General features: G+C 41.8%; 2 protein-coding genes across 11 annotated transcripts; one reads left to right on the forward strand and one right to left on the reverse strand.

The window, feature by feature from the left end:
• The first annotated feature begins 14321 nt into the window (after positions 1-14321).
• Positions 14322-97072, forward strand: TNPO3 (transportin 3). 7 transcript variants are annotated; one of them, XM_032642502.1, is made up of 24 exons: positions 14322-15167; positions 26633-26793; positions 41872-42072; positions 43056-43129; positions 44716-44872; positions 54525-54668; positions 57138-57313; positions 57841-57979; positions 59424-59570; positions 61637-61744; positions 63447-63538; positions 65688-65827; positions 68122-68313; positions 69986-70077; positions 70965-71041; positions 72526-72586; positions 73456-73596; positions 76500-76616; positions 77484-77578; positions 78813-78969; positions 80502-80669; positions 86088-86200; positions 94486-94577; positions 95868-97072. In XM_032642502.1, exons 3-23 carry the CDS (start codon positions 41950-41952, stop codon positions 94544-94546), a joined length of 2574 nt encoding a protein of 857 aa, XP_032498393.1. In that variant the 5' UTR covers positions 14322-15167; positions 26633-26793; positions 41872-41949; the 3' UTR covers positions 94547-94577; positions 95868-97072. The 7 variants fall into 7 exon arrangements, 6 of the variants coding, with proteins under 6 accessions (XP_032498393.1, XP_032498394.1, XP_032498391.1 ...); XM_032642503.1 differs by lacking the exon at positions 26633-26793 and adding an exon at positions 40845-40960 and having other exon boundaries at positions 95868-96144; XM_032642504.1 differs by lacking the exon at positions 26633-26793 and adding an exon at positions 40845-40956 and having other exon boundaries at positions 15041-15167; positions 95868-96144.
• A 2852-nt stretch (positions 97073-99924) lies between these two features.
• IRF5 (interferon regulatory factor 5) lies at positions 99925-111928 on the reverse strand. 4 transcript variants are annotated; one of them, XM_032642516.1, is made up of 9 exons: positions 111814-111928; positions 107003-107208; positions 104837-105026; positions 104348-104412; positions 103825-103858; positions 103377-103598; positions 102757-103149; positions 102549-102667; positions 99925-102252 (listed from the first exon to the last, which is right to left on the reverse strand). In XM_032642516.1, exons 2-9 carry the CDS (start codon positions 107195-107197, stop codon positions 102007-102009), a joined length of 1464 nt encoding a protein of 487 aa, XP_032498407.1. In that variant the 5' UTR covers positions 107198-107208; positions 111814-111928; the 3' UTR covers positions 99925-102006. The 4 variants fall into 4 exon arrangements, with proteins under 4 accessions (XP_032498407.1, XP_032498406.1, XP_032498408.1 ...); XM_032642515.1 differs by having other exon boundaries at positions 103377-103646; XM_032642517.1 differs by lacking the exon at positions 111814-111928 and adding an exon at positions 109982-110134 and having other exon boundaries at positions 103377-103646.
• Between the last annotated feature and the right edge of the window lie 9968 nt (positions 111929-121896).

Consider the following 121896-nt stretch of genomic DNA (forward strand, 5'->3'; position numbering starts at 1 on the left):
TTTATCCATTCATCTGTCGATGGGCATTTAGGTTGCTTCCATGACCCGGCCATTGTAAATAGTGCTGCAATGAACACTGGGGTGCATGTGTCTTTTTGAATTATGGTTTTCTCTGGGTATATGCCCAGTAGTGGGATTGCTGGGTCATATGGTAATTCTATTTTTAGTTTTTTAAGGAACCACCATACTGTTCTCCATAGTGGCTGTATCAATTTACATTCCCACCAACAGTGCAAGATGGTTCCCTTTTCTCCACACCCTCTCCAGCATTTGTTCTTTGTAGATTTTCTGATGATGCCCATTCTAACTGGTGTGAGGTGATACCTCATTGTAGTTTTGATTTGCATTTCTCTAATAATTAGTGATGTTGAGCAGCTTTTCATGTGCCTCTTGGCCATCTGTATGTCTTCTTTGCAGAAATGTCTATTTAGGTCTTCTATCCATTTTTTGATTGGGTTGTTTGTTTTCTTAATATTGAGCTCCCAGCAGCCTTATTTTTAATAGCCAAATATTGTAAACAACCCAAATGTCTATCAACAGGTAAACTGATTAGAAAACTGCAGTATATTCATATAATGTAATGCTACTCATCAGTAGAAGTAACAAAATATTTTTTGTAATAGCTTTAGAGAGATATAATTTACATACCATAAAATTCACCCATTTAAAGTATACAAGGCAAAGGTTTTTGGTATACTCACAGAGTTGTGCAAACCATCACCACAATCAATTTGAGAACATTTCAACACCCCACAAAGAAAACCTGGGTACCTCCCTGGTGGTCCAGTGGGTAAGACTCCGCTCTCCCGATGCAGCCAGGTTTGATCCCTGGTCAGGGAACTAGATCCTGCATGCATGCCGCAACTAAGTCTGCATGCCACAATGAAGCACGCCACAACTAAGACCCGGTGCGGCCAAAATAAGTAAATAAGTAAATTAAAAAAAAAAAAAGAAAACCTGCACACCTTCAATTTTCCCCCCAACTTTTGCCCCCAGCCCTAGGCAACCTCTAATCTACTTTCTGTCTCTATACATTTGCCAATTCAGAACATTTCATTAAAAAATGGAATCATGCAATATGTGTTTGTATGTGTGTGTGTGGCTGGCTTCTTTCACTTAGCATAATGTTGTCGAGGTTCAGCCATGCTGTAGCACGTATCAGTACCTCATTTCTTTTCTTTTTTTAAAAAAATTCTTATTTATTTGGCTGCGTTGGGTCTTCGTTGCTGCACCTGGGCTTTCTCTAGTTATGGCGAGTGGGGACTACTCTTCGTTGTGGTGCGCGGGCTTCTTATTGCGGTGGCTTCTCTTGTTGAGGATTGTGGGCTCTAGGTGCGCGGGCTTCAGTACTTGTGGCTCATGGGCTTAGTTGCTCCGCGGTATGTGGGATCTTCCTGGAACAGGGCTCAAACCCGTGTCCCCTGCATTGGCAGGCTGGTTCTTAACCACTGCACCACCAGGGAAGTCGCTCATTTCTTTTTATGGCTAAATAATATTCTATTGCATGAATATATCACATTTGATTTATTCATCCATCACATGATGGGCATTTGGGCTGTCTCCACATATTGACTATTATGAATAATGCTGCTATAAACATTTGTGTACAAGTTGTACGCACATGTATGTTTTCATTTCTTTTGGGAATAAATGTAGGATTGGAATTGTTGGGTGAAATGGTAACTCTCTGTTTAACTTTTTGAGGACCTGCCAGACTGTTTTCCAATGTGGTTGTACCATTTTACATTCCTACCAGCAGTGTATGTGAGTTATGATTTTTCTACATACTCACCAATACTTGCTATTATCTGACTTTTTAACTATAGCCATCCTAGTGGGTGTGAAGTGATATCACATTGTCATTTTGATTTGCATTTCCCTGATGACTAATGATGTTAAGCATCTTTCCATGTACATTTGTGTATCTTCTTTGGAGAAACGTCTATTCAGATCCTTTGCTCATTTGCAAAATTGGATTGTTTGTCTTTTATTGTTGAGTTGTAAGGGTTCTTTACGTAGTGTAGATATAAGTCCCTTATCAGAGGAATAAATTAATACACCCAACAACACGGATGAATCTCTAAATAATTACACCAAGGGAATTCCCTGGCGGTCCAGGGGTTAGTACTCTTGTGCTTTCACTGTCGAGGGCCTAAAGTCCCACAAGTTGTGCAACACAGGGAAAAAAGAAAAATTACACCAAGTGCAAGAAACCAGACAAAAAAGTGTAAATACTGTAGACTATGTAAAATTCTAGAAAATGTGAAATAATCTATAGTTACAGAAAACAGATCATGGACAAGCAGAGGGAGAGTTTGGGGGGAAGTGCAGGGAGGGAGGGTCTACAAAAGGCCACAAAGAAACTTTTGGGGGTAATGTCTATTTTCATTATCTTGACTGTGGTGATGGTTTCATGGGGGTATACGTAAAACTTATCAAATTACACACTTTAAATGTGCAGTTTATTGAATGTCAATTAACTTCAATAAAGCTATTTTAAAAGAGTCCAAGGGACTTTACAATCCTCTATTACTATTTTTTCACCCCGAAAAACTCCCTCCCAACTGTACTCCCCCCGATTTATTTTGCTCTTCTACCCTCACCAATGTTCTCCAACGTCTCCCATCCCACCTGGCTCTATTACTGGACACACCCTATTTCCTGTCACATTTATTGGTGCTTCTCTCCCTAAGGCTTCCCAGGTCCCAGGACAATGCATACTTAAGGCCCTTGCAGAATTTAGCCCAGTGTCTCAGTTCTGTTTAACGTGGTGGTTAAAAGCACAGACTCTGAGACAGACTGCTTGGGTTCCAATCCTGGTTTTTCTATCCTGACCTTAAGCAAGTTCATTAAATTTTTTATGCCTTAGTTTCCTCCTATATAAAATGGGCATAAATTGAGTGCTCACCTCATAGGGCTGGTGTGATGATTAAATGAATTAATGTATGTAAGATGCTTAGATCAGTCCCTGGCACGTGGTAAGTAGGTAAGGCTTTGCTATTATTTATTCTTGGAACAAGGATGGAGATTTGCCAAAAATTTGGTGGGCAGCTATTTCTGGGTAGAAAGAATTTTCAGGATGTTTGGGAAGTAGCTTCATCATGGTTTTCTCTCTGTGGTAGGGTCTATTGCTGCTGGCCCTTCCCTTGTTAAAAAATTCTGATTGGTGACTTTTCTTTGTTGTATATTTCCCTCCATGGTACCTATAGACATTGAGGGCATGGTGAACCTGTTATTAAGGGGATACACAAAGGTAGCACGGGGCAAGATTATCGCATGGAATTGAAATGAGCTCTAAGCCTTTGAACATTTGTTATGTGAACCTGGGGAAGGGAGTGGTATACTCCAAAAGCTGTTTTTTCCAGTCATCTTTTTTGGTCAGAAATTTGGTAACTCACTCCTTGATTCATTAGCACTGTGAGAACAAGGAAGAACAGAGAGCAGAACACAGACTTATTCTGTGGATCCAGCAGAGCACACTGACCCTAGCACACCTCTCCCTGGGGGACCCCCTACTTTCTCTTTGCTTGTTGACCCAGCCTTGTAAGCCTTCCCTTTACCTAATAAAGCTTAATCCTTCACCTATGCTGAGTGATATTCTAGAATGCATTCTAAATCCTGGAAGACAATAGGTGATGACCCAGAAAGGCTCCCATGGCATGACAGAAACACACTGAGAGTCATACAGTCTATTCCTTTGTCTCAGTTCCTGTTTATTGTTGACCTGGGCACTAGGATGATTCTCTGAGCAGAGAAGTCCCTACAGGTTAATTAAAAGGTGACCATATAAATATTTCCGTAAATTAAACCACGGCAGTGTACTTAGTTCTAGTTGAATCTCGATACTAATTGGCTTCCTTTGACCAAATTATAAGGCCTTCTTTTAAAACTTTTAAAAATTTCTAAATTATTTTTTTAATTGTGGTAAAAAATGCATGACATAAAATTTACCATCTTAACCATTTTTAAGTGTACAGAACAGTACTATTAACTATATTTACACTGTTGTGCAGCCAATCTCCGTGTTAAACGGCTATTAAACGGCTCCCCTTCCTGCCCAGCTCCTGGCAACCACCATTCTACTTTCTGTTTTTATGAATTTGACTACCCTAGATACTCATATAAGTGGAATCATACAGTGTTTATCTTTTGTGACTGGCTTAATTCACTTAACTTAATGTCCTCGAAAGTTATCCATGTTGTATCATGTGTCAGAATTTCATTCTTCTTTAAGACTGAATAATATTCCATTGTATGTGTACACCACATTTTGTTTATCCAATCATCTGTTAATGGACATTTGGATTGCTTCCATCCCTTGGTTGTTATGAATAGTGCTGCTATGAACGTAGGTGTACAAATAAGTTTTCAGCTTCCTGCTTTCAGGGTTTTTTAAATTATATACCTGGAAATGGAATTGTTGGATCATATGGTAAAGGCTTCCTTTCTTATCTTGGAAAAAAAGCATTATTTTAATGTTAAAATGAACTGACTTTATCTTGGAATAGAAAATAAAAACTGCATGAATTTTTAAGATAAAACATAAAACTTCAAAGTTGTTTCATGTTATCATAAGCTGTATAGGATTACTCCTCATATTTTTCCTCTTCTCTCCCTTTAGGGCATCTTTAGTGGAAAGTTTGAAAAGCACTATTTCAGGACAAGTGGATTTAAAAAGGCTTTCATCAGGATCAGGAATGTAAATTCAGCACTTGCATTAATACTGTGTCCCCAGAAGAACTTTGAATTAAATTGTAACAGAAAGTTTGAAGGAATCACATACTGTTTATGTACCCATCTCTAAACCGTATGGCTGTTAGCATAACTGATGCCATCTTGGGCCCATTCAATTCCTCCTATTCTTCCACTGACTCTACCTAGGGCTGACTTGTATAGTAAACTCTTCTCTGTCATCAAGGGCTTTGTAGTAATAGATATTGTTTAATGATCATTAGGTCTAGGTGGCCTTTATGCTCTATTCGTCCCCAAACAGTGATGAAAACCTTCACTGTTATATTCCCGGCACCGAAGAGACTAGTTACCTGTTCATAAATCTTGGCTTAGGAATGCACTTCTTGTTTCCAAGTGTATACCCCCTAACCCTAGGTTAATTATGAAATTGTCCCAATGGCATCTTGGCGGTGCGGAGTGCAGCTGTGAATGCTTCTGGATCGTTATCTGGCCAATCCCACCCTGTGAGTAAGTTACCGTATGATAAACTGATTCATTGATTATATGGAGCTACCTGCGTCATTTTTCGGTCTCAGGAGACCTTCTCAGTTCGGTGGGCACTTTTTGTTCCCTCCATCTTCCAAAACTAAACTCTTTTGGGTTTTCCTAAGTAATACATAGATTCAGTGCCGCATCTTTTCCTTCTTTCATCCAGGTGAGAAATGGGCTCTTTTGGATCCTTACCATTTATTCGTTACCTTGGCATAGATGCCAGACAAAGAAATAAAAGCAACCCAATTGGGAAGGAAGAAGTAAAACTATCTCTATCTGCAGATGATATGGTCTTGTATATAGAAAGTCCTAAAAAATACACTAAAAAACTTTTAGAACTAATAAATGAATTTAGCAAGTTTGCAGGATACAAGATCGATTGTATTTCTATATACTTACAGTGAACAATCCAAAAATAAAATTAAAAAACAATTTTATTTATAAAAATAGGAATAAACTTAACAAAAGAAGTGCAAAACTTATACTCTGAAAACAACAAACACTGTTGAAAGAAATTAAAGATCTAACTAATTGGAAGAACATCCCATGTTCATGGATTGGAAGACAACATTGTTAAGATGGCAATACTCCTCAAGTTGATCTACTGAATCAGTGTAATCTCTATAGTGTCTCAGCTGAGTTCTTTGTAGAAATTGACAAGCTGATTCTAAAATTTATATTGAATTTTAAGGTACCTAGAATAGCCACAATTATCTTAAAAAAGAAGAAAGTAGGAGAACTCACACTTCCCAATTTCAAAATTTAAAATAAGACAATGGTGGGAATTCCCTGGTGGTCCAGTGACTAGGACTCTGTACTTTCACTGCTGAGGGCGCAAGTGCAATGCCTGGTCAGGGAGCTAAGATCCCACAAGCCATACAGCACGACCAATAAATAAATAAATAAATAAAATAAAATGGAATAAGATAAAATAAGGCAATGTTGATCAAGACAGTGTGGTACTGGCACAAGGATAGACATATAGATCCAAGGAATAGAATTGACAGTCCAGAAATAAACCCATACATCTTTGGGCAACGGATTTTCAACAAGAGTGCCAAGACCACTTAATGGAGAAAGAATCGTCTTTTCAACAAATGGTGCTGGAAAAACTATATATTCACATGCAAAAGAATGAAGTTCTCACACCACATACAAAAATTAATTCAAAATGGATGTGTTGGGCTGCACCCCGCAGTGCTGCAAGCCCTGTCTTGCAGCTTCAAGACGGAAGAAGAAAGAGCCAGGAGTCAGTGACACGAGACATCAGGGGTTTAATGGAGCAGGGAGCTAACATGTCTGAAGCAAGGTCCTGGAGTGACACCCCACCGTGCCCAGCAGATGGCAGGCGGGACATGGCAGTGATCTTCACTACTAGGGGAAGAGGGAGATTACTAGTTATAGGGGGAATTGATGTCAGGTTGGCTCATCAGTTGCCAGGGCAACCAGCAGAGGGGCGCGCCCCTCACTGCCGCTTTGATAAACTAACATTGTGGCGATAGTTCTGATCTAAAGATTAGAACAATCACTAGCTGGGGCCAGGAGCAAGTACATAGGCATTTACTGATTAGGCTCTATGATTAAGAGGGAGGGTCAGTCATGTGAGCAGGGTGTAGGTGAGGCAGGGACTGGTGGAGCATGGGATGTACAGAGAGCAAGAGAACAGCCATCTTGGGTGGCCTGATCATACAGGATATAAGATATAAAACTATAAAACTCTTTGAAGAGAACATGGGGTAAATCTTCATGACCTTGGATTTGGCAAAGGATTCCTAGAAATGACACCAAAAGCATGAGGAGCAAAAACAACAAATAGATAATTGGACTTTATCAAAATTTACAAATTTTATGCTTCAAAGGACACTGTCTTAGTCCATTCGAGCTGCTATAACAAAATACCACAGACTGCGCAGCTATTAACAACAGAAATTTGTTTCTCACTGCTCTTGAGGCTGGCCATCTGAGATCAGCGTGCCAGCATGGCTGGGAGAGGACCCTCCTCTGGGTTGCAGACTTCTCATTGTGTCCTCACATGGCACAAGGGGCTACGGAGCTCTGTGGGGTCTCTTTTATAAGAGCATAATTCCATTCATGAGGGCTCCACTCTCATGACCTAAGCACCTCCCAATGGCCCTATATCCTAATACCATCACATTGGGCATTACAGTTTCAACGTATGAATTTCAACGGGAGCACAAACATTCAGCTCCCACCATCGAGAAAGTGGAAAGACAGCCTACAGAATGGGAGAAAATATTTACAAATCATATTGGATAAGAGACTTGTATCCAGTACATATAAAGAACTGTTATAACTCAATAATAAAAAAGATAACCCAATTTAAAGTGAGCAAAGCGTCTGAATAGGAATGAAGTATCGACCCATACTACAATGTAGATAAATCTTGAAAACATCATGCCAAGTGAAAGAAGCCAGTCAAAAAAGGCTACATAATATATAATTCCATTCATGTGAGATGTGCACAACGGCGAAATCTTTATGTAGAGAACATAGATTAGTGGTTGCTTAGGGCAAGGGTGGGGAGAGAAGGGCGTGGGGAGAGGAGTGATAGCTAAAGGAGATGGGGTTTCTTTTGAGGTGATGAAAATTGTTCTAAAATTGGTGATAGCTGTACATATTTGTGAATCTCCTAAAAATCATTGAATTGGACACTTTAAGTGGGTGAATTATACTCTATATGAATTATATCTCCATAAAGCTGTTTAAGAAAAAAAAGAGGGGGAGGAATTTATTAGAAAGACACAGGCTCAAGTAACCCTAGGGTGGGGCTGAACCTGCTGGGCCCTCAGAGGCCCTGGAACTCTGGCCCAGAAGAGGGGTCCTCACATAATCCCTAATTTACAGCATCAACCCCCTCCCCCCAGGAGTGCCTTAGAACAGCAGATCCTTGGGCCACACGCAGACCTATCGAATCACATGCTCTGGGGGCGGGGCCCAGAAAACAGCGTTTTAAGGACGCCTCTACCTGAGGGATGCTGATGCAGGTTCAAGTTTGAGAATCACTTGCGCACTGTGTAGAAGCCAGGAAGCTTCTACCTCACCTCTGTATGTGTTTCTTTCAGGGCACATGTATCCTCTGTTGTCACAGACAGATTTTCTGCACTGCCCATCCTCTCCCACACCTCACAGCAGTCTTCATGATAGGAAATGGCCACCAACCATTCCCGAATTTTAATCTCTTTTGGACCACTAGCCAAATTGTGACTAGCATCCACTTCCAATTGCAAATTCTGGGGGAGGAACTCAGGGGGCCCAGTTTGTGTAAGCAACCTCTTCAAGGTTGTTCCCAGTGTAACCTTTGAATGGAGGAAGGTTGGGGTTGGGAAGGGCCAGTTCCCAGAAAAGAGGTGACGGAAGCAGATAAAACAATGGGTATCCCTGATGGGAGGCAAGAGAAGAAAATCTAGGATGACTAACCACTGTCGTTTGCCTGGGACTTTCCTAGTTGTAGCACTGAAAGCCTCATGTCCTGGGAAAACCCTGGGTCCTGAGCAAACTAGAACCACTGGTCACCTGAGAATTGAAGGGTGGGGCGGGAAGGGAGGGGCTTTCACTTGGGGGTGGGCACAAAAGGAAGAGAAGGAGCTTGTAAGATTCTCAAGCGAGGGCATTTAGAGATGTTGGTGCATTTTTGGTTGTTGCCATGACTGAGGTATGCTACCGACACTCCACAATTCTGACAATGCTTGAGTCAGACTTGCACAAGGAAGAATCGTCCTGCCCCAAATGCCAGTAGCTCTCCTGTTGAGAAACCCTTCCGTGACAAAATGAAGGCACGACCAGCAACCTAGCTGCACATTAGAATCACCTGGAGCTTTAAGGTACCAAGATTGGAGCCCCAAACTTAGCCCCAGGGTTTCTGATTTAACTGGTCTAGAGAGGTACCCAGACATCACCACCCCAGGTGATTTTTTTTCTTTTTTTCGGGGGGGCTGTGTAGGATATTTGTTTCGGCATGTGGGGTATTTTTTGCGGCACGCAGACTTCTTAGGGGATCTAGTTCCCCAAACCAGGGATCAAACCTGGACCCACTGCATTGGAAGCACTGAGTCTTACCCACTGGACCACCAGGGAAATTCCCCCTCCCTCCGCCCAGGTGATTTTAATATGCAGCTGTGTTGATAGGCACCATTGAGAATCAAAGTGACATCAGGGAGGGCTGAGCTGTGGAAGTTGAAGTCTTGGGAGGTGAAGTATTGGGGCACAGGGGGAAGAGGGAAGTTGGGATGTCTGAGGCTGTAGAGTGATCTAGAAGGCTGGAGAACAATGATGAGGGCGTTGGGTTTGTTCATGGAAAGAGGCCCTGGAGTCTGGATCCAGCAGCATGGAACCAGAGCAGGTGCGTGCTCAGTGCCTACTAAGAGTAGAGTGGGAGGGAAGGTGGATCTAAATATCTAATTCTTCCAGAAGCAAGAGCCAGCTGGTAAACACTTTGACCCCAGGAATCAGGGAGATGCAGGCGCTGTGACAGGTGTGACAGTGTTTACTGGTGCTTGGCTGGTGGAGTAGCCAAGCCTTTGGCTTGTTTACAGCCTGGGTAGCTCATTCAGCTACCGTTCCTCCCGTATTTGAAAAACCTGTTGGTTTGGGGTAAAAACTTGGGATTTCTAAGTATCTCAATAAGACCAGAAGTGACAGTTTGACTCCATATTTTTGTAAAATGGTAATTACTTCACAGTTGTTTACAATGAGCCAATTCTAAAGCACTTTCACGTGATCTTACTTGGTGCTCCTTGTGTGTTGGATGGGCAGGTATCATGCCCCTTTTTCCAGCTTATGAAGGTAGTTACTTGGCTAGAGTCATATGGCCATAAAGTGGTGGTGCTGGGACTGGCACCAGGGGGTCTAATTTTTAGGATAGCCCTCTTTCCACCATGCTGTACAAGAGAGAGTTATTTTTTTTCTCCCTACAGCCAAATGGAGTCTTCTGCATTTGTAAGGGAAGTGTAATCTGTCAGCCTGGGTGGGTTACAGTTTGACCCATATCATACCAGCCCCAATGTATTGCTTAATACCCTGAGGTAAAACTGGACTAAAAGTCAAAAACCTATGGATATAATATGACTTATAGAAATTAATCTTGTTGGGAGAAAGCTACTTTTCCCCTCCTCTATGTCTGGCTTCCAAAGAGAAGAGTTCAACGGGTGAAGGAAGACTTTGTGAGGGATTAAGGAGAAGGAATCGGGGCAGCTTGGACCTTTACTGAACTGTGTATGTTTTTTCTCTACCATTGCCCCTGGGTTCTCTGTACAGGATTTTTTTTATTTTTCTGAAATGAATTTCACCTCGTTAATGTTCAGAAAAATTCAAACCTATTCTGTTTTCCCATCCCTGTTTATCAGAACTGTCCCTCAGGGCATCCGTCTTTAAACTTTAAAGGCTCCTTTTGACTGTGGACAGTTAATTTGTGCTCTCCGTATTCCATAGAAATTCATGATCACTATTCACCATCCTACTCTCCCAGCCCCTCTCACCAGTTTGAATTTGCTTTGCAAATGAAACTGGGGGAAAAGCTGGCCACGACCGAGGGCAGTTCTGAGCTGAAGAACCAGACAAAGGCAGGTGATATCCTCAGCACGTGAGCCCTGAATGTGGGTTTAATTGAAGGAAAGAGGTTTGTCCAATGCTGGGTTTATGGCCGTCTCAGGTTGTGCATCTGGAGGAATATGGTATAGAATATGTGCCCTATGGGTTGAAGTTGGGCCAGGAGAGGTCTGTGCTGTGCAGCCTTTTGGCAAACAGCCACTAAGATTCAGTCACACTGGCTCCTGACAATTATGACTTCAAGTTTATAGTGTAACTGTTTGGAAAAAAACACCTGTGTTGTTTTAAAAGTGAAAATAATCATTATAAAGAAAAATTCAAATCATAGAAGCTTTATTAATGCATTTAACAAATATTTATTGTGTCCCTGCCATATGTCAGGCACCATTCAAAGCACTGGGGATATGAGAGTGACCTAGAGTCTACACGTTAATGGAGGGAGTAGCCAAAAAATGATAAAAATATGGAATATGTCAAGGGGTGATGTTATGAAGAAACACAGACAAGAAAGAAAGTAGAAACCACTCAAAACCCCATCCCCCAGGGCTTCCCTGGTGGCGCAGTGGTTGAGAGTCCACCTGCCGATGAGGGGGACACGGGTTTGTGCCCCGGTCCGGGAGAATCCCCCATGCCACAGAGGGGCTCACGGACCCGTGAGCCATGGCCTCTGAGCCTGTGTGTCCGGAGCCTGTGCTCCGCAACGGGAGAGGCCACAACAGTGAGAGGCCCGCGTACTGCAACAACAACAAAAAAAATCCCATCCCTGGAGATAACCTTTGTTAACATTTTGTTGAAAATCCTTCCAGACCCCTCTCTACCTATATAGAAACATAGATATAACTTCATGTCAATGAGTATTTTCACATGCTGAGTCATAACCTGTTTCTTTTTCCAATAATATTTTCTGACATCTTTTCATGTCATAAATAAAAATTTACATAATTTTTTTCCAGTTTGAATTTTTTTTAATTTGGAAATTTTCAAACAGAGTAGAGAGAATGGTATAGTGACCACAATTACCTGTCTCCTACATTTAATAATTGTTAACATATTTGTTTCATCTATTTTGGGGGGGACAGGGCTTATGTCTGTTAAACTAAATTACAGACTTCGTGAACATCTTACCTGTTCTGTTTCTACACCAGTGGGGTGAAGGACAAGTCAATTCTGACACTACCTGGAGTTAGTATCAGACTCCACAGGCTTAAGAGCTCAGTCCCCCTCAAAACTGCCTTCACATCAAATGTCAGCCTTACTTCAGGGGTCCCCAGGCCACCTGCACTACTGACCAACTGGCTACAAATTCAGGGGTTCCCACTGCCCGCACAGGTTTGATAATCTGCTAGAACAACTCACAGAACTCAGTTAAGTGCTACACATATAATTAAAGATTTATTTAAAAGGCTATACATAGCAGGAGGTCTGGGAAGAAGACAGAACTCCCATGCCCTCTCTTGGTGGAGTCAGGGTATATCACCCATCTGGCATATTAACCTGTTCATCAACCAGAAAGCTCTACTGAGCTTCAATGTCCAGAGTTTTGATCAGGGTTTCATTACTAGGCACAGATGATTATATCAGTGTTAAGTGATTTCACTTAATCTGGTCCAAAGTTGCAACTCTCTAATCACATGCTTAGTCTTTCAAGTGACCAACCCCTATCTTGTCTTTTCATTGTTGAATTCTGAGTTCTTTATATGTCCTGGATACTGATCCCTTATCAGATATTTGATTTGCAAACATTTTCTCTCATTTTGTGGGCTGTCATTTCACTTTCTTAATAGTGTTCTTTGACACACACAAGTTTTTAGTTTTGACTAACTAAACAAATGAACTAAAATAGATAAATTGGACTATCTATTTTCCGTTTTGTTAATTGTGCTTTTGGTGCCATATCTAAGAAACCGTTGTCTAATCCAAGGTCATGAAGATACACTCCTGTTCTCTTTTAAGAGTTTCATACTTTTAGCCTTACATTTATGTTCTTTTTTATTTTTGGTATATGGTGCAAGGTAGGTCCAACATCATTCTTTTGCTTGTGGATATTCATAGACCTTTTAAACTGAGTTACTTGTCTTTCTTTGCATTTGGTCTGTAAACTCCATGAGGGCAGAGACCAAGGTGGTCCTACTAAATTTTTAATGAATGGATGAATTAGGCAACCAAAATATCAAGGTTTTTTCCTTTTGTCAGAAATTATATCAACTGTGTACAGTAACACTGTTTTCATTGTGATATTGGTAGTTAAAATCTTTTGACAATAACAATTCAGAAACAAATTAATATACAGGATGATTGGGATTGTACAACTTAACAGGCTTTGGAGCAAAACATTTGGATTCAAATCCTGATTTTCATTTAAGAAATGTGTAACCTTGGGCAGATTACCTATTTCTTATTCCTTAAAATGGGGATTTACTTTGTATAATTGTTAAAAGGATTAAATAAGACCTCATAACTACAGTACTTTACACATTGTAAGCATTCATCAAATGGTGGCAGTTAATTAATTTTTGGCTGCATTGGGTCTTTGTTGCTGCACGTGGGCTTTCTCTAGTTGCAGTGAGCGGGAGCTACTCTTCGTTGCATTGCACGGGCTTCTCACTGTGGTGGCTTCTCTTGTTGCGGAGCACGGGCTCTAGGCGCGTGGGCTTCAGTGGTTGTGGCTCACGGCTCTAGAGCGCAGGCTCAGTAGCTGTGGCACATGGGCTTAGTTGCTCGGCAGCACATGGGATCTTCCCGGACCAGGGATGGAACCCGTGTCTCCTGTATTGGCAGGCAGATTCTTAACCACTGTGCCACCAGGAAAGTCCCAGTAGTAGTTGTAAGGCCAACTGACCCGAGGCAGGGGAACACAATCAGATTCACAGGTTGCATCAGACCGAAACTCTCCGGATCACCCAGTTCCAGGAAATGACCTGGGGACTTTGAACCCAGCCCAGCCTTCCCGCCTTTCGAGGGGCGGGACTAACTGTCCCCCAGGATACCAGAGAAGACCATCAAATAAGGAATACCCTGAGCCCTCCCAGATTCACCACACCCCTTTCCCTTCCCCTATAAAATCTTGCCCAACCCTCGCCCGGGTGCGACTTCTCTAGCCGCTTTCTCTCGGATCAGTGAACCTCGCCCGGGAGCGCTCCCTAATAAAGCTCACTTGAAGCTTTCCTGTTTTCGCGGTGCCGTTTGTTAAGATCCGACCTTACAGTAGTTACTTATTATTGCAAAGGAGAAGCAGCAATGTTTGGAAATTTTCTCCATAGTACAGATTCCAAGATTTATATTTTCTTTTGTGAATTGAGAATTGTTATACCATCGATGTTTGATTCGGAAAGAAAAGCACACACAAAAACACAATTCAGTGTGTTTGTGCAAATACTCTGGAGTCAGAGCGTCCTGGGCAATAGAATGAAATACCTTTTTGGGTGTCAGAATTTAGCGGAAAGGGGCTTCTAGGCATTTTGTATTTATTTCAGTGGCACATTTTTCAGGTTTGTACAACAGTTATTTGATTACGTGTCTGTCTCCTCCATTAGGGTCTGCATACAAATCTTGTCTTAAATCATCTTTGAATTTGCAATACAGTGGACACTCCACAGATGGTTGAATTGATGCACCTTGTCCACGGGGGTCCAAAAGGACTCTATGTATAGGAATGGATAAGTCGGAAGGAGGAGGAAAGACCTCGGATCCATTGCCAAGGAGAGGAGAGCTGCACAGGTGTGGGAGCCACGAGGGTCCTAAGGCTTCAGTCCGACGCAAGGTAGTAGAGAACCACTTCTTTCCTTCTCCCGGCCCGGTAGGGTAACTTCCGGGAGGGGGAGGCGAGACAAGAGGAGGCGTGCAGGGAAGGAAGCAGTTTACGCCGCACCAGGCGGAAGTGTGCCAAAGGTTTTGGTGCTGCCGCTTCCGGTCCGGGTAAAGGCTGCTGAGGTATGCTGCATGGTCTGTGTCGGGCTGGGACAGATTTCTGAGGGCAAGTCAGCGGGTTAAGAGGCGAGAACCGGCGTGTAGACTCAGAAGTCTAGAGTCTAGTGGTAAGATCGGAAAAACAACCAGGAACTTGAATACGATCTAACCTCTGTTTCCGAGGGGGTAACTTCAACAGGGAACCCCTCTGCCCTGGTAACGGCCAAAGAGGAGATGGCGCCAGTCAGGGAGCGGCCGTGGCCGACAAAGTGAGGAAGCGTGAAGGCGGAGCAGCCGGAGAATCCTCGGGAGAAAACACCAGAGCCATCGCTGCCGCCACCACCGCTACCACCATGGAAGGAGCAAAGCCGACATTGCAGCTCGTGTACCAGGCAGTGCAGGCGCTCTACCACGACCCAGATCCCAGCGGAAAGGAGCGCGCCTCGTTTTGGCTTGGGGAGTTGCAGCGTTCGGTGAGGGGCCGAGAGAGGCCATTCTGCGCCGCGGGGCAAGGGCGGGGTGGGACCTCGGCTGGAGCCGGCGCCCGGCCGTTGGCCTCCTTAGGTCCTCCTTGGGGAGGAGCTGCTGCCGCGGGGTGGGGCTGCGAAGCTACATCTACGCGGCTTTTCGGAAACTAGTTGCAGCTGGCCGGTCGCGAAGTGGCCCTTTCCCCACCCCGTAGAATCTGGTTTGTAGGTCCTGTACTTCTCGCTCGTAGCTTCGATCTGGTCCTCTAAGTTTCACCCTTGCTACTACTTGTTTCTTAGGTCTTGCTTTTCCGTTTTGTCTTTCTTCAACCAAATCCAATCCCAGTCTTTCTCTGTCTTCCACTTAAGGATGTTTTATCCGTCTCTCTTCGGTGTCCAGGTGTTACTCCGGCAATTCCTTCCCACTCATAGCCTTACATCTCACTGTTTCTTGCTGCTTTTCACTCTAGTTTGAGTACATTCTCGAAACTTCTCAGGTTTCTAGATCCTTGTACACGTGAGTTTTCCCCGTGTTTTGGAGTGCAACATAACGTAAAGAAAAAAAAATCAATTCTCGTTTCAGAAAATCTTTGCAGTTCTCATTTTGCAGCATATTGGTTTTCTAACCTTCTCTTTCCCCTGATTTTTAGCTTCTTTATAAGATACGGGTATCGTAGCTGCCTTGATTATTACAGATAATTGTGTCAGCATCCAATGAGGGGGTTAATTGCAACCTGTTATACTTATTGTATTTCTGCGTTCTTTGAATCTCGTGTATTATATTTCCTCCTCTAATTTTCCTACTTACCCTTGCAGTGCTTTAATTCAGTGTGATAATGTGTACTTGGTCATATTGCTGACTTTACCTTTCTTATTTTTGCATTTTATATGCCTAAGTATGTTTTAAAATTTGCTCCCTCCCCTTCCATTTCTTTTTTTAAACTCATAACTAGTACTTAAAGATGCTCTGCCCTTTTGAATCAGCTCCTAGGCTGTGAGTGCATAATAAGTATTTAAAAATTTGCAACTTTGAATATTACACTTAAAAAAAAAATCGGGAACCCAAGTCCTGGGTGACCTCATGGGAAGAGAAAGGAATAAGACTCACCGTAGGCTACACAGGAAAATCATTCATATGTGGTCTGTCTTAGTGTTTAGTTAGTTTTTGTGATCTGGGGAGCCACACGTCCCTTATCGTAAAGTTTTCAAAGTAAAAATAGGAGAAATGCTACACCATACCAAAAGTCAGCCTTCCCTACTAAACCTGCTTATTGCAGTATGTATTTTAAATCAGTATTTTAGTGCTTACCATGTACCAGCAACTGCTAGGTGTTGGTATATGGAAATGAACCAGACAAAAAAAATATTTGCTTGGCACAAAAACATCTTTGCTTGTGATGTTTAAACGAGTTAATACCTACAAAGAGCTTAACAAAGTTCTTGGAACCTAGAACTCAAAATATGTTAGTAATTGTTATTTAAATATTAGTCACTTAGTTTCCACTAGTCTGTTACAGACTTACATCATCACCATCATCACTATTATCACTATTTACAGTCAGGTCCCAACAGGAACAGATGGCACACTTGAAATAGGCTAATTTGAGGAGGATTTGTTTTATAAAAGTACTGTTTATAAAGATGTGGATATAATGGGGTACCACAAAAGATAGTGTAGTACCCTGTAGCCAAACTGTTAACAGCCCTAAGCTGTTAACAGCCAGAAGAGGTAAGAGAGAGAGTGGTTACTTCTTGGACTCTCAGGAGAAGTATGGAGTTGGCTGCCTTGAGAGGAATTGTAGTTTTCAGTTGAAGGGACATAGCCAGCATGAGGTGATTCTGCAGGGAGGAAGCTGGAGGAATAAATATCTACACCGTATTCTCCTAACTTCCTCCTGGAATTCCCCATTGGGCAAACCTAACCCTAAGCTAGGGGACTCAGGAACCTGTTGATCTGTTCCATAGAGGTCAGCATACTGGGGCAGAAAACATGGTAGAGAAGAGTGGAAAAGTGGACCTGGAAAATAGTACAGTCACACATCATAATTTTTAGGCAACTTCAGCATCTGGATTGACAATTCAGCTAACACTTTGGCTTCTTAATTCCTTTACTTTTTTCTGAGCCACCTGGTCACACAGTCACATCTTGGATCTTGTCATTGCTAAAAAGTCACCAACCCCCCGCTAAATCACTAACACACGCATTGAGCTCCGATCACACAACCAACTGAAATTCTTCTAGTTTGCTGGCTCAGGAATCTCAAGTAACGTCATGTAACAGTTTTTACTTTTTTGAAATCTTACATAATTTAAATTTTATCAAAATAAAAAACTTATTAATTTATTGTTAATTTAGTAATAAAAGTTACTGTTAAAATTTTAAAGATTTAAGCCAAACTTTAAAAACTTTCTAAAGTTATAAAATGGGAATAGTTTTACAAGATTTAGGAAGAAAAAAGAGCAGTTTCATAGTTTCTCCTATGAAAGATGAGGATTTAGGCTTCCTCTGCTTCCTCACACCCCATCACTCATAGGTATACCTGTGGTATACCACATTTTTGGTTAACATAGGTATACCACATTTCTGGTTAAATCATTACACATTGTGAATCATGAAGTGTGTATACCATGATAATTTCTTTTTTGTGCAACTTTTTTTTTTGGTGGTAATCATTACCTTTTTCTTTTTTTCACGTTTGCCTTATTTTCTATATATCTACAGTAATTCATCCCAAACTCTCTGTTAGTAAGTGTAAATATCCTCTTAGTATGTTCACACTGGTAATCTGTTTCCTTTTTTGGTGGAAGGAAACCTCTCCCGAGAGCCCTCTATCTCCCTGCTTCAATCTGGCCTGGTTGTTCTCCAGGTCTCTTGCATAATTATTCTGGCATCTCACTGTCCTAGGGAATTCCTTTTTCTTTCTTGTATTGGATGTGCTGAATCCTGGATCCCATGATCTTTTCTTGAATTACTCCCTCATTTGACAGATAATTGAGAGGGGAAACTTCATCTCTTCTCTCTCATTGTTGGTCTTTTTTCTTGGACCACTTTTACTCTGAGAGTTCTCTAGTCTTCTGCCTGGAGGTTATGAACTAGGCTGCCAGTGGCAGGTAGGAGAATGGACTGGAGGATGAATCTAAACGCTAAGTATGTAGACTTTAGTTTATTTAATCTGTTTTCAGTATGATACTCCTGTCCTTAGGTGAGTCTGTTGTCCAAGAGTCCAGAGTCCCTCTACTTCAGTCTCTGCAAAGTAAACCTTGAGTTTTCTGTGATGGTGGGAGGATAGTATAGTAGCCTGGCCCCTCAGAGTCAGGGAGAAAATCTAGGAAACTAAACCGCTTACACAGATTTTGAAGCCATTCCTTTGTTATTTGTTCTATCTGTGCATCTGTCTTCAGGTGTATCTCAGTACTTCTAATTCTTGAGCCTTACTGGGATTTTGGAATTAGTTTGCCTCTTGGCTTCCCCCATTATTATCCCTTCCCCCTCCCTGCTACCAGGCAAATTTCTGCTTTCTCAGACCTTCTCTGAGAGTTAACACTCACCCAGCAGCTTTCTCCTTTTCACAGTTTTGTTAATATTTGTGTTTCCATTTTCTGTCCTTGTGGGTTCCCTCATCCTTGGGGAAAAAAAATCTTTTTACTCTGATTTTGGAGGGAATTTGAGGGCAAACAGATGTTTCAATCAGTTAAATTGTGTTAAACAGAAGTCTTAGTTCTTGAATTTCATCAAAACCTTATCTCATTAACTGGCCCTTTTTCTTTGTTAGGTCTTGTCTTTTTCCAGGGACTGTCGTTCTCATCCCTTTCTTCAATATACCACCAACCCTTCACCTCTGATTTGGTAGAACTTGAGCATGTGTATCCAATTGCTTCTTCTGTCCGATTTTAGTGCTCTGCATCTTATTATCTGAATTCTCAGGAACCTTGATCTTTTGGTTATCCTGTGTCTCACTTGTATCCTAAAACTCCCTCTTTATTGGATCCTTCCCATCAGCATTCACACAGCTGTAGTATCTCCCAGAATAAGCAAATGGTTTTTTGTGGGGAGGGGATGCAGCCTTTGTCTGGTTATATGATTTTTTAATTTTTTTCTTACCTTTGGACTTTTACTATTACTTTTCCCCAATCCTGTCTTCAAATGAAGAAACTAGCCCACCTTTTCAAAGCCTAGCTAGCTTAAATTCTTTCTCCTTAAAGTCTTAACAGATTCTCTTCCGCTGAAAGTCATTTCTGCCCCTGCCCCAACACCGAAAGCACTTTAATTGTATTTCTCATTTTTTTAACGTTTTTGAAAATTTGTTTTGTCTCCCCCAATAGACAGTAGGATCCTTTCAGATGTTTATATAATCTGATACCCATAGTTGAAGGAATAAACCATGATAATATTAAGAAATGATCAGGCTTCCCTGGCGGTGCAGTGGTTGAGAGTCCACCTGCAGATAAAGGGGACACGGGTTCGTGCCCCAGTCCGGGAATATCCCACATGCCGCGGAGCGGCTGGGCCCATGAGCCAAGGACGCTGAGCCTGCGCGTCCGGAGCCTGTGCTCCGCAACGGGAGAGGCCACAACAATGAGAGGCCCGCGTACCGCAAAAAAAAAAAAAAAAAATCAAGATCTCTGACAGTTTCTTTTTGAACATCTTTATTGGAGTATAATTGCTTTACAAGGGTGTGTTAGTTTCTGCTTTATAACAAAGTGAATCAGCTATACATATACATATATCCCCATATCTCCTCCCTCTTGCGTCTCCCTCCCACTCTCCCTATCCCACCCCTCGAGGTGGACACAAAGCACGGAGCTGATCTCCCTGTGCTATGCAGCTGCTTCCCACTAGCTATCTATTTCACACTTGGTAGTATATATGAGTCCATGCCACTCTTTCACTTCGTTCCAGCTTACCCTTCCCCCTCCCTGTGTCCTCAAGTCCATTCTCTACGTCTGCGTCTTTATTCCTGTTCTGCCCCTAGGTTCTTCAGAACCTTTTTTTTTTTTTTAGATTCCATATATATGTGTTAGCATACGGTATTTGTTTTTCTCTTTCTGACTTACTTCACTCTGTATGACTGACTCTAGGTCCATCCACCTCACTACAAATAACTCAATTTCGTTTCTTGTTATGGCTGAGTAATATTCCATTGAGTAATATATATGTGCCACATCTTCTTTATCCATTCATCTGTCGACGGACACTTAGGTTGCTTCCATGTCCTGGGTATTGTAAATAGGGCTGCAATGAACATTGTGGTACATGACTCATTTTGAATTATGGTTTTCTCAGGGTATATGCCCAGTATTGGGATTGCTGGATCGTATGGTAGTTCTATTTTTAGTTTTTTAAGGAACCTCCGTACTGTTCTCCATAGTGGCTGTATCAGTTTACATTCCCACCAACAGTGCAAGAGGGTTCCCTTTTCTCCACACCCTCTCCAGCATTTATTGTTTGTAGATTTTTTGATGATGGCCATTCTGACTGGTGTGAGGTGATACCTCATTGTAGTTTTGATTTGCATTTCTCTAATGATTAGTGATGTTGAGCATTCTTTCATGTGTTTGTTGGCAGTCTGTAGACACACAGTTTCTTAAAAGTGTTCCTGAATGCATAGCTGCTTGTAGCACCTCCAAAGGGGCAGTTGGATGACTCAGATTTGTCTTTTTCTATAAATTTCATTTATTTTTGCTGCTTCTCTCTAACATATCTATGGATGATTGAAAATAAACAATATTATTCAGTCTCCTATGATGCTCTGTTTTCAGTCTTTCCAATCTTTTTTTAAAAAGCAGTCTTTATGAGATAAGTTTTTATTACCCTCATTTTATGCTTTGAACAACTTGAGTACAGAAAAGGAGAGGAACTTTTTGACACAATAAGCCTTTCTTGAAGTGGTCACTAAATGACATTTTAAACCAAAAATCTGTTTTAGAGTAGTCACAAAACATGCAGTGTATAGCATAGTGTTTTAATTTTCAATTTGAAATTGATAAAGAATTCCCTGGTGGTCCAGTGGTTAGGACTCTGTACTTTCACGCAGAGGGCCCCGGGTTCAGTCCCTGGTTGGGAAATTAAGAGCCCACAAGCCGCGCACCGTGGCTGGGGAAAAAAAAAAATCTACTTTAGTTGAAAACAGAAAATGTAGTAACTAAAATTATGCCATATAAAGTAGCATCCAAAACTGTACAGTCCCTAAGAAAATTAACCAAAAAATGGAATTGGTAAGGAACAGAATTTGCCTGGTTTGTTTCAAAACCACTTTGAATAATATACGTTTTGAAAAACTATTATTCTTACTTCCCTCTTCCCCATACTTACTAATCTTAGGGTCATTTAGTATAGTTACAATGATCCTGGTGACAATAGATTTGCTATAACGGTATAATTTGGACATGGTTCAGCCCATGCTATGAGTTAGCATCTTTTTCTCTGGTATTTGTATAAAACAGCCATTTTCTGAAGAATCTACATTCATTGAGCTTTTTTTCCACCAAAATTCTTGGAAACAGCCTACAGCCATGTTTTTGTTTTATGGGATAGGCAGATATCACTGATGTCTTCCAAGTGTTTTAAAAGGAAAAATTATTTTGAGACAGAGCTTAAAGGAAGCCTATTTAACAGTGGACTGCTCTGAATACTTAGTAGTTTCTTTTGTCTACCTCTAGTAACCAAAATTAGTAGACAATGCAGAAACCAATGGAAGCAAAGACCATCTCTTTATAGGGTTAATTAATTGTGCTACTCATTTTTTTTTTTTTTTTTGCGGTACGCGGGCCTCTCACCGCTGTGGCCTCTCCCGTTGCGGAGCACAGGCTCCGGACGCGCAGGCTCAGCGGCCATGGCTCACGGGCCCAGCCGCTCTGCGGCATGTGGGATCCTCCCGGACCGGGGCACAAACCCACGTCCCCTGCATCGGCAGGCGGACTCTCAACCACTGTGCCACCAGGGAAGCCCAGTCAAGTGACTCTTAAAACATAAACATGTTTTTGAAAGGCAAGCCTTCTAGAAAATAGAAAATGTTCGTGTACAACTTCTTTGGCGTCAGTTAGTTCAGTGAACATAGGAATACTGTATACTTTGCATTGCTGGAAAATGGGAGTGTGTAAGTAAATGATAAAAACCAAAGGCCTTTCAACTGAATAGTATACCACTCTGGCTATATTGTCTAATATGATTGCCATTACCCACATGGCTATTGTGGCTGTTTCAATTTAAGTTAATTAAAATGAAGTTAAAATCAATTCCTTAGTTGCACTGCCACATTCCAAGTCTTGGACAGTGCAGATATAGTCATTTCATGTCCTTGTTGTATTGGAGCTTATGAATGGGAATTTGTGATGGTATTTCTGTTGGCATGATAGTCTGTTATCTGGTGGCATTCATCTGTATTTGGATTAGTTTATTTCTCATCTTCCCAGGCCTTGGACCAGAGTCAGTGGTTTGAAACAGGATATAAAATCTGGATACTGCTACATTTTCTAAGTTGCCATTTTAACCATTTTTAGGCGTACAGTTCAGTGGCATTAAGTACATTCATGTTGTGCAGTCATCACCACCACCCATCTCTGGAACTTTTTCGTCTTCCCAAACTAAAACTCTACCTATTAAAGGATAATTCTCCATCCCCTCCTCTCTTCAGCCCCTGGTAACCACCATTCTCCTTTTTTTTTCCTCTCGGAATTTGACTACTCCAATTACCTTATGAGTAGAATGATACAATATTTTCCTTTTGGTGTTTGGCTTATTTCACTTAGAATAATATCTTCAAGGTTCATCATGTTGTAGACTATGTCAGAATTTCATTCCTTTTTAAAAATTATGGTGAAATACACATAGCATAAAATTTACCACTTTAACCATTTTTAAGTGTGTAGTTCAGTGGCTTTAAGTACATTCACATTGTTGTGCAACCATCATCACCGTGCATCTCCAGAACGTTTTTCATCTTGTAAAAATGAAAATCTGTACCCATTAAAACACAGTTAACTAACTCCCCATTTCTCTCTCCCTACAGCCCCTGGCAACCACCATTCTGCTTTTTGTCTCCATGAACTTGACTACTCTAGGTACCTCATATAAGTAGAATCATACAGTATTTGTCCTTTTGTGACTGGCTTTTTTCACTTAACATAATGTTCTCAGGGTCCATCCATGTTGTAGAATGTGTCAGAATTTCATCCCTTTTTAAGGCTGAATAATATTGTGTGTACCACATTTTGTTTACCTATTCATCTGTTGATACACACTTGGGTAGCTTCCACGTTTTGGCTATTGTGAATACTATTATGAGCACAGGTGTACAAATATCTGTTGGAGTCCCTGCTTTCAATTCTTCTGAGTATATCACCAGAAGGGGAATTGCTGGATCATATGGTAATTCTATGTTTTTTTTGAGGGACTGACATACTATTTTCTAGATTTCACAGAATTTTAAGCTCTTGGTTTTTTTTTGTTTTGTTTTGTTTTGGCCGAGCTATGTGGCATGTGGGATCTTAGTCCCCAACCTGGATCGAATCTGTGCCTCCTACAGTGGAAGTGCAGAGTCTTAACCAGTGGACCGCCAGAGAAGTCCCATAAGCTCTGTTGAACTTAAAAACATTTAATTCTTAGAAAGTTGCGCTTGCTCAAATTACCTCTCCTGTGTTTCCCTAGCTTGTACCCTGGTACTGAAATATTACCAGAGAGTGTTGTATTGTTATATAGGTGAAGTTCCAGAGAGAAGCTTTATTTCTCTTTACTGGAAGTTCACAGTACTGCTAATGGGGATAATTTTGTAGTGTTTGGCATGCAGAACCCCTTGAAAGTACCGATTTAATTTTCCTCTTTCTGGTTAGACTTCCCAAAATGAAAATATTATGAAATTTGTATTTTTTTTTCTTTTGGTAAGAAATTTTCTGTTAACAGAGTTTACATTATATTTTTTACTTTTTTATTCAAGCCCACTGCACTCTTCAGTTTTTCTCCATATTTACTGTTTATTTGTATTTTCTGTCTCAACCATAGTTAACACCATTTATACAGATGGCCCTAAAGCAGAACACACTTAGAACTAGTCTTAAAAAGGTACATGTTTTTACATAAGCACTCAGAGCTTTCTAACACTATAATGCATTTTTTATTAAACCTTAAGCTAGACATCTCATATTTCTATACAGTTAAGAAACTTGAATCTTCAGCATTGTGTTAGTGTATGCTTAGTATGTCGGATAGTACTCTCATTCTTCAGGTTTATACGAATTGTTATAAAACTTGCTTAGATAGGCAGGAATAGAAACCGGTGACTAAAGGAAATCCATTTTCTATATTTTGGCTTTCAGGAAGCCTTCACATGGGCTACCCATTTGCTTCAAAAGCTTGAAATGGTTTCAAGCTTGGCATTTTCTACTTTTTCTTTTTTTTTGCGGTACGCGGGACTCTTACTGTTGTGGCTTCTCCCCGTTGCGGAGCACAGGCTCCAGACGCGCAGGCTCAGCGGCCATGGCTCACGGGCCCAGCCGCTCCGTGGTATGTGGGATATTCCCGGACTGGGGCACGAACCCGTGTCCCCTGCATCGGCAGGCAGACTCTCAACCACTGTGCCACCAGGGAAGCCCAACATTTTCTACTTTTAAAGCAGGGCTGCCTAATATAATTAGTAAGGCCCACAGTGAATTGATTATCAAGGAATGCATGCTTCAGTCACTCCAAACCCAAGCTGACCTTATGGATCCAGATTTATTTATCTTTTTTCAGGGCCGGTCTTGAGGTTAATATTCACATGCATAGGTGGCTGAGGGTTTTTAATTTGGATAGGGATTCTTTACAGTTGTTGAGGAAAAATTTTGGCAAAATTTCTCAGTATCATTATGTGTGAGCCACAGCTACAGATTTGAGCCAAAGTTTATTTGATAGAGGCCATTATGACACAGGATTGTTTGAAAATGCTTGTCCCAGAAATACTGGGATTTCATCAGAAACTCAGGAGACCACAGCGTGCAGTGCTGTAGTCATTTGGTCTTACTGATTCCTTTCATTGAGATCAAGATAGAGTAATGCATATGGGCACTACCATCTTCCAACATTGTCATGAAGATAAGAGTGTTTGAGTATTTCTCCTGGAATTTGAATAGCTTATGATGTTTTAAAGAATTATTTTTAGCCAGGAATCTCTTTCCTCCTATAAGGGAAATAATATCTCCCTCTTAATTATCTATTCAGTTATTATGGGGATGGCTGTGAAAATGTAAATTGGCTGAACTTATCTCTGTAAATGAGCTTTTTTGCTTCTAGAAAACTTGTTTATGCATACACAGGTAGTCTATGGTTCTGGGAGCTTGCTTGGGGCTTTATGATTATTTTTCACTTACACTCTGCTTTTGGAGTTGGGAGTTGTTTACTTATCACTGCTGTGGTGAAGGTATTAGCTAAGTTTCATTTCACCATAGTTTCTGTATTTCAGACCATCTTGCAAAACAAATTTTTTGAAAGATAACAATTTTAGGTAGTGATGGTTTTCTTTTGAGATCTATAGCTTATATTGTTCCTAGTATCCACTCATATCATTTTCTCTTCTGAAAACCATCAGAAAGTACTTGTGACAGACCTAGCAATTTATCTTAAATTTGTAAAATTTTCATAAAGGATTAGATACAAAAACTTAAGACGGTTGACTGACAAAAAATTCCTTTCTCTTTTTCAGGTTAATAAGACTAGTTTGTTCTTTACCTGTCTCATGAAAATGACTTTTTCTTGATTTGGGAAATTCTGATTTTCTAGCTCTATACCATATTGGTACAAGGCATGTGTCTATAACGTTGCAGTGTCTGATTGACTGTTTTTTAGGGGTTCTTTTTACTGTGCTCTTGCCTGGTCTGCTCCTCCTTCCAGTATACTATAAATCTTTATTTAATAGATGTATTATTCACTAATTGAAATGTTTTTAAAAAGTATAGCAGTCTTACACATTTATTCTTACTTATCAAATTTCATTGAAATATTTGTATTTCCAGAACCTAATTTTCTATTTGCCAGAGCTCTTCTGTTTTCAGTGAAGTATTTTTAAGTAATGCTGCTTAATTTGAGGAGTTTTTGTATAGGATTAACTAGCAGCTCTAATCTGCTTCTGATTCTTGGCAGCTGATGAATCCTTAGCACCCCCCCCCCCCAATCTGGGTGTGTACTTGCAATGTTAAGGGTCTGCTCAGTGATTTCCGTTGATTAGGCAGTTTTAGAACTGTTAGTGTAGAAGTGAGTCTTGGAGCAGTCGTGACCGTTAAAGAAAAAAGGGCAAGTACTTTTAGGATCTGCTGTGAAGTATAATGAAAGACTTAGAGCATGTTAGTGAAAGGATTGCTGGGCCATAGCCTGCTTCATATTCATCACATAGTCATGGAAATATCTTTTGAAAAGACTGATAATAAAGGCCTGTTCTGCTACTGCTTTGTGAAATGGAAGATTGGAATTAGTTGCTTAAATGGAAAATGTTCTCTTGTTGCAGCCTCTTTGAAATGTGCTGCTAGTGGGAGCTGCAGCTTCCTCCTGCTGACTCTGAGCCCCAGGCTTCGGTTGAGATGGTCCTTTCAGAAATGTGGAGCTTAGTCCAAGCCTGGATTTCAGTGGGTAGCACCTGGCATCTGTGGCTAGAAAGTCCTATGAAGTGTAAGTGCTTTATTCTCTCCTTGTAAAGAATCCCTTTTCCTTTCTTCTTTCTGCAGCTTAGCAGAGGGGAAGAGCAGTGAGCAATGTACTGCAGTATCTGAGGTATCAGGATTTGGTTGCATTTTCTTAATGATTCAGTGATCAAAACAGGATTACTTGTTTTTTGGATGCCAACAATTCTTAAACCCTCCTGGAATTCAAAATAAAGGGACAAGTTATGACCCCTTAATATATAGTACTGGCAGTATCATCCTGGGTAATTTTTCACTGACAGTTTACTTAGTAGACTGTGATATTCAAGTTTCCCAGGTTTCTTTAGAGGTCAGTTTTGTATTTCGTTCTTGTTCCAAAAGACAAATATTTGAAAAGAGAGGCACACTTGACCAGTGGGTGAGGCAGCATCAAGATAAATAAGGATGCTTGAAATGAGAAGACAGTTCTTTTTCACTTCGGTTCTACTTGACACATTTACACAAGGAGCAGTATGGGAATTTTCCTAAGACCGATTCCTCATAGAATTGTCCTAGGAAATACATATAGCTGCCATCTATATTTTAGTTTAGTTAAAAAACAGAAAACTATGATAACATAATGAGCGTTAGAAGATGCAAAGTTTATATTTGGTTTAGTTGCCTGGGGTTACCTGCTATTCTCCTTTTTGTTTTTATATTTCAGAAATACTGGTAATATTTTAAAGTAAGGTCATTCCAGAAAAGACTCCCATTTTGGGGAGACTTTAAGTTTCCCTTCACTGAAATTTTTCTGAGATTCTTAAATCTTCCGATTTTGGCTAGGAAAATATTGAGCTTCTTCTCATTGCTAAAGCAAAATATATATTTAAAACAAAACAGAACCAAGGCTCCAACTGGGTAAGGCAAGTAAAGTTCTACAAATGAGGACTCTGAATGAAAAAGGTCCTTTCAGGGCCTTTGTTTTCTTTATCTGTAAACTGGTTTGCTTGTTTTTTCTTGCCCTTTCTCTCTCTAAACATTGTGGATTCTGTCCTTATAGCTTACTCTCAATCCAGTAAGTATCTCAGCTACCTAGTAAAAGAATGGGCTTCATGTTTGGGAAAACAAAGAGGTGTTACAGATTTATGAGATGATAGTATCTTGTCATTTTGCTTCATATTTAATAATTTAAAATATATTTGTTTAAATGGCTCTATGGCCAGGAGATTTTGAGAGAGGCAGAAATAATTAAGGTTGTTCTTTACTTTTGAAGAGCTTACAGTCTATTAAAAAAGGTGAACAAAGGCCCAAATAATTACAATATAAAGTTCTACAGTTGAGCTGTTACAGTCAAGGGTACCTTGGTAGTAAGGAAAAAGGATTACTCCTCCAATATTTTCTCTTTATTTCTGGCTTTCAGGAGTTTGAATATGATGTGTTTAGCATTTGTTTGTTTGTTTGGGGGAGTGGGGGACAGTAACATTCTCTGTTGCCCTTGTCTACTGTAGTCTTTAGCAGTTCCAGTGTCCAGTGTTCTCATTGGTGGGGCTTTCTCAGTGATTCTGTCCTCCCCTGTGGCATTCATGCTCTGCCTTGCATCTGGCAGATTTTGTGCAGGATAAATTTTTTTTGCCCTTCCTTCAGTGGTAGGAGACCTCTGTGGTGTTATTGTTATAGTATCATGGGCTCAAGACGGTTTTATGCCCTGTCCTTTACGGGTAGAGGTGTTTTTCTTTTACCCTTACTGCAACAGCAATGGGTCTTACTTAACCTATTAAGCCTTGAGGGTAACATCATTTGCTGCCCTTCCCATACCAGTTAAGGCTTTTGTTCAGTAGGGGAGAAGGGTCTAGTCAGAGCTTTTTGTGTCCTTTCTGCTATTGTGGCTACTCCTGTCCTCCAAGACCGTACCACCAAAGAGGTTTTCTCTGGTCTCCTGCCCTACCCCCATTCTTTCTCCTGAGTATTTGGTGGAGGTGTGTGGATAAGAGCCTGTAGGTGGTTGTGAATTCCCCTTGTGTCCAAGAGTCCCATGGGTTTTATATGTACATACTAGCCCATACATATACAATTTTAAAAATCAATTTGTTAATAATTTTAATTGAATTTTTATTACCTGGTCATCTGGTGCCCCATATCTCTTTTCTTTTTTCTGCCACAGATGAGCCAACACTTGGTGAGGTCTCTTTAGATTTCAGTCTACTTGGTTGTCCTGGGACCTCAGCTTTCTGATGCATTTAAGAAAAGTTACTTTGTAGTTTATTTGCATTTATTTATTAACTCCAAAGCAATGTTCTTTTCCACTTTCTGCATCTTAGGAGAATGTGAAATTCCTCTCAGGTATATAGATTCATTTATTTTAAGCCCTACAAGATATTGTTGCTTTATATAGTCAGTGTTCACAGAGATTTACTTACATACTTAGCCTTTCCGTTACTCTTCATTCCTTCCTGATTTCCATGTTTCTATCCAGAATTATTTTCATTCTGCTTGAAGAACACCCTTTAGTATTTTCTTTGTTCTATTGGTAATGAACTCTCTCCTTTTATTTTTTTTCTTTTGGTCCCAAAGTGTGTTAATTTTGTTGCATTTTGGAAGGATTTTTTGCTGGGTATAAGTAACCAATTGGCAATTATTTTCTTCCAGTACTTTGAAGATATTTGGTTCCCATTTTTCATTTTGGCAAGTCAGCTATCAGTCTAATTGTTCCTTTAAAGGTAATACATGTTTTTTCCTCTTGCCTTTAAGATTTTCCTTTTTGTCTTTAGCAGTTTTTTAGCAGTGTTATTTGATGTGCTTAGGTCTGGTTTTCCTATTGTTAGGGTTTACAGAGTTTCTTAAACTGTGGCTTGTTGTCTTATTAGTTTGGAAATTTCTCAGCCATTATGTTTAAATAGTGTCCCATTTTTTTCTTTTCCTTCTGAGATTTCTGTCATGTTTTTAGACTTTTTCACTATGTCCCATATGCCACTTGCATTCTTCCTATTCTTCACCTTTATTCTTTTTTGAGTTTGTGCTTCAGGTCTTATTTTCTATTGACCTATTCTCTAGCATAGTAATCTTTTCTTCAGTCGTCTGATTTGCTATTCAGCCCTTCCATTTGGGTCTTAATTTCAGTTACTGTATTTTTCAGTTCTAGAATTTCCCTTTGATTCTTTTTTTAGATTCCATTTCTTAATGCAAATTCCAATTCGTCTTCTAATTTCTTGAATACGTTAATCAGCTATTTAATTTTTCCCAATTGTTTATTTTGAAAAATTCATAACTTGAAAGAATTGTATAGTGAACACTGATTCATGATAAGCCCTTCTCAAATTGCCTGTTCCCATTTGCTTTCTCTCTTTTTTCTTTCTTTCTCTCCCTTTTGGAAGTAAATTGCAGATTTTATAATGCTGTACCCCTAAACATTTTGACATATAGCTCGTAAGAACAAAGACATTCTACTAAACTAAAACCATTGTCACGTTAAAGAAATTTAACATTGATATACAATAATATTATCTAATATACAGTTCATATTCAAATTTGCCAGTTGTTTCAGTTACAGACATCTAGCTTTTTTTTTTTTTTTTTTTTTTGTGGTACGCGGGCCTTTCACTGTTGTGGCCTCTCCCGTTGCGGAGCGTAGGCTCCGGACGTGCAGGCCCAGCGGCCATGGCTCACGGGCCTAGCCGCTCCGCGGCATGTGGGATCTTCTTGGACCGGGGCATGAACCTGTGTCCCCTGCATCGGCAGGCGGACTCTCAACTACTGCGCCACCAGGGAAGCCCCAGATTTCTAGCTTTTTAAAAATTTTACTTTCCCTAATCCAGGATCCAATCAAGGATAATGCATTGCTTTTAGGTGTTATGTCACTTTAGTTTCCTGGGGTATTTTTTTTTTTCCTTTTATGATAATGACATTCAAAAACAAATCCAGGCCCATTTTGTCTTTAATATGACCAACTCGCTATTTTGCTTTGTCTGGTTGTTTCCTCATGATTATATTCAACTTAAACAGTTTTTGGAAAAATACTACATGAACGAAAAATTGTTGTTTTCAGTGAATCACATCAAGAGTCACTTAAAATCTCTTTGTCCCATTATTGGTGATGTTAAGTTTTATCATTTTGGTTGAGACATCACAGTTATTTTAGTCCTCATCTGATAATTCCGTTATCTAGATAGGTTATTTTCTATTGTCTGTTTCCATCCCCAACCCTCCCTTTTTTGCTTTCATTTGATAAATACTGGATATATTGTTTATGAAAAGTTGAAGAGGTAATAAATGATGTTTTTCCCCTGAGGTAATTTCTTTTGCTTCTGGCAGGTCTATATGATAGGACCAGATCCCTTTAGTTTGTGAAGGGATTGAGCAGATTCTAAACTGTGTGTTTCTTTTTTGTAAAATATACATGACATCAAATTTACCATTCTAACTATTTTAAAGTGTACAACTCATTGAGAGTAAGTATATTCATGTTGTTTTATGACCACCAACACAAGCAATCTCCAGAATTTTTTTATCTTCTACAAGTAAAACTTTGTACCCATTAAATGATAATGCTGCCCATTCTCCCTCCCATCAGCCCTTGGCAACCAAAATTCTAACTTTGTCTCTATGAATTTGACTACTTCAGGTACCTCATGTAAGTGGAATCATACAATATTTGTCCTTTTGTGTCAAGCTTATTTTACTAAGCATAATGTCCTCAAAGTTCATCCATGTTATGGCATGTAATGGTACTTCCTTCCTTTTTAAAGCTGAATAATAGTCCACTGTATGTATATGCCACATTTTGTTTATCCATTCTTCTGTCAATGAACATTTGAGTTGTTTTCAACTTTTGGTTATTGTGAAATATGCTGCTATGAACATTGGTGTATAAATATCTGAGTCCCTGCTTTTGATTGTTTTGGCTATATACCCAAAAGTGGAATTGCTGCATTATGTGGTAAGTTTTTTTTTATAATGAATCATTTATTTACCTTTATTGACATCTTTATTTCTTCTTATAGCTAAGTTACTAGCTGGTGTTCTTTCATTTCAATCTTCAGGACTACTCAGTAACATTTTTTCGCAGTGCAGGTCTAGTGGTAACAAATTCCCTTATCTTTTGTTTATCCGGAAATGTCTTAATCTGCCTCACTTTAGAAGGACAGTTTTGCCAGGTATAGGATTCTTGGCTGACAGCTTTTTTTTTCTCTTAACACTTTGAATATATTAGCCCACTGCCTTCTGAACTTCAAAAGTTTCTGATAACAAATCTGTCCAAAATCTTATCAAGGATCACTTGAATGTGATGAATTGATTCTCTCTTGCTGCCTATTATGTGGTAATTTTATTTTTAATTTTTTGAGGAACTGCCATACTATTTTCCATATTGGCTGCACTATTTTACATTCCCACTAGCAATGTGCATTGTTACAATTTCTCTACTCATCAACACTTGGGTTTTTTTTTTGTTTTGTTTTGTTTTGTTTTGACCATGTTGTAGCCTGTGGGATCTTAATTCCCTGACCAGGAATCAAACCCATGCCCCCTGCAGTGGAAGTGCAGAGTCTCAACTGCTGGACTGCCAGGGAAGTCCCTGCCTATTTTTTAAAAAATTATTTTATTTTATTTATTTTATTTTATGCTGCATTGGGTCTTCATTGCTACACACAGGCTTTCTCTAGCTGCAGTGAGCGGGGGCTACTCTTCATTGTGGTGCACAGGCTTCTCATTGCAGTAGTATCTCTTGTTGTGTGAGGGCTTCAGTAGTTGTGACACGCGGGCTCAGTAGTCGTGGCTTGCGGGCTTTAGAGCACAGGTTGAGTAGTTGTGGTGCATGGGCTTAGTTGTTCCGTGGCACGTGGGATCTTCCCAGACCAGGGCTTGGACCCATGTCCCCGGCGTCAGCAGGTGGGTTCTTAACCACTGCACCACCAGGGAAGTCCCTCTGCCTATTTTTAAATTGGGTTGTTTGGTTTTGTTGTTGTTGTTGTGTTGTAGTAGTTCTTTATATATTCTGAATATTAACCCCTTATCAGATACGTCATTTGCAAATATTTTCTCCCACTCTGTGGGTTGCCTTCTCATACTGATTATATCTTTTAATGATGAATAGAAGTTTAAAATTTTGATGTAGTCCAATTTATGTGTTTTTACTTTTGTTGCTTGTGAGTTTTTTTTTTTTGGCTTTGCTCCGTGGCATGCAGGATCTTAGTTCCCTGACTAGGGATCGAACCCCATGCCCTATGCATTGGAAGCACAGAGTCCTAACTACTGGACCACCAGGGAATTCCCTGTTGCTTGTGCTTTTGATCCAAGAAATCATTGCCAAATTTAATGCACATATAGCTTTCCCCCCATGAGTTTTATAGTTTTAGGTCTTACATTTAAGTTTTGATCCATTTTGAGATAATTTTTGTATATGATGTTCTGTTCTTGTTGAAAATCACTTGACCATATATGCACGGATTCATTTCTGGGCTCTCTATTCTGTTCCAGTGGTCTTGTGTCTGTCTTTATGCCAGAACTAAGCTTTTTTTTTTTTGGTGGCAAAAACACAAAATATGAAATTCAACCTCCCAACAGTTTGCAAGTGTACAGGGCAATATTTTGCAAGCATACAGTGCAATATTGTTGACCACATGCATGTTGTGTAGCGGATCCCCCTGAGCCCCCCCCACATCCTACATGACTGAAACTCTGCATCCACTGAACGACTCTCCACCTCCTCCTCCTAGCCCCTGAGTTTGACTACTTTAGATAGCTCATGTAAATGGAATCATGCAGCATTTGCCATTTTATGAGTGACGTATTTTACTTGGCACAATACCCTCAAGGTTCATCTATGCCTTTGCAGCACATGACAGGATTTTTAAGGCTAAGTGATAATCCATTAAGACTGAATGGATACTCCATTCCATGTATGTATCACATTTTCTTTATCCATTCATCCATTGATGGACATTTAGTTTGCTTCCACCTCTTTGCTTTTGTGAATAATGCTGCAGTGAACGTGGGTGTGCAAATATCTTTTTGAGATGTTATTTTCAATTCTTTTGGGTATATATCCAGAAGTGGAGTTGCTGGATCACGTTAGTTACATTTTAAATTTTTTGAAGAACCTCCATACTGTTTTCCATAGTGTCTGCACTATTTTATATTACCATCAACAGTGCATAAGAGTTCCAATATCTCCACATCCTCACCAATATTTATTTTCTGGTTTCTTTTTCTTTTTTTTTTCCTTTTTTTTTTTTTTGCGGTACGGGGGCCTCACACTGCTGTGGCCTCTCCCGTTGCGGAGCACAGGCTCCAGACGTGCAGGCTCAGCGGCCATGGCTCATGGGCCCAGCCGCTCCGGGGCACAAACCCGCGTCCCCTGCATCGGCAGGCAGACTCTCAACCACTGCGCCACCAGGGAAGCCCTCTGGTTTCTTTTGATAGTGGCCATCTTAACAGGTATGAAGTGCTATCTGATTGTGCTTTTGATTTACATTTCCCTGATGACTAGTCATGTTAGCATCTTTTTGTGCTTGTTGGCCATGTTTATACTGTCTTTAGAGAAATTTTTTTTTCAAGCCCTTTGCCCAATTTAAAATTGGGTTATTGGTTTTTATGTTGTTGAGTTGTAGAAATTCTTTGTATATTCTGGATATTAACTCCTTGTCAGATGTTTGGTTTGCAAATATTTTCTCCCATTCCATAGATTGCTTTGTCACTCTGGATTTTGTGTTGCGCAGAAGTTTTTAGAGTTTGATGTAGTCCTATTTGTTTTATTTTTGCTTTTGTTTCTTGTGGTTTTGGTGTCATATCCATGAAGTCATCATCAAATCCGGTGTCATGAAATTTCTTGTCCCCCATGCTTTCTTCTTGGAGTTATAGTTTCAGGTGTTACATTTAGGCCTTTAATCCATTGTGAGCTAATTTTTGTATATGGTGTAAAATGAGAGTCCACTTCTTTCTTTTGTCTATGGATATCCCTTTTCCCAACAGTATTCATTGAAGAGACTCTCCCTTCCCTATCTTATAGTTTTCTCATCCTTGTTGAAGATGATTTGTCTATATTTTTGAGGGTTTATTTATTGGTGCTCTGTTTTTTCCCATTGGTCTATATATCTGTCTTTATGCCAGTACCATACTCTTTTGATTGCTGTGGTTTCATAATAAATTTTGAAATCAAGGAAATATGAGACCTCCAATTTTGTTCTTAGCTGTTTGGGACCCCTTGAGATTCCATATGAATTTTTCGATGAATTTTTCTCTTTCTGCAAAATAAGTCCTTAGGATTTTGATAGGGATTGCATTGAATCTGTAGAGCACTTTGGATAGTATTAACAACTGTAGTAAGTCTTCTAATCCTTGAACCCAGGATGTCTTTTCATTTATTAGTGTCTTCTTTAATTTCTTTCACAAGTATTTTATAGTTTTCAGTGTACAGCTTGCTTTATTCCTGAGTATTTTGTTCTTTTTGGAAGCTGTTGTATATGCAGTTTTCTTAACTTCGTTTTCAGATCGTTCATTGTCAGTATATAAAAACAACTGATTTGGGGGTGTTGACTTTGTATTTTGCAACTTTGATGAATTCATTTATTAGTTCTAACAGGTTTTGGGGAATCTTGGGGGCTATCTACATATAAGATCATGTCGTATGTGAACAGTCATCATTTGACCTTTTCCTGTCCAATCGGGATGCCTTTTATTTGTTTTTCTTACCTAATTGCTCTGGCTAGAACTTCTAGTACTATGCTGAATAGGAGTGGCAAAAGTGGGCATCTTTGTCTTGTTCCTGATCTTATAGAGTTTTGAAAAGTTTTCAGTCTTTGAACATTGAATATGATGTTCATTGTGGAGTTTTCATATGTAGTCTTTACTACGTTGAGACAGTTTCCTTCTTTACCTAGTTTGTTGAGTGTCTTTATCATGAAAGGGTGATAGCTTTTGTCAAATGCTTTTCTGCATCAGTTGAGATATTTATGTGGTTTTCCCCTCTTTATTCTGTTAATATGGTGCATTACATTGTTTGATTTTTGTATGTTGAGCTACCCTTGCATTTCAGGAATAAATCCCACTTGGTCATGGTGTATAATTCTTTAATACACTGTTGAATTCAGTTTGATACTATTTTTTTGAAGTTTTTTTTCCATTAGTATTCATAAGGGATATTGGTCTGTAGGTGTTTTTTTGTTTTTTGGTTTTTTTTTTGCGGTACGCGGGCCTCTCACTGTTGTGGCCTCTCTGGTTGTGGAGCATAGGCTCCGGATGCACAGGCTCAGCGGCCATGGCTCACGGGCCTAGCCGCTCCGCGGCATGTGGGATCTTCCCGGACTGGGGCACGAACCCGTGTCCCCTGCATCGGCAGGCGGACTCTCAACAACTGTGCCACCAGGGAAGCCCCTGTAGGGTTTTTTTTCCTTGTAGTATCTTTGTCTGCCTTTGGTATCAGGGTAATCCTGGCCTCATAGAATGAATTCGGAAATGTTTACTCCTCCTTTTCAATTTTTGGGTTGAATTTGAGAAGGATTGGTGTTAATTCTTCTTTAAATGTTTGGTAGAATTCACCAGTAAAGCCGTCTGATCCTGGGCGTTTCTTTGTTGGGAAGTTTTTGATTACTGATTCAGTCTGTTCACTAAGTATAGTAATATAGTCTATTCAGATTTTCTGTTTCTTCTGGATTCAGTCTTGGTACATTGTATGTTTCTAGGAATTTGTCCATTTCATCTGGATTATCCAGTTTGTTGGTGTACAGTTCATAGTATTTCCTGTAATCTTTTTTATTTTTGTAAAGTTAGTAGTAATGTCCCCACCTTCGTTTCATTTCTTTTTGCTTGGTTAAAATCTAGATAAAGGTTTGTCAATTTTGTTGATCTTTTTGAAGAATCAAATCATGGTTTTTCTGTGTTCTATTTTATTTATCTTTGCTCTAATGTTTATTATTTGCTTTCCTATGCTAGCTTTGGGCTTAGTTTTTTCTTTTTTTCTAGTTCCATAAGGTATAAAGTTAGGTTGTTGATTTGAGATAATTTTTCTTTTTTAATTTAAGTGTATATGTATAGCTATAAATTTCCCTCTTAACACTGTTTCACTGCATCTTACAAGTTTTGGTATGTTGTATTTCCATTTTCATTTGTCTTAAAATATTTTCTAATTTCCCTTCTTTGACCCATTGGTTGTTTAAGAATTGATATTTAATTTTTACATATTTGTGAAATTTCCAGTTTTCCATCTGTTAATTTCTAGTTGCATTTCATTTTTGATTGGAAAACATACTTTCTGTGATTTCAGTCTTTCTGCATTTATTAAGACTTATTTTGTGGCCTAACATCTAGTGTATCCTGGAGAAGTTTCAGCCTTTTTGAGGTGCATTTCCTGTTTCCTGCACTGGGTCCCAGCTGAAAATCTGGACTATTTTCCAGACCCCCTCTTCCTTGGCAGGCTCTGAATTCTACTTTTCATCTCCCCAGTCTCGTGTGACTGCCCAAATCTCTTCAGCTCTTTAGCCTCTTGTCTTCTACTTTCAAACAGGCAAATTCCTTGTGGAGAAAGGTGGAGCCACATATTAGGCTGAACTCTCTGGAATCTGTGGCCTCATGTTCTGGATGTCTTGGTAGTTCTGATGTCTTCAAACAAGTTCTTTTTGATATTTAATCAATTTTTTTCTACTTTTTTTTGGCTGGAAAATTGGTGTACAGCCAGCTAGTGTGGTAAAAACAAAGTTGAAACACTTGATGAATGCTATGAACGCTAAGGCTTCAGGTATAAAACTCATTCCTGTATGTTAAAAAGTTTCACTATGCTTTCCAAAAAAAAAAAGTGTAATTTAAAGTTTTACAAAAAGGATTTTATGATATCATCTACATCTTTGTTTTTTAAATGTATATCTTGGAGATACTTCTATATTAGGGCTACAAATCTATATTTATTTTTAAAGACAGTTCCAAAGGACACATTAAAAAATATTCAAACATCATCAAAGGTGCTTGAAAAAGAAATCTTCTTTGCATCCCCACACCCAAGTTAACAGTTCCGCAGAAGGAAATATTTTTTTTGTTTTGTTTTGACTTTTAGTTCTGCCCTTCATTTTTGAGATCTTTACTTTTAAGGAGATAGAAATGTTTGTCAGAAATACAGATAATAAGAATGATATAATTGGTATTTTTTGCTGGTTTCTGCCATTCAAATTAAAGCACAGCATGACACTGTACAATCAATGAACTTTTTCACAAGGGTTCTGACCTGGTGGGTTGACAGTTAGATTTCACTAGGGAGAAAGACTTCATACTAGTTTAATTTAATAGGCAATATTGAGTTTTGTTTGTTTTGTTCTATTTTGTTTTTTAAACACAGATACAGAAAAACCACACAAAACAAATGTATAACTTGGTGAATTAAGGTAGGTCTTTGAGTGTTTTTTAATCTGCAGGTTCTTTCTCTCCCTGTTGTGTTGAGGAATCTGGGCCTTTTGACCTGTTGAGTTTCCTACAGTCTTGATTTTGTTGATTACATAGTTAGGATGCAGTTCTGCTTTCCTCTTTATTTCCTGCAAATTGCCTCCTAGATCCAGAGGCTTAATGAGATGCAGATTTGATCCTCTTGTCCTTGTGGTGATGAATTTGAGGAAATTTTTTTTTTTTTTTTTTGCGGTATGCGGGCCTGTCTCTGTTGTGGCCTCTCCCGTTGCGGAGCACAGGCTCCAGACGCGCAGGCTCAGCGGCCATGGCTCACGGGCCCAGCCGCTCCGCGGCATGCGGGATCTTCCTGGACCAGGGCACGAACTCGTGTCCCCTGCATCGGCAGGCGGACTCTCAACCACTGCGCCACCAGGGAAGCCCTTGAGGAAATTTTTGAGCAAGGTTCTGTGAATGATTCTGCTCCAAGAGGCATCCATTTGGTGGATGGGTGGTCTGGAGGTTCTAAGATGGCTTCACTTACATGCCTGACACTCTGGTAGGAATGGCTGGAAGGCTTGACTTAACTGGGCTCCACTTGCTTTCCATGTAGTGTTAGGTCTCTTTATATTATCTCTCCAGCGAAGTCTCCATGTTGTCTCTCTACTAGAGTAGTCAGAGTTCTTAATGGTAAGTGTTAAAGAATATGTGGACATATATTAAAACCACCACAGTAACCAATGAATATTTTGGGAAGATAGTTCGTTGTATTTTATCATTTATCCATGAATCTTGCTTGTAGCAGCTATTTCTGGTGTGTTCTAATGGTGGTGATTTTCTATTTCCTTCATTCCTTCCACATTTATTAACTAGCATTCTTCTGTTAAAAAAGATGTCTTATATCCTGCAAATAACCTCTCCCCAGTTATTTATTCAGTTGTTATTCACATCAGTATGGACTCATGGATATTGTTTTATTTTTGAATTATAATCCAATACTGTCATAATTTGTTACTCCCAGGTTTTCTAGTTTAGGCCATTGGGAGCTTTTTCAGTTGGCTTCTATGTCCTTTGGACTTTAGGCTAGTTTTTATTTATTTATAATTTTTATTAATTTATTATTTTTGGCTGTGTTGGGTCTTCATTGCTGCACACGGGCTTTCTCTAGTTGCCATGAGCGGGGGCTACTCATGGTTGCGGTGCATAGGCTTCTCATTGCGGTGACTTCTCTTGTTGTGGAGCGTGGGCTCTAGGTGCGTGGGCTTCAGAAGTTGTGGCTCGTGGGCTCTAGAGTGCAGGCTCAGTAGCTGTGGCGCACAGGCTTTGTTGCTCCGCGCATCTTTCTGGACCAGGGCTCGAACCCATGTCCCCTGCATTGGCAGGCGGATTCTTAACCACTGTGCCACCAGAGAAGCTCCTAGGCTAGTTTTTAAAATGTTTTTCTGGCCTACTTTCTTTGTAAGCATGCTATTCTTCTCATTATCCGCACCGGCCCCCAGTTGCTATATATATGGCATTTGAGCTTATTTATTTGAGCTTGTTTATTTGAGCTTATTTCTTGTGAAATTAGTTTTTTGAACTTTTGGAAGGAGGCATAGTTAAGGATAGTATTCCCAACTTCATAGAGCTTCCTTTTCTCTTGTTTTCAGATAGTATTTACAGATACGGTAGTTTGATTTCTAAGATTTCCGAGCTTTGTTATTACCTTCTCCTTTTTTTCCTTTGTCTCTGTTGTACTTGTCCTGTATAGTATTGACTTTTCATAGCAGTTTCTCCTCAGTTTGGGGCCCTGCCCTGGCTTTTCAGTTTTTTGTTTTGTTTTTTGGGTTTTTTTGCGGTACGCGGGCCTCTCACTGCTGTGGCCTCTCCCGTTGCGGAGCAATAGGCTCCGGATGCGCAGGCCCAGCGGCCACGGCCCACGGGCGCAGCCGCTGCGCGGCATGTGGGATCTTCCGGGCTGGGGCACGAACCCGTGTCCCCTGCATCGGCAGGCGGACCCTCAACCACTGCGCCACCAGGGAAGCCCGCTTTTCAGTTTTAAGAGTGTATAGAGGCTAGATTGTTCCATCTCCTTAGACCTTGCATAGGCCTCTTTAACTCATTTGCTTTTGGATTGGGCAAAACCTTTTCTGTTTTCATCTACAGATTCGTTCCCTGTGCTTTCTAGTGAATACCCGTTGACTCTTTTGGTATTCTCTGCTCTTAGATCCATTAGATACCCTATTGTTTCCCTCTGCTTCTGCCTTTTACTGAAGTTGAAACAGGTCTTACAGATGTCACTGGCTTGTCCCCATCCACTTATATTTTGGGGTTCCTGGAGGTAATTAGATAATACCTAGTTTTGTTGTAAATGTCTGTAGTGCTTTGGTTTTGCTCTTTAATTGCTCTGTTTTTATGAGGACATTTATGGTGATTCCAAGGCTGCTTATTTGCTATTATATTTTAAAGTATCAATTTGAGGGAGGTATATTTTGATGGCATATTAAATCGTAGATGTGCTTGGGTTACTGGTTAGATAATGAATGGCTAAAAACTGTGGCTTGGAAGATTTTTTGTGACAGTATAGTAGGGGTAAAAAGGACAAAAAATTAATAAATACATTTTATCTAGAAGGAAGTTAATGTTTCATGCTTGTTTTTTCACCAACTTATTACTTGATTAAAGCTAAGTTTTATGTCAATAGATATATCATTGTGAGTTTTAGAGTCTTTTCAGTTTACTTTGGGAACTGTGTCTTTTCAGTTTACTTTGGGAACTCATACAGGCCATTTCCTTGACTTGCCATTTATCTTTGGAAAGATCTTGAAGAATCATTGTGTATTACGTGAAGTGCTCTATCTTCATAAGAAATTGAGTAGGTAAATCTCTGATCTTTCTTTACAGTTGGCTCTGTTCCTGAATTGGGATTGAAAAAGATTTTCAGTCCATTATTAACAGCCCATTTCAGCCTGCTCCCACTCCCATGAAGAGGCAGTTTGGTATAGAATTGGATTAGAATTTATCGCTTGTTAATTAGTTGCCTACTTTATACTGCATGAGTTTGTTCCGAAAGTTATCTTTCAAAATAAGGTTTTGTTTTATAATTGTTACTAGCTGTTAGAGACCAAATTCTATGCTTTTGCTCTCTTTATTATTTCCATAGATGCTCCTGTGGAAATGATTTTAGTAGCATATACAGCACTGTGCCAAATATAAAAACATTAGAAAATAATTGAAGTATGTGAAATAGTTTTTGTAGTTTTAGTCAGGTACTAAAGATTGAAATGTAGGCCTATTGAGACCAATATGAAATATATTCTCCTATTTATAGATATATTAAAATACCTTCCAGACTCAATTCTTAGAGTGAACAAAAGCTTACTTATTTTAAGTGGAAAAGAGAAGAAACATCCAACCTATAGATTAGGGTTGGAAGCTATACAGTGACATTTTAGTTTTAGTAGAAACTTTTGGGACATTTTTCTTTATACTCTCTCCCCTACACAATTAATAATTCTAGTCAGCAGGATTAGATCTGTTTATTCAGTTGATAACTGTCATACCTTCCTACAATTAGAAGATTTTAGGTAATACTTTTGTTGAGCACGGCCTATAAATATATACCGTAGTTTGAAGTTTTGGCTGAATTAGTGGGCAATTTAGCTTGTCAGAGTTTTCTTTCATTATACTTTGGTCTAAATAAGTTTGTATATGTATTGAGGTTGTATGGCATAAACGTTGTTTAGAAAAGTAGTTTTTAAGACTCTTTTTTTGTCTGATCTACTTTCAGGTTCACGCATGGGAGATTTCAGACCAGTTGTTACAGATCCGGCAAGATGTGGAATCATGCTATTTTGCTGCACAGACCATGAAAATGAAGATTCAGACCTCATTTTATGAGCTCCCCACAGACTCTCATGCCTCTTTACGGGACTCATTACTAACCCATATCCAGAACTTGAAAGACTTGTCACCTGTCATTGTAACTCAGGTAAATCCTATGCTTCTCATTAGGAAAATTTGTAAGACCATTTGGATTTATCAAGTTAATTTTGATTGACATTGCTTGCTAGCCCATGTGAAGTGATGTTAACTTTTTTACAGACTCATTGCTATATTCTTATAGGTGAATAGAAAGTGAATATTTAAATCTTTGTATTCATCTTAGAATTCATTTGATACCAAACTAACTTGAATACCAAAAAGTGGGGGAGGTCTCACACACACACACACACACACACACACACACACACACACACACACACACCACCCCGCTGTTAAGATTGTAGATGGTAAAGTACTGTCCTGGGTCAGAAGTCTACATACCTGTCTTTTAAAAAAATCCTTTCTAGACTGATTGACTAGTAAAAGTCTCATGAATGAAGTGGTGAACTAGAGCATCTGGCCTTTCCACCTTAGGTAGGGAAATACATTAGAAACGAAAACTAGAAGCTTCAGTGAGTACGTACTCACGTGTGTTCTCTGCCTGGCATAGAAGTGTCTTTGCAGGGGAAGTAGGCTTTTGCATAAGCCTTCAAGGTAAGACATGAAGAGAAGGGAAATGGCAATCCATTACTTGGGGAGTGAGTCAAAGGGCTGACTTTGTCAGTAGCTTTGGCTTTTTGGCAGAGTATAATTTATATGTCCATGAAGTTCTATGGTATTGCCAAATAAAAGTAAGTATTGATATATTCTGAGGAAAATCTATAGTCTGTTCTTTCTGACTTTTTTTTGTTATTTTTTTGGTTTGGTTTTTCATTTTTAAAGGTTAACTTTTAAATCCCAGCAATTTGTAGTTAACCCAGAAGAATTTACATGATATGTAGCTGTGGGAGTGAGAAGGAGGGTGGTGTCACAGTTTTAGTTGTCATATTGTTTGGAAGAAATTTAGTTTCTTTGCTTTCCAGTTAATATTGATGCTAACTCTATTTCTGTTCATCTGTCTATTCATTTATTTAATCTCTTTTTACTCAGCTGGCTTTAGCAATAGCAGACCTTGCTCTACAGATGCCTTCCTGGAAGGGATGTGTACAAACATTGGTAGAAAAGTAAGTAACTTGTATTGACTATATGCTAGCGTTTACCATTAACCTACACAGAGAAATCTGTTAGCAATAGCTAGACATTTGGCCTATTCCCCCCAAACTGTTAACGTAGAATTATTTATTAACCTTTGTTAGATTAAAAGAAAATCATTTAAAATTTAAATACTACAGAAATATGTCATGTGGGACTTAAAAGAATTTCATAGTTTACACACACACACACGCTTCTTGAATTAACTACAATGACTTAAAAGAACTTCATAGTTTACACGCACACACACACGCTTCTTGAATTAACTACAACAACGTATTTCATTGCCTTGTGGATCACTCCCACTGTCTTATCAGTGGTTTTTATAAAAACATTGTCAGAATGTTTAAGATTATATTAAGTTGAAAGTTGTTACGAGTATACATTCTTACCAATTGGGGTTTATTTCATGCCTTTAAAAGGGACAGTATTATTTTTAGATATATGGAGCTTGCTGCTTTGAGTAAAGTATTTCCTCATGGTCTTGGCAAGATAATCTTGATATTTGCTTGCATTTTGGCATTTGGTTAGGAAATTATTTTTGAGCAAAGTGGATGTCCTTTTTACCACCAACTATAGTGTGTCATTAAAACCTTTACGTGGATAATTTATTTTTTGTTTTAAGAAACTTTTTATTAATAATATTAATATATACTCTGAAAAACTTCTAGCAGTATGGAAACTTTCAAAGTAAAAAGTAAATACCTTCCCCTCTTCCTATTCCTGTATTTTATAAGTAACCACTATTGGTGATTGACTATATAGCCCTCTAGACTTCCCTTTAAGCATTTTATTTTATTTAATTAATTTATTTTTTTTTTATTTTTTTGCGGTACGCGGGCCTCTCACTGTTGTGGCCTCTCCCGTTGTGGAGCACAGGCTCCGGACGTGCAGGCTCAGCGGCCATGGCTCACGGGCCCAGCCGCTCCACAGCATGTGGGATCTTCCTGGACCGGGGCACAAACCCATGTCCCCTGCATCGGCAGGCGGACTCTCAACCACTGCGCCACCAGGGAAGCCCCCTTTAAGCCTTTTAAAATAAATAAGTGCATATATATTAATATGCATACACGTTTTTTTTTCAATTGTGTGTAAAAATATGTTTCATATCCTTTTTTTTGCTTAATATGTTGTGGACATCTCACGTTATGACATAGGTACTTGTTATAATGGTTGTATATGTTCCATTGTATGATATCTGTAACCTTTTTTATCCTAATTATGGAGGACCTTTATATTTTTCCAGTATTTTTGCTATTATTAAAAAAATACTTGTGCATATACATCTGCATGTGTATGTGAGATTTTTCTGACATATAAATTTCTGGAAGTGGAATTGCTGGGTCAAAGATTATTATGTAAGTTGAAATTTTGATTTCTAGGTATCTTTCCAAAAAAGTATATCTATTTTTCTCCCCTTTAACAGTAGTGAGAATTCTACTTTCGTTGTTGTGGTTGTTCGGATGGCTGTTGTTATCTTATGTGATTGTGTGGGGCTGTGGTTGTGAGTGTGGTGCACATTCTGAATAACTTATATCTCTTCTCTTTTCTTTCCTAGATATAGCAATGATGTAACTTCTCTGCCTTTTCTGCTGGAGATCCTTACAGTGTTACCTGAAGAAGTACATAGTCGTTCCTTACGAATTGGAGCTAACCGGCGCACAGAAATTATAGAAGATTTGGCCTTCTATTCTAGTACAGTGGTATCTCTATTGGTGAGTATGTTTGAAATACTGAGTTGCTGCCTAGGGGCAAAAAGCCTTGGTGGTTATTTAGTAATTGCACTAATGTGAAATAGCTTTCTTAGCAAAATTTGACAATGATAATACGGTGACATTTATATAATACTTTACAGTTAAAAAGTACTTTCAGAAGCTGTACTTTTTGAGCTTCTAAGTAATGCTTTGAGGGTGGTGTTCTCTGCATTTTATGAATGAGAAACAGGCTTTGAGTGACACTACTGCAATTCAGAGTTTGAACTCAGGTCTTCTGATTACATGTCCCTTGCTCTTCTGCTTCTTCATGCCACTGAGTGTAGGCTCTTGATCAAGGACTGTGCTAAGGGAAGTGTGTATAAATTTACTTAAGGAAAGGATCCTCTCTAAGGGATGAATTGAGATTTTTTGATAGGGTGGTGGTACAGGACTTTACTTGACCTTTGAGCCATATCACAATTGTAGATTAGCTAATACTACACCATCCTTTAAAAAAGAGTTACTTTTTGATTAGGTGGAAATTTTAATGCCCTAGACCAGGGTGGGTAAATTTATGGTCCATGGGCTGGTCACCTATTTTTGTAAATAAAGTTTTATTAGAACACAGTCATGCCCATTCAGTTACATGTTGTCTGTGTCCATAATTTTGGGCTAAAACAGCAGAATTGAGTACTTTTCACAGAGGCCATATGGTCTGCAAAGCCTAAAATATTTACTGTCTGGTCCTTTATAGAAAAATTTTGCTGATTTCTGAACTACTAGATGGTATTAAATTGGTTATCTAGCTCACATCTCATTTTTAGGTCTTTATTGTCCAGCTCAGTTTTCTCAACAGTGTGGTTTATAATAGATTATTTTTCAGGAGTGTGTTTCAGTACTTCAGCATCATAGAACTTTTTATTTGAAAAAACAAAATTTTGTTTAAAATTGTGTTCAGTTTGGTGTTAGAAATTCATTGGAAACTTTTTTAAGTTAAGTGTATTTTTCAATTAACCATTTATTTTAAAGAAATAGTATAATAGAAAATTAGAAAATGTAGATAAGCAAATTACATTCAAACCACGTGGGATCACACTATTTATTAATCCTTTAGCACATATCCTCTGTGAACATATATACAGATTTTGAAAATCCAAATGAAAATATGCTCTACCTACCCTTCTGCAGCCTGCTTTTCCAGTCATCCAGCTTCATCTTTCTATTTCAGTAAGTTTTTATATCATTTAATAAATACCTAAACCATATTCACATTTCCTGAGTTGGTCCTAAAATAGCGTTTACAGCATTTTTCCAAATCAGTATCCAGTCTAGAACCATACCTTGTATCAAATTATTATGACTTAATCACAGTCCCTCTTCTTCTTTTTCAAAATGACACTGATTTGTTGAAGAGATTGGACTAGTTTTATAAAGCATCTTCTTACCTCCTGGATTTTCTGTTGCCTTGTCTTTGTTTCATTTAGTTTGTTTTTCTATTCTCTGTAATTCCTCTAATTGGAAGTTATATCTAAAGCAGCCCTACTTGGTAGGAATTCCTCAAGAGAATTAAGCCTCAAATGCCCTAAGGCACCCATTGTTTGTAATGAATTTTCTCCTGTATACCATCCATAGGATGACTGAGAAAATAGACACTCAGATCATTTTCTGCAGGACTTAATTCTTTCCCAGAACCCTGGTAAGAAAGACGGAAAGGCTTGATGGATTAATTTTAAAAGGTTAAACATTTTTGGCCAGAAAACGTGTTAGATACTTCATGCTGCAGTTTATCACAAGTTATACTTTTTGGTTGACCTTCTGTTAGTGATGCTAGGATTGACTGGATTAGGATGATGGTAGTCTGATACTTCCATTTATAAAGTTTGTTTCCCCCCTTGTAATATAATGCAGTTTGTACAAATGTTAAATTCTAGTTTATAATCCTTGCCTTAATAATTTCAATCCTTGCCTTAATAATTTCATTGTGGTTTGCAAAATAATGTTTTGCTAACTCTGTCTTTCCTTCTACATATACATTAGCATTCTTCTGAGTACCCACTAGAAAGGCAGGATGAATCTTAACTTTTAAATTTCCTGTTTTCAGTATAAGGGTTTTGTTTTAAAGATGCCTTAAATGTTACTTTTTTCCCTGGCTTTCTCTTTATGCTGTATTATGGACCCATGGATTTTCATTGATTCAGGGTGTCCACTTAAGTTATTCTTCTGATGCTTTAAATGTTGTAACTTTGGCTACTGGAGCACTTCTTTACTTCCTAACAGAAAAAGATGACTAGTATTCATCTAGTTACTTTCATGCCCCAGATCTAGAATCCTTAGTTCCTTTTAGTATCAGTTTGGGTCCAGTCAGGAGAGAGAAACCACTTAGTAATTTGTTGGGGCTATTGTTTTTTGTTTTTTTTTTTTGCGGTACGCGGGCCTCTCACTGTTGTGGCCTCTCCCGTTGTGGAGCACAGGCTCCGGACGCGCAGGCTCAGCGGCTATGGCTCACAGGCCCAGCCGCTCCGCAGCATGTGGGATCTTCCCAGACCAGGGCACGAACCCATGTCCCCTGCATTGGCAGGCGGACTCTCAACCACTGCACCACCAGGGAAGCCCTGTTGGGGCTTTTTGATATAAAGAATGTTTAACTATAACAGGCATCTATAGTAATGAGGGCTTGTCTAGTAAGAGGTAAAGAGAGCTCTAAAGAATATAGAAATAAAACAGATACAAGGTGCAGTCATTAAAGCCAAGGCTGAGATAGAGTTTCCAAGGAAGGAAGAGTTCACCCCACTCCCAGGACTGAGATTCAGACCCTGTTGGTGATGGTATAGCTATGGTAAAAAAGTCATCGTGGTGCTGCATGCCGCTGAAAATCTGTCCTCTCAAGCTTGCTGGAAATCTGCTTTCTAGGAAGCCCAAGAAGGTTGTCAGGGAAGGTGTCTCACTAGAGGCATTCTGCCACAAAATCACCTGGGCGTGGGAGTGCCAGAGGGAAGCTGCTGGCTACTGTGTGCTGTAGGCACTGGAGAATTTAAGTGCACTGAATCTGGTGCTGGAGAAGAAGTTGCACATTTCTTAGGAGCCAGGAGCACTTTGCTATAAAACTGTTGGGGGTGAGGGAGGGCGCTGCTGGAGTAACTGCTGGTCAGTGCACTGCAAGAGCTGGCACCAGAGGAGCTAGGAGTCTGGGGCTGAAGAAGCTGCACATTCTTTTTTTTTTTTTTTTTTTTTAATTTATTATTAATTTATTTGCTTTTGGCTGTGTTGGGTCTTCGTTGCTGCATGCGGGCTTTCTTTAGTTGCAGCGAGTGGGGGCTACTCTTCGTTGTGGTGTGTGGGCCTCTCATTGCAGTGGCTTCTCTTGTTGTGGAGCACGGGCTCTAGGAGCACGGGCTTCAGTAGTTATGGCACGTGGGCTCAGTAGCTGTGGTGCACAGGCTTAGTTGCTCCACGGCACGTGGGATCTTCCCAGACCAGAGCTCAAACCCGTGTCCCCCTGCACTGGGAGGTGGATTCTTAACCACTGCGCCACCAGGGAAGCCCTCCATATGTGCTCTTTTACATACATTTAAACTCCAGTACAGTGGTGTAACAAGCAAATAGGAAATATGCAGAGCTAATACGGCCCTCACGTATATATTGATTAACAAGGCTATAATTGGTATCGATGGCTTTCTTCTTCCACAACTCATTTTATTTTTTCTCTGCTGCTATAGGCTGAATATTTGTGTGTCCAACCCCCCGCCCCAGGAAATTCATATGTTGAAAACAAGTCCCCAAGGTGTTGGTATTGGAGATGTGGCCTTTGGGAGGTGATTAGGTCATGACAGTGGAACTGTCATGAATGGGATTAGTGCCCATATAAAAGAGGCCCCAGAGAACTCCCTTCTCCTTTATGCCATCTGAAGACACAGTAAAAAGACATTTGTTTGTGAACCAAGAAGCAGGTCCTCACCAGACACTGGTACCTTGATCTTGGTCTTCCAGTCTTCAGAACTGTGAGAAAGATTTCTATTGTTTATAGGCCACCTATTCTGTGTTATTCTGTTAATAGCAGCCTGAATGGACTAAGACACCTGCCCTAGCCAGAAGCTCAGCTGCTTGGGGTTCTTTACTCTGTGAAGTGACCCAAGCCTTCATTCCCCAAGAGTCTGAGCATCATCCTGCCTTTGTGGATTGTTGCTTCTGTAGTTTTCCATTAACTTTTTGGGCATGGAAGTACTAAGAGTCTCCCTAGAAAATCCTAGAGCTCCTTGCTTTGATTATATAGAAGCAACACAGTTTTTCCTTGGTAATTGGGATCTGTCACTCCAGCCTGTAAAGTTCCTGTTGGTTCAGTGGCATAAGAAGCCCAAATTGTCCAGGTGGTAGTCTTATGTTCCAATTCACTGGAATTATTTTTGTGTTTCTTGATAGAAGTATTCCTTCTTTGGGACCAAGATCTCCAAACCAGTAGAGCTCAAAGTTGCTGTACTTCCTTTACTCTGATATGAGTTTCTTGATTAGCTATGATACCATGTTGGTTGCATGTGGTATTCGGTGAGTCCATGAGTGATAGTGCTGACAGAAACATTACAAGCAGAGAAGACAACTCTATATCCAGAATATGGGTCTAATCCTCTAGACAAATCTCTGCTTCCTCCATGATGGGAGCCCAGTATAATCAATGAACGTGGTCCCCATGGGGAGTGGTGCCACTGGGGACTCAGTGTTGGTCTCTGCTGTTGATAGGTTTGACACTCACCAGTAGTGTTTACCAGTTAAGCCTTGGTATGTGGAAATCCATGTTAACTCCATGTTTAGCCTCTATCCCTGCTACTATGGCTCCTTTGTTTATGAGCCCATCGAGCAAGCACTGGGTGGCTAGGGAAGAAGGCTGACATCATAGTTTGTCATTTGGTCCATCTATCATTGGGAGATTCCTTTATAGTGGATGCCCTTTGGTGGGTGTTCACATAGGACAGATATATTGTCACAGGCTGTGCCCATTTAAATATCATTCATAGCGCATATATGTGGAACCTAGAAGAATGGTACAGATGAACCGGTTTGCAGGGCAGAAATAGAGACACGGATGTAGAGAACAAACGTATGGACACCAAGCGGGGAAAGTGGCGGGTGGTGGTGGTGGTGGTGGGATGAATTGGGAGATTGGGATTGACAGGTATACAATAGTATGTATAAAATGGATAACTAATAAAAACCTGCTGTATAAAAAAATAAATTCAAAAAATATATCATTCATATACGTCTTCCTCAGACTTCCTTGTCCCCAATCTTCCAATCCTGTTGCTACCAAATCCCTGATTATCCATCCAAATGATTGACAAATGTCCATGAATAAGTGGAGATCCATATTTCTGGTCATCTCTCACTCCAGACGTGATGGACAGCCATGTGTATTGCTTGAAGATATGCTCACTAGGAGGGTTTTCCTTCAGCACTGGCCTTCACTAAAGCCCGAGTGGGCCTGTAATGCTGCAGCTGTCTACCTTCAGGTGGTACCAGCATATTATGCAGAGCCATCTGTAATCCAGGCTTGAATTTTTTCTTCTTCAGTTATCTGGTTTGTAAGGAACACCCCAGGAGGCCACAGGCATGGATTGAAGGGGTTGAATCAATGCAAGAAGAGATGGTGTCAAAGCAATCTGAGCCACCTACTCATGCAACGTTTTGGTAGCTTCCAAACCTTCCCGTACTCAGTCTCCTTATATCATTTCCATTTGATGACAGATTGCTGCTATGCATGCCTAACCTTTTGGCTAGGTAGTTCAGACAATACTTAGTTCATGATGGGAATCTCAGGTGTTGATGAGATTGGTGTCCTATGGATAGGCCTACCAAGGCCCAGTAGCAAATCAGAAGCTGCTTCTCAAAAGGAAAATAGTTACCTGCAGAAGAGAGCATAGATTTGTTCCAAAATCCTAGGTATTTGCACTACGATATAACTATTGGTACTTCCCAGAGGCTCCATATACTCATTAAATCCAGAATCTCAAGGAAATACACTTGTATCAATGAGTTTGGCTCAATCTAGTGTTATATTTCAGCCTTCCTTGGTCTAACACCTTTAGAATACATTACTGCATGTTTCCCAGCTTTCTTCAGACACATATAAGCAAAGTTTTACAGTTCTCTTGGTGTATAAGTTATTTCCTCCTGCATGTACCTGTTCCCCTAGAACCTTGTGAGATTTGACCCTAGTTATGATTGGTACAAGGGTTGGTTGTGGTAGGTATTGAAGAGATTGGGCATCCTCTTTCAAAGCATCTGTCTCAGATGGGGTTATTACAGGGCTTTCAAGCTGAGGAAGGCAGTCTCAGACACTGGAAGGCAGGCCACTTTTATTGGTAAGGTAGACTCAGAGTGACTTGGAGTTTCAGGATTATCAGTTTCATTAGGATCCAACCAGATGTCTCCATTCCATGCATCAGAAGTCCATTCTTTACCAGTCAATTTCAGAACTTTCACATGAGAAACTTGGTGAGACTTATAAATTCAACTGCTGTTTGTAATTCAGCAAGCCACACAATTAAATTTTGTATATGAGTTCCAGCAGTATTAGCCCTACAGCTACAAAAAATAAGAGCTTTATTTGGAGCTGCTGTGGAAGCTGTCTAGTTCTCAGACTGTGACTTGAGTTGGGTTAACCGACCCGAGCTTGTCATTTTTTGTAAGCACTCAAATGAACTAAAAAAAATTCAGTGGCCACTGTAGTCCTTACCGTCATCATTACTGCCACGATGGGCAAGTGCGGTTAGCCACTTGGACTTGACTTAGCACTTTATCACAACTGGCAACAGGTGTTAGCTTGATTTATCATCATGAAATCTAAAAAATATATCCTTGTGGTACTTAATAAGGTCTATAATTCTGTCATGTAGCTTGTCATGTTATAGAACCTAGAGCATGAAATTAGTCCACAGTTACCAAGAAAAATAGGTATTTGGCTGTAATAGATACCAAAAGCTTCTTAGAACGTTTTCATTCAGTTCCCCCACATTCTCTTTAATGGTTTTATTCTATCTTATTTTCTTGTTAGTATTATACTTTTCTGGTCTATTCGAATGGACTTATTCCTAAACATTGTATTGAACTTTATAATTTTTTAAAATATTATTCTTCTTGCTCTTAAACTGAGCCTGGCCTCTAATATTTTTCTCCATTTTGTTAATTCAAGATATATTATGTTTTACCTCTGCTCTATTTTTACTGGTGAGCTCTTCTGGTATTATATCTTTTAGCTTTTGAGGTCTTAACTTTAGTAAGAGACAAGAGTCTTTAATAATACAGTTCTCAAAGAGAAACTGAAGGCATCTCTTAGTTCTGAAGCTTTGTGGTGAGTGTTTGATTTAATTAATAGAATTTCTTCTCTTCAGAGCAGCTAGTTTTAGATGTAGGGTTTTTCCAAAATTCTGTCTTAAATTTGAGTCAGTAGTTAGAATGTATAATCAAGTCCTTCCATTTATAAACATCACACCTTATTAAAATTGAAATGTCATTCAGGAAGCATAAAGGCCAAGGGATTGTGTCATGAGTTTATAGCAAGAGCTTCAAAGATTTAGGTGTGTGTGTTTGTTGGTGTGGATGTGGGTATGTGGTTGCCATGCACTTACTTGAATCTTTTCTTTTTTTTCATTTCAGTTCAGTGTAATTCACACTAACTAATAAGTATGTAATTATTATTGCCTGATACTGCAAACATAGGGGGAACATGGCTACTTGGAAGTATAATTGTCAGCATTTAGATCATTATGGGATTACATACCACTACCACCCCCCCATGCATTCTAAATGCCATGGCAGTTATGATATTTCTAATCCATTGCCTGCAAAAGTTATTTTTAAACATTCTTTTTTTTTTTTTTTAAAAATGTATTTATTTATTTATTTATGGCTGTGTTGGGTCTTCATTGCTGTGCACAGGCTTTCTCTAGTTGCAGCGAGCGGGGGCTACTCTTCGTTGAGGTGCGTGGGTATCTCATTGCGGTGGCTTCCCTTGTTTGCAGAGCACGGGCTCTAGGCGCACGGGCTTCAGTAGTTGTGGCACACGGGCTCAGCAGTTGTGGCTCGCAGGCTCTAGAGTGCAGGCTCAGTAGTTGTGGCGGATGGGCTTAGTTGCTCTGCAACATGTGGGATCTTCCTGGACCAGGGATCAAACCCCATATCCCCTGCATTGGCAGGCAGATTCTCAACCACTGCGCCACCAGAGAAGTCCCTATTTTTAAACATTCTTTATCCAGAAAAAGTTGCATTACACCTTACTTTGGAAAAAGTATACATCACAAAAACAGTTTACAAAGAGAAACAATGGTGAGTTTTAGTCTGACTTTTCATTTTATCTTTTATAAATTATCATATTTATAGTAATATCACTTTCTGTGGATGGTATATTTGCTAGAGTATTCCAGTGCTGAAGCTGAAATACCAGCTTTTCATGAAGCAATATACAATAGTACAACTAGCTTATTTCTACTCTATAAAATCGAGTGTATAGATGTGTTATTTATTTTATTAATTTTTATTGAGATATAATTGATTTACAATATTAGTTTCAAGTGTACAACATAGTGATTCAGAATTTTTATAGATTATACTCCATTTAAAGTTATTGTAAAATATTGGCTATATTCCCTGTGCTGTATGATATATGCTTATTGCATATTTATTTTATACATAGTAGTTTGTACCTCTTAATCCCCTACCCCTATCTTCCCCCTTCTCCTCTTCCCCTCTCCCCACTGGTAACCACTACTTTGTTCTCTGTATCTATGAGTCTGTTTGTTTTGTTATATTCATTTGTTTGCTTCATTTTTTAGACTCCACATATAAGTGATAACATAAAATATTTTTCTTTCCTATTTCACTAAGCATAATACCCTCTCCAGGTCCATCCATGGTTGTTTCACATGACAAATTTCATTCTTTTTCATGGCTGAGATGATGAGTATTACTTTAAAGACAATTCTGTTGATAAGATTACATTAATGCAGAAGTTGGATCTAAGAAATATACTGATAATTGTTTCTGAAACATATCTATCTTTGAACCAGTCTATAACCTCTCTGTACCTCAGCTTCCCAGTTGAGAAAGTGGAGAAAATAATAGTACATACCTATACAGTTTTAGTGGGGATTAAGTGAATTAAGAGTGATGAGACAGGGCTTCCCTGGTGGCGCAGTGGTTAAGGATCCGCCTGCCAGTGCAGGGGACACGGATTTGAGCCCTGGTCTGGTCTGGGAAGATCCCATATGCCATGGAGCAACTAAGCCCGTGTGCCACAACTGATGAGCCTGTGCTCTAGAGCCGTGAGCCACAACTGCTGAGCCTGCGTGCCATAACTAGTGAAGCCCGCACGCCTAGAGCCTGTGCTCCACAACAAGAGAAGCCACTGCAATGAGAAGCCTGTGCACCGCAATGAAGAGTAGATCCCGCTTGCCACAACTAGAGAAAGCCAGCGCACAGCAACGAAGACCCAACGCAGCCAAAAATAAATAAATAAAATTAATTTATTAAAAAAAAAAAAAAGAGTGATGAGACAGTGTCTGGCAATTAAAAAGCACTTTGAACTGTTAGCTGTTATTGTTATCCTCATCATTACACCTATAAGGTGATTGTAATAATATAAAGATTGACATTATTTGTTGTAACTTTTTTTTTTTCTTCTTTTCAGATGACTTGTGTAGAAAAAGCAGGAACAGATGAGAAAATGCTTATGAAGGTCTTTCGCTGTTTGGGAAGTTGGTTTAACTTAGGAGTTTTGGACAGTAACTTCATGGCTAACAATAAGTTACTAGCACTCCTTTTTGAGGTTTTGGTAAGTAATGGCTTTGTTTATGAAATGGTTTTTGTTTGTTTCTGGCACATAGTCACTTAGGGTAACTGCCCTTCTGGGATATAAGAGTGTTTTCAGAGTTTTGTGGAGTGAGTGGAAAGTGTATGGTAAGAAAGCAACACTGTCCCTTCCTTGTTGCCAAGTACCAAATTAAGATATTAGTTTTAGTGCTCAGAATAAAATGTAGTTAGGTTTAAGAGGAAAGCAGTCTTATATGTAGATTATGTATAGAACAATGATTTACATATTAAAATTCAAGTAACAAAAAAACCATTGGTCTCTTTTTCTTATTTTAAAAGTATTAAGTTGTGTGTTTCTAATAATGGCCATTGGGTGTTTGAGACAATTACAAATCAAAATATTATCTTTGTAATTGAGGTAGTTTACTTAAACATCAGGGTATGTATAGGATGAATTTTGGGTTTTTGAGATCTGAAGTACTGTATTTCTATATACTTGTGCATTTGTTCCTTAAACTTTAAAAGTAACATTGCCTAGTAATACATTCCTCTGTCTTGGTAGACAAAGAGTAAATGAGTGCTTAGAATAAGACTAGTTTTTAGAACAAGAAACAGCAATACCTCAAGCACAAATGTTAAACAGGTCTTTGGAGGTGGTGTGACTTTGTCTCTTTCTCCCTGATGGTTTTCCTTCCATGAACACATATTAGTATGGAAACTCTGTGTTTCCATACTGATTGTGTGCGGGTGCACTATAATTTAGAAGATTTAGCATGATACTAGATTGATATCACTGTGAATTAAAGAAAGAAAAGGAAAACATATTCTTCAAGGAGACATTTTTGGTATTGTAATGTTGTTCGTGTATTTCTGCTGTCATTCTTGGATCAGAAGCTAAAATTCAGGAAACTTAGGATGCTAATAATTGTTTTGCGAATCATTGTCTTTGTCTCCATGTCTATTGATGCCATACCTCAATAATGGTAATTTTGATTCTCATCTCACCCAGTTGTGTGAAGAGTAGTCAGTATTAAAAAATTCAGGTCCCACTTTTGTTTAAAAAGTGTGTAAATAAGTTTACGTATGAATGGAGGACAGTGTAGAACACACTTCAAACTTAAAACAGTGGTGACTCTTGGGAACTGAGATTGGGGTAAGGAACAAGCTAAGTAGTGTGCTAGGGTTATATTGTCTTCTCTACTGATCCAGTGTTAGGTCCTCTGCTACTTAAGAGTGTTTCTAGAGTCAGGGTCAAATGTATTCTCGTTCTTACATTTTTTTCAGTGGTTCGAAGTCATGCCACATAAAACTAAATATTTTAGTTTGCTTTATGCTTGGACCACGACCTTATTATATAACTTTTCCCCTATAGTTCTTTTTTAAAAAATATTTTTAAAATAATACTTGATATATACAAAAGAATAAATTTGAACATTTAACTTTTGAAACACAGTTAATACAGTGAATATTTTTTAATTCACTGCCACTCAATCTAAGAATAACCTAATGAATAATTTGTGTCTTTGTGCTTTCCCAGCCCTGCTTTTATAGCTCCCCCTGCCCACCCCCCTCCCCCGCTCCCCCCCCCCCCCCGCAGAGATTCTAAATGTACTTGTTTTTTTATTATTCACAGAAGACCAATATGCCTTCACTAAATTTATCCAACCTCTCAACTGTACTGTCCTGAATAGAAACCCTGGAGGCCTCCCTCCTTGAACCTTCTAATATTCTCTAATTTGTATCAGTTGCTCTTTTGATCTGCTCCCCAGCTGTCATCCTGGGACTTCTCTTTACTCTGCTTCTGGATTGGTTTAACCATTTTTTTTGACCTACCTCAAATACCTTCCTCAGAAGGATATGTGAGAAATAAATATTGAGTTTTTGCATGCATTCCTGAGAAATGTTTTTATTTCATTCTTAATCAATGATTTAGCTAGGTATAGAGTTCTAGGTTCACTATTCTTTTTCTTCAAAATTTCTAAGACCTTGCTTTCTTATATACTGGCAGGCATCATTGCTAATGAGAAGGTGGATAAACTGATTTTTGCTCCTTTCTAAGTTACCTTCTCCTCTCCTCCCCAGAAGCTTTAAAAATCTCTGTTTAACCTTAGTATTCTGAAATAGCACAATGATGTGTTGATACTTGTTGGACCCTTTCATTTTAGATAGTACCTGAATATCAGAAAAAAAGATGGAGAAAATTTCCATAGACTAAAATAGGGCAGGGAACACATGGAATTCCATTTGGAGGGACTGGTATGGAAGAAAATATGAATTTTAGAAGTCATATGACCATGATTGAGGTACAAAAAGGCTGATTTGCTTGGCATATAAGGAAGATTGATGGATGTTGTCTCATTGAAGGCCATGACTATTAGGCTGTTATGTATTTAAAGTACATGTTCAGAAACAGGCTATAATTGGTTTCCTGTTACTTGGATTACAGCTTAATGATCAAACTTCTTACTTCCCTACTCCTGCTACCTCCTAGCAACAGGATAAGACCTCATCGAACCTACATGAAGCTGCTTCAGACTGCGTATGCTCAGCTTTGTACGCCATTGAGAATGTGGAAACCAACTTGCCATTAGCCATGCAACTTTTTCAAGGAGTTCTGACATTGGAGACTGCCTATCATATGGCTGTGGCACGTGAAGATTTAGACAAGTGAGTAATTATTAAAGGCAGTACTGGATTCATATACAGTCTGGTGTTCTTTTAAGTCACCTTTTATTATTTATCTATCCTTTGTGATTCTTCGTGACTCTGTGTAAATATATACATTGCATCCTCAAGATGCTCTGCTATTCTCATCTGAACCAAGAGTGGCAAATCAAATGCAGAGGGAGAGGTTGTGATCATGGAGAGTAGTGTTTTTGCACTTAAAAGGGTAAGGCTCTAAGAATTAGGGATGACCTTTGAAGTATCAAGTGTGATTTGATGGGAATTTTATTCAGATGTTTTAATAATTGAGAATTTTAACTGACTTATGAGTCACTTGCTTGTATGTATAAAAGTATGTGATTTAAGGAAAGATGTTTGTTATGGAAATTATGATACAACATAGCAAATAATCACTACATGTCCCTTAGGCTGAGGATTGCTTTTATTTATTTGATTAACTGTGTCTGTGAGTATGTACGCATAATATCCAGATGTCTGACTTGATGTTCTCATTCCTCTTTCATTTACAGAGTTCTGAATTACTGCCGTATTTTCACTGAACTGTGTGAAACTTTTCTTGAAAAAATTGTTTGTACTCCAGGCCAAGGCCTTGGGGACCTACGAACTCTAGAACTGCTTCTTATCTGTGCAGGACATCCTCAATATGAGGTAGTGTTTATTCTATGCTAATGCCATTATTTTCCAAGTTGTATGTCACATATTATCTGCATTCCATTTTCTCCTGTCCAGCTTTTTATTTGTGGGAAATTATAGTTTTTTGTTTTTGTTTTTGTTTTTTTTGCGGTACGCGGGCCTCTCACTGCCGCGGCCTCTCCCGTTGCAGAGCACAGGCTCCGGACGTGCAGGCTCAGCGGCCATGGCTCACGGGCCCAGCCACTCCGCGGCATGTGGGATCTTCCCGGACCGGGGCACGAACCCATGTCCCCTGCATTGGCAGGCGGACTCGCAACCACCGCGCCACCAGGGAAGCCCGAAATTATAGTTTTATTTTTAATTAATGTGATGGGGAGTTTCCTCTGTTTTGAATTTTTTAAAAAATATATATTTGGGCTTCAGCTTTAATTCCTTTCTATTTTCCTACTTGGTTAGCTGGGCTGACTAGTATAGGAACCTGTTAGAAAAAAAGCCTATTACTTTTCCACTGAGGCCCCCTCTCTAGCGTCAGTTACTCTTTAGAGCTTTATAGCTAAAGAAAACATACCAAATCTTAACTGTACCTCCACAAGTTTTAACATACAAAAGTTTTCTCCAAATTATGGATGAAAATGAGAATGGCGTTGAAAGGATTTAAAGAGTCTTCTTCATCCCAAAATTTCTAAGGCATGCTGCCTCTTTTAAGTTTGCTAGATTAAAAAAAAAAAAAAAAAAACTCCTCTTATTCAAGAAACTTTATCTCCTCTTAATAGTATAAGAAGTGAGAAAGAACTCCCAAGCTGGATTAGCTCTATTTAAATGGCTCCATTTTGGATCATTGATGGGAAAGGATGGTAGGGCCCTTCTTAGGGAGGGGCTCAGTAGTCCTGTGAGTCTCAATCCTTTTTCTTTGATCATATAAAAGATAATGCGTATTTGTTTGACATAATCTCATGAGGATATCTAGATTTTGTTGAAACTTAAAACATTTTTGGGCAGAAATATTGTACTACCTAATAATTATCATTCCTCCGAACAGTGCCATATGTAAGATGAGCTGTGGTTTGTACAGGTATTTGTAGATGGTTTATCTGGTGAGAAGTGTTTTAATCTCAAAAATAAAATGAAATAATTTCAGAATTTAGGAAAAAATACTTTTAAAGAGACTTCCATTTCTGTATCTGTTTCTCTAAATTCAGAATCCAATATACTGTTGGAGAAGTTATCCCAGGGCTAGACAGAGAATGTAAAGCCAGTCATCCTAAATGGAGTTTTGGGCCTAACATGGAAAGATAATTTGGGAGGATAATAATAAATCTGCTAGAAAAAAGGTGGCTTCTTAACTGGTTCCACTCATATTGTTTTAAAGTGTTTCTTTCCTATTGGCCCTAGTAATAATAAAACTGCCTTCTTTTCTTATTCAAATAAACCATCTTTTCTCTTTCCTTTAATTTGATAGGTAGTAGAAATTTCCTTTAACTTTTGGTACCGACTAGGGGAGCATTTATACAAAACTAATGATGAAGTTATTCATGGCATCTTCAAAGCTTACATTCAAAGGCTGCTTCATGCCTTGGCTCGCCACTGCCAGCTGGAACCAGACCATGTAAGTTTTCTTCTCTACTTAATCAAGTCTTGATTTCCTCTTGTTTTCAATGCAAGCTTGAAAAGGAACTGAAAAGATAGAGAATAAAGCTAATGGAATCTGTGGGTTTTCTGTCACTCTAGCTTACACTGAAGAAGTCAGTACCAGTATAATGAAGAGTGCTAGGTCTATGTAAAAAGAACTCAATCCTGCTGAGCCAGTAATTCTTCTGGGAATTCACCTTAAATAATTCTGCAGAAGAAAAAAATTGCTATTTTATGTACAAAGCATTATCTATAAAAGTAAAAAAATGGTAAACCCACGTACAAGAGTATTAGAAGAAGAAATTCCCTGGTGGTGCAGTGGTTAGGACTTGGTGTTTTCACTGCTGGCGGCCCAGGTTCAGTCCCTGATCGGGAAACTAAGATCCCGCAAGCTGTGTGGCATGGTCCCCCTCACCCCCGCCAAAAAAAAGAATATTAAAGAGTTACGTATATTATTATGTAGCATTCTGATGGATCATAATGCAGCAGTTAAAAATAATAACTTGAGATAGCAATAGTTGGTACGCTAAATGAAAAAATGTCAGATTTTATAATATGTATTTTTAATAGCATAAAATATGTGGTTGGATTAAAACTAACACAAAGGTGAAATATTTGTGTGAGGATGTGGAAAATAACTTATGATTCCCCCCAACACATATGTGCACATTTTTCTTTATATTACTTGTACTAATTTTATAAGTTAAAATAAAATATAATCTATTTGCTTAGAATAAAATACACTAGAAATATTATAAAACAGTCCATTGGAAAACTCTTCAATCTCATTCTTTGTTTAGTCACTTCAAATTTTGTAGCATTTATTTCATTCTTTTGGTTGGTTGGTTTAATATCCCTGTCCTTCAACCTATAACTTGAAGTGGGTTTTTTTTCCTATTGCTTACTATTAAATCTGACATGAAAACTGTCTATTCATTGTAATGTTAATGTTGTTATTTGAGTTATGGTATTTTGTATTTCCACAGAACCTTAGTGATGATTTAGTTTAGTGGTTTTCACTACTTGTTTTTTAAAACTGAGGAATCTTATCTTCAACTACATATTGCTTGGAAGCCTGATAAGTAAATAAAAGCCGGGCTGCTCTGGTTTAAATGGCTCTGCTTGCTTGATCCATTTCTTCCCTTTGCTAGTTCTGTGACACCATTTCCCTGGCAGGTAATTCCTTACACTTGTAGGTGTATAGTGCTTTATAATTCATTATCTCATCTGAGACAGCCATTGTTTCCTCCTCATTCCTTGACTTTAATTTTTTCATCTTAAAGCAAGGAGGTTGAACTAAATCAGCAATTGTCAGTAATACTAAGGACTTTTCCCAGATACCCATGGTCCAAGATTCTTATAGGTGCCCATAACCATCTCACAATTGGTAAGCCTTAGTTTACTCACAGGAGGGTGTTGGAATAAGAAAAACTTAAGCATGAAATGTAAATGATCTCTGTATTTTTTAATGAAAAATTTCAAATATACAGCAAAGGGAAAATGATGTTATAGTGAATATCTGTATACCTACTACCTAAATTCTACCATTAATATTTTATTATACCTGTCTTATTATGTATCTGTCTATATAAAATTCTTTTTGAAGTCTAATATTCTATTCTGTGTCTAGTTCTTGTGATAATGGTTGATTTTGGTAGATCTTGAACCGTAAAGCTTCAGAGGCTTATTCAGTAATAAAAAGCTAGGCCTTATCTAGATAGGCTAATAAACTCTTAAGTTACCACCTCTTCTAGGTCACTTGCCCCCTCCACCACTCCAGATTTTTCCAACAGCAGGCAAGATGTAGCTGGGACACACAAAAAAAGAGAAGCGTTTCTAATAGTCAAGGCAGAGGATAGATTGTATTGACTTGACACACCTAAAAGTTTGGGATACCCTCTATAGTAAAATGTTTTTGTGATTTAGGCGATTCATCTTTTTGTTCATAGGGACTGGACTGCTTAATGGCTTTTTTATTCTTGATTTTGTAAAGTAAATGAAAGCCTTAGTTTAAAACAAATGTTATCTGATTTGAAATTTCAGGAGGGGGTTCCTGAGGAGACTGATGACTTTGGGGAGTTTCGGATGAGGGTGTCAGACCTGGTGAAGGACTTGATTTTCTTGATTGGGTCTATGGAGTGTTTTGCTCAGGTAAGCCCATTTGGAGATTCTTAGCAGTTTTACCAATCACTTTAATTGTGTTAACTTCTGTGTCTTCTCTAAGTGTTCCATCTTTTTCTTCAATCTTGATGGCTAAATGGGACAGTAGATATGCAGGTGCCTAGCACACTGCCTGGCATATAGTAGCTATGTTTGTTTAGTATCTTACAAGCCAATTGCAGTGAACAGTTCAGTTATGGTTTATACTATAATCTTGCTAGTGAGAGTTGTTCCACTTGTTCAGGTGAAATGGAAGATCATGGATAAACCTGAAAGCCCCCAAGATACTTATAGGGAATTTGGACCTAGCCAGGAAAATAGACAAGTTTTTCTGCTTTAATAATTATGTATCAACTCCTGGCAACTCTTAGTTATTTGGCATTTCCTTTGTTCACATTTATGGTTAGATTCCTTTGCAGTTTCATCCCAGAGGTGACTATACTAGAGTAGAAGAATCATAGTCCTGTGGTTTTCCTGACAATCAGTGAGTAACATTTTACATCATAAGGTTGCAGTCACCACCATTCCACATCACTTAACATTAGCATAATGTCAGGTGGTTTTCATATTGCTGGATCATGCTCTGAATCCTGAAATACTAGTTTTAATGCTTTGTCAGCAATGCTGAACTAACCTAATTTGGGGGGATGGGTAATCCAGGCATTTTGTGTATTTTGGGGCATCATCTGATCTAGAAAGTGTTAATAAAATTATAACTATATTTCTTTATATTAAACAAGGTATGTTTCTTGATCTAACTAGAAAGGGTTGGGGATTCTTAGCAGATTTAGTGAGATCCCCAGATCATAGGCAGATGACCTGTGCTCAGATTTCAACTCTTCTCTCACTGGCTCTGCGGCTTTGAACAAGTTACTTGTTCTTCTCCAGACCTCAATTTACAAATTTACATAAATTATTAGTCTTGTCCAAGATGTGTACTGTGGGACACCAGTCTCATGAGATGTTCTTTGCCAGAAAAAACAGTTCTGTCAATTAAAACTGGAAAATGACTTAAATAGTATATTTAAAGGTTCTGTGAAGTCGTACAAGAGAATTGTTTAATTTTATCTTAACTAGCAGTGTGTTATATGACTACAGAAATCTTATTTAGACTAACACCCAGTCACATCCCACTGATGGATATACCCTGGGAAGTTTCTGGAAATCTCTGAGTATTCTGCTTGGTCTCTCCCCATCTCCCCTTGCTTGGACATGGTATTGTGATGGGTGCTTCAGAACAGCTACTTTTTAGGAATTTAATCTATGCTACTAGTGTTGATGCAGACAGGTAGTTAAAATAATAGAAATGTAAAGCCAATGCATATGCCGAGGTTTTACATTATATCTCATTTTTAAGTGTGTTTATGTATTTATGAGTTATCATCAGGACCAGGAAAAGACACTCGTGTAATATGTTTTGTTTTCTCCATAATACTCATTTTGTGGGAGTAGACGATAACCTTGATATACTCTTGGGGCCCTAAATGGGTTTGTTTCAGATATTAAACTAGTATTACTTAGAGTTAGTGAAGATTTGAAAAATGAAAATACTATTTTTCCCTGGCTCTGAGAGATAAATTTAGAAGCAAGGGGCTAGATTTATTTTAACTAACAGAGTTTTTTGTTTTGTTTGTTTTGGAATTCTATTCTGTTTTCCTTTTAATGGATCCATAATCCACCTCTTCTTCTCTAGTTATATTCTACTCTGAAAGAAGGCAACCCACCCTGGGAGGTGACAGAAGCGGTTCTCTTTATCATGGCTGCTATAGCAAAGAGTGTTGATCCGTGAGTGTCTAATAAGTCTTTTGCTGGGAACTCTTAATATCAGAGGAAGGAAAATTACAACATTTTTTTCGTATGGGATGTTTGGAAATTCTTAGAACTTCTTACTTCTATAATGCTGTCTAGTCTTCTGACTTCTAGAGTCTAGTCCAGAGTAGCATGCATTGTTGATATCCATGTTTTAAACACATTTCCTAGAGTTAAAATTATTTTGTTCTTGATGCTAGGAAAAGAATGCTGATTTATCTTCCCAACCTAGGCTCCTTTGTGCAAGTTGGTATAATCAAAACTTTGCTAGACTGTTAAATTGTTGGCACTTCCTTAAAAGCATTTGAATAGGCACTCATTTGGCTCTCACCTGCTTTTGTGACCTTGGGTGAGTTATCCTTACAAATATTTAATTATATTGTTCTCCTTTTTTCCTGTCTTGGAGAGTCATTTGTAAGTTTCAGAGAGGCCAGGCATAGGTACCATTTCACCTAAAAGAATAGCAAACTCTAAAGGGCAATTATTATTTTTGTTTTCGTCATTGGAAAATTTTAAATTATTAGAGTTTGATTTCTAATTGCTTAGCATAGAAGTTCTATTTATTATTTCAACATGAATCCTTAAAAACAGAATTTACTTTGTTCTGTGAGTTTATAAATCAATGCTATCTGTCAAGTTTTCCTGTATTGTAATCAGATGTCTGCAGTTGAGCTCTCTGTCCATGGCCTTGGTTGGAGAGATGGTTAAGGCATGTATTCATAAAATGTACAGTGCTTCTTTCTTAGCTGTCTTACAGGGTCTAGTCAATGAAATCTTATGTTGTTTCTAATCCAGTAAACATTTAAGGAGATAGAGTAGGTTTGTTTTTCTCTATTAAGGAGTTCTGGTCCTGAATCACATATCATACTATTTGCTTTTAAACCCATTTGGTATCTTTTGGAAACTTCAGTAACAGTCTGAAGATTATTACACTAATAATCTAACTGATTTGTGTTGGTATGAGAAAGGATGGGAAGAGAGTCTCAATAATTAGCTTAGTGCCCGTAGGAAGCATAAAGCATAAATGAGAGAAGATTTTATTTTGTTTTTTGTTTATCCACATTTCAAGCCAACTGCATGATTACAATTTTTTTTAGTGTATGAAGGACTTAATAGACTTAGTGTATCAGCAAGGAGTGCTCTTGCACTAATCCAGGATTTATTTGCGTTTTAAACATCTTTCATTTCTGGATTACGTTCTACCACTTTGGGGGCATCCTCCACTCTGCTTAAAGAACTTCAGCCAGGGCTTCCCTGGTGGCGCAGTGGTTGAGAGTCCGCCTGCCGATGCAGGGCACACGGGTTCGTGCCCCGGTCCGGGAAGATACCACATGCCGTGGAGCGGCTAGGCCCGTGAGCCATGGCCGCTGAGCCTGTGCATCCGGAGCCTGTGCTCCGCAACGGGAGAGGCCACAGCAGTGAGAGGCCCGTGTACCGCAAATAAAAGAGTGAAAAAAAGAGAAGGAAAGGGAAAAAGTTAATTCATGGAGCTGTGGAAAGTATTTGGATAACTTTAATTTTCCCTCATATTCTAAGTCAGTGTACCTTTATTCCTACAGCTTGTGTTCTTGTTTCTTTAATTAGTGAGCTGGCCCACCCATGCTTACCTGTTCTTAAAGTATCCATTATCCAGCTATAAGAAATCTTTTGGAGAATAACAACTAATAGCGAGTGGTCTAGAATTATTTATTCATTCATTTAGCCATTCAGCAGTATTTATTGAGTGCCCACTGTGTGCCAGGCACTGTTCTAGGTGCTGCAGATATAGGAATAAATAAAATGGATTCATTAAAAGAAGACATTGATCCACAGTAATTGCCTGCCTCTCCAATTTGAAGAGCCTTATTTGATAGCAGGATGTGTCTTTAGACACTTCACTGACATTGAGAAGATTAAGGAGCAGTAGTATGCTTCTCAACTGAAACAATGATATCTTCCATTTCTGTCTTTTCCTCCTTTTTGAGGGTTAAAAAACTTTCATACCAGATGTTAAGCACTTTTATCCAAATGGTTATTTATTTAGAAAGAAACCCTTTAGCAATGATTTGTGTCATTGCAGCCTGTTTTTTAGCCAAAACCTAACCTCTGAAATTGGTAACTCTGAGTACTTGCCTTCTAAACTCAGGGAGAACAATCCAACACTTGTGGAGGTCCTAGAAGGAGTTGTCCGTCTCCCAGAGACCGTACATACAGCTGTGCGATACACCAGCATTGAATTGGTTGGAGAGATGAGCGAAGTGGTTGATCGAAATCCTCAGTTCCTTGGTATGTGTGAACACTCCTCTGCAGCTGCTGCTTTTGATTTTTCTGCTTTCTTTCTTTCTCTCTCTTACTTTTGCTTTTGTTTTCCTACTTTCTCTTCTATTGATAGGTTGAATGTTTCTAGACACTGAGACTAAATATATGCGTTATTGCTTAGTTGATACAACATTTTATAATCTGATCAGATTTTGGAGAAAGGACCTTTGAAAGATTAGATCTCTAGGTAGGGAAACAGTTTGCTACTAGTACTGTGCTTCAGCATAACTATTTCTGTCTTTGTTAGGCTTTGGCATAGGCTTGAGCTAATCAGACTGTCCTGTAGTTCTAAACTAGAAGCTGCTAATAGGCTAAAGCAAAGGCAGTGGCGGGGGGGGGGGGTGTTATTTCAGTGTTAAATACATGCTCCATTTAAAAACTAAGAATTATTATTGAAACTAAGTAAGTACAAACTACAATGAAGAGTGTTGAGTTATATAACCTCTGGCTGCTTTTACTGACTTGAAAAAATAACTAAAGATCATATAAAATAACTTGGAAAGTAAATTTAGAAATAATTTCTTCTAATCCCCTCATTTTGCAGATGAGGAAACTGAAATACAGAGAGACTAAATAATTTATCTAGGTTAATATATATTAAGCCCACCTGATGTTCAAGACTGATATATTCTGAGAATTTTAAGAATTCTCAAATTCGTGAATATCATTAAGTTGTGCTGTACTTATCTTTATTACCACCTTTCGACTTGATTTTATTTTACACATGATCTTTTTTTATTGACTGAAACTCTTACTTAAAAAGAGATGTGTGTTCCTATTTTCTTATTTCTGTATATAGAGCATGTAAGATAGATAGGCTTATTACATCATAGCTGAGCCACTTTCAAGTTCAACATACCATTTAAAAATTTTTTCAAAATACCTATTTTCTAATTCTTAAATCTCTTCACTTCCATTATCTGTCTCAAAATTTGGCTTTCTTTTCTGAACACTTTTTCCACAAAGAAACTAAGTGGGTTTATCTGTTTGTTAAGACATATTCAGTACCACCTGTAGTATCTTATTCAAATTTGTGCCTCAATTAGAAGACAAATTGCTGAGTGTTCATACTTACTCTAGAATAGTCAAAAACACAAATATTTAATTTGAGAATCATTGAAGCCTATAGTATTAGAGTTGCGTGGGCTAGGTTTTAGATTCTAGGTCTGATTCCCATGCTAAACAGGCCTTTTTGTGTGTGTGTGTGGAAGGGAGCAGGTTCATGCTGGGTTGGTGCATTGTTTCTGTCATTAGACTAGAAATGGAGATAACTTTTAAATGGGCTTTCAGAGATTACTTCTTTTATAAGGTTTGGTATGCAGTTACTCTGTAGTACACATAAAGTGCTCTTTAACCATGTATGATTTTTCTTAGGGTTTCTTCATAGAAAAACATTCTGATTTTTATGAAGCAAGGTAAAGGATAACTAGGATTTGCTTTATAGGAATTCGCCTTTGTAATCCCTTTTCTTAGAACACTTACATTTAGCAGAAAGTAAAACATAATGAATTAATTCTTTTAGAAGTGCTAAAGATCCATCTGTGTGGTTTGGGGGCCTTTTATAATTATAAAGAAGCAAGTATAAAAGTGTCAGCTTTAGATAACTGTCATTGTCCTGATTAATGTAGACTGCTTTTTTTTAAACAAAGTGACTAATCTCTGAGTATAATGGTACTCTCTGAGCTTTATCGTCTTTCTTACATTACCCTATTAATACTTGATGGTTATATCCACCAGTGGTTTCAGACTGAATCAGTGGTTTTCAAACCGTGCTCTGTGAAGCCCTAGCAACAAGCAACAGTTGATTTCCACAAGGAAAGAAATGGAAAATAAATAGATAGGACTCTCTCTGACACCGTTTGTCCGTGAGATCAGCCCCATTTTTATATGTAAAAACATTGGAATTTAAACACATTTCTTTTTTGTTTGTTTGTTTGTTTTTTGTGCGGTACGTGGGCCTCTCACTGTTGTGGCCTCTCCCGTTGCGGAGCACAGGCTCCGGACGCACAGGCTCAGCGGCCATGGCTCACGGGCCCAGCCACTCCGCAGCATGTGGGATCTTCCCGGACCAGGGCACGAACCTGTGTCCCCTGCATCGGCAGGCGGACTCTCAACCACTGCGCCACCAGGGAAGCCCCCATTTCATTTTTTAAAAATGTTTCTTTTGCTTAAAAAGGGAATGTAAAACCTTTGTTCTAACAAATAGAAATTTTCCTTGAGTTTCAAATAATGTAATCTTTACGTATGGATTTTCTCCTTAGACCCTGTGTTGGGCTATTTGATGAAAGGACTGTGTGAAAAACCTCTGGCTTCTGCTGCAGCCAAAGCCATTCATAACATTTGCTCTGTCTGCCGAGACCACATGGCTCAGCACTTTCATGGACTCCTAGAGATTGCCCGTTCCCTTGATTCCTTCATGTTGTCTCCAGAGGCTGCTGTGGGCTTGCTAAAAGGTACTTACTTAAGATATTAAGAAGGAACAGTCTCTAAGCCACTTCTAGGGGTTATATCAGTTGTATCCCACTTTTCAGTTGCAGTTTACTCAGTTATGGGGAAGGTCACTCAGAGGGGAGGGTGTTGATTATGTGTACATGCATTCTTACAATATTTTAAGGCTATATAACTAATACAAAGTGCTTACAGTATTTATAGCACGAACCTAGATTTTGGGTGGAGACAACACATTGGAACTGAACATAGTTCCTTATTGAGTTGGGGGAAAGAATAAAAACGGAGACCAAATAAGCATTGCTATACCATAGAAGTAAGTGGAAATTTAAAGGTAGTGTGCCTGGCTCAGTCCTATAACTAGAAGTCAAGGGTTCTGGTCGCTTAATGGTCTTTAACCATTACTGATCAGTTTACACTGATCAAAAGGCAAACAGCCAGGGTGGTGATGAAACTCAGAGTAATGGAAGAACTAGAGATATTATGCTAGGGGAAAAGACTTAGAGGAGGCTTTAACACAGTGGCTATTTTTAAATATTTGAAAGATTATCTTAGAAAAGAGGGAACAGATTTATTTTATGAGGAATTGATTGTTGACAGTTTACTGGTTCCTAGAAAGAAAATGCTTTGTAACCATACTTTCTGAAAACAAATTGGGGTGTCCTGTGAGGTAGCGAAATCCTTAAAGCTAGTATATCAAATAAAAGATTGAGCAATCTCTTATTGGGGTATACCACATAAAAGATTGGGTAATACAGCCTGTGCAGCATCTTTTAAGTCTCTGTGAGTGGCAGACAGCCTTGTCCAGATTGGATGCCTGTTAAATGTCAACTAACTGTTCTTTCTCACTTCTATGATCAGGTTCCCTACCAGCCAGTGTAACTGTGCATTTTCAGGACAGGTTTTCTTTTCGTTTCAATCTTCTTTTGCCACATTTTCTGGCATTAAATCAGGTCAGATTTTTCTTAACTACTGCCAGTGGGTATCGCTGCCATCTTGTCATTTTCTAGTGAAATTTAACCTTGATGCTAATGTGACGTCTAACTTAGAATGTGGCATCCCAGTTATATCAGTGGTATCTTATAGATATAGAAAACTTTTTAGTAACATTCTTTTCTACAGGGATGAATTAAAAGGAGAAAATTGTATTTGTTAGATTTTTTCCCCCAGTTTTAAATAAAAAATCTAATTTGTCCATGGTTTATAGACTGTCAAGAAAAATCATTCAGTTTTTTATTCAAATGTGAAGGTGTATGGATTTATTACTGTTTATTTCGGGGAAAAGGGCAGAGGGGAGATTTTTGGAACTATTTAAAAATGAAAGAAAGGCAAACTTAACTATTACTTTTCTGTTCAAAGCACTCATTTAAATCTTTGAAGAATTGGAAGTGGGGCTATCTATGTATTTAAACATCTTTAAACCAATAGGCTGCTGAGGAGAAATAGTTTAATATTAACTTCAGTTGTAAATGTCAATGTGAAAGTCAGTATGGTCTTCTAAGCCAAATAAAGAAAAACCCAACCATAAATAACAAACTATTATAATTTAAAAACAGTGCTGATCTTTTTGAAAGAATGGAACCAGTCAGCCTTTTCTGTTAGCCATATGATGTAGACCAATGAATTACCTCAGTTCAGCTTTTATTTTCTTCATTTGTATCATCTTTTGTCTTTCAGGGACAGCGCTTGTCCTAGCCAGATTACCTTTGGATAAGATTACTGAATGTCTTAGTGAACTATGTTCTGTTCAGGTTATGGCATTGAAAAAGGTGAGTCCAGTTAAGTAAGGGGTGAAAGAAATATAATATGTTTACATGTTAGAAAGGAAAAGACAGAATTTTTTATTTGCAGGTGATCTTTTATCTAACCAGAAAAGCCAAGAAAATGAACTGAGAAGTTATTAAAATTTATAAGTTTATCAAAGTAGCTATATATATGAAATAAGTATTCCAAAATCAGTAGATTTTCACTGTATCAGAAATACCATTTACAAGATGACAGTGGGAAAAACACCATTCAAGTTAACAACCAAAACCATAACCTACCATGTTTCCTTGAAGAGTGTTGTAAAAACGTCAGCTCTTCTCAAATTACTTTTATGGTACCTTAGCAATGAACATACCAGTGGGATTTTTAGGAGAACTTGACGAAGTGACTCTAAAGTTTATCTCTAATAATATGCTGGTAGAAGTATCTAAGAAATTTTAGGAAAGAAGAGTAAGAGGTAGCAACTTGCCTTACCTCTTAAAATATATTATAAAGCTATAATAATTTTGAAGCTTTATATTATAAAAGTATAATATAAATATATATTATATAGTATAATACATATAATCTATATTATAATGTATAATGTCTATAATACCCTAATCATTGTAAAAGTAAATGGGAAAAAATTAAATGATACTGTTTTCTACTCCACAATGATCATATAGTAAAAGTTAATATGCATTCCAGGCCAGGATGCAGTAAGATGGAGGAAAATAATTTGCTAATATGAATTTAAAAGTTTTTACCATTTTGAGTAACTTTCAGGAATCTGTTATAAGGAAATAATCAGAGATTGAGACAGAGGTTGATGTACAAGGGTATATATTGCAGTGTTTGCTGTACGTTTGTATGTGTAATGACTGGATGTTAATATCTGTCTCTTCAGCTGTTGTCTCAGGAGCCCAGCAACGGCATATCCTCAGATCCCACTGTGTTCTTAGATCGCCTTGCAGTGATATTTAGGTAAGAAGAGAGATGCCAGGTTCCTGCCCTGGGTTAAAAGCTCAAATGAGACCATTATGTATTGAAGTAAGGAAGTGTTTTTTCCTCCAACTTCTGAGTACCTCCTATAAACTCCCTCTATCAGGAGACTAATTTAGTCCTATTACAATTGCAAAGGCAAATTCTAAGAATTTATTTTTGGTAGACCTTTGTCAAAAGACCCTTTAAAATGTAATTAATTCTCTAGGTCTCTAGATCAGTGATTCTCAAACTTTAACATGCATCAAAGTTGCCTGTAGTACTTAAATTACCAAGGCAACAGATTGCTGGGTCCCATTCCCAGAGTGTCTGATGGATTGGATCTTGGATAGGACCCAAGAATTTACATTTCTAATAAGTTCCCAGATGCTGTTGCTTTTTATTCCAAGGACTACACTTTCAGAGTCATTGCTATATAGTGTATGGGTGCAAAAAAATAATGAAGCCTCTTCAATAACCAGGTGAAATTAAACTTTCTTTGAAGTCAAGAGGAGCGTTAATGATTAAAACAGCATTAGAGTGACAGTGTTCAAAGAGTAGTCCTTTCTTAGTTACATAATATAATTTGTGAGTCCTGTAGGTATAACTGGAATATCAATTAATAGTTGCATAAAAACCTATGTGGAAGAAATTAAAACTGAGGTGTTGTTTTAGCTTGTTCTTATCTACACATATCTTTTCCTGAGTTGGTATAATGCTTTCCTTATATAATTAGGGGAGCCCTGTTGCATACCATTCTGAGAGCCTATTAACAATAACTCCTATTTCACAATAAATGAAAGAAAATCTGCAAAAGGTGGACATGCCCTGATTTTTTAAAATTTAGATTTTTATTGAGTTGCTATTGAACTTTTTAAAATTAAAGAATTTTGTTCCTTTAAAGAGGTAGGTAGCTAATCGTAGTGGGTTTTTTTTCCCCCCCTGCTTTCCTTCAAATTAGTGGATTCTAGAACTAGACAAATAGTTGGATTGGATGTACGGTGGGTGGGCCCATGTTGTGTATCATTGGATTTATAGAACCATGAGAAACGTCTTTGGTAGACCAGGGTTCCTAATGCTTTTGCCTTTTAATGCTGGGAATGAAGCAGTACTTGGTTTCTCATAGTGGATTTAGACAATCTGAATATATTTATTAGTTTGGAAGAAACTACATATTCAGGTTTATAAAGGGAAAAAAGATGGAAAGGATAGTTGTAGTGCCCCACACCCACAGCCCATGTAGCAGAGTTGGATTGAATTTACATGTTACAGTAGAAGAGGCTTAAAGGTGAGAAAAAATTGATGGGATGATTTAAACTGTGCTTGTGTTTGAACAGAGTGGGAGGAAAAGGTATTGATTCTTAAAAATACTCTGGTTTTCTTTAATTGGTGAGAATGATACTAAGTATAACTAGCAGGGATTAGGGCCCTGGGTCCTTGATGAAATTGCTCTTCTTTCGCTAATTTGGGCCATTGTCTTTCCCCAGACACACCAATCCCATTGTGGAAAATGGGCAGACTCATCCGTGCCAAAAAGTCATACAGGAAGTAAGTGCTAATGTATGCCTATGGATCTTCCTTTTTCCTTATAAGGCTCTGGGTAACTAAAGTGAGAAGGTACTGTCTTCTAGGTTCACAGGAAGATTCAATTTGTTGATATGCTTTAAATATCAATGAAAAGAGGAACAGAACCATCCAAATAAATATTTTTGATTTTAGATTTGGTAAGAAAACAGGCTGTGGGGAAATGCACTGAAAGGCCAAAGTAGGGAGAGATTAGCTGTGTGAATCTTATTGTTGCTGGGAGGCATGATCATTACCGGCAAAATGTTTTTGACAAAGCCAGTTAACCATCAGTTAGTTTCCTCTTTGATAATGTACTTCCTTTGGACTTTTTTAAAAAATGAGGGTAATGTGAGGATCAGAGGGCATGTTTTGAGAAGTGCTTTTCAGACTTCAGGGGGGAAACACCAAATATCCTTAAGTGTTCAGTGGTATCAAATCTTGCCATTTCCTTAGCTCTAGTCCTTTTGTTCAAGGTCTTCCAACTTCTTGGAACTGTCTTTAAATATCTCTTCCTCTATAATTCATTCTGCTTCTTCCCATCCTAAATCAGGAAGTCCAGAATTTAGGAAAATATGTATCTTTGTCTTTTCGTAAAGTTAGACATGCTCCTCTTGTGTTGTAAAGAGTCATTGTGCTTCTGTTAAGAAGTGGTTGTTTCAGTGATGGGTAGTGTATTGAACCTCAGCACATATACACACACCCACTGACCAGAATCAGGCCATGTGTGTTCCTATAAAGAAAGATTTTTCCAAATTATTTAAAAGCCAAATAAGTTGTTACCAACTTGGGAGCATTGTTTTCAGCACTTAGTTGTTCATTTTCTTTCTGTGCTCTTTTCACTTTTGACTCAGATATGGCCAGTTTTATCTGAGACTCTAAATAAGCACCGGGCTGATAATCGGATTGTAGAACGTTGTTGCAGATGCCTCCGTTTTGCTGTTCGCTGTGTAGGCAAGGGATCTGCAGCCCTGCTGCAGCCACTAGTCACACAGGTGAGTTCTCTACAAGAGGGAAAATGTACAGTATACAGAATTTTGAAATAGGAGCCTTTTAGAACAAAAACTCTGCTGATGAAATGAAACATTTTTGTATTTCTTAAATACAAACTAAAATATATTTGAAAGAGATAAGTAGTGCCTGTGGTATGTTATTTATTAGGCAAATAGCCTGTAATCTGTTCTGTATAGTGATAGTCTAAATAGCAGCACCTTTCAGTGTGGAATTCAGAAATGGGAATGACTTTAATGCTCAGCTCTTATATACCCATGTTAAGCATTTTCTATTAATTTCCTTTTTAAAAATGTGGCAAGTCAAACTTTGCTATTTCTGACCCAAAGAGATGTTCTTCTTTCTTCACCGTAGTTAGTTATTTACAGAAGTCTCTCATTTGTCAAGAAATAAATTTGACTCTTTCAATCACCAAGATTGGTATGTAATTATAATGGTGTGCCTCACTGTACATGGCTCTCTGAGATCATATTCATGTCTAGAATATTCTGCATGAGACACTTATGACTAGTGACTTAATTCACTAAGTAATTTATGTTGGTGTTAACCTTACAGTAGGGCCGGAACTAGATTTAGGCAAGTGAGGTGCCATGGGCACAAAATTGACGGAGGTGAGGCAGAGTGTGACTCTGAGCAAGTACCTTCTCAGATTTTGCACTCATGCTGTGAGGAGAACTACCACAGGGCTTCAGGCTAGACCCCACCCAGCCAACCTGAAGTGACCCTTCTCCACCTGGGCAGGGTATCTATCAGGCTGACTCTGACAGTGAGTGCCCCCTCAAGTTCTGCCTCACTCTTAAGGAAGCTCTTACCCAGAGCCAGGATCATGCTGTTGCAGTGTCAGTTGGCACTTACATGACCATGCCTCCTTAAATTGTAGATTTGATTAAAGTTTGTACAGGTAAATATTTTAACAGAATTTTAATTTTTAGTGATTTTCTGCATTTACTGTACCCTGAGTACAACAGTATATGTTTGCATTTAGGCTGTGTCCACCTCTGGTCAAGTGTCCCCTTCAGTGCAATACGTTCTGGGCCCAATACAATGTGATTTAACTCCCCTTTGCTATTGGAGGATACCTTCATGACTTTTATGTTATTCTTTTATTCCAGTAGCATAGGGTAGCATCTTATGTGACAAAAATCCCATAAATTCGAGGTCAGTAAACTACAGCCAGTGGGCCTGCCACGTGTTTTTGTAAATAAAGTTTTACTGAGAGATAGTCATGCTTATTCATCTAATTATTGCTTATTGGCCATTTTTGTGCTACAGGGAAAAGTTAAATAGTCAAAAGATTGTAAGTCCGGCAGAGCCTAAAACTTTTACCATCTGGCCCTTTAAGAAAAAGTTTGCCAACCCGTAACTTATATCGTTCGTTAAGTACAGCATATAGTTTTGAGTATACAACACTGAACAGATTCATAGCTCCCATCTCGTGTTCTTTTCATGGTATATGCTGATAAGTGCCAGTTACTCTGCCCTTCCACTCCCACCAAGCTCAAAGAATTGAATTTATGTAATAAGATGCATACATACATGTTGCATGGGCTTTTTTTTCCCTCTTTTGCTGTACCATGCAGCTTGTGGGATCTTAGTTTCCCGACCGGGGATTGAACCCTGGACCCATGGCAGTGAAAGTCCTAACCACTGGACTGCCAGGGAATTCTCATGTGATGGCATTTTAAATAGATGAATGTACAGGTGGCCTCTTAATTTTTGGAGGATAGTAGGGTAAAAATCCTAAACAAATAATTTAATTTAAATATTTATATTGTATTAAAATTTTTATTCTGTAGAGATTCAGATATCTTGATTGGAAATGCTGTTTTTACTCAAATGATTAGATAGAGGGGTTTAGAAGCCAATTTAAACAATGCTTTCAGGGCTTCCCTGGTGGCGCAGTGGTTGAAAGTCTGCCTACCGATGCAGGGGACACGAGTTTGTGCCCCAGTCCGGGAAGATCCCACATGCTGCGGAGTGGCTGGGCCCGTGAGCCACGGCCGCTGAGCCTGCGCGTCCGGAGCCTGTGCTCCACAGCGGGAGAGGCCACAACAGTGAGAGGCCCGCGTACCACCAAAAAAAACAACAACAATGCTTTCAGAGTCTCCTCTCATATGAGGGGCATTGGATATTTTGTTCCTGCTGTGGTTGTTTTTTAAAAAAAGAATTATCTTTGATGCAAATAAGAGCAACTTGTAGGTTGGAAAATTAAGGTATATTGTTAGGGTTTTGTAAATATTACACAAGCCTTGGATAATAACTCCTTAATGGTTCCAGCTTGAAGTAAATATTATACTCTCCTACAACATTGTTTTGGAAAGATAAAAAAAGGTCAAAGTCTTGAAAGAATTCTAAATAGAGTACTTGAAAATAATTGAGGAATTGAGCCCTGTGTTTTAGAAGATGTTGCCAACAAGCTTTACTACGTTGTCTTAAAGAGAAGAGACCAGGCTATCTCAGAATTTCTTCCTCCAGACAGCTACCTAAGCTGATACTTTTTAAAAATAATTAATTAATTAATATTTATTTTTGGCTACGTTGGGCCTTCATTGCTGCACGTGGGCTTTCTCTACTTGTGGCGAGCGGGGGCCACTCTTCGTTGCAGTGCGCAGGCTTCTCATTGCAGTGGCTTCTCTTGTTGTGGAGCACAGGCTCTAGGCACGCGGGCTTCAGTAGTTGTAGCTCGCGGGCTCCAGAGCACAGGCTCAGTCGTTGTGGCGCACGGTCTTAGTTGCTCCGCAGTATGTGGGACCTTCCCAGACCAGGGCTCGAACCCGTGCCCCCTGCACTGGCACGTGGATTCTTAACCACTGTGCCGCCAGGGAAGTCCTAAGCTGATACTTGTTGAGGGGTAAAGAATTGAACTAATTGGATTTTCCCTTGGCAGATGGTGAATGTTTACCATGTACATCAGCATTCCTGTTTCCTGTACCTTGGTAGTATCCTTGTGGATGAGTATGGCATGGAAGAGGGCTGTCGGCAGGGACTACTAGACATGCTCCAGGTATGTTTTCTTGGAGGGTCTAAAGGCCTAGCAGTGTGTTCTTCACCATGTCTTTAATTCTGTTGCTTCTTCATATTTCCTTCCCAGGCATGATGTTGTCCTAATAATAGGGAGGTAGAACTTCCTAGTTGTTCTCTGGACAGGCCTGCTTGGGAGAATGAGAGAGAGACTGACCATACAAATGTACTGGTCATTACAGTTATTACTGTCTGATTTATGCTATCCAGAGGTAGGATTTTTTTGGAGGGTGGGAAGGTGGGCAAGTAGATTTAAAATAAAGGATCTCTAAGCTCAAGCATGTTTCTGTTTTTAATTTCTTGCCTGGAACAGCCAGTGAACTAGTTTACTTAGGAGGGATGGTCTTAGGGTAAATAGCAGGCATTGGAAAAGTCTCCTGATATACTGCTTTTACCCTCTCCTGTTCACAGGGCGGGGAAATATATTAGGGAGTTAAATTATAATGCTCCTTTTCCCAAGATGTCTTTCCCTTTAAAATTGACATTTCATAGTTATTATTATTAAAACATCAACTACTCCCTTAGTGGACCAGATCATATCTAGTACATAAGCACAGTCTTCAGTTTCAGAAACTTCTAAAAATTTGAGGTGACATCTACCCAGTTTCATCAACAGAAATCTGTACCCTCAACCCTTTCTGAAATGTGGACTTCATATGTGAAGACTGTTTTTGTCAACTGAGAAAGATTTATATCTTCCCTTTGTTGATCTCTCATCAAAGTCTTTTTCTTTTCTTACTTATCTGTGCTTCCCCTCTTTGTTCTCTTTGTATATGTTATGATATTTAGCAAGTCTGAATCCCATGGCATTAATTTATAAGCATTTGTTTTAAATTAACTTCTTTTCTAGGCACTGTGCATGCCCACCTTTCAGCTCTTAGAACAGCAGAATGGGCTCCAGAATCACCCTGACACTGTGGACGACCTATTCAGGCTAGCCACCAGGTCAGTCCTTCTGAAGAGCGACCCTTTTTTTTTATTGCTCATCCTCATCACTGCTTGATCTTGTCACCTAACAGTTAACTGTTTCCTTCTCTGTAAAATGAGGTAAGAGGAGTAGGTAGATTAACGGTTCATAACCCAAAGTTAAATCGTGAACCAGAATATTCCCATAAATGAAGAAGAGTTGGATGAGAACAGGGGAAAATAACTGATTTCCTTGCATGAAGGAGGGAACATGCCCAAGGCAATAAAAATGAGCTTTGCAAGAATATTTGACTAGACAGTCTGTAGAATCCCATGTAGTTTTAACATTTTATGGTACTATGATGTCATGCTTTACTTAAACTTTTTCCTTGAGAAGCTTAGCATCCTTTAGATATAATCATATCTCAGAATAAAAAATCCTTAGGGTTTTAAGGTGCCTTAGAAGTTACCTGGTATGTACTTCCTACCTCTACCCCTAGCCAGCCACCCCACTTGTTGCTTAAATTCCTTTCACTAGTAACACTGACATTTGTATTCATTCTTAGTCCTTAGCTCAGGAATTTGAACCAGATCAGTTAGTAATGAACACTGGTTTTTTTGTTAATTTTTGGACAAGTCAGAAAACCCTTCTTTTTTGTGTGTGTGTGTATGTGTGTTGGTATGAGAGAATTGTTTGGTGGGTTGTCAGCCTGTTTTCCCAGTGTGTTCCTTGAAAAAATCAATCTCTAGAGATGCTCTTTGCACAAATGGTTGCCTGGTAAAATAAATTTGGAACAATGTTTTATCTTTTTCTTGGAGATTCTCTGTAAACATTAGAGGATCTTAGAAAACTGAGTGGGAAGTATAGAGTTCCCATATACCCCTAGCTTCCCCCCTCCTTCCCCACAGCCTCACTTACTATCAACATCCCCCACCAGAGTGATCCATTTGTTAGAATTGATGAACCTCCATTGACATGTCATTGTTAAAGTCCATAGTTTACATTAGGGTTCTGTCTTGGTGGTGTTCTTTCTATGGGTTTGGACAAATGTGTAATGACATAATGACATATATCCACCATTATAGTATCATACAGAATAGTTTTACGACCCTGAAACTCCTGTGTGCTTCACCTATTCATCCTCTTACCCTCCACTCCCTCAATCCCTAACAATCACTGATCTTTTTCCTGTCTCCATAGTTTTGCTTTTTACACCGGCTGCTTTTATAGCCTAATCCTGTCATTTATATCTAGCTTGTCTTTCCACACCAGGTTTATTCAGCGTAGCCCTGTTACCTTGCTGAGGAGCCAGGTTGTCATCCCTATCTTACAATGGGCCATTGCCTCTACTACCCTGGACCACCGGGATGCCAACTGTAGTGTCATGAGGTTCCTACGAGACCTCATCCACACAGGGGTAGCCAATGATGTAAGTATGAACAATGTAGTCTTTCTACTTTGTAGCTCAATTGTTTTCTCATATCTCTTTCTCATTCCTTAGGGGAAAACCAGCATCTCCTTATTTGATCTGTGTTGGTAGGCATATTCCATAGTGGATCATTCAGTAACCAAAATATCAACTAATAGTTTTAAGACAGCCTGTACTAAGTGTTGTAAGCTGTATCAAGTAGTCTGAAATTATCTCTGCTTCCAAGCCATTTGGTGTCTAATTGAAGAGAGAAGCAGATACAGTTATAAAGAATTAAACAACAGCAACAAGGCAGTATTTGATTGTCAGATAAGTGATAAAAGTCATGATTGCTATGAGATCAGAGGAGGGAAAACTCTTTGGAAAGAAGTAGGTTGGGATAACTTTCTGGAAGAGGAAGGACCTCAGTGGAGCCATTTGGATGGATTGGAGAGGGGAGGAAAATCTAACTGGGGTATAAATCATAATCAGAGAAAGTCAGGATAGTACTAAGTATACTAGTAGACACTTAAGAGACCTTTTTGGCTGGAGTAGTAAAGTGGTTCACAAAATGTTCAAAGGTAGGTTTGACTAGATGTGGAGTAGAATTGAAGGTAAGGGAGATCAGTGAAGAATTAAGTATGTGACTAGGCTAATTACTGAAGAATTTTGACGTAAAAAGAGAGAGGGAAAAGAAGAAAATAACTAGAAGTGAAAGGCACTGCAAAAGTTTTTTTTTTTTTCAACATATTAGAAATATGTGTATTCAAAGACTAAGAAGGAAGAAAATAAGTAAGATTTTTTTTGATAGAGATTAGATATCTGACAGAAGTCTTCTTTTTTTCAGTCGCTTTTTAAAAAAGGAAATACAGATACTTTAAATTATTTTTTAACAGAAAAAAAAAGGTTAAGAAAATTGCTACCCTTAATCTCTAACCATTGTTTCTCTTCTGTGTTCTATTCATGAAAAACCTAAGGGTTGGGCTTTCCTGGTGGCGCAGTGGTTAAGAATCCGCCTGCCAATGCAGGGGACACGGGTTCGAGCCCTGGTCCGGGAAGATCCCACATGCCGCGGAGCAAGTAAGCTCGTGCGCCACAACTACTGAGGCTTCGCTCTAGAGCCCGAGTGCCACAACTACTGAGGCTTGCGCGCCTAGAGCCCATGCTCCACAACAAGAGAAGCCACCGCAATGAGAAGCCCGCACACCACAACAAAGAGAAGCCCCCGGTCGCTGTGCAACTAGAGAAAGCCCGCATGCAGCAATGAAGACCCAATGCAGCCAAAAATAAAATAAATAAATTTATTTAAAAAAAAAAAAACTTTAAAAAACCTAAGGGTTAAGGTTAATCTCAGCTGAAGCCCATGCCCATTTCCTTGAAACTAAACTCTTAATATTTTCTTCCTGGTGACAGAACATTTAGTGGACCTTGTGAATCCAGCTGTTATATATACTTTCTTCGCCGGGAAAGAGAGATTACTAGACTAAAGGGGAAAGAGTACTTGCTCTTTGGAAAGTTGAAATTAGAATTTTCCTGTTCCTGTTTTCTTACAGCATGAAGACGACTTTGAATTACGGAAAGAACTGATTGGACAGGTGATGAACCAGCTTGGACAGCAACTTGTAAGCCAGCTGCTTCACACGTGCTGCTTCTGTCTCCCCCCATACACCCTACCAGATGTGGCCGAAGTGCTCTGGGAGATCATGCAGGTTGACAGACCGGTAAGATTGTTTTCATAATCTTTTTAAAGGGTTAGGGTTAGGGTTAGTCCCTAACCCTAACAAGTCCTAAACAGTTCCTTGAGAGGCTGACTATAACTTTGAAACCAGTCCTGTTGTATGTTCGTGGAACCTGATTTAGGTATATTGCTAAGTTTAATTGTTAAATGAAGGGGTCTATAGAAGGGTTCTTGAAAATATGTTTGTGTCACTGTCATAGGGTTTATTTATTACCAAAAGTGAATACTAAGCATTGAATTCAGCTATGTGGCTGGCCAGTGGGAAATTTGTTCACTTGTGAGAGATGCCCATATTACAGGTTATTCAAGAAGTGTTAATTCGGGCTTCCCTGGTGGCGCAGTGGTTTGGTTGAGAGTCCGCCTGCCAATGCAGGGAACACGCGTTCGTGCCCTGGTCTGGGAAGATCCCACATGCCATGGAGCGGCTGGGCCCGTGAGCCATGGCCGCTGAGCCTGCACGTCCGGAGCCTGTGCTCCGCAATGGGAGAGGCCACAACAGTGAGAGGCCCACGTACCGCAAAAAAAAAAAAAAAGAAGTGTTAATTCATTTCAGGTTCCTTAAATAGCACTATATGGTTCCTTGGTAATAAATCTAGCCAGAGCATTTGGAGGTATGTGCATATAAAACTAGCCTACAATCTATAGCTGGATTTGTTTCCCCTTTGGATTTATTTATATCCTGTTTCAGTTCTTGAACCAGGTTCTTTGTCACCTGAGCATGCAAGTTTTTTTTAGGCTATCCAGTAATGTCCAACTAATTTTAGTGCTGGGCCACATGATTATAAATCAGGTTGTGTGTACTGCATGAAAGTTTTGAGCATAATGGTAACATACAGTGTATAGCCTGTAAATTATTTTTTTTTATGAGGTTTATAATTTGTAATATTAATATAAGAGCAGTTCAGGAAAGTACACAGTTGGACCTAACGTGAGCTGACTTGATTGAACCACAGAAATCCAGATACATAAGTATCTTATAACTTTTAAGTCCATGTACATCTTAATGTTATCTCCTATTTTATATCACTGATTGCAGTTCTTAGCCTCAATTTCAGCAGTTTCACAAAAGAAGAGTACACTTTCACTCTCAGACCCTAATGTTACTGAGCCAAAAGTTCTGCCTAGTCTTGGATTTGTGTGTTCATCTCCAAAATTCAATGATTAGTGTAAATTGTCTTAGGCATATGCATTACTTTATCGTTAGCTCACTCAAATGAAACACAATCACATGTAGGGTAGATGGTAGATGTGTAATGGATTTCTAACATTTTCTCTAGGTTTCTACTTCAGAAACAGCCCCTTAACTTTTTTTTTTTTTTAATTATTTATTTGGTTTCTCCGGGTCTTAGTTGTGGCAGACGGGCTCCTTAGTTGCAGCATGCAAACTCTTGGTTGCGGTATGCATGTGGGATCTAGTTCCCTGACCAGGGATGGAACCTGGGCCCCCTGCATTGGGAGTGCGGAGTCTTAACCATAGCACCACCAGGGAAGTCCCCTCCATGAACCTTAATTCTTACTCATCAAACTCTGTGACGCTCCTGTGTGGCTTTGGTTTCATCAAATAGCTCTGCAGTTCTTCCATTAGCTCAAGTGCTTCAGGAATGAATAGTACCTGTAGTTCCCTTGCTGGCTGTTCACGACACCTGTTCCATTTCAATCTAATACAGTAGTAGTTTTTGTTTTTCTAAAAAGTATTCTGTGAACCCCGGGGACCAACAAGTTTATTCCAAACATTATTGATAAGAGAAATAAAATTTCCATACTCTTACTTTTAAATAAATATACTTGGTTTCCAGGTAACAAAAAACTTATTATGTACATTTAACCTTACAAAAAATTTTGGATTTCTAAGCATACAGGTAAGGGCTAAAGAAGAAAATGAGAGCAGCAATTTGGGGCAGGAACAGAAACCAAGTGGCCCTGTGCTCTTAAATTTACTGTGTACCCACTGAATTCCTAAATTATTTTAAAGTGATTGTTAAAATAGATAACCAACAAGGACCTCCTGTGTAGCACAGGGAACTCTACTCAATATTCTGTAATAACCTAAATTGGAAAAGAATTTGAAAAAGAATAGATACATGTATATGTATAACTGAATCACTTTGCTGTACACCTGAAACTAACACAACATTGTTAATCAACTATACTTGGATTGATATAAAATAAAAAAATTTTTTTAAAAAGTGATTTTCTATAAACACCAACTTAAAACTGAGTTTTTGTAAAGGAACTCTTACATAAATTTAGGTTGTCTGTACGCTGTAAACTGATTGAACTCGTAACTAAGGATATAAGTCTGAAGAAAATTAACATTCTTGAGCACATTCTCAGTCATACATTTTCAAAGTTCAACACAGATTCTTCAGTAGAAGATGGCGTACCAGCTTTGTCTCTTGATTTGAATATTTTGAGAAATAATTGATCTATATCAGTGTGTAAGTTTAAGGCATATAGCATAATGGTTTGATTTACATATATTGTGAAATGGTTACCACAGTAGGTTCAGCTAACATTCATCTTCTCCTATGGACACAATAAAAAGAAAAGAAGGAAAAAAGGAAAAAAAATTTCTCCTGTTGAAAACTCATAGGATTTACTTACTTAACTAGTTCTTATTTATCTTATAACTGGAAGTTTGACCTTTTGACCACTGCCTCCAGTTTCCCTCCCCCCACTTTTTGCCTCTGGTAACCACAAGTCTGATTTCTTTTTCTATGAGTTTTGTTTTGTTTTTCTAGATTCCACATATAAGTGAGATCATACAGTGTTTGTCTTTCTCTAACTTATTTTGCTTACCATAATGCCTTTAAGGTCATCCATTTTGTCAGAAATGGTAGGATTTCCTCGTTTTTGTTTTTTTTTAATTTATTATTTATTTATTTATTTGGCTGCGTTGGCTCTTCATTGCTGCATGCGGGCTTTCTCTAGCTGCGGTGAGTGGGGGCTACTCTTTGTTGTGGTGCGCGGGCTTCTCATTGCAGTGGCTTCTCTTGTTGTGGAGCAGTCTCTAGGCTCACAGGCTTCAGTAGTTGTGGCACGCGGGCTCAGTAGTTGTGGCCTGCAGGCTCTAAAGCACAGGCTCAGTAGTTGTGGTGCATGGGCTTAGTTGCTCTGTGGCATGTGGGATCTTCCCACATCAGGGCTCAAACCAGTGTCCCCTGTATTGGCAGGAGGATTCTTAACCACTGCGCCACCAGGGAAGCCCAGGATTTTTTCGTTTTTTATGGTTGAATAATAATATCCATTGTGTGTACCACATACTGCAACTTCTTTATCCATTCATCCATCCATGGACAGTTAGGTTGTTTCCATGTCTTGGCTACTGTAAATAATGCTCCTGTGAACGTGAGGTGTAGATATCTTTTCGAGTTAGTGTTTTTGTTTCCCTTGGATATATCCCAGAAGTAGAATTGCTGGATCATATGGTATATATATTTAATTTTTTGAGGATCCTCCAAACTGTTTTCCATAGTGGCTGTATCAATTTACAATCCCACCAACAGTGTACAAGGGTTCCCTTTTCTCCATACCCATGCCAGCACTTGTTATCTCTTATCTTTTTGATCATGACCATGCTAACAGGTGTTAAGATGATATCTCTTTATAGTTTTAATTTGCGTTTTTTTCAGGTACCTGTTGGCCTTTCGTATTTCTTCTTTAGAGAAACGTTTATTGAGGTCCTTTGCCCATTTTTTAATTGAGTTATTTGGCTTTTTGCTAGACTGGTATGGGTTCTTTATGTATTTTAGATACTAACCTCTTATCAGGTATATGGTTTGCAAATATTTTTTCCCATTCCTTAGGTTGTCTTTTTACTTTGTTGATGGTTTCTTCTGCTGTGCAGAAGCTTTTAGATTGATGTAGTTTCACTTGTTTATTTTTATTTTGCTGGTTGTGCTTTAGGTGTCACGGCCAAAAAATCGTTATCAAGACCCATGTCAGAATGCTTTAGGCCTTTGTATTCTTCTGGGAGTTTCATGGTTTCAGGTCTTACATTTAGTCTTTAATCCATTTTGAGTTACTTTCTGTGAGTGGTGAAAGGCATGAGTCCAGTTTCTTTCTTCTACATGTGAGTATGCAATTATCCCAGCACTATTTATTGAAAAGGCTGTCATTTCTACACTGGGTATTCTCATCTCCTTTGTCAAATATTAGTTGACAGTATATAGTTTAGTTTCTTACTGTTTTTGTTTTGGGGGATACTTATAGTTAACTCATGGATCGTTTTGGATGCCAAAGCTTTGTCAGTTAAGGGTTCATTCATGCTGTTTGCCTCTGCTTGTTTTTGTCGGAGTAGAATGTTGTCTTCTACTCAGAAGGGGCAATACTTGGAGAATTATGCAGTACTTTTTAAGCATTTATAGTGGAATATTTACTTTTGCTCTGGTCTATTGTGTTCATAAATTAACAATGGGAAAACACATAATGTAAAAAATTTAGGTATAAAAAAGTTATTTTACAACTGAAAACTGTGACCAAGGCATACATCCTAATTAAGAAAGGCATGAAGAAAAATTAGAGCTTTTTCAAAGAATAACAATTCAAATGAAAATAAGAACCCAGAGGAAGTCTTTAGAATTTTGATTTTTAAGTTTGCTCCCACTCCCCTTCCTCTTCAGTCTTTGTACACATGAAAGATATAAAGAGACTATGCTCAGATGTAAGTAAATTGTTTTAAAGAGCAACAAGAGGGACTTCCCTGGTGGTCCAGTGGTTAAGACTCCATCCACACTTCCATTGCAAGGGGCATGGGTTCCATCCCTAGTCAGGGAACTAAGATCCTGCATGCCGTGTGGCCAAAAAAAAAAGAAAAAGAAGAAAAGAGCAATAAGAGTGAGCAAAAAAAAAGAATTTTCTAACCCACAGAACAGGCAGGTATCACAAAGGAACTGACTGGCTATGACCCCTACTGAGAGAAGTGACCTTAAAATCCTTAAGATTCTGGATTCATATTACGTGTATGCACTTTTTAAAATACTATGCTTTTTGTCCCTGCTCTTTCTGGTACCTGAACTTTTGCTTTGGATTGCCTTTGATCTCTAAGCTCAACAGTTTTCTGGCGGCTGTTTAATTTTTAAAATACTACATAAGTTTAATGACAGAAACAGAACAATAGCTTTATCCAGAAGCGACTTCATTTCCAAGGTTGAAAGGCTCTGTCTGAAATGATGCCTGCTGCCCCCTTGAAGGGAGTCTAGGCATGCCTTTGTAGGCTGTTCCAACCCCCAGTGGGTTGGAAGGCCAGAAATAGTACTTCTGTTAAGTCCTTTACTTGCTTCCAAGTTTGGGGAGCTAATGCTACTAAGGAAAAAACCTGTGGGTTTTGGTTATCACCTGTAGGATCTCAGTTGAGTAAGCCCTCCTTCTTTTAAAACGCTTCTTCCTATTCTTTGTACAGACTTTTTGTCGATGGTTAGAGAATTCCTTGAAAGGTTTGCCAAAGGAAACAACCGTGGGAGCTGTCACAGTGACACACAAACAACTTACAGATTTCCACAAACAAGTCACTAGGTGAGTGATGATCAGCAGCGGGGGTATGCAGAAAAAATATCTTTGTTTTTTATACCAACTTAGTTATAGATATACCCAGGAGTATTTTTGTGTGTGTCTTTGTAAATTCAAAGTTTTGTGTCTGTTTAGCCTTGAATTGCACAAATTGGCATTGGAAACCAATCTGGGGGAAAGTATCACCATGCTGTACATGTGTGCCTCAGTTTTATTGTATTATACATATCCTGATGTTCTTCCAAAAGAACAGTGTGTTGAACAGCCCACTACCCTTCAGGAAATCTGTCTGTATCTTTTTAAAGTCCTTCCCAGTTCTTATCCGTATTCAGGGGTCAAGAATACAGGTGTCTGAATAGGTGAAGCATTGGTTGTAAAATATTATAGAGTGATGTGGACTGCAGTGAATTAGGAAATTTTTGCTGTGCCTAAAGATATTCAAATTCTAATTTAATTCAGGCCAACCAGAACATGTCTCTGGGATGCATTAGGCCCATGAGCCACTTGCTTACAGCTTAGTTAAAATGTTAAGTTGTACATGTGTGGGTTTTTTTTTTTTTTTTTTACTATAAACATAATAAACATTTTAAATATACCTACATAGTCTTCCTAATTACAGTTTTATAGCTATAAGGTGTTGATTGATTTCCTTATAGTGCCTCTATTAATTTTCATTTTTTCAGTATTATGGATAATATTGAATGTCTAGCCTTTTCCTTCTTTTGATTATTTTCCTTAAAATGCAATCACTGAATCAGAAGTTATGAGACTTTTATGGTCCTTGATAGTATTAATGACAACAACTTAAATTGGATTTTGTAACTGTGTGTTACCTTCCTCTGATATTCCTTTTTCTATGTAGAGTCTTTAGAATTTTGACTAAATTTTAGGCAATGGCTTATATTCATACAATTGTGGAACGATTTATAGGTCCAAGAATGAGTTGTTGCAGTGAGCTTGGTAATGGTGAAAAAGAAGAAGAAGGAAAAAAATGCATTTGATGATACAGAAAAATATATGATATAAAGGGAAAAAAATAACAATTTTGTATAACCCAACTTGCACTTAAAATGTTTTTTAATTTTGATAAAATAAATGCAAAATTTACTGTCTTAACCTTTTTTTTAAAACCATTTTTAAGTGAACTGCTCAGTAGTGTTAAGTACATTCACATTGTTGTGGGATTAATCGCCAGAACCTTTTCGTCTTGCAGAACTGAAAGTATACTTATTAAACAGCAACTCCCCGTATCTCCCTCCCTCCAGCCCCTAGCAACCATCGGTCTACTTTCTGACTATTCTAGATACCTCATATAAGTGAAATCATACAGTTTTGTCCTTTTGTGACTGATTTAGCATAATGTCCTTAAGGTTCACTCATGTTGTAGCAGGTATCAGAATTTCCTTCCTTTCAAAGGCTGAATAACACTCCATTGTATGTATATATCCTATCTTATTTATCCATTCATCCTTTGATGGACATTTGGTTGATTCTGCCTCTTGGCTATTGTGAATAATGCTGCCATGAACATGAGCGTACAAATGTCACTTCAGGACCCCACTTTCAGTTCTTTTGGATATATACCCAGAAGTGGAATTGCTGGATTACATGGCAGTTCTATGTTTAATTTTTTTTGCAGAACCACCATACTGTTTTCCATAGCAGCTATACCATTTTGCATTCCCACCAACGGTGTACAAGGTTCTAATTTCTCCATATCTATTTTATTTTTGTTGCCTGTGCTTTTGGTGTTACATTCAAGGAATCATTACAAAATATAATATCATGAAGCTTTTCCCCTATGTTTTCTTCTGAAAGTTTTATACTTTTGGTCTTACATTTATGTCTTTGATCCATTTTGAGATAATTTTTGTATGTGATGTATGTTAAGGGTCTGACTTCATCCTTTTGTAGTTTTCCCTGCACTGTCCTTTTTTCATTGAATGGTCTTGGTACCCTTATTGAAAAATCATTTGACCATATACGTAAGGGATTTATTTCTGGACTGTCTATTCTATCCCAGTGGTCTATGTATCTGTCTTTATATCAGTCCCGTACTGTTTTCATTATTATGGCTTTGAATAAGTTTTGAAATTGGTAAATTGAGACCTCCAGCTTTGTTCTTTTTCAAGAGTATTTTGGCTATTCGCAGTCCCTCGAGATTTCATATGAATTTTTTTTTCCACTCTAATCCTAGGTTTATTCAACACAATCCTTTTACTCTACACAACAAAGTACAAACACGACATTATCTAAAATGCTACAAAGTTACAAAACTCAAAACAGAAAATTTATAGTACTGACTATACATTAAAAGCCAAAAAAGCAATGTACACGTTGCCAAGGTAACTGCATGACCACAGTGAATACCAGCACAACTGGGAGAACTGTGTTCATATGGATTTTAGGATAGATTTTTCTATTTCCACAAAAAAATGTCGTTGGGATTTTTTTTTTTTTTTTTTTTTTTTTTTTTTTTTTTTGCGGTACGCGTGCCTCCCAGTGCTGTGGCCTCTCCCGCTGCGGAGAACAAGCTCCGGGCCCAGCCGCTCCGCAGCATGTGGGATCCTCCCGGACCAGGGCACGAACCCGTGTCCCCTGCATCGGCAGGCGGGCTCCCAACCACTGCGCCACCAGGGAAGCCCGTCGTTGGGATTTTTGATTGGGATTACATTGAATCTGATCACTTTGTATAGTATTGACACCTTTAATAATATTAGGCTTTCCAGTGCATGAACATGAGATGTTTTTCCGTTTATTGGTATCTTTAATTTCTTTCAGCAACATTTTATAGCTTAAGTATTTTATTCTTTTTGATGCTGTTGTAAATGAACCAACTTGTACTTTTAAAAGCTATTCTATTATGTATGGTATATATATATATGCAAGCTACTTTATTATGAATAGTAAATTTCTGAAAAGATATGTAAGTAGAACTTTTCATTTCATAACCTGTGCTATTTGCATTTTTTTCATGAGCATGGTATGCTTTTACAATTAAAACCAGACCTAGTTTTCTGGTTTTTTTTTTTTTTGCTGTACGCGGGCCTCTTACTGCTGTGGCCTCTCCCGTTGTGGAGCACAGGCTCCGGACGCGCAGGCTCAGCGGCCATGGCTCACAGGCCCAGCCGCTCCGCGGCACGTGGGATCCTTCTGGACCGGGGCACGAACCCGTGTCCCCTGCATCAGCAGGCGGACTCTCAAACACCGCGCCACCAGGGAAGCCCCCAGACCTAGTTTTTAAAAGGGAGAGAAAATTAAATGCTAATCTTTTTTTCTGAGAATTGATTTCTTGTCACTCTCCAAAATGGTTTACTTTCTTATTCCCAAGAGTTTCCAATAATTCTGTTAATGGTAAAATCCCAAATCTTTTTTTTTTTTTTTTTTTTTTTTTTTGCAGTATGTGGGCCTCTCACTGTTGTGGCCTCTCCCGTTGCGGAGCACAGGCTCCGGACGCGCAGGCTCAGCGGCCATGGCCCACAGGCCCAGCCGCTCCGCGGCATGTGGGATCTTCCCAGACCGGGGCACGAACCCACGTCCCCTGCATCAGCAGGCGGACTCTCAACCACTGCGCCACCAGGGAAGCCCAATCCCAAATCTTTGAGTGCTGTTTTTTTGTAGTTTACTAAGTGGCCTAACTTCATGTCCCGGAAGTAACTGACTTTGGGCCATAGATCAAGTGACACGCATGACTTTAAACTAGCATGTGACTGCCTTCATGACACATTTTGCCAAAAGAGTGGATTTCCCCCTACTAGGTAGGCATATATTTATTGGGATGACCGTAAAAAACTATTTTATCTTTTTTTACTATGAATCTTCCCGGTAGAAGTAATATTGTACCTACAAACTGTCTCAGGGGAAAGAAGTATAACAGTTGCTTCTCCCTGCTTCTGTTTTGCTCTATTTTATCTAGTGTTGTTCATTAGAAGGGCAGGATCATATTGACTCTAGATTAGAGCGAATGAGAGCCTGAGGAGAACCCTCAAAGGAGGCCTGGGCTTAGAGTCAAGGCTGTAGGTTTGAATCTTGCCACTTACTGTTACTTTGCAGCCTATTTATCTGTAAAATAGGGTTAGTAATACCTCTCTCATAGGGTTATTGTGAAATACCAAGTGGAAATTTAAAGACGATCTGGTACATAGTAGGTGATCAGTTAACTTTTTCCTTGGAGAAGAACCTGCCAGAATGTCATTACATACTTGCAAAACTAGCTAGAGCATGTCTCCTTCAGCTCTAAGGCAACCTCCCACACATTCTGGAATAAGTTTCCACCAAGCTCATATTTCCTTATCCAGGCTAATATATGACAGGTAGAAACAAAGTGTAAGTCTGAAATAAAAGTCATGGACATTCCATAGTATAAGGAAAATCTTGAGGCTAGGAAAATGAACCCAAATAATGTATTGCTTTGAACAAAAATATCTGTGATCTTTGTCCTGTGATATGGGACAATAAGGTATTTACCATCCTGGACTACTTGATCTCTTACTGCTAAACAAGTTTTGCAGCTCCTCCTATAGTAGGCTGTGACATAATGGTGGGAAATGAACAGAAGTAAGAGGTAATGTTGAGGTGCTAGAGAAAGGATTTGAGATTGCTCAGCTCCTCTTAGTAATTCTCTTTCTCTGGTATGTGTATTGCCCTTGAACCTTCTGTTCCATGCATGACTCAGTCTCCCTTTCGGTTTTAAGGTCCTGTTACTCCTGCCTCAACATGCTATTTTGTTTGCCATCCTAGCAGGGAGGGTAAACTGGTTCAGTGTCATTTCAGCAAGTCCAAGCCTGTTTCTCAAATGGTACTGGTAATTAATTAATTTCCTGGCATTTTTAGTTGGCTAACTTTAAGAAAGCTGGAATTTTTCATTCTGAAATATCATTCTTGCTTTCCAAATACCACTAATCATGTCTAGAAGAAATTTTGCCATCATTTCCCATTTTCCTGTCTTGGTATTTATTCTGTGACTATCACTTGCATGAGGATCTCAAGATAAAAAGACATGCATGGGGAGCATTGACACTAGAATGGGCCAGTATGGGGGTGTCTTCTTGCTGAAGTCATTAGTTAGAGCTTGGTTACTCTCCATTATGCACATCAGATGAAACTTCTCAGCGCACCACTAGGATTACGGGGCTTGAGGAATAGTGACCATAAAATTACTCAAAAGTATAGTGGAAGGCTCTTGGGCATATATCTGGAGAAAACTATAATTCGAAAAGATACATGCACCCCCATACATGCAATAGTGCAGTAGTTCATAGGAGCGCTATTTACAATAGCCAAGACACAGAAGCCACCTAAATGTCCATGTAAAGATGAATGGATAAAGATGTGATATATACATAACAGGGTACTACTCAGCCATAAAAAAGAATGAAATAATGCCATTTGCAGCAACATGGATAGACCTAGAGATTATCATACTAAGTAAGTCAGAAAGAGAAAGACAAATACCATATGATATCACTTATGTGTGGAGTCTAATGACACAAATGAACTTAATTACAAAACAGAAACAGACTCACAGACATAGAGAACAAACATGATTACCAAAGGGGAAAGGGATCAGGGAGGGATAAATTACTAACATAGCATTGTAAATCAACTATACTTGGATTATTTAAAATTTTAAAAAAAGGGCTTCCCCGGTGGCTCAGTGGTTGAGAGTCCGCCTGCCGATGCATGAGACACGGGTTTGTGCCCCGGTCTGGGAGGATCCCACATGCCACGGAGCGGCTGGGCCCGTGAGCCATGGCTGCTGAGCCTGCACGTCCGGAGCCTGTGCTCCACAACGGGAGAGGCCACGACAGTGAGAGGCCCGCGTAGTGAAAAAAATAAATTAATTTTTTAAAAAAAGTATAGGAAGGATTGGGATGGTGGGACTAGAAGCCAGAAAATAGAACCTACAAAAATAGTGGCAGTTTTGAATGAATGAATGAATATAAATAAATAAGTGTAAATGAATATAAAAACAACGCAGAAATGTTAAGTGCCGGGAGGACTGAGGCAGTAACAGAAAATAGTTCTAGTTTTTAAGGAGGTTTGTTTGTTTGTTTGTTTAAAAATCTATTTCTTTGGGCTTAATCACCAGGGACACTTAAGTTAAACATTTGGCTGAAGCGCTTGACACCAGAGCAGTTGCTGACAGGATTGGGAGCAGAAGCTGAGTTGATTCGAGAGATTGTGGCCTATCGCTCATTTCACCATGTCTCACCACAGTTCTCCTGTACATGAATTTTGGTTTCAATACTTTTTCTCATGTTACGAAAGATGCTAAGAGTGGAGTTATCATTTCTCTTCCAGATTTAACCATGATTTCTGGTTGGAGAAGGGTAGTATTGAACAACATGTAAGGCATTAAGATAGCAAAAGAATCTTGAGTCTCCAGCATTATCCTAAGTTTATCTCTTTCCTGTCGTCTTAGTCCCTTATAATAATACACCACACAGTGACTTCTCTGGGGTTACGTATCTTCCACCTTCGTGACATTGGGAAGCAGGAGTGATCAGGCTCACTCACCAAGGCTGCCTCCTTATAGTCAGTATTGATTCGGAAATAGAGAAATGTAATGCTTTTATTGAGGCATGTTAAATTCACAGAGCAAATGGCAGAATTACAATAAAACTAGAAGACCTTCTTTACTTTCCTTACATTTTTAGGATGGAGGGAGACTAGAAGAAAGCCTCTGTTGAATCAAGTCCTAGAGTCTAAATCAAGGTTCTTAGTGATGTTTCAGACCTTATAATAGCTGGGGAAATCCAGATGTAGGCTCTTAAGGAGATAGCTCTTATTACCTTCTTTTATGTTGAATCACTGTTAATGGTTCCCTCCCTGACTTTTAACCATTACAAGGAGAGAGAGCTTTCTTCTGACACTGAATGCTAGGCTATAGGCTGTGCTCCCTTAATTTTTCTGAGCCGAAGAGAGGGCCACAGAAGGGTGAGCATATTAGGATGTGCTTTCTTTTCCACTGTTTTTAGCTTAGCCTCATGTTCAGTTACCAAAAACTATTATGAAGACTGACAAAAAAGAATGAAGCTGGCATCAGCTGGTTTCTTGATGACAATCTTAGATAAAGGAAGCCTTTTGAAAAAACAGGGTCAAATGAATATTGGGCTATTCGTGCCACCTAGGCATCTCATTGCTTGCCTGAGGACCAAGACCTGCTTCCTCCTCCTCCCTTTCTTCATGCCTTAACCCTTTCCTCTCTCCTCTCCCTCCTCCTCCCACAGGAGGAAACCTTGAGCAGCCTGTTCAACTAGAAAATCGCTTATTGAGACTCACTTTCTGGACTGGGCTTTATAAACAAAATCTGCTCTTGGGAAAGAATGAGGAAACCAGGGTACCTAAGTTAGCTCAGTTCATAGAGTTAAAATGATCAACCTTAGGTGAATATGCTTGCTTTTTTACTTTGAGGGTTCTGGCTTTCTTTTATTTATGTCAAGGACTTTAACCAGGTTTTGTTGTTTTTTGATTTTTTGGCCACGGGATTTTAGTTCCCCGACCAGGGATTGAACTCGTGCCCCTTACAGTGGAAACCCAGAGTCTTTTTTTTTTTTTTTTTTTAATTTTATTTATTTATTTATGGCTGCATTGGGTCTTTGTTGCTGTGTGCGGGCTTTCTCTAGTTGTGGCGAGCAGAAGCTACTCTTTGTTACAGTGTGCGGCCTTCTCATTGTGGTGGCTTCTCTTGTTGTGGCGCGCAGGCTCAGTAGTTGTGGTGCACGGGCTTAGTTGCTCCGCAGCATGTGGAATCTTCCCGGACCAGGGCTCGAACCCACATCCCCTGCATTGGCAGGCGGATTCTTAACCACTGCGCCACCAGAGAAGTCCGAAGCGCAGAGTCTTAACCACTGGACCACCAGGGAATAGCCAAGTTTTCTTGTTGTAGCAGCCTACATTTGTCAAATACTATTTTATTCACTGTTCTATTATCCTAAGCACTTTACATATAGGAATTGATTTAATCTTCAGAACACCATGGGGTAGATAATGGATGAGGAAACTGAGGCAGATTGGTAACTTGCTCAAGGACACAGTATAACCAAGATTCAGACCTAAGCAGTTTTTCTCCAACACCCACTCTTTAACAACCACACAGCTTATAATTATTCTCATGTACAATAGTTAATATTTACTCTTGAGTTACAGAAAGATTGAAAGCGGGGTCAAAGAGATGATGGAGAGAGCAGAGCTGGGACAGTTCTCGGTATACCTCAAGGTTGTGGTTGCTTTTCAACATATTATATCTTTCTCATGAGTCAGGGACCAACCTACCTTTTCTTTTCTAGTGCTGAGGAATGTAAACAAGTTTGCTGGGCCTTGCGAGACTTCACCAGGTTGTTTCGATAGCTCATACTCCTGCACTGTGCCTGTCACCCAGGTGAGTGGTATATAGTTCCCAGCTTTTCCCCTGGCTGTTGGAAGTACCTGGGGATAGGCGTAGGTTTTTAATGCCCATCATGGGACTAGTACTATAGCTAGAGTCAGGGAAGGACTTAACAGTTTAACGCTGCTGCACAGCTGAGAAATGCACAGGCCTGATTTTCTTGGGTCAAGGCAGCCAAATAATTGTCAGCTTCTTTTGGATGCCAGTTTTACCCCCATAAGAAAGTTATTGTTGCAGAATATCTCAAAAAGATAATTCCTCCCCTCTTCTCTTTACAGATATTTCTAGCATGGTAAGTATGTGTGGTAACAAATGAATATTTTTCAACCTGGCAACTTTGGTGAAAACAGTGCTGACGTAAAGTAGACCGTGATACATGGCACTGCCTTCCTAAAACTGATCTTTCAGATTTAATAAATAAAGATGCTTGTTCTTATCATTTTTTACAATTTTAACGCTGAAATGCTAGGTTTTTGACCAAGGCAGGAGGTAAAGGAAAAGAGCTAGCCTCTGTGTCTAGCCCCTGATCATCAGTTTTCTCCATTTGCTTCTGATTCTGAAGTAAAGCAAGAAGCTTAGCTGAGGAAGGAAAGGACTGGGTGGTGGGATCTGGGTGCCAGTTTCTTGACTGAAAGAAGAAAGGCATCTCTCCTGTAAGCCCACCCTTTGATGTCTTAAGCAGAATTTATTCTCCCTGGAGGCAATTCTCGATGAATGTGCAGCCCTCTCACTGGTGGTTTTGTGATTAAATGAATTTGCGGGTGAAGATGCTGTTGAGCAATGCCTCACCATACCAGAAATTATTTCTAAACTTTGGTTCTTTGATGAGTAGTGATATCATTTGGGATCCTCAGGTTTTGCAGTGTCTGTAATAGTAGAGTCTAAATCAGTGGCTCTTAAACCTTTTCTTAGTAGGCAAAGCCTTCTTTCAAAATAAAATCTTGCATGAAACCCCAATACTTTAAAAGACTTAAATGGAGGTTTTCTGGTTGGCTTTGGAGTGGGCAGCCTGGACCTGCTGGCTTACTCTTTACCCCCACATATTATCACTGAGGACACTCAGAATTGGAAAAGCACCACAGACGGTATTTCATTAAAACAGTAGCTCCTTTAAAATCACAAGTGAAAAAATCCAACTTCTTTTTTTTTTAAACTGAGTTCTTACAGCAGAGGCCAGAATGAGGTGCCTGAGCAAGTATAGAAACTTCTGTCTTGAGGTTGACTTTCTGAAGTATTTGCTGTCTCCTGGACCACAGTTATTGACTATCTTCTCTCTTTTGTCAGGAATGTCTTTTTTAATTAGAAGACAGGAAGAAAACAAAAACCAGACTGTGTCCCACAATCAGAAACCTCCATTGTGGCAGAGGGGCCTTCACCGCCACCAGGGCCTCCCGCCAGACAGGGAGAGACTCCAGCCTTCCAAGGCCATCCCAAGGAGTTCCTGTTTGGGGGTGTGAGGGAAAATCAGCACGGTTTAAAAAAGATGGCTGCGGCCTGTGCAGCGTGGTGGGAGGTGAGCTGGTTTCCTGGTGAACTTGTTTCTAAAAGGAAAAATAATTTTAAAGAAATAAAAAAGAAAAAAAAAAAAGGAAAACTAAACTGAAATCAGAACTGAAACATTCTCCTGGTAGCAAATGACATGCACACATACGTACACGTACCTACACACACACGCACACACACACATGCTAACATGCATGTGTGCACACAGAAAAATAAAAGTACAAAACTTTCTGTGAAACAAAAACGTTTACTTAGGGAAGTGGGAATTCAAATGAATTTAATAACTGCAATTGGAAGGAAAGGGTCAGGATCATCTCTTAAGGTTTTCTGCTGTTTTGTCCTTTCCTTCTCTCCCACCCTCTCTTCTTTCCCTTTTCCCCTCCCCCTCCTCTTTTAATGAAAGTTAGTAGAAATTTTTCCTACTGTCCCAACTGTTTTCTTCTCACCTTTAGAATTCTTCAGACAAGGAGAAATAAGCAAGGAGCCTGTTTTGTTTTATATCATGGTCATATCAATGATACTAGGACCTGCCAGGGCCAAAATTCATGTATATCCCCATCCTGACCCTATTCAGTCTCTTAAGTCCACTTCCCACCTACATTGGGTTGTTGTCATCTTTGGAGAGAAGAGCCAAAATTAGGGTGAGTGGGATATAAATATATATTCTAAGTTGTAGTTTTTTTAAGATTTTTTTTCAATTAATTTTTCACCCATGGACATGAGAGAGGAAAACAGAGGGTGGGAGAATGGAAAAAAGTGTTTACAGGGCTAACTGTAGTTTACTAAAAAATGCAGAAATTATTTGACTTCATGGGGAGTGAGGCAGAATAGGGAGGCCCAAAGCAAGTCCTAATATTTTAAAGGAGTTGCAGCCCTGCACAGGCATTAGATATTAGGGCACTGTTCTGTCTGGTGTTGTAGCCATCACAAGAACAAATCAACAGCAACCAAAAAAAAAACCAATAAATTTTAAAAATTTAATCAGTGTTTGTTTTTACTTCATTTCACTGCCTCATAGATCTGAAATGGTATGGCTAAACCTCCTGAGTGAATAGTCTTAGTTGTTCTCTAATAGGCATCTGAGTACAGAGTTTGAAATTCAGGCCCCTGCCATTACTGCCCCAGACCCTTCATATTTCAGGGGAGTGGCTCTTTCTGCATCTTTTATTCTTCTGGTTTACGCTAAAACTCCTCCTGCTACATTCTGTCCTTTCATATGGCCTCAGTGGGAAGGAGGTTGGGTGACTTGGCATATTAAACAAAATGTAGCATATTCTTTTTACAGTGGGCACCCAAGTAGATTGTTTCCTAACCTACTGAGTACTTATTTGATCTTAAAAAAAACAACCCCGTAATGAAGTATCATTGACATGCAATAAGCTGTACATGTTTAAGGTTTACATGTTTAAGGTATACAGTTGATAAGCTTTGACATAGGATACACCTGTGTATGTATGTATGTAAAAAATTATTTTTTTAATTAATTTTATTTATTTATTTTTGGCTGTGTTGGGTAATAGCCTTCCCTGGTGGTGCAGTGGTTAAGAATCCGCCTGCCAATACAGGGGACACGGGTTCGAGCCCTGGTCCGGGAAGATCCCACATGCCGCGGAGCAAGTAAGCCCGTGTGCCACAACTACTGAGCCTGCGCTATAGAGCCCGCGAGCCACAACTACTGAGCCCGTGTGCCACAAGTACTGAAGCCCACGCGCCTAGAGCCCATGCTCCACAACAAGAGAAAAGATAGTGAACATACCCTTTACTCCCAAAAGTTTCTTCCTGCCTCTTCCCACCCTTTCCCATGCCCAAGTAGCCACTGATCTGCTTTCCATCATTGTGAATTAGTTCGCGTTTTCTTGAGTTTTATATAAATGAGATCACACAGTATATTTTAGTAATTGGGCTTTGAGCTAATAACCTTGACCACAGAGTTGCATCTAGTATTTGGAATCCATGAAACAAACCTCCCTGCATAACATCAATGGTACTCAGAGTTTGATTCTCTAAAAAGGCAATATTGGAAGGGGAGAAAAAAACTTGAATATGGAACGGTGTTTGGAGTAAGATTATCAGATTCTGGGGATCAGCACGTTGCCCTCACCATCCTGCTCATTTTCTGGTTAGACAGTAAAACTTTGAAGCCTAGTCCAACCCTAGGTCCTTGCAATGACCAGTTGACTTTTCTCTGTTTAAGGATTTTGGCTTTTATCACCAAAAGCTGTGTCTAGGACTGGAAAACATGTGGAAGGGTTAATATAACTCTCCCCAGCCACTAAAAAGTAGCCTTTGGAATACATATCCTAGTGTATGTCAAGAACATCCTCTCCACAGCTATAGCTTTGAAATCCAGAACTCTTATTAATGGTTCTCACTGCTTACTCTTCAGTGTTAACAGATTGGTTCAGACTAATTCTTACAAATAGTCTTGTTACTTTTGGGCATAGCAAGGATACCCACCTTAATTTCAATTTAACAGGGAACTGTTTGGGATCAGGTACCCTAATGTAGATATTGTGTTCCTGCTTGACATTGTCTAGTGGGAGTAGAATGAGAGTCTTACCTAAGTAAGCACCTGAACTTACCTAAGTCAGAAAGTTCCCATGGATCTGTTCCCTTATTTCCGTGATTGACTTAGCCAAGAAATTTTAGTCATGATTATGTGAAACACAAATCACCCGTTGGGGCTATTCCCAGCAAGATTGTACTAAACTAAAGTAACTTGTAATTTTTATGTACCTGTTCTATAAAGATCAATAACTGAGAATGTAAGATAAATAAGACAGGAACTTTTGAATGGCATCAAGACCTCATGAATGCGAAGTATGTGTCCATCTTGTGTAGCCTGGGTGCTAAATCGTTTTACAGGGATGAAAGCCAAAATCCAGAAAAGTTAAACATTCAAGATTATGCAACAAGGTATGCCTGATTTTTGTGAGATGTATTACTAGCAAATGAGAAAGTTGCCTGTGAGAACATTCCTCTGACAAAAATGGGGAAAAGCTGTCAATATTTCTCTCCTACTCGACAAAGACTGAAAAGTTCTTTAGGTCAGTGAAAAGCTGATTAAGGGGAAGGAGTCTTGAATTAAAAGGGAATGTTTTGTTGGGTACAAGGATGAACTTGGTGGGGATGAGGGGCCTGCAGGAAGGATGTAAGGTAAACTGCAGGGTGCTAGAGGGGTGTATTCATCCCCAGGGCCATGAGCATCAGTACTCTGTGGATTCCAACTTAAACACTAGCAGAGGCCACTACCAACCGGAACTTTAGCGTAGCTAGGGAGCAGTGCATAGCAACGCGTTGTCCTGCCTTTAAGCTCTGGAACTTAACAGTATCTGTTATTTTGGGCGGGGAGGGGTAGTGTTCATCCACCACTGGCTACAACACACAGATCTACAAGAAATGATGGCAGGTATGCTGTTTTTTTGTTTCTGCTTTCATTGTTGTTTTATTTTTAAGAAATCAAAATATAAGTAGAAGCCCAAGGAAGATTTTCAGCAGCCACTGAGCTTCCTGCAGTGTTGCAGAAGTCAGTCAGATGTTCCTGCCAAGCTTTGTAATTCATCAACTCGATATGACTGGTGAGAATGACACTTAACCTCAGTGTCTTCCTTACAAAAACCGTGAGAAACACATCAGATAAATCCCAAATGAGGGACATTCTAAAATGTACCCTCAAAGCCATCTAAGTCATCAAAAACAAGGGAAGTCTGAGAAACTGTGAGACCAGTGGTGGCTAGCGAGACATAATGACTAAATGTAATGTGATCATTTGGATGGGATGCTAGAGCAGAAAAAGAGTATGCGATAAAAACTAATGAAATCTGAATAAAGAATGGAATTTAGTTAATAATGATGTATTCATTTTGTTTCATTAGTTGTGACAAATGTTCCATAGTAATGTAAGTTATAATGTAAGATGTTAACAACTGGGGAAACTGGCTGTGGGTTATATAGGCACTCTATTAGCAACTTTCCTGTAAATCTGAGACTATTCTAAATTTGTTTATTTAAAAAAAAATCACTAAAATCTGCCCAGGGCACTTAACCATATAAAGATGCTAAGCCTTGTTCATAATGAGAAATGGTAGAGATACTATTTCTCACCTATCAGGTTGGCAAAAATCCAAAAAGTTGACACTATAGCCTGTTGAGACAGTGGGGAAACAGCCACGCTCAGAGATTTATCAGAATTTTGCCAATATCTTGCAAAGTTAGACACACATTTATCCTTTGGCCCAGAAATCCCATTTCTGTGGAGCCATCCTAAAGATATACAGGCAAAAATATGAAAATACATAAATATGCACAAGCCTATCCACTACAACGTTATGTATAATAACTAAAGATCGGAAACAATTCCAATACCCACAAGTCAAAAGTAGTCGAAACAAAAACCTGTATCCAATTAAGCCTCTAGAATCCAGGGTCCAGATCAAAGTACCAATTTACAGGAAACACAGGAGACAAAATATGTTAACACAACAGATGCAGTCAGGAGCATCTAGGCAAAAACAAAATGCAGAACAAAAAATGCAATTTCTTCCACAATTAAATGGCAAGGGAATAAAATTTCTCTAGTTGTCTTAAATTTTTAAATGCTAGATATTTGATAAGAATTAATTAGGTGCGATATTGTTTTTTTAGGACGTGCTTGTCTTTTAGAGATATATACTGTTTATACCTGAAATAGGTCTAGGATTTGCTTCAAAATAATCTCAGGGTGGGGGTGTGGTTGGGAGTTTAGATGAGAAAGACTACGAATTGATTATTGTTGGAGCTACTACATGGGAATTTCATACCATTCTCCCTACTTTCACAAACGTTTAAAACATTCCCTAATAAAAAGATGAGAGCAGAATTGTTCAGGTCAGAAAATTAACGTCTATGAGCCAGATTCAAACAGTGAGCTACCAATTTGTATGCATTGTCCTAATATGTTTAATAGCATATGAGTATACATGAGGGTGACAGATTGTAATGGTCCCTAGTTGAAATCCAGCCCTTCCTTTTTCACCACTTCTTACGGGAATTGATTTGGACAGGATTTTAGATTCTGCACACATTTAAAAGTCCACGCCCTTGCTTCAGCCGGCTTCCTCCTGGAAAGCAAAGCCAGCCAGCTGAGTGCTCATGAAGGCCCCACTGACTCATCAGCCTGGAAGGCGAGCCCTCCCTGTGTCGGCGGCCCCAGAGCAGGAGGGCAGGTGCTGGGGGAAAGAGGGCCAGCTGGTATGAGACATACGGTCTAGTAGAATAGCATGGGAACAAACGGTACTGGAAAATAATAGCTGAGTCTGTTTTTTAATATTTATTAATCCAAAAATACGTAAAATTCCACTTTCTACCCCAGGTTCTTAGACTCTGAAGGGAGGTAGCTGCCAGCCTTAAGTATCTGGTGTAATACCTAAGTGCTCATCTCTGTCTCTGGAGGAAGAAAGATGAGGAAGTGGGGCTCAAGCTAGGGAACCCCAATATCCAGTCCATGCCCTGCAGAGGACCTGCCAGGGAGACCTGACCCACAGCACTTGGCTCTTTTTGCCAGAAGAAATGGGGGCAACCACAAGTATGGGTCACTCTGGGGCAACTCCCTCTGTACAACTAGGCCCCCTGGAGCCAGGGGGAGTTCTTTCCCTCCTCATTGGTGCCGATGGCTCAGTTCCCCCAGTTCCCCCACCCAGCCCAGGAGAGGCATATCCAGGAAGACAGAGTCCTCAAAGCAAAATTGGCTTCCAGTTTCCGTCAGCTTCTAAGGAGAACCTGGAACTCGGGCCTCTTTTCCCTCTTCTTTGTGACCCAGATCCACTTCCAGAGAACCCAGAGATAGAACCCTGCCGCCCACCAGGTGCCCACTGAGGCCATCGCACCTCCACATCAGTCTGCACAGCCACCCTGGAAGCCTGGGCCAGTCACTGCAGCCGCATTACTGCATGCCGACCGGGTGCATGGGCCAGGGCCCCTGGCCAGCACTGAGGCCTGCCACAGGAGGGGCTTGGGCCACAGGCTGCAGCTGCTGCTGGGACTGCCAGATGTGATGGAGCTCCTTGAACTGTTCTACCATGCGGTCTTTGAGGTCTGGGTTTGAGATCTGTAGCCGGATGCTATCAGCCGACCAAGAAAGCTCCCCTGAGAACATCTCCAGCAGCAGCCGAGCTGCTACGGGCACCACCTGGGGGGCAAAGAGGAGAAAGGACAGGGAGAACCTTGGCAGGGCTGTCCAACCCAGCTGTGCATGCAGGGGTCAGGTGGTGGGCTGCATCCACCAGGAAGATGGGGCACCAACTTCTACCTCATAAAAAGGCTGCTTATGTGTGGGCAGCACTGATCCTTGATTAACTCTGACCACTGAGTTTACACCACCCAGAGGGCCCTGCGCCTCTACCCTGGGTGGGGCAAGGGCCTAGCCCCAGGATTCCCCAATATTCAAACCAAAGCAGAGTTGGGGGGTGGGAGGTGGGAGTATACCTGTACAGTGATGAGCAGCTTCTCTCGGGGTTTGCGATCAGGCCACTCCTCCCCAAAGCAGAAGAAGATCTCAAACGGTGGTGGGGTGTTGGTCTGGCCCTTCTGGAACAGGATGAGCTCTGCATTGAGATTGAGACCCTTAATCAGAGGCTGGCACCATGCCCCTGGATGAAAGGAGACCAAGAGGAACACGACATGGGGCCCTCACCATTGAGAAAATGCTCCAGGCTGAAGAGCTTGGTCTTGACCTCCCGCTGGATGGGGTTGGGGTGTGAGCCATGGGCTGAGGCGCAGGGCCCGCTCCAGAACACCTTGCACTGGCACAGGCGGATGGCATACAGATCCTGGCCTTGTAGCTGGAGGATGAGCCCGCGGTCCAGGACATCCAGCAGCTGGTTGGTATAAAAGCGCTGCTTGTCGCTGGGGATGTCCTCGGGGCTGGGGAAGCGCACTTGTTCTAGGCTCACAGGGCCAAAGAGCTCCACCTGCTCCTGGGTGGCCTCCAGCTGGCTGTAGAAGAGCCGGCAGCCATGGGGGTTGCTGATGGTGAGGGCCCGGGGTGGCCTCCCCCGGTACTGGAACTTGATCTCCAGGTCGGTCACTGTAGGGCAGAGGGGCAGCCCCACCCCACCCGTGAGCCCCACGCCTCCCCATTCCGCAGCCCACTGACTTTCTCTGCCCTCTCTGCCCCATGGCCAGGCCATCTTCAGCTCTCCCACTTCCTTCCTCCACCCAAGCAGGGACTGGCGTGGGCTTTTTTGTTCTCCTCGTCATCCTCCACGTTCCCAGCGCTGCTTTTCCCGGCCCAGCACCCCCCGGGGTCCTTACGAGGCAGCATGTGAGGGCTGATCAGCAGGTCGGGCAGGAGTTGTTCGCCTGTGGGGGGCAGGCTGGCAGCCAGGGTCCCAGGCTGTGGGCTTGGCAGGACCTCAGAAAGCAGCTCCCCATAGTCAGCAGGGTTGCCAGGGGCAGGGCCCAGGAGGCTGGGGTCTGGAGCAGGGGGACCCAGCACCACAGGCGGCTGGAGAGTGGGTGGCCACTTGACATCCTCTTTGGATAAAGAATAGGGTGCCATGGGGGGACCGGGCTGCACTGCTTCTACGGAAGGTGGCGGTGGACAAAGCTTCAATGCCACTTCCAGGAGCTGCCTCCCGGGCCCACCTACTCCCAGCCCTGGGCCACCCCCCAGCCTCCCTTCAGCCCCCTCCCAGGTACCTGTGGTACCTGCAGCTCCTCCTTATACTAAACCCCCAACCACACCGCCTCCCAGCCCCACCTGTGAGGCTCAGGCTTGGTAACATCCTCTGGAGCTGAAAGGAAGACACAGGCAAAGGAGGAGGGAGGAGGTCAGAGAGAGAGAAGGGAGGACAGGTTATTAAATTGATCTGATGCTAAAGAATGAGACCCACAAGGCAATTCCCTGGTCTTCCGCTTAGGCGAGGCCAGAACCTGCCTCCAGGCCCAGCTCGGCCATCCCAGGCACGTCAGTAGGCTCTCAGCGCCCCAGTTTCCGCCTTCTGCAGGTGGTAATACCTACTAAGCCCCAACTGCTGAGGGCAAGACCATGTGTGAGCATACTTTATACCAACAAAGTCCCAGGGAGGTTCAAGGTGGTGACTTTGTTCCTGTCTCCAGAATCCCGAGAGAAGAAACTCAGAGAAGAGCTGCAGAAACAGCAGCAGGGCTCCAGAGGAATGGAACTGCTCCATCCTACAGCAGAGTAGGACAGCAGAAATGCCCTAGCAAGGCCCACTGCATCAGCGCAGGCAGACGCTGCGAAGAGCGGCCCCGGAGCTCACCTCTTCCTCTTCCTCCTCCTCCTCCTCTCCTGTACCGGGAGTGTAATCCTCACTGGGCTGTGACTCTGCAGAGTGAGGGAGAGAAAAGAAGGAGTTCAGTGGGGGAGGAGGAGGAAGGCCACCAGGGCTCCATGTGGCAGCTCCTGCTGTGGCTTCTCCCCCTGCCCAGAGCTGCCCGAACAGAGTGAGTGAAAGGCCGCACAGCCATCAGCAATCACTAGGGATGCCCCTGACCCCACGGCACTCTGCTCCCTGGACCACCCGACCTACATTCACTGGAGCCAAGAACCAAGAACAAGGATGGGTTGAGGAAGACAAAGCTGGGGGCCTGGTCCGTGCCAAGCCATTCCTGGCCTCACAAATGATCCACTCCTGGGAGCCCTGGATGTTATGACCTAGCAGCATGCCCCCGACCACTGCTCGTTGGAGGGCCCCCTGGCCCTTCCTGCATAGCCTCCCCGGTGTCCCACACAGGGCCAGACAGGATACCTGCAGGAGTGGGGCCATTGGAGCAGACCTCATAGATCTTGTAGGGCTGAGGCGGCATGTCCCGGGGCCCATCATAGATGAGGCGAAAGTCACGGCTCTTGTTAAGGGCACAGCGCAGGTTGGCCTTCCACTTGGCCGGATCGGCCTCGTCCACCCCCTCGGTGTACTTTCCTGTCTCCTTGGCCCAGGCCTAGGTCAGGAAGAGAAGACAGGCGACCACAGAGAACCTCACCCCTCACAAAAGCCCCTCCTGGCCAGTGGGAGTCGCTGCTGTGCGGTGAAACCTTCAGCGACACACTGGTGGAGCCCAAGTGTCCGTTTGCAAGGTGGGAGACAGGAGGCCAGTCCCTTGGGGCTCCAACAAGCGAAAGGAAATCTAGGTGCTTTGAAGGGCATTGTACTCACTGGTCCTAAGGTGGCAAATAGGTACAGTCTCTGAGGAGGATGGGGTAACATGGTGGATAAGAGCATGGGATCTGGAGCAGAACTGAATCCGGAATCTGCCACCGCCCGCTGTGTGCCAGGGCGGGTCACTTTGCCTCTCTTTGCTTTGATCTCCCCAACACAGTGCCTACCTCGCAGTGTGGCGGTGAAGACTCAGGACTAATGCACATAAACTCTCTGAACTGTGTCTGCACTTGGGATGGACTCCGTACACTTCAGCTGTTGGTATTATTATAAATATCATAATTATTATTATTTTTTGGCCTCGCTGCACGGCTTGCGGGATCTCAGTTCCCTGACCAGGGATTGAACCCGGGCGGTGGCAGTGAAAGTACCAAATCCTAACCACTACAGACCACCAGGGAACTCCTGGTGTTATTATTTTGGAGGGCAGTTTGGTTGATATCAAGATTACAAATGTTTCTGCCCTTTAACCCAGCAATTTGGCTTCTGGGAATTTATCCTACGGACGCAGAAGCATCCACACAAAAGTCTGCACGTACGAGGTTATTCACTGCAGCCGTTTACAAGAGAAAAAGACCCCACATAATCTACATGTCCATTAATGGGAGCTGGTTAAATTATGGCTAACCCGTAGAATGGAATACTGGGCAGCAAGAAAAACAAAAACAGGGAAGTTTTGATACACTAACATGTTGTAATCTTCAAGAAATGAGGTACAGAAGAGTATGTAAACATCTACCATTTTTGTCAAAAGTTGGGGAAAGCATAGGTATACATTTGCGTGTATATGCACAAAAATCTCTCAGGAAGGATAAACAAGAAACTGATAATACTAATTGCCCCAAAGGAGGGGGTTGGGTGCCTGGGGGACAGTCTCCCATAAGGGAGACTTTTTGCTGTTAACCATTTTGCACTTCTTAAATGTTGAATTGTATGACCATGTTACCTATTCAAAAATAAGAAATGGATTTGAAAGGAACCTTGAAAAGGTAAATACCAAATGCAAAGACTAAGAAATACATAGCCAAAGCTTTAAAACAAAGCATTCCCTTTGACCCAGAAATGTTTAATGGGGAACTAACCCCAAAGAAAATCATTTAAGATGTGCCATGGGTAAGAGTTTAGAGGGTGTCCATGGCAACGTGGTCTTCAACACAAGAGACCCTGAAAGCCACCTGAGGTGTCCAGAAACTGGGACTGGGTGACTAAAGTGTGCTAACCCCTCCAATGGAACATTCAGTGGTCACTAAAGGTGCTGTGGCATTTGTTGGAGAGGAAAGCTAGTCCTGATGTTGGGTGAAAAATACAGGTTATAAAATAGAATCTATGGTTTGATTCCATGTTTGCACTTCATATACACACACATGCAGAAAACTGGAAATGTAAGCAAAAAATATTCACAGTAGTTACCTCCTAGTATTAAGATTAAGGGGGAATTCTGTGGTGTTCTTTTAGCATCTGTGTACACCAAACGTGCACCCTGGACAGGCACTCACGTGTGATGAAAATGACACAAGAACAAGGAGGAAGAGAAAGAGTTACAGGAAGGTCTCCTGGGGGGTCCCTCAGTCCTCACCTTGCTCTGGGGATCAGGTTAGAAAGATGTGCACTGTGATGATGCCTGCGGCCCCTTAGCCCAGGACTGGGGTCACCTGCAGCAAGGCAGCTAGGAGAGTGGCCAGTCTGAGATGTAGAGGGAGTTCTCTTCTAGGGAGGGGGGCCTCAGAGGTCCAGGCGGTACGCCTGTCCAGGGCTTACCTTGAAGATGGTGTTATCTCCATCCTGGCTGGGGCCGTGCCGCGTGGCATGGCGCCAGGGGATATAGAAGCATTTCTTTTCCCCATTGACCCACTGAAGCCCCGGGTACTGGCAGCTGTTCACCTGGGCCACCAGCCAGGGCTTCAGCCGTACGCGGCGGGGCGGAGGAAGGGCAGCGGGGGCAGGCTGGTTCATGGCAAAGGCGTCTGCCGGAGAGAGCAGAGGGGGAGCACATCAGCGCGTCCGGCCGGAGTCACTGCCGTCCATCCAGGTGCTCAAGTCAGTTCTCCTCTGCAGCCACCAGCTTTCCTGTCACAGGGTCCCTGCATGTGGGCTTTGTGTTTGGGGGGAAGGAAGGAGGGGGTGTACAGCTCTAGTGGATGCTGTGGGTGCCCCACCGTGACGCCCCGTGCCAGGCAGGGCGTCAATTCCCCCGCTGCTGTGAGGCCGGCACAGCGCAGAGCCACCCTCGCTGCCTCACTCCCAGGCTGGGCCCACCCCTCCACTCTGGGGGGACAGCCCACAGCCAGTGGGTGACTGACACACGGGGATGGAAGGCTGGTCCCCTGGCTTCAGGTGGAGCAAATGTGTGCCCCAGGCTCCTCAAGGGCTCGGGCTGAAGCCAGTCTCCAGCTGAGGCCACATCCTTGCTTAGATTTCTTCCTGCCCCACCCCTGCTCCCTCCCTCTCCTCCAGAGAACCCCTCACCAAACCACCTTCTAGGAAACCCGGCTAAGACAAAGGTAGAACCTGTGAGCCAGGGTCAGAGACAGAAAGGACCAAGCCATCATAGACCCCCGTTCTGAGACTCAGAGGGGACTCTGTCTCTGGTCAAGGAAGGAACAAAGAGCTGAGCCACGATGAGAAATCAGGCTGCCTCCCGCCCGGGGCTCTAGTTTCTGAGCACATGTGAGTTAGATGGGTGTGCAAGCGTGTGTGTAAGAGGGCACACACTGCCCCGGCACCATGCTCCTCTCCCACTTCCTTGGTACCACTGTCCCTCGCAGAAGATGCTCCACAAGTAATGGAGAGGGAGTGGTGGCGATGAGGAGGGGGTGGGCCAGGGTCTTTTCCAGAGGTCGTGCTTCCTGGAACAGAGGTGCCCACACTTGGCCTCTGGGGTGGGCACCCCAGCACTCACATGCCCCTCTCCAGAGTGCCATGGGCGGTCCTGAACTCTTCACCATTGAGATGAGTGGTTTGGGGCTCTTACTCAGCCTCGCACTGCCTCTTCCCCATCTCATTCACCTTCCAGGTGGGGGGGGGGGGTGCAAAACCTCTTCGAGGCCAGGAGTGCCTCCTGCTCTTCTTCCTCACCACTCGCCCCCCTCCCAGACACCCGGCCATTCAGTGGACCAAAATAGGACTTAAGAAATACCAACCAGATGTTGGAAGCATCTGTCCTCCAGCCGTTTATTCCCCCCATCCCCGCCCCACAACCAGCCCTGCTCTCCCCAGGATCCTCCTCTGACTCAAGGGTGAGACCAGACCCAAGAGGAAGGCTGCAGGGGCTGTGATGCAGGTGAGGGTCTCAGGGAGGCAGGCCTGTCAGGGAAGAAATGACTGAAGGAAATGGGATATCTGGGTAGGTGAAGTGAACACTCAGTGGGGTGGGAATGAGAGGTACCACCATGTGACAAAGAGACTAGGGTTGAAGTCAACACCCGGACAGCCTCTACTGAGACAGACTAGACCCAGGCTGAAGAACTTCCTAACAGCTAAAGCCACCCAACCACAGGCCGGACTGCTGCTGGGAGCAATGGCTTCTGGGAGTACACAAGCCCTGGCGGGCTTCCTGGCCTGCACTGGGACACACACACACACACACACACACACACACACACACACACACACCATCCTCCCAGGCCTGCCCCAGTACCTTGTTGGGTTGTGGCAGGTAAGTGCCACCTCGACGTCGCTTAGGTGTCTCATGTGCGGCCTCTCCTCAGAGCAGTGCCCAGCGCTGGGCCGGGACAGGGAAGGCAGGAGAGCGTCCAGCCCTGCCCCCAGGCTTCAGAAGATGGGTGGCTCGGTTCCCTTTTCTGCACTAGCCTCCACCCAGCCCCAAGGGAAATGAAAGTGGCCAGACCGGACAACTCGGAAACCTGACTCACTGTGAGCTGGGGGAGGGAAGGGATGTGGAGAGAATCACATTTGGGTCCCCCAGACCAAATTCTCAATCTCTCACCTTGTGGCCCATCCCCCAACCCTCAAGCCCACTGGCAGTCATTGTACATTGTGTGGTTCACAGCACTGGAGAGCCTCACCCAATATGTATTTGTAGCATCCCCACCCTCCCTAGGACCCTCTAGGACCCTCTAGGCCTGGGTCCTAGAATAGAAGGGTGGCAGTCACCAGTAGCAGGCCATTCTGGCTAAGAGAAGGTGGACAGAGGAAAGCTCTGTTGACACAGAGGACAAGGCAAGCTTTCCTGATGACCCACACACATGGTCAGCCCGCAGCTGTGCCATAGGTGGTGGTGCAGCTGGGAGGCCAGAAAGGTCGAGTCCTCTGCCCAGGGCAAGGAGGAAATCAGGGAGAGGAACACTGCCTGGCCTGGAACAACACTGCTTTTCAACACAAAGATGTTGAAATTATAACACTGACCTCTTGACAGTAAGGTGCAACCCCTTCAAGCAGTACAGGGAGGGGCTGTGGAGAGAGCCTCCCATGACAAGCCTGACCAGGGCCAAGAGAGGGTCTGTCCAGCATGCCACAGAAGGGTCTTCAGCCACAGGGGGTTTGCCTGCCTCCAGGTGCACCAGGACCAGGCTCAGCATCAGCTCCCCAAGGTGGCTTCCTCCCACAGGGAGACAGGCTTAGATGTGATTCAGACTATCCCAATGCCAGGAGTTCCGAATTTCAGTGCCTTTGTGCTCCAACCCTACTTTCCCTCCATGTAGAAGCAGCCGCCCAGATTCCCAGGGTGTCCCAGAAGCTATAGCACAGCCCTGAGAAATTCCATCCTACACCCCCTACCTGCTGCTGGGAAGAGGACTTGATTTTCCATCAGAGGGCAGGCTAGTCAGGGGGTCTGCCCTGATCCTTCACAGCTGAGCCGGTCTGCAGCCCTCAGACCTAGCCTTGTGGATTTGAGCACCGGAAGAGGGGAAAGGCGGAAGTGCATGCATCAGCTTCCATGGGAACATCAAAGGAGGTGTGGCCTGCTGAGGACCCGAGGAAGCCCCCAGAGGTGAAGGGGCAGCCCAGGAGCTCCTCCTGAGGGGGCGAGGCACCACATCTCCTGAAGTCCCAGGAGCCAGCCACCAGAGGAGCCTGGAACATTGTGGGCACCAGGGACCCCCTAGGGGAGGAAGCTCTGCAGCCCTCAATAGTGCGCAGATCAGAAAGCCCTTGCACCTCCTGAGTTTATCTGATTCAGACGTCTCCCCACAAACTCCACACCAAGCTCCTGGAGAAGGCAAGGGGTTCCCTGCCCCGGCAAGACCTTAAGCCCCGCCCTCTCATGGTGAGTTGACCACACCCTGAGAATAGCTGAGGCTCTGGGGCAGCTGATGCGGCGAAAGAAGCTTCTCTCGGCTTCATTTGGGGCGCACGTTGGGGTAAGGCCAAGGCGCAGGAGGAAAACCCCAAGATGGGGCCTTTAGGTAGAAAAGGGTGGTTTCCCATGGCTTCTCTTGACTTGCTGGAAGCCCCAGCGCCCTAGCCCGATAGCTCTGCTCTGGCCCAGCTGCCCTCCCGAGGGGCTCTAGCTTCCTGCATCGGCCCCGCCCTCGTCCTTACTGGTCCTGGTCACTCGTCCCAGCTCTGGGCGCTCGTGGAACCCAGGCCCGGCCCTGCCCTCTGGACCGCCCCCGCAGGTGCTCCCCGGGTGGCTTGCCCGCGCCTCCTGGGCCAGCCCACAGAACCACCACCCCCCTACCCCGCCCGGGGCGCTGGCTTAGGGTCTACCTCTCGGACCGCTTCTCTGGCTGGTGGCGCCCCCGCCCTCGTCCCCGCTCTGATGTGCCCAGGGTGGCGGCGCGGGCGGGAAAGTCCCTCTCGCCCCTGATCCCGAGTGCCGGATCCGGCAGCTCTGGGGTCGCGGAGACAACCCCGGCGCAGGTGTTCACCATCTCCTATCCCGCATCATGGTCACGCTGGTCTCACTTTCCTTCCACTTTTAGACTCTTAACTGTTTCGTTTCTAAGTTCGGGGGAACTAGTCTAAGAAGTATCACGCCCGTGGTTCCTCTCTGTTAGAGGAGGGTCAGCGCCTTCTTTTCTCGGCCACGAGTCGAAGGACGGCCGGCGCCTCTGCCTGACACCATCTTACTACACACTCTCTGCCCGAATTCTTGCCATTGGCCTTAAGATCCAGGGAGGATGAACCTTTTTAAACCTCATTCTCTTACTCGAAAGGATGAGAGGTGCCAGGGGAAGAGGGATTGGAGTGCACAGAAAGGGGGAATCGGGGCTTGCCCCTCCCATGGCCCAAGCCGGGAGCCCGGGCGCTGCCCATCCTTGGCGGTGGCGAGACGAAGGGAGAGAAGCAGCAGAGCTGGCGCCCCTGGCAGCAGTGCCTACTCCGCCGCCCGCGCCTCCGGGCTCCCCGGGCGCCTTCGGGACGAAGGCTGCTGGTGCGGGGCACCCCACGCTAATCAGGACGTAGGAGGCATCTTGGAGGCCGCCAGAACGGCGGGGCGCGCCCTGCCTTACGCGACCCCCCCGCGTCCCCACCCTCACCGCGCTCCGGCGCCAGGAGAAGCCGGCGCTGACCCCTCCCGCGCGCCCGCCCCGCTCCGGTCCCCCTCCCGCCGCCAGCGGGTGCTCCGCGGGCGCGGAGAGGAGCGCGCGGCAGCCGGGACCTACCTGTCTGCGGTGCGCCCGCTTGGTTGCGCCCGGGAGCACGGGCCAGGCGGTGGGGCCGAGCTGCGCCCTCCCGGAGCCGCGCTTGTCTGTCCGCCCGCCCGCCCTCCCGGCACTTCCGCATCACCGCCCCCGCCCCTGGGCCGAGGCCGCCGAGCCTGGGTGCGCGGGCAGCGCCCAGCCCTGCCCCGCGAAGCCACCGTGGGGTCCCCGCGCAGACCCAGCGACCGAGGGGCCGGGCTGAGCCTCGGGCCAGGCTGGTCCCACTGCAGCCCAGGGCCTGGGGGAGACGCCAGGCGGCGAGGTAGCCTTGACTGAGTACTGGGCTCCTTCAGCAATCGGGAAGCGCGAAAAAGTCGTTCGACACCCCTAGCCCCCCACCCCATCCTGCCGCGGTGCTCGGCTGGGCCCGGGAGCTTCCCAGCCTGTCCCTCCGGGAGCTCAAGATCGGTGCGGACATTGGCGATCAACCGAGCCACGTACCAGCGCGGTGGGGCGGACTGATAGACAGCCCCCGGCCCTCGCCCGCCAGCCTGCGAACTCTACCGAGGGTCACTGGCACCCAGCCGAGGGTCGCTGGCACCCAGACTCAGACAACCCCTCCACGACGTGCCTGCAGACAGGGATCCTCAGGCTACTCTGTTCCTTTCTAATTCTCAACCTTCGCACCTGCCTGCCCCAGGTCCCCTCCCTGATCACCTTCGGGTCTCTCAGGGTCAGCTCCTTGGTCGCTTGTCCCACCCCTTCACTCACCGCTATGTTGACTACCCGTCTGCCGTTCTGAACGCTTTTCGGTTCCACACGTGGGCCTCCTCGCTGGCCTCAACCTTCACACAACCTGTTCCCTCTTCAGGAGCATTCTTCGTTTGGGAACACCTGCTCGTCTTCAAATGTTGCCTCAGCATCACCTCCTTTGGAAAGCTTACCTTGACTTCCGTTCCTAGGTCGGGTTCCCAGCCTCTGAGGCTCGTCCTCGCTGGTTTTCACTTAGGATTTTAATGTCTGATTCCCACTGGAATCAGCTTACTCAGGGACCACTCCTGTCTTTTCGTCTTCTATTTTCTATAGTAATTTTTAATTAAAATATTTTTAAACGAAGGAAATTTACGTCAGTTGATTAAATTTTAGGTAGAAACTAAAATACATAAGTTCTAAAAAAACACTATTTGCACTTTAAAGTTTAGAGCCTGTATTTTTTAACAAATACAGCCGTATTAGTTAGTTGATGAATCAGAACTTTGACCTTCCCCTCCCCTCTCCATCTCTGCAGGAATACCGAGGTTGGTCTTTACCCCCGATCTGTAATCATGACTCTTTATGTGTTGTCTGTTTTTCTTCTCTCCTGCATGTCTCTCCCTCTCCCCCACTCTTGCATAGCCCTAATATAAAAGGGAATATAATTATATGTATTTTATTATTTGTATCTGCTGAATCTTTCACTATTTTATATTTTTAAAATTTAAAGTGTGGATGCAGAAAATGAGGATAGGGAGATTGTTTTTTCTTTCTTTCTTTAAATGTGAAACTGCTATTTACTTGAAAATGGTTGCCCCCAAAATACGAACCTTTTCCATCGGAGGTCAGTTGTGCTTAATAGAAAGTATTCTATGTTGGACTAGAAAATATATCTGGAGCAATAGTCAAGAGGAGCCTTCTTTTATCGTTAGATGCACCACACACAGCTTAAGGGAGCGTGAGACTAGGATTCTGCACTCTGCCTCCCCACGATCCCGTGTCCTCAGGTGAGGCCTCCCCCACTCAGGGTCTCTGAACTTTGTCAAGAACCATTCAGGGGCTGTGTGTAGAAGAAGGGGCACTGCCCTTGAGCTTGCCTCCAACTCTGTTGCATTCAAGCTCAGCGACCTTAGGCAGGTCCTGTGACTCTCATTCCCTGGGGTAAAAGGGAGGTGATCGAGATCGCAACATTGGCGTGACGCTCCAAGGATAGGCGCTATGCAGGGGCTCCGCTCGGCTTGGGTCCTGCCTTCCCCAGACCAGGGGAACCTGAACCGAGAACCACTCTGGGCCATAGACATGGCATAAGGAGGAAGGGGTGAGGACGGAGAGCACCACTCAGGCTCTTCCAAAATCGAAGGGTCCCCTTGCTTCTGGATGCTGTCTTATGGTGAAGTACAAGCAGAGGGGAAGTGAGACTACGCTGGTGACCCCCATGGGATCACTCCCGGTTCCCCGCAGTGGGGCCGGGGTACACGGGGAACGAGGAGACTCGGCCTCCACAGCCCCAGGAGCCTCAGCAGAGACGTGTATCCAGGCCTCTTATTCGCAGTGGTGAGACGGCCCCTGCCCTGACTTCCCCTGGCCGGGGCATCAGACTGAGGGTGCGGTGAGAGGCCTGATTCCTGTAGAAGCCACCACGCGTGTGCATCTGTGTATGGGGATGGGGGAGCCACATCACCAAAGGGAACCGAAAGAAGCTCAGGGTGAGTGGTGGGGAGAGAAGGTGGAGATCCAGCAGGCAGCTGGACAAGACCCCCTCCCAACTCTGGACCTGCCCCCCTCAACACAGGCCTGGGCAGATGACAGCTGGTTTTGCCCCCAGTACCTCCCATCCGGGAGACCCATCCCCTCAGTCTGGGCTGTCGGGCTTCCCCAGGCTGGCCTGGTCCTCAGATGTCCTTCTGTTTCTAGGAAATTGCTGGCGAGACACTGGGCTCTGGACTCGAACAGGGCTGAGTCACACCCTGGCTCTACCACTCGGGGATTGTGTGACTTTGAGCAAATCTCGGACTCTCTTGGAAGCCCCATTTCCTGCCTGTAAGGTGAGAATGATAACATCACGGTCACAGTTGGACCGTGAGGCCTAAATTTAACAAATGCTCAGTGAGCATCTCCTACGTACCAGGAGAAAACGGCAAACCAAAGTCTACTTTGTCTACACACCCTGCCTTCCTGGAGCTCCCATTCTACGGCGTGAGCTAGACAATAAATGCTTCGGTGACAAAATTGCGGGGGGCGGGGCGCTTCGTGGGTTGTTGCACAGTCAGAGTAGAGGCGCCACTTGATCTGACTTAGGGTTTTACACGGCCACTCTGGCTCCTGCCTGTAAAGCACATAATATGACACGCGAAAGTGGCAGCTTCACGGCTACCGATGCCCAGGACGCCACAGCTGGGGCTTCCTTCCCCTTTCTTACTAAACGCTGCGTCCTCAGAGCATTCTGAGGTGTGAGCTGGAAGTCCCCCGCTTGGCCAGCACTGTCACGCAGACACCTCTAGACCTCATATCCCACCCCACCCCCTTCCAAATCTGCACTCTATCTCTTCAAATGGCCTGTGTCCCAGGAAGCTACACAGCCACCCTTGTCCATCCCAGGTCCTGGCTCTGTGCTCCCTTAACCCTGTTGAGAAAAAATGCTACTTCCCTTGTCCTTCGTGGTCAGCCCCTCTCCTCTCCCTAATCCTCTGCAATCTGGCTCCCACCCCCTTTCCCACGGATTCTGCTCTGGACCTTGGACCCAGAGCTCCAGCCGTCCCTGAGACCCTCAGGTACGCCTCAGAAACTCCAGTCTCTGCATGTCTTCTTTACTTAAACTCTCAGATCCTGAGGTTTCACTGTTGCCTGGGTTTCTCCCCATCCACTGTAAATAAATGCCCTGGGATTTCGCTCCTAGCTCAGCTCGGTGCCTTAGCATCCTCCTGCACCCTGCGCTGCCTCGCCCCTGCCCTGCCTCTCAGTGCAGTCGTCATTGGTCCTTCTGCTGATTCTTCCCCCGCTTGTATCTTCCACCACGACACCAGGAGGCCTCTTGCCCAGATCGTCATCTCCCCACTCTGCCCCCGCGACTACGCTTGGTCTGATTCAGACACTTCTAAAATCTACTTAGCTCAGTGTTTTGCTCAAACCACTTCCCTCCCCAGTACTGGGCTTTATCAAGGAAGGGGCTGGGGCCAGAGCCTCCATCCTTCCTGCCTGTCTGGAGGACTCACTTGAGAGCATGCAGCACTTGGACAAGGAGGAAAAGGAAGAGAAGGAAGTCCAACCTGGAAACCACAGTCTTCCAGGGCTCCTGCAATGGGGATGACTGAGCCCCTGCTTTGTGGGGACAGAAGCCACCCCAGTCCTGCAAGAACCAGCTGTGGACTTCAGTGTCCTCCCTTGTCCCAAACAGACTTGGTTGAAGCCCAGAGTCCATAGGTGCCCCCACCGGGGAGAGGGATCCCACCCAGATGCACGAGGACCACCCGTCATTGATGTGGGATGCAGGGGGTCCCGTGGCTTATCAGCCCAATTCATCTCAAGCCCCTGCAACTTAGAACCAGGGCTCGGGATCCCCCCTGGGGCAGGACTGTTGTGCCTCTAAGGTGGGAAAGGAGGAGAGACTCAGTTGTGTCCAGGATGGCAGGGTCGGCCCAATGGCATGGGGGGGGCTCTTCTCAGCTCACATCTGGACCTCAGGATGGTGGAAAGATGACAGAACCACCCTGCTTGGGAGGGGACTCTGGGGATGGCTCTGGGAGTCCAGAGGAGGCACTCTGGCCTGGAGTGAGGTGTGAGGTTATGGGAGGGGGCAGGGGGCATAATATTCGTCCCACGTGGCCTCTCAACACTTCACCATGGGAGGGGGATGTCCCAGCTGCCCCTCTCTGGCCTCCTAAGGGGTGGGCTGGCTGGGGGTTGTGGTCTGAGGACGTCATGTATGTGGTAGAGGCAGGAGAAGGAGCTCTTGGGGGCCAGGAGCCAACAGAGCTGTGGGAACAGGTGTTTGGTTCTTGCCAGCCAGGTACCCCTGGGCCAGGGCTACCACCCTGTAAGAGTCAGACCTGGGGGCCCGAGATGGGGCTCCCCCAGGCTGCTCTGCTGCTTCTGTGGCCTCTGAGAGCCCTGAGGGCTGAAGGACCCCGGGGGGCTCCTAGAGTAGGACCACCCTGCTCTCTTGGGTCCTCCTAGAGAAGGAGGGTGTCAAGACTTGCTAGAGGGGAGTCTAGTGGGAGTTCTGACCAGGCCAGTGTCCTGGAATCTCTGTGTTTCACAGTTTTTCAAGTCAGGAGCCAGCTGGAGCTCTGATGCCCACCCAGGCACCCTGTGCCAGGCCAACTGGGGCCATAAGGGTGCCGGTGGGCATGCAGGACCCAAGAGTCTCCACCGATCTGTGCCAGTCTGAGGACCAGTCTCCCCGATTTCTTTCAGCCTATTCTCCTCCCTTTCTCCTGGAGCAGCACTTCCAAAGCTGCAGGGAGGCTGACGTGACCTGACAGCTTGTCCAGGAGTCATCACCAGTGGTGGAGGTTGGGGTGAGATGGGAAGAAGAAAGGGACACCTGCTCAGGTAGGAAAGAACTTATGGGGGCTTCCTCGTCACCCCCCGACTCACTTCAAAAGCTGTGCTTTGCAGTAGCAGGTCGCGGGAGTGCCTGAGAGGACTGGGCAAGAGGGTGGTGAGCGCAGGGATCCTGGGTCCACCTGGAACTCGGCCGTCTAGAGAGCAAGTGTGCTCAATCCTGCGTCCTCCTGCAGTTCAGGGACCATGGGGGTCAGGAAAGAGAGTAGGCCATGGGCCTCTTGCAGAGGGACAGCCCATCCCAAGCTATGGAGAAGAGCCAGGAGAAGCACCACCAGGCTGGTGAAGGCCCTGTTGGAACGGGGCGTGGTGTTCTGGAGAGGGCAGGCCACATGCTGGGCTGGTTGGAGGCGCAAATACAACCAGGTGATATTGATGAGCCCCTAAGACATGCAGGATACCACTGAGCACTTTTCATACATTATTGCATTTAACTGTCACAACCAGCCACCGTGACGTGGGCATCATTCGTACATGTCCCCATTTACAAAGAAGCGAGTTGAGTTACTTCCTAACCTTGCAAACTTGAGTGAGTTACTCATCTTACTTCTTTGTATTCTTAGCATTATCTCTGGTGCTCCTTGGCTTGAAGAAGCATCACCCTGATCTCTGTCTTCGTCTTCACACGTTGCTTTCCTTGTGTGCACGTCACTGTGTCCAAATTCCCTTTTTTCATAAGGACAACAGTCATACTGGATTAGGGCCCACCTAATGACCTCATCTTAACTAATTACATCTGCAAAGACCCTATTTCTAAATAAGGTCACATTCAGAGGTACTGGGGTTAGTACTTTAACACATGAATCTGGGGGAGGGGGGGGACACAATTCAACCCATGACAGAATTTATCATGTAACCTACTCTCCACCAAACACCAGAGTCACATTTGATTCTCCCATCAACTGTACAAGGTAGGGATATGTATTATCTTCGTTTTATAGGTGAAGACACTGAAGTTCAGAAAGGTTGGGCAATTTACCCAAAGGCACACAGCAATTAGTAAAATGAGGCACTGGGATTTGAACCTGACCACGAGTGATATTTGATCACTTTAGAGTCAGACAGACCTGGGTTCAGGTCCCAGCTGTGTGACCTTGGGTAAGGCATTCGGCCTCTCTGAGTCTCAGTATCCTTGTTTACACAAGGGGTTAATACTGTACTGTCAGCAGCGAAGAACTGCTGCTCAGCAGTTGGTGGGGGGCGGGGGGTGAGGTCTAGCCCAGTGCCTGGTAGAAGAAGTGATGTTAATTTAAACATAGCAGTAGCCACTCCCCAGAGCACATCCTGTGTTCTGGTGGTTCTGGGTCGCAGCCTCACTATGGCCAGCTGTCCTCACTGAGCCCCTGGGGCAGGTAAGCCAGGGAAGCATGCAGATCCCACACTCTCCAGCCCAGAGCTCCCTGGGGCTATCCCCCCGCCTCCAGCTTCCCACCTGGCATGCTCTCCACTGGGAGAGGAGAGGGAGCTGGCTGCTAGGGGCCTTATTCCTCATGCTCAGGCCCCGGGATGTTGTCTGTATAGAAAATGTGGCCCGTGTACGAGTCAGGGAATGATCGTGGCCCCTGAGAGAGGCTGCCCACTCCCCAGCTGTCTCCCCCTCAGGAACAGGCCCAGGAGAAAGCATAGGGTCAGAGAACAGAGCTGGGTGGGTGGATGTGGGACCGCGGGGAGGGGCTGACCACAAAGGCAGCATGAAGTGATGGCAAGTGTTCTGCATCTTGATTTGATTGTGGTGATGGTCACACAACTCTCTGCATTTGCCAGAATTCACAGCTGTTCACTAAAAAGAGCGGATTCCATTGTATGTGAATTACAAATAAATAAAAATTTTAAACAATAAATGCTGGAGAGGGTGTGGAGAAAAGGGAACCCTCTTGCACTGCTGGTGGGAATGTAAACTGATACAGCCACTATGGAGAACAGTATGGAGGTTCCTTAAAAAACTAAAAATAGAACTACCATACGACCCAGCAATCCCACTCCTGGGCATATACCCTGAGAAAACCATAATTCAAAAAGAGTCATGTACCACAATGTTCACTGCAGCTCCATTTACAATAGCCAGGACATGGAAGCAACCTAAGTGTCCGTCGACATATGAATGGATAAAGAAGATGTGGCACATGTATACAATGGAATATTACTCAGCCATAAAAAGAAACGAAATTGAGTTATTTGTAGTGAGGTGGATGGACCTAGAGTACAGACTGTCATACAGAGTGAAGTAAGTCAGAAAGAGAAAAACAAATACCGTATGCTAACACATATGTACAGAATCTAAAAAAAGGTTCTGAAGAACCTAGGGTCAGGACAGGAATAAAGACACAGGTGTAGAGAATGGACTTGAGGACACAGGGAGGGGGAAGGGTAAGCTGGGACAAAGTGAGATAGTCACGTGGACATGTATACATTACCAAATGTAAAATAGATAGCTAGTGGGAAGCAGCCGCATAGCACAGGGAGATCAGCTCGGTGCTTTGTGACCACCTAGAGGGGTGGGACAGGGAGTGTGGGAGGGAAACGCAAGAGGGAGGAGATATGGGGATATATGTGTAGGTATAGATGATTCACTCTGTTATAAAGCAGAAACTAACACACCATTGTAAAGCAATTACACCCCAATAAAGATGTTTTAAAAAATAAATTAAATAAATAAAAATTTAAAAAGCCACTCAGAAGATCCAAATTCTAGATGTCAAGACATTTTAGGAATGACTTAACAAATTTATATAGCTTGTAGTTTCCTTTTAATGCAAGCAAAAGACCAATATAATATAAATATGCCTTAAAGATCTCTAAGTAAGTTTTAAATAAAAATTCTAAATAATTTAAAAAAGAAAAGCAAAAGAGCGGGTTCATCACAGAGAGACAGGGTTGGCACCTGGCCCCTACCCTCTCCGTTTCTCCCTCCCTCCAGCCTGGATCTTCTGGGCTCTTCCCCTGGTCATCCTGCTATACCTCTGCTGACCTCCTCCCACTCGCAGGAGGCTGAGTATTGTCTCTGGGGTTTGATGACTTCTATCAGGCTCCCTGACTGCCCCAGGGACACAGAAAAAGGAGCTACCCTCAGTGTGGGTGGCTCTAGGTAAGAGGCGTGTGAGGCAAGGTTGTGGCAGGACACAGGCGGAGCTAAATGGAGGCAAGTTTAGAACATTTGCAGAGATGTGAACAGGATTACAAAAGCCACTGTGAAACTTCCAGGCACCCAAGGCCTAGCATCAGCAGGGAACTGTCACCACCCACAGAGTGGCTGTCCTCCAGGACCTGCGGCTGTGCAAGATTGGGGGCTCTATGGCTTCCACTCTCCCACCCTCCTATTTCTTGCCAGTGCCTCCCCTTAGCCAAATCAGCCCAGAATCCAGAGATCAAGGGAGCCTGTGTCATGCAGGTCCAGGTCAGCCGCTTTGAGGCATGAAGTAGGGCAGAAAAAAGCAGAGGATGGTGGGGATGGGGGGGGGCGGTAAGAGGAGAGAAACCAGAGCCACTGGGAAGGGAGGACTCTCATGGGGAAATTGGGAGCATACCCTGGGCCCATGGTTACCTCAGGCTTCTACCCAGGGACAGCCAGGCGTCCCAGCTATTCCAGGGTGGGAGTTCCTAGATGAATGAATGAATGAATGATAAATTTGAAAATGGATGAGTGACAGAAGGAATGGGGATGGGCCTGTTCCTATTGGCACTAAGAAGGAGGTGGATCCTTTTTCCCAGGATCCCCACCCTTGCAGGCCTTTAAGGACTATTTCCAGAATACCCACTTTGGGGCCCTACACAGGACCCTGAGCAAGAGAAGCAGAGGGCATGGGCTGGGCAGGACAGGGCAAGGTGGGCCATCAGGTACTGGGGAGCCTGTAGGTCCTGTAGGATGAAAGGCTTTGCTCCTCCTCCCTCACACTGGAAACCTACTCCCGGGCTGCCTCCTGTCCTGCCCCACCCTGCTCCCCAGGCCCCGCCTTCTCCAGCTGGGCCACTCAGGGACATAGGCTGGGGTCACAGGGCTCAGTCAGGCGTTGGTGCTGCAGGGGAGGGGAGGCACAGCAGGGTGGAAACCAAGGGACCTGTCACCCTGATTCGTACAGTGTGCACGTCTGCAGAGCAGCAGCCAGGATCCCCAGAGCGGGCCTCCTGGTGGGAGGAGCAGAGCCTGGCCTCGGACCCGTGCGTGCTTTCAGAGTACCCTGAGAGGTAAGGCAGGTGGTAGCTGATGTGGAAAAGGAGGGTAGCCACCATTCCCACTGAGACCTGCCCCGACAACTTGTTGGTCCCTGGGGGCTGAGGGGAATTTTGGACCAGCTCCGGGGTCTACACCGAGAGGTATTCCAGGTGCAGGATGGAGCAGCAGGGGCAATTACCAGGGGAGCCTGACCACAGGGCCACCAATAAGCCACGCCCAGACCTTAGAACATGCGTTTTCCTGGATCTGGACATCCATCCTGACTCATAAAATCTGAGGTGACCCTGAGGACTGTGCAGCCCCACAAAGCTCCATCAAAGCTGCTGCCTCGGGGCTTCGCTGCTGGCGCAGTGGTTGAGAGTCCGCCTGCCGATGCAGGGGACGCGGGTTCGTGTCCCGGTCCGGGAAGATCCCACATGCCGCGGAGCGGCTGGGCCCGTGAGCCGTGACCGCTGAGCCTGCGCTTCCGGAGCCTGTGCTCTGCAACGGGAGAGGCCACAACAGTGAGAGGCCCGCATACCGCAAAAAAAAAAAAAAAGCTGCAGCCTCTCTATCACTGGGGCTCCCACCCTGTGGCCATCTCAGTGCCTCAGTCCTCCCTCCTGTGCCCCATCGTC

The sequence above is a fragment of the Phocoena sinus genome, chromosome 9 (genome assembly GCF_008692025.1).
Source record: "Phocoena sinus isolate mPhoSin1 chromosome 9, mPhoSin1.pri, whole genome shotgun sequence".
In the NCBI taxonomy this organism is placed as follows: domain Eukaryota; kingdom Metazoa; phylum Chordata; class Mammalia; order Artiodactyla; family Phocoenidae; genus Phocoena; species Phocoena sinus.

Coding starts and splice junctions, on each gene's coding strand:
- TNPO3 (XM_032642500.1), top strand. CDS start 15,048: ATGGAAGGAGCAAAGCCGACATTGCAGCTCGTGTACCAGGCAGTGCAG. Junction 57,314..57,840: donor GCACGTGAAGATTTAGACAA/GTGAGTAATTAT, acceptor TTTCATTTACAG/AGTTCTGAATTACTGCCGTA. Junction 78,970..80,501: donor ACACAGGGGTAGCCAATGAT/GTAAGTATGAAC, acceptor GTTTTCTTACAG/CATGAAGACGACTTTGAATT.
- IRF5 (XM_032642517.1), bottom strand. CDS start 110,012: ATGGAAAATCAAGTCCTCTTCCCAGCAGCAG. Junction 103,647..103,824: donor ACCAAGCCTGAGCCTCACAG/GTGGGGCTGGGA, acceptor CACCTTCCGTAG/AAGCAGTGCAGCCCGGTCCC. Junction 102,253..102,548: donor AGCTGCTCATCACTGTACAG/GTATACTCCCAC, acceptor TTTGCCCCCCAG/GTGGTGCCCGTAGCAGCTCG.